Source organism: Chiloscyllium punctatum, chromosome 9 (assembly GCF_047496795.1).
Source record: "Chiloscyllium punctatum isolate Juve2018m chromosome 9, sChiPun1.3, whole genome shotgun sequence".
NCBI lineage: Eukaryota > Metazoa > Chordata > Chondrichthyes > Orectolobiformes > Hemiscylliidae > Chiloscyllium > Chiloscyllium punctatum.
The window spans coordinates 25,353,438-25,475,333 of NC_092747.1; the positions used below are offsets into that span (position 1 = coordinate 25,353,438).

The 121,896-nt window shown below is 40.8% G+C and overlaps 1 protein-coding gene across 2 annotated transcripts; it reads left to right on the forward strand.

Moving 5' to 3' along the window:
- Positions 1 to 47,583: 47,583 nt before the first annotated feature.
- On the forward strand, positions 47,584 to 121,601 carry rab6a (RAB6A, member RAS oncogene family). 2 transcript variants are annotated; one of them, XM_072577075.1, is made up of 8 exons: positions 47,584 to 47,944; positions 86,513 to 86,571; positions 88,904 to 88,957; positions 91,103 to 91,208; positions 100,996 to 101,107; positions 104,218 to 104,311; positions 118,157 to 118,223; positions 119,393 to 121,601. In XM_072577075.1, exons 1-8 carry the CDS (start codon positions 47,875 to 47,877, stop codon positions 119,455 to 119,457), a joined length of 627 nt encoding a protein of 208 aa, XP_072433176.1. In that variant the 5' UTR covers positions 47,584 to 47,874; the 3' UTR covers positions 119,458 to 121,601. The 2 variants fall into 2 exon arrangements, with proteins under 2 accessions (XP_072433176.1, XP_072433175.1); XM_072577074.1 differs by lacking the exon at positions 91,103 to 91,208 and adding an exon at positions 91,299 to 91,404 and having other exon boundaries at positions 47,585 to 47,944.
- The last annotated feature ends 295 nt before the right edge of the window (positions 121,602 to 121,896 follow it).

Genomic DNA, 121,896 nt, shown 5'->3' on the forward strand with positions numbered 1-121,896 from the left:
GAAGAGCTGCTGTTGAACTGCACTGTCCCCTTCATGTTACTGTGGAAGGATTCTATTATGCTCAGCAGTTTTGATGGATAGCCAATCTTCAGGAGAACCTTGAAAAGGCTGTTTCTGCTGACCAGGTCGAATGTCTTGGTGAGATTGATGAAAGCGAAATACAGGGGCATTTTCTGTTCTCTGCACTTCTCCTGCAGTTGATGAAGGGATAAGATTGTGTCTACTGTTGATCTTTTAGCTCGGAGGCCGCACTGTGACTCTGGATATATACGTTCTGCCAGTTTCTGCAGGCGAGTCAAGATGACCCGAGCAAAGGCTTTGCCGACAGTATTGAGGAGAGATGCCACTTTAGTTGTTGCACTCGCTTCCCTTGCCCTTGGTCTTGAAGATGGCAATGCTCTTGGCATCCCACATGGCCTGTGGTACAGCTCCTTCTTGCCAGCACTGGCAGAGGACTTCATCCAATGGGAGCAGGAAGCTGGTCTTGCAGCACTTGATCAGATCAGGAGGAATCCTGTCACTACCTGGGGCCTTACTTGAGGCCGGCCTGTCAATGGACTTGCTGAGTTCTTCTACTGACGGCTCTGCGTCTAGCTCGTCCATGGTCGGCAGGCACGTGATGGCATCAAGTGATGAAGCGAACACAGTATACTATATGGAGTGGAGATCAGAGAAGTGTTCAACCCACCTCTCCATCTGCTGGCCTTTGTCTGTGATTACTTCCCCAGTAGAGGATTTGAAGGGGGCTGTCTTGCTCTGAGCTGGTCCTAGTGCTTTCTTGATGCCATTGTACATTCCCCTAATGTTCCCCATTATAGCAGCCGTCTGAATTTCCTTGCTTAGCTATGTCCTGTAATCGGTAATGCAACGCCTGGCAGTCTGCTGAACTTTGTTCCTGGCAGCCCTAGAATCTGCAGGTTTCTCCAGCTAGCTGACCACTTGTATTCAGCTAGGGTGACATGCTTGGCTTCAATGACGGGGTCACCTCGGTTGCCTCAAATCAGTCGTGTGTCTTGCAGGTCTTCCTTCCAAAGATAGCCAGGGATGTGCAATATCCTGCAATGTTTCCCATTTCTCTGTGGTGGAGTCTATGTGTCATGAGGCACTGAGATTTCTCTTGAAAGCCCCTGAGAACTGTTGCACAAGGTCTAGCCGGGATATCTTGCTGACATTAATGCAAGGGTTCCCCTGTTGCTTAATGTGATGGAATCTCTTAGGTTGCAGCCTAATCTTGCAATACACTAAGGAGTGATCCGTGCCATAGTCTACACTGTAGTAACAGCATGCATGGAGAACGTATTTGATGGCGGTGCGCCTAACTAGGATCAGATCAAGTTGGTGCAAATGTTTTGAGCATGAGTGTCTCCAGGAAACCTTGTGCCGAGGCTTTGTCTGGAAGTAGGAGTTAGTGATGTACAAGTCATGGTAAGTGCACAGTTTGAGCAGTCGCTGTCCAGTCTCATTCATTTTGCCCACACCAAAATGCCCAAGGCAGGAGGGCCATGAGTCGTGGTCTGCACCCACTCTGGCGCTGAAGCTGCCCAGAAGAACAAGTTGATCCTTCCTAGGGATGCTGCTAATGAAGGGTGCAAGATTGTCATAAAACTCATCTTTTGTGTATGGCATGGAGGACACTGTCAGGGCATACATGCTGACAAAGGTGCCTGGCCCTGCGATGGTGTTGAGGCTAAGAGTCATCTTTGCTACCTTCCCCCACCCTCCTCTCTGACCTATCACCTCCATCCCCACCCCTATTAACCTATTGTATTCTATGCTACTTTCTCCTCACCCCCACCCTGCTCTCATTTATCTCTCCACCCTGCAGGCACTCTGCCTCTATTCCAGATGAAGGGCTTTTACCCGAAACTTCGATTTTCCTGCTCCTCGGATGCTGCCTGACCTGCTGTGCTTTTCCAGCACCACTCTAATCTAGACTCTGGTTTCCATCATCAGCAGTCATTGTTTTTACCCAGTCATTGCTGCCTGGTTCTACTTTGTTCATCAGGCTGTTCTTTACCACAAAGTCGACCCTGTGCTCTCTGTGCTCATTAGAGCCCTTCTGCAGCCAGTAAAACATGTATTCCTTCTCTTTCAGTGAGCCTGCCTGTGCCAGCCTTGTTTCCTGGAGAGTGGCTATGTCTACGTTGAGTCTCTTGAGCTCGTTATTTATGAAAGCTGATTTCCTAGAGTTACTGATGTCCTGGAGGTTTTCTGAGAGGCCGTTCATCATTGTCCAGACGTTCCAACTTCCCAGTTTTAGAGCTGGTCTCTTTTTTTGGTTTTCTTTTGTTGCTTGGTGCAGTGATTACAATCTTCTGTTTGGATAATTCCTAATCCCCATGCACACAATGAGGATAGCAGATGGTGGAGGGACAGCACCTTATTGGCTGGGGCCTGCCCAGCTTGAGGTGTGCGATAGCTGTCCAGTGGGATCTGAAAATCCCTCTCACTGTTGGGAGCAACCCCTGGCGTTGTACTCTATGCTAATCCAGCAATGACTTACAGCCGGTATCTGCTGCCTCCCCACCCCCTCCTGCCGTGTTGTGTCAACGCTGCGGGTGAACTGGAGTGTCCTCTCCAGGTGCAGTGGTGGTAGGATGCAAACCTAGGCAGTGTGGTACGGGGAACAAGCTTTTGCCCATGAAGCACGTCCCCCCTCTCCACGAGCCTGGCTAATCCAAAGGAACAGCAAAGCCATTACAGTTTGGTACCAGTGCGAGGTCTGGTTCCTGCCAGTACGAGGTTGTAGGTAATGACAACCTACCTTCAGGGACCCAGTTCCGGAGTTTTCCTCCAGGTTTACTCCTGAAGCCTGTCCCAGGTGTGGGTCTGACCCCCGCAAGGCAGCGGAGGTTTGAAACCTCTGCGAATTTTCCTTCCCCTTGCCAGGATGCAGACAGCCCAGGGTTTTGGGGGCGTGCGGTGGGTGGGGGAGGGTGGCGTTGGGAGGTCTCTCCTAACCTTCCTTATCGACACCTCTCCTAACCCTCCTGGTGACCAGGTGAGAGGAGGAGGTGGGCAGAGATTGAGTAGGTAAAAACAATGACTGCAGATGCTGGAAACCAGAGTCTTGATTAGAGTGGTGCTGAAAGAGCACAGCAGTTCAGGCAGCATCCAAGGAGCAGTGAGTTAGGAGAGATGTAGAGAAGGAGGGTTAGGAGAGATGTGGATACATGGAATATTACATGACAGCTAACTACAGATTGAGATTTAGATTGTGAAATGAGGGTCCCCTGCCATACAGAGTTTGTAGCTCTAGTTGAATAACATGGAGCTTAGATGACCAGTAGTTTCCTGTTAGCAGATTCTAATACTTTCTCTACATGTTCTAACTCACAAGTATGCATATATTGGGAGGCATTAATGTAGTGCTGGACTAGTAATCCTGAGATTAAATCCATCATCTGAGTAGATGACGGAATTTGAATTCAATAAAATCTGGAATGAAATGTCTCATGATATTGTCAGAGCGCATAGCCTTCGCAGTATCCAGTGCCCTCAGTCATTTCTTGATATCACGAGAAGTGAATTGAATTGGTTGAAGATTGGCATCTGTGATGCTGCAAGAGGCCAAGATACCAAACCATTGTGGCATTTCTGATGGAAGGTCAATGCATACACTTGAGTTTTGTCTTTTGCTCTGATGTGCTGGGCATCCTCATCAATTAGGATAAGGGTATTTGAGGAGCTGCCTCCTCCTCCTATATGCTTAATTGATCATCTTCATTCTTATCTGGATTAGCAGGACTGCAGAGTTTAGATCTGTTCTGTTGGTTGTGGAATCAATTAGCCCTCTCCATTGCATACCAAAACTATTATTGCCTGTTGTGAAAATAAAATCCATCTATGTGTATTAATTCCCTTTAGGGATGAATCTAGCCTACATGTGACTCTACGTCCACAGAATGCTGACTTTTAACCATCTTCTGAATTGACCTAACAAACCATTCATAGAGTCATAGAGCTGTACCATATGGAAACAGACCCTTTAGTCCAACTCATTCATGCTGAGCAGATATCCTAAATTAATCTATTCCCATTTGCCAGTATTTGGCCCATATCTCTCTAAACCCTTCCTGTTTGTATACCCATCCAGATGCCCTTTAAATGTTGTAATTGTTACAGTCTCCTTCACTGCCTCTGGCAGCTCATTCCATACAAACACCACTGTGTGTGTGAAAAGAAATGCTTCTTAGGTCCCTTTTAAATCTTTCCCCTCTCTCCTTAAACCTATGCCCTCTAGTTTTGGACTCTCCCACCCCTGGGAAAAGACCTTGGCTATTCACCCTATCCACGCCCCTCATGATTTTATAAACCTCTATAAGGTCACCCCTCAGCCTCCAGCACTCCAGGGAAATTAGCCCCAGTCTTTTAAGCATCTCCCTATAGTTCAAACCCTCCAACCCTGGCAACAACCTTTTCGAAATCTTTTCTGAACCCTTCTGAGTTTCACAACATTCTTCCTATAGCAGGGAGACCAGAGTTGCATGGTGTATTTCAATAGTGGCCTAACCAATGTCCTGTACAGCCACATTCCTATATTCAATGCACTGACCAATACAGGCGAGCATACCTACTGCCTTCTTCGCTGTCCTGTCTACCTTGGACTAACACTGTTGTAAAATACTGCTAAAAAGGCTCAAAAAATGATGACATAAGATGATGACCAGGCACTAACACTGGCATGGAAAAGACTATGGCAATCTCAGCTCTGTGAATCCTGTAAGATCCTCCTAACCAAATTGATTTCCTGTAGCCCTCAATCTCATGGCATCACATTAAACATGGGTGAGGATACTTCCTGTCAATTACATGCACACCATCCCCTCACTTCCCTGCCTCTCAACCCCTCACATTGAATATCACTTGGAGGACGCAATGAGGCAAGGGTGCAGAAATGTAATCTGGGTGGGCAAGTTCAATGTTCACCACCCAGAGTGGCTCGGCAGCACACTACTGACTGATTCCTGCACCACAATTGACTTTGAGTTCTAAAGGACATGGCTGCTAAAATGGGTCTGTGGCAGGTGGTGAGGGAAAACATACTGACCTTGTTCTCAACAATCTGCCTGCTACAGTTGCATCTGTCTATGACACTACTGGACTGTTAGGCACTCCTTGGAGAGTCAAAGTCCCATGATCACATTGAGAACATCCTCCATAGTGCTGTGTGCCACTATAACTGTGCTAAGCAAGGTAGACTTTGAACAAATCTACTAACTCCTTTCTAGGCACCTGTGAGGCACTTTGGCCATCAGCTGCAGCAAACAAATTCTGCAACCTCTCAGCTTGGCATTTTCTTCACTCTATCATTTCCATCAAGCCAGAGAATTAACTCTGATTCTGCTCGGAGCAGCACTTGGCATAGCTAAAAATGAGGTGACAACTTAATGAAGCTACATAACAGGTCTACTTACATGCCAAATAGCATTAGCACCAAATGACTGACAGAGTTGAGCAATTCCACAAGCAACAGATCAGATTTAAGCTCTCCAGTCCTGCTACATCCAGCTGTGAGTCACGGACAATTAACAAACTTACTGGAGGAGGATTTTCCATAAATATCCCAAACCTCAATGATGGGAGAGGTCAGCACAAAAGAGAAGGCTGACGCATTTTTAACAATTGTCAGCCAGAAGTACCAAGGGGATAATCCATTCCAGCCTCCTCCAGAGGTGCCCAGCATCCTAAATGCCAGACTTTAGCCAATTCAATTCACTTCACATGATGTTAAGAATCAGCTGGGTGACTGAATACTGCAAAGGCTATAAGCATCAAAAACATTCCAGCAACAGTTCTGAAGACTTGTCCTCTAGAACATGCCATATCCCTTACCAAGTTGTTCCAGTACAGCTGCAAAATGTGGAAAATTGCTTGGCTATGTCCTGTACACAAAATAGCAGGACAAGGTAAATGTAGGGGTATGGGTCTGGGTGGGTTGCTCTTCGGAGGGTCAGTGTGGACCTGTTGGACCGAAGGGCCTGCTTCCACACTGTAGGGAATCTAATCTAATCTAAAAATCTCACCCAGCCAATTACTGCCCCATCAGTTTACTCTTGATCATCAGTAAAGTGATGGATGGTGTAATCCAGTGCTATCAAGCAGCACTTGCTTAGCAATAACCTGCTCAGTGAAGCCCAGCTTGGGTTCTGCCAGTTCCTCTGACCTCTTTACAGCCTTGGTTCAAACATGGAAAAACGAGCTGAACTCCAGAGATGAGGTGAGAGTGATAGCCCTTGACATCAAGGCCACATTTGACAAACGACCATTGGCAAACTGGAATCAATGGTAATCATAGGGCAAGCTCTCCACTGGTTGGAATTATACCTAGCACAAAAATAGCTAGTTATGGTTATTGGAGCTCAGCCATCTCACTCCAGAACTTCTCGCAGGAGTTCCTCGAAGTGGTATCCTAGCCCCCATCATTTACAGCTGCTTCATCAATGATCTTCCCTTCATCATAAGGTCAGAAGAGGGGATTTTTGTGCAATTATCAGTAATGTTCAGCACTGCTTGCACTTCTCAGATTGCGAAAACAGTTGTGTCCAAACCTGCATGACCAGGACAATATCCAGTTCTAGGTTGATGTAGCAAGTAATATTTGTGACATACAAGTGATGTGATTTGATTTATTAAATCAATACAAGTGCCAGGCAATGAACATCTCCAATAAGAGAATCTAGCCATCATCCCTTGACATTCAATGGCATTACCATTGCTAAATCTCCCACTATTAATATCTTCGAGGTTACATTCATGGAAAACTGAACTGGACCATTCTGTATAAATAAAAGCAGGTCTGGGGAAGTAATCCTGCAGTGAGTAACTCACCTCCTGATATCCCAAAGCCTGTCTGGGATGCACAAGTAAGGATTGTGATGTAATAGTCCCTACTTGCCCAGATGGGTGCCCCTTCTATATAACACTCAAGATGTTTGACAACATCTAGGACAAAGACACCACATTCACAACACTCAGTAGCAGTACTCCAGGCCATCTACAGGGTACACTGCAGGAATTCACCAAAACTCCTTAGACAGCATCTTCCAAATTCTCATACACTACCATCTATAAGGATTAGGGCAGCAGATACAAAGGAACACCACCTCCAGGTTCCCCTCCAAACCACTCAACATCCTGCCATCTATATCACCACTCCTTCACTGTCGCTGGATGAAAATCCTAAAACTTCCTGCCTGACAGCATTGCAGTTTTATTTACACCAAAAGGACTGTGGTGGTTCAAGAAGACAGTTCACCACCACCCTGTCTCATGGGCAACTGGTGATTAGTCAAGGGTTACAAGGAAAGGATGGGAAAGTGGACATGAGAAATGTCAGACCAGCCATGATGCTATTGAATGGCAGATTAGGAGAGAGGGGTCAAATGGCCTACCCTTGTTCCTGTTTTTTATGGTGTTATGAACACTGCGGCAGTCTGAAACACCCATATCCAATGAATAAATACAATCTTTTGAAAAACATTTTTGTCTATACTTACAAAATGATTTCTGGGATTATAGTACTGCCTATGGGACTATCTTTCAAAGGTGAGGATGGAGGATCCAAGAATATAAATGCATGAGGCATACTGCAGGGTTAACAGAAAGGATGTATTAAGGAACAATAGAGAAGCTATTACAATGCTGGTGTACACTGTAGGGCAGCAAACACTGGTAAGGAGAAAATTACAGGTCAGTGAAAGAATCTTAGATTTGTAATAATAGAGTAACAACATTATCTTATCGTGGAAAATAACAATGTAATGGGTGGAGGAGTTGATTCGATTTGATTTATTTATTGTCAGGTGTATTTTGTTACAAAATACAGTGAAAAGTGTTGTGCAGTCTGTCTTAAAACACAGAAAAATAAACTAAAATATAGAATATAAAGGCAGAATGATTCAGAAAGAAAGGAAGTGTTCAACTTTACGGTTCTTGGGCCATAAGGCACGAGCTCCCTTTGCTGTTTCGCCGCCGCCGCTGGAGCGAACATCACCACTCTTCGGCGCTACCTTTGCCTCCAGCAGCACCCTCCCCACCGAGTCCTCAATGGTCCTCACCAATGAGTCGGCACTAGGACTGCTTGATTGATGCGGAAGCCGCCGGGAATCCAAACTTGCCTCCATCGCCACGAGTCCGCACTTGTGGGCCCACTCGAAATTGTGCTGGGCTCGCTTTCCACCACTATCATGCGATCTCTTGAACAAGAGGTAAGTAAATTTTAATGAAGGCAACAAAAAAACGAGAAAAGAGAGAAAAAGAAACAAAGTGAATGGAGCGGACGAGACCCAGTCTCAGAAGTGCTACTGAATGGCGACGTCACCTGAAAAAATTACGGTATATTTGGAGTTCCAGAAAAACATAACAAGAGAACTGTTTGTTATTCACTCGTTGGACGTGGGCATTACTGACTTGGCTAGCATCTATCGCCCATCCTTCATTGCCCTTGAGAAGGTGGTGGGGAGCTTCTGCAGTCCATGTGGTTTAGTTACACCCATAATGCTCCTAGTTCCAGGATCTTCACCCAATGGCAGTAAGAAAATGTGATATAGATCCAAGTCAGGATGGCATGTGATGGGTAGTGGGGTGCCTGTCATCTGTATTCTAACTCCCTTTGAGGGGAGGATCCTTGCCTTTAGTGAAAGAGGATACGTACCACTCAAGTGGTGATGCCAAAATTTCAATGTCCCAACAATCAAGTAAGCTCAGTGTCCATTGGTGTGTTGCTGTCCCATTACCCTCACTGTGAATGTCCACATTTCTATACCTATTTTGCAAAGCAACCCCCCTTGTGTTTCCTGCAGGCACCAGTAATATCTGTACAGTTTCGAGATTAGAGTGGTGCTGGAAAAGCATAGCAGTTCAGGCAGCATCCGAGGAGCAGGAAAATCGACGTTTCGGGCAAAAGCTCTTCATCAGGAAAATAATTTTTACTTAATATCTGTACAGTGTCTGCCCTGAAGAGAGTGGCCCCAAGACACCATATTCTCCTCAAATTTTGAGGAAGAAGTTGTCAAAGTAAGAGTTGGCATAGCTGCTTCCTGCACACTTCTCCAACTCTGATACTGAACCTTGGTGGGTACTTTATCGAGAGGTGGATTTGAGAGCACATTCTCATGAGCACATCACAGGCACATGTCAGCAGTTGATCCAGGGAGAAGCACCCTCATCACTCAGAGGAGTGCCAAAGACAGGCCAGGTACCTGCTCAGTCCTAAGCAAGGGTTTGGTTAAGAAAAAGAAGGAAGCATATGTCAGGTATAGACAGGATAGATCGAGTGAATCCTTAGAAGAGTATAAAGAAAGTAGGAGTATAAGAGGGAAATCAGTAGGGCAAAAAGGGGACTTGAGATAGCTTTGGCAAATAGAATTAAGGAGAATCCAAAGGGTTTTTACAAATATGTTAAGGACAAAGGGTAACTAGGGAGAGAAAAGGGCCCCTCAAAGATCAGCAAGACGGCCTTTGGGTGTGGAGCCACAGAAAATGGGGTAGAAACTAAATGAATACTGTGGAAAAGGATATGGAAGATATAGACTGTAGGGGAAACTTTTTCACGCAGAGGGTCGTATGTGTATGGAATGAGCTGCCAGAGGATGTAGTGGAGGCTGGTACAATTGCAACATTTAAGAGGCATTTGGATGGGTATATGAATAGGAAGGGTTTGGAGGGATATGGGCCGGGTGCTGGCAGGTGGGACTAGATTGGGTTAGGATATCTGGTCAGCATGGACGGGTTGGACCGAAGGGTCTGTTTCCATGCTGTACATCTCTATGACTCTAGGACTCTCTCACCATTCCTGGAGTTAACCCATCTATGTGACTGTATCTGAGACTTTCCCACCTTCCGATAAGAGCCATCCATCACTTACTGTTGCTGTTGCGAATTCCTCATCGCTTCTATCTGTCTGTCCAACCGATCCACTCGATCTGATAAGATTCGCATCCAACAGCGTTTACGGCAGATATAATCTGCAGTAACCCTTCAACTCTCTTTAAACTCCCACATCTGACAAGAAGTACATATCACTGCAAAGGACATTTTTGCTCCTTCATAATCTACAGACCCAGAAAATAACACTGTCTTATTCCTCTACAAACACTGCCCCAGGTTAAATTAAGAGCTATGGCTTATATTTTAAGTTTAATCAAGAGACTTAGCTCCAAAAACATATAATCAAGAAAGAATCCACTATACTCACTATTGCAGCCTTTCTCTTGGACAGACTTAAAACAACAATTAACTTATCTGATTCTGTGCTATGAACGTCACCCAACAGTTCCTCCAAGATTAGTTGTGAATTTCACTGTTTGTTAATTTTCCCAGATGCACTCCGATGTCCAGTGATACATAAATTCAAACAGCAAAGGCAGCAACTGTGCAGGTTCTCTCTCTCTCTCTCTCTCTCTCTCCTGCACTGTCCTCACCATGTGCTTCCTTTGTCTGCTCTTCTCCCTTTTAAACTGCTGCTGTTTTGACTTTTTAGAAAAGATCCATTTAATCAGATGGAATCAACATGATTTTATGAATGGGAAATAATATTTAACTCATCTATTAGAGTCCTTTGATGAAGTTATGTGCTGTGTATAAAGGAGAACCTGTGGATGTACTATAATTAGATCTCCAGATCTCTGTGGGCTCAGAGGTTAGCACTAATGCCTCAACGCCAGTGACCCAGGTTCGATTCCAGCCCCGGGTGACTGTCTGTATGGAGTTTGCACATTCTTCTCATGTCTCTGTGGGTTTTCTCTGGGTGCTCTGATTTCCTCCCACAGTCCAAAGGTGTGCAGGTGAGGTGAATTGGCCATGCAAAATTGCCCATACAAATTGCCCATAGTATTAGGTGTATTAGTCAGCGGTAAATACAGGGTAGGGGAATGGGTCTTGGTGGGTTACTCTTCGGAGGGTCGGTGTGGATTTGTTGGGGCAAAGGGCCTGTTTCCATACTGTAGGGAATCTAATCTAATCTCAGAAGTCATTTGATAAAGTATCCAATTAAAGGTTATTGTGGAAAATATAAGCTCATGGTTTTGGGAATAGCATATTGGCATGGACAGAAGATTGGTTGGCTAATGGGAAGGAGAGAATAGGCATAAATACATCTTTTTCCATTTGACAAGATGCCACAGGAAACAGGGCTGGGACCTCAACTGTTTACAATTTACACAAATTATTTGAATGATGAGATGGAAAATGTGGTTGCTAAATTTGATGAAGGGCTTTTGCCTGAAACGTCGATTTCGAAGCTACTTGGATGCTGCCTGAACTGCTGTGCTCTTCCAGCACCACTAATCTAGAATCTGGTTTCCAGCATCTGCAGTTATTGTTTTTAACAAATTTGCTGATCACACATGGCATGTGGGAAAGTTGTGAAGAGGGCCCAAGGCTACAGGGAAATAAACAGGTTAAGTCGGTTGGCAAATATGTGGCAAATGGATTATAATATGGAAAAAGTTGAAATTGTCCATACAAGCAGGAAGATTAATAAAAAAGTATGTTATATTATTTAAATGGTGAGACATTTCAGAGCTTTGAGATACAGATGAATCTGGCTGTCTTAATACATGAATTGTAAAGGTGTTGTGTGCAGGTGGCACAATTAATCTGGAAAGATAAGAATATGTCATTTATGTTGAGTGAGATTGAATATAAGAGTAGGAAAGTTACGTTGCAATTATACAGGTCAGACCACAACTAGAATATTGAAGACAATATTGGTCTCTGTAATGATTAGAACCAGGTGGATCTTGTTGATTATGTGATCCTTGATTGGGGTTGTTAACCTGGGCCAATCAGGAAGCCCTGGCTGGCCAATGTTCACAGGGGGTTGCAGTGGTCCACGGACTCCCTGCCCAACTGCTTGTTCTATGGTGCTGTGGAGTCTGTGGACCATGTATATTTGGGGTGTGGGCATCTGCACTCTGTTTTTGTTTTTCTTAAAGATCTTCTTTTATGTTTTTGGTTACACTGCAGCCCACACTCCTTATCTTTGAGTATCCGGTGCAGATGGGGGAGGTAAGGTCAGAGGACCTCCTCATGGGTTTGCTCCTGTGCCAGGTCAGGCCGGCCATAAACAGGTCCAGGCAGTGGGCCGTGGAGGGGGACGTTATGGCCGTTTGCCTATCTCTCTTCTGTGATTATGTCCAGGCCCGGGTGTCCCTGGAGAAGGACCACGTAGTGTCTACCAATACCCTCAAGATTTTCAGGGAGAGCTAGACACCGTGAGGTGTGGGGTGTTTTATTTCCTCCCTCCGGTTCTATTTTGATTTAATCCCTGCCCTCCCCTTCACCTTTTTTGATCATTCAGCATTGCCCTTTGATGAGAAGGGCACTGCTTGTCACTGGCTACTTTTTTTTCCTAGTGGTGGAATATGAATAAAGATTTCTGCACTTGTTTTTCTTCACTGTGTCCTACGCTTGCACACACACAACATGGGTGCTGGGAAAAATAAGCACTACTGCTGTTTGGCGGTAGTGTGGGGGTTTATAAAAGAAAACAATAGGGAATTTAAAATCTCAGTTCAGTTGACTGACTCCATGCTGGCTGACCACAGCCAGTGCACTGTGCACATGTAAATAAAAGGTGACTTTGTGACAGGATACTGATCTCTGTGTTTCAGTTATTTCAGCTTATCACATAATATATAATAGCTAGTTACATTACACCTGTGCTACACGCAAGTCCTTTGTAAGACTTTGGGCTATACTGAAGAGTTAGTACACATGACTGTGACTGAATCATTCTGGGACACAACTTAGAGAGACAAACACACTGAGTAGTTCCTCCCAGGATCATTTTAGCTTCTTCTTTATATCTTCATGGCTAGAGCTAACCTCATGTTGTCTGTTCAATCTTTTAGATACTGTTTTCTACAACATGTCCTACCATTCATCTTGCCAACATTGTAAGCCTTTTCTTTCAATTTGATACCATTCTTTATTTGAGCAGAGATTGTGCATGATTGAGAACCCTGTGGAAATAAAATAAATATAAATAGGGGATGTAGAATCTCTTTAGTTCTGGTGACTGACTGCAAGCTGGCTGGCTACAGCCAGTGTAAAGGATGTAAATAAAGGGTGACTTGGTGATGAGATACTGGCCTCTGTGCTGTTATTTCAGTCTCCTTCCTAAGTAAAGGATGCAAGTGAATTGACAGACGTTTAGCAAAAGTTTATTAGACTAATATCTGGAATGGCTAAATTGTCTTATGAGGAAAGGTTGGACAGAATAGGGTTCTACCTGCTGGAATTCAGAAGAGTAAGAAGTGATTTGAAACATGTCAGGTCCTGTGAGGACTTGGCATGGTAGACGTGGAGATGATGTTTCCTCTTATGGTAGAGTCTAGAAGTAGGTATGACTGTTTCAAAATAAGGTGTTGCCCATTTAAAACACATGAGACAAATTCTTTTCTAAGAGGGTCATGAATCTTTGAAAGTCTGTTCTTGAAAAGGCAGTGGAAGCAGAGTCTTTGAATATTGCTAAGGTAGGAGGCGATAGACTCCTAAGCCAGGGGAGAAAGGTTATTGGGATGGGTAAGAATGTGGATTTGAGGTTATGATCAGATTAGCTATGACTTTCTTAAATGACAAGGCAGGCCGAAGGGGCCAAATTGCCTAATCCTGCCCCTGACTTATATTTGTATATTAATGTGTTACATCGTCTTCGTTAAGAACAACAATAGAGGAAAAAGCATAGGATAAAAATAGATAAATAGGATGTACTAAAGAAATTGGCAGTGCTGAAAGTTAAAAGTCAAAACTCCGGATGGGATACATTTAAAAGATACGTTAAAAATAGATATTGGGCAGGTTCTGCCTATAAGCTTCTGGCCCACAATCATCTACCCCTCCTTTGATATGCCTAAGGGCTTATGGATTGCAAATGTTATACTCCTGCTCAAAAAAAGGGATAGAGATAAACTCAGCAATTACATGCCAGTCAGCCTAATGTCAATGGCAGAGAAACTTTTAGGGATATTAGTTCAAAACAAAATTCGCTATCATTGGAAAATATTAGCTAATAAATACATCACTGCAGATTTGTTGAAGGCAAATTGTGTTTCACTAACATGATTGACTTCTTTGAATAATGGACGAGAGTAATTTGGTTAATGTGTATATAAAACTGTACAAGGTGCTTGATGAAGCACTGCAGAGTACAGTTGTTAGCAAAATTTAAACCTTTGGGATAAAAGGGGCAGTGGTAGCATGGAAGCAAAATTTGTAATGCTAGGAAACTGGACATGCAAAGGATGGTTGTTTGAGACTAGAGGGAAGCTCTCAGTTGTGGTCCCCAGTGGTCAGTGTTGGGACTGTCACTCTTTTTTGATATACTGTACTAATAACCAGTACTTGGTTAAGAACTAAGCAGTGAAGATGATATGAAAATCATGTATAAACACAGTTGAGGTACTTAGGATTCAGAAGGACAAGCTGATTGGCGACATGAGCAAACATGGCAAATAAAATTTAACTGAAGATGTGTGAAGTGATTCACATTGGTTGGAAAAATGAGGAGAGACTGTGTCTGAAGTAAAAGGTTTAGCTTAAAAGAGGTTGTTTGAACAGAGACCTGAGGGTGTCACACACAGGTTTTTGCAGGTCACAGAACAAAGGCAAACAGGATTCTTAGCTTTACAAACAGAGACACAATACTATATTAAGGAAGTTATGCAAGATTGGTATCCCATCCACCATCTTCAACATTCATTCCCTTCACCACTGACGCAAAGTGGCGACAGTGTATTCTATCCATAAGATGCAATGTAGTAACTCATTAAGGCTCAAAAATTGGTAAACTGGTAATATAATAGACAGAGAAGAAGGCTATCAAAGATTACAGGAGGATCTTGATCAATTGGGCCAGTGAACTGAGGAATGGCAGATGGAGTTTAATTTGAGTAAATGTGAAGTATTGCCTTTTGGTAAAATTGGACTTACACAGTTAATGGTGGGGCCCTATGTCGTGTTGTCAAACAGAGACCGAGGAGTTCAGGTATATGGTTTGTTGAAAGTTGTGTCACAGGTAAGTAGGATGGTTAAGGTGTTCAGCACGCTTGTCTTCATTGCTCTGACCATTGAGGGTAGGAGTTGGACATCATGTTGAGGTTGTACAGGATGTTAGTGAGACCACTTTTGGAGTTCTATGTACAGTTCTAATTGCCCTGCAATGGGAAGGATATAATTAAATTTGAGAGGGTTCAGAAAAGATTTACCAAGATGTGCTGGAACTGGAGGGTTTGAGTTATAAAGAGAGACTGGTTAGGCTGGGATGTTTTTCACTGGAACATAGGAAGTTGAGGGGTGACCTTAGAGGTTGATAAAATTGTGAGAGCAGAGATAAGGTGAAAAGCAAAGATCTTTTCCCGAGAGTGGACGAGTTCAAAACTAGGGGGCATATGCTTAAGGTGAGAGGAGAAAGATTTAAAAGGGACCTATGAGGAAACTTCATTAGTAAATACTGATGCAAAATACTCGTTTAGTATCTGCCCCATCTCCTGCGGCTCCATACAAAGGCCGCCTTGCTGATCTTTGAGGGGCCCGATTCTCTCCCTAGTTACCCTTTTGACCTTAATGTATTTGTAAAAACCCTTTGAATTCTCCTTAACTCTATTTGCCTTTTTGCCCTTCTGATTTCTCTCTTAAGTATACTCCTACTTTCTTTATACTCTTCTAAGGATTCACTCGATCTATCCTGTCTATACCTGACATATGCTTTCTTCTTTTTCTTAACCAAATCCTCAATTTCCTTTGTCATCCAGAATTCCCTATACCTACCAGCCTTTCCTCACTCTGACAGGAATATACTTTCTCTGGACTCTTGTTATCTCATTTCTGAAGGCTTCCCATTTTCAGCCGTCTCTTTACCTGCGAATATCTGTCCCCAATCAGCTTTTGATAGTTCTTGCTTAATACCGTCAAAATTCGCCTTTCTCCAATTTAGAACTTCAACTTTTAGATCCGGTCTTTTTTTTCCATCACTATTTTAAAACTAACAATTATGGTCTCTGGCCCCAAAGTGCTCCCCCAGTGATACCTCAGTCACCTGCCCTGCCTTATTTCCCAAGAGTAGGTCAAGCTTTGCACCTTCTCTAGTAGGTGCCTCCACATACTGATTCAGAAAATTTTCTTGTGTGCTGGATGACTAGAAAAATTGAGGCTCTGGTCAAAAGAAATAAGGAGGCATATATTAGGTCGAGACAGGTGGAACTGAGTGAATTCTGAGAGGAGAATAAGGGCAATAGGATATATTTCAGACAAAAGTCAGCATGGCAAAAAGGGGACATGAAATAGCTTTGGCAAATAGGGTTAAGGGGAATCCAAAGATTCTGCAAATACATTAAGAGCAAAAGAGTAACTAGGGAGAGAACAGGGCCCTTTAAAGATCAATGAGGCTGTCTATATGTGAAACCACAGGAGACGGGGAGATACTAAATGCATCAGTGTCTGCTGTGAAGAAGGACATGGAAGCTGAAGAACTTGGAATAAATAGTGATGTCTTGAATAATATTCATATTACAGAAGAAGAGCTGCTGGAGATCTTAAAACCCATAAATGTAGATAAATCCCCAGGACCTTATCAGTGTATCCCAGAACTTTGTGGGAAGCTAGGGGAGAGTTTGCTGGGCCCCATGCTGAGATATTTGGATCATCACCAACTATTGATGAGGTGCCTGAAGACTGAAGGGTGGCTGATTTGGTGGCATTAATGTGGTCCCAAGAAAGGTGGTAAAGAGAAGTCAAAGAATTATAGACTGATAAGCCTGACATCAGTGGTGGGTAAGTGTTTGGAGGGATAGGATTTATATGCAATTGGAAAGGCAGGGACTGATTAGGGATAGTCAACATAACTCTGTGCATGGGAAATCAGGTCTCACTAACTTGATTGAGTTTTTTTGTAGACTTGATAAAAAAGATAGATAAAGACAGAGCAGTAGACATTGTTTATATGGAAAAATGTTCAACAAGGTTCCACATGGTAGATTGATTAGCAAGGTTAGAGCACATGGAATTCAGGGGGAGCTAATCAATTGGATACAAAATTGGCTTGATAGTACTAGACAGAGAGTGGTGGTAAAGGGTTGTTTTTGGAATGGAGGCCTGTGACTAACAGTGTGCTGCAAGTATTGGTGCTGGGTCCACTGCTTTTCATCATTTATATGAAGGATTTGGATGTGAATATAGGAAGTATGGTAAGTAAGTTTGCTGATGACACCAAAATAGGTGGTGTAGTGGACAGTGAAGTAGGTTATCTCAATGGGGCATTGATTAGATGGGCCAATGGACTGTGGAGTGACAATTGAAGTTTAATTCAGATAAATGTGAGGTGTTGCATTTTGATAAGGCAAACAAGGGCAGGACTTTTACAGTTAATGGTAGGGCCCTGAGAAGTGCAGGTACATAGGTACTTGAAAATTGAATCGCAGTAAACAGGGTGGTGAAGAAGGCTTTTAGAATGCTTGCCTTCATTGATCAATGCATTGAGTTGTGATGTCATGTACAGGACGTGGGTGAGGCCATGTTTTGGAATACTGCATTCAATTCTGGTCTCCCTGCTATAGGAAGGATTATTGTGAAACTTGAAAGGATTCAAAAATTAGTTACGAGGATGGTGCCAGGGTTGGAGGGTTTGAGCTATAGGAAGAGGCTGAATAGTCAGGGTTGTTTTCCCTGCAGTGTCAGAGGCTGAAGGGCGACTTTATCAAGGTTTATAAAATCGTAAGGAGCACGGATAGGGGAAATATCCATTTTCCAACAGTAGAGGAGTCAAAACGCGAGGATGTAGGTTTAAGGTGAGAGGGAAAGTTTTAAAAGGGACCTGAGGGGCAGCCTTTTCATGCAGAGGGTGGTGGAGTGTATGGAATGAGCTATCAGAAGAACTGGTGGAGGAGTTTAAAAGACATCTGGATGGTATATGAATAGGAAGAGTTTAGCGGTATATGGGCCATGAGTTGGCAAATGGGACAAGACAAATTTAGGATATCTGGTTGGCACTGAAGAGTTTGCACTGATCTGTTTCTGTGTTATATAACTCTAGGACTCTATGATTACATGGAAAATAATTTCAATTTTTTGATATTGGGCTCTGCGAGATGACGGGTGGTTGATACCGGACACAAATAGCAGAGTTTTGAATGAGTGGAATGTTTTGGAGATTAGAGGATCAGAGAGTGACAAGGAGAGCTTTGAAAGAGAACTCTGACGAAGCATCATTGACCTGAAATGCTAATTCTATTTTTGGCTCTGTAGATGCAGCCTGATCTGCCAAGTGTCTTCTGTTATTATTTCAAAATGCCAGTATGTGCAATATTTTTCTTGAATGTTTGAATACTTGAGTCTGTGGGGACAAAGACATGGATGGAGATTATAGCAGCAGAAGGGCTGAGGCTAAGCAGATTTTAAGGCGGTGGGAAAAAATATCTAAATATCGGACAGGGTATGGAGTAGTAAGATCAGCTGTTGGTTAAGTATGATGCTGAAGTGGCAAGCGATCTGTTACAGCCTGTGACAGTTTCTGAAAAGAGGGATAGAAGCAGTATAGGGGATAGAGTTTGTGGCAAGCATAACAAAAACAGTATCAATTTTCCTAATGCTTAACTGGAGGAATTATGGCATATCCAAAATTGCATGGTGTACATGCAAGCTGACATCATAAAGGCACTGGAGGGTTTCAGAGGTGCCGGGACAAGGGTAGAGTTGAGCTCCACATCTTTTGACAATATCACCAAATGGCAATACATGGGGAAGATTTTGGAACCGGGACTATATACTTGGCAGAACTCCAGTAACAACACAGGACTAATCACTACAGGAGATATTCTCATTCTGAATGGAGAGCCCACTGTCTTTTGATCTCAGTCTTTTGTCCCTGCTGACCTGGAAAGGTCTCAAATATTCTTTTCTTTGGAGATGATGATGATGAGTTTCATTGCCTATATTGAGAGAAGGCTCCAAATATGGAAAATAATTAATATTTTCAAGGATCTTGCTCTTGATCTTAATCAACAGTTTTTTTAAAAAAAGCAATTCATGGGATATAGGCTTGGCTGGCTGCACCAGCATTTTATGTTCATCTCTGAAAAAGATCTGCAGATGGGGTGACTGACTCTCAACAACCACAACCATCTTTCCTTGTGCCGAGTATGACCCGAGCAAGCAGAGACTCTTTTCCTCATAATACCCATCAACTCCAGTTTTGCTTGGGAACTTTCATGTCACAATTTGTCAAATGCTGCCTTGATTTCAGAGCAATCTCCATCATCTCATCTCACAGAACTTATGTCAGATAGCTTCCATGTTGTGGCTGCACTGGAACAATTTGGTTAGGGGCACTGGAGCAAAAGTCTTCAATACTGTTGATGAAATATTATCAGGACCAAAGCCTTTGCCGTATCCAGTGCCTTCAGCCATTCTGTGATACCATGTGGAGTGAATCAACTTGGTTGACGACTGCAGTCTGGAGGTTGGGCACCTCTGGAGGAAGGCAAAATAGATCATCCACTCAGCACTTCTGGCTGACAATGGATGTAAATGTTTCAGTCTCATTTTTTTACACTGAAGTGCTGTCCCCACTCCCCCCCCTTTCACCATTGTTGATGATGGGGATATGTGTGGAACCACCACCTTAATCCTATTAAGTTGTCTGTTATCATTCAAGACCAGACATGGCAGGATTGCATGCCTCAGATATGATCCATTGGTTATGGGATTGCATAGCTCTGTCTATTCCATGCAGCTTATGTTGTTTGGAGTGAATATAGTTGTGCATTGTCGCTCCACAAGGTGGATACCTCACTAGAATTCTTCTTGAACCAGGGTTGATCTCCTTGCTTGATGGTAATGGTGGAGTGGGGGATGTGCTGAGCCACGAGGTTACAGATTGTGGTTGAATCCAATTCTGCTGCTAAAGATGGTCCACAGCGTCTCAAGGATGCCCAGGCTTGAGTTGCTAAATCTGTTTGAAGTCTGTCCTATTTACCACAACGGTAGTAGCACATAACATGATATTGAATACTCTTAATGTGATGACAGAGCTTTATCTCCACAATTATTGTGTGGTGTTCACTCTGTTATGGACTAGGCCAGACCACTCAGAACATTCTTAAGCAGGCAGCCCAGACCATAACTTTGTAATTTCGTTTAGTAAGTGTACAGTGAAAATAACCCAGAGTGAGGTAGCTAGGTTGACTACCAGGTTTTAAAAGACAAAGATTCACAAGATTACACAATGTAAAAAAAGAACAGAATAACGAACCCCTACAGAACTCAATCTAACCAAACTAGACTTAATTATGCTGTTCTGAGTATACACAACAGTCCTAATAAGCAAAGCCCCTTAAAACACAGTTTAAAAATGGACAAGATGCTTATAGGTTGAAGTTAGCAGGGCAGAAAGAGAGAGACACAGTTTCCACACAGCTCACTGTTGAACTCCCAACTAGTTCTGGACTGGACTGAACTGAACTGCTCAGCTGGAGAGCTGACCACTCCCCTTTCATTATACAGGTCACTTCTAAAACATGACCACTGTGGTGAAGTCTCATCTGTTTACATATTAACAAAAAGGCCTCTCGATACCCTTTAATCTCTGTGCCAAACTAGTCTAATTGGAGCCTGGCCCATTTACGACCCCTCTGAAAAAAATCAAGGACACAGTATCCTTGAGAAAAGGAACAGCTTTTAGAAAAAAGGGATCAGCTTTGTGACAACTCCTACTGATGCCACTGTAGATAAATCTGCCTGAAGTAGATTGATGAGGATGACATCAGATATGTTTTTGCCTTGTCAATTCTTCACCACCAGACACAGACCCAATCTCGAAGCGATGTCCTCCAGACCTTGTCCATCTATATCAGAGGTGCTGCTGAGCTATGATAGAGGATATCAAGGTCCTCCATGCAGAGTACGTTCTCCATTCTTGCTGCTCTCTGTGCAGTGTCCAAATCATGTTCGTCACTCCACCTGATGAAGGAGCAGCACTCCAGAAGCTTGTGATTTCAAATAAACCTGTTGGACTATAACCTGTTGTTGTTTGACTTCTGACCTTATCCACCCCAGTCCAACACCAACACCTCCACTTCACAACATGGAGTAATGGGTAAACAGCTGAGAGGTGAAAATGCATTGTAATTAGCTGGAGGTTTCCTTATCTATGTTTGACCTGATCATGAAACATTTTGGGATCTATAGTCAATGTTGAGTATGCTAAGGACAACTACCTCCCCACTGTATTCTTGTAAGTCTGACTGGAAAGGAAGGTCATTTATTGTTGAAAATAGAGCTACTGCTCATATGTAGGTTAGTTCCAGCCTGGACAGACAATTCCACAGACTCATTCCTTTTTTTTAGTTTAATCAACCTGTTCAGGAATGTTCTTACACATCTCTGAAACAGGTGGGATTTGAATCCAGCCACCTGGCTCAAAGGCAGAGATGCTACCATTACCATAAGCCCCTCAGGATCTGCTTTTTTTATATACAGAAGTGTTATCTCACATAACTAAGCGACCCTCCCACCACCAAAATCACTTAGATTTTTCTTTAAAATACTATCCAGCACCAGTAAAAACACCAATATAGCAGTTCAATATTTACAAGCAAAGCCCATTTTGAGTATTGCGAACCAAAAAGGTGTGGAGATTGGGGGTATGGAGAGCGGAAGAGACTGGGTCTGCTTTAATTTTTTTTCTACCCCAAAGCGATATCACATGCAACTGTGTGAGCTTCCCACTCAGTTTAACTAGTATCCACCAGATGTAAAAACACAATGCAGCAAATTCAATATTTACACACAAAACCCAGTGGGTCTGCTTTATAATTTTAAAAAATGTAACCTATCTTTCTAATCAACCCATTTAGAATATTATTGCATACCTCTGGAGCAAGTAGGATTTAAACCTGGGTCAAACAGCTTAGAGATAGAGACACTACCACTCTGCCACAAGAAGACTCAGGTGATAAACTCCAGCTGGGAAGGCTATTACCTATGAGCAAGGAAACTCATACTCAACAAGTTCCATGAGCAGACTGATTAGTGATTCCCCATGGGCCTAGTTAGCATAATACTTTTGTGCCAAATCTGATGCTGGGTCTGTTTTTGCTGGTGAGACAGGTCATACCCAGGGATGGTGATGGTGTTGGTTGGGATATAGTCTGTAAGATATGACTTTGTGGGTATGAACTAAGTTTCCTAACTAGTTTGGGAGATGTTTGTCCCAGGTTTGGTATTAATAATTGCAGGTTTCTGGTGCAAAGGCCAATGTCAGGGTAGTCTGTTTGGTTTCATCTCTTTGAGACTTTTTAATGATTTCATTCAACTGAGTGACTTGCTATGCCATTCCAGAGGGCAGTTGAGAGCGAACGACTTTCCTGTGGGTCTGGCGTCACATGTAGGCCACATCCGATAAGGACAGCAAGTTTCTTTCTCCAAGGGACATTGGTTAACCAGAAGGATTTTTGGAACAATTGACAATGGTTTAATGGTCAGCACTTGACTTTTAATTTCAGATTTTTAAAATTTAACCTAAGGCTTATGAACAGCACTTTTGTCCTTGGCTTACTAGTTCAGTGACAATATTACTGCATCATTGCCTCCCTTACTTACACTATTTTACTGATCAGATATATTCCGTTCTATATTTCATAAAAAAACAATTTCACTCTTGTAAATGGATTTAGTGTACAATTGATATCAGTTAGGAAATCTTAGAACTAAATGAGTATTGACAGATGGCAGAGTGAGTGAAAAGGTTGAATCTTTTTTCATCAACATGACTTTGGAAAACTGCCTCTACTTTGCTTCCAGGGACCTGAGTCACCTGTTTTCAGCCTTTGTGTGCAGACTGCAAACCTGTGAACTTCTTGGTTCAGCCTTTGGACAAGGTTTGTTAGCCTACTGCAGTGTCAAACTTGGTCCCTCCCTGCCTTGTCAAGACAGTCTTCAGATCAACTTTACCACATTCCGGACCTCCGTTTCTTAAAACTAGCTCTCCCACTGATTTTGACAATGATGGTAAATGCAGAGGTGATATGGCACTAGTTAATAAAGCGTGTGTGTGTGTGTGTCACTAGTTAATAAAGTGTGTGTGTGTGTGTGTGTGTGTGTGTGTGGTAGAATCATAGAATCCTGAGTGTGGAAGGTGGTGATTCAGCCCATCAAGTCTGCACCAATGCTCCAAACAACATTCCACCCAGACCCACCCCGCTATCCTGTAAACCTGCATTCCTCCTGGCTATCCCACGTAGCCTGCACATTCCTGGACACAATGGCCAATCCACTTAACCTGCACATCTCTGAACTAATAGATTCCATGTAACCAAATTCCAAATAATGCAATAAAGTTTTTTTTAATAGTTCTGATTAAACAGCTGCATTAACATAGTAAAATCATCTTATGTTTTGCTAATCATTTCTTTTCCCATACTGATGTGCGGAGTTGAAAGTAACCCTCCTAAATTTAGCTAGTATTCAGCTGTCATTGGCCTCTAGACCCCTTTTACAGGAGCGCTCAGTTAAACATGAGTTGTTTTGTTCACAATGTAGTAATAAGGACTTTCTCTATAGTTACACTTACAAATTATGTTACAGAACACTAGATGAGGTAAATGGTATTGTGCTGTTTTGATCCGTCATGTGAAATTTAAAGATAAATTTAGGGTTTGGATTGGTACCTGGGAGCATGACGTTATTGCGATCACAGAGACTTGGTTGAAAAAAGGGCATGCTTGGCAACCAAATTTTCTAGGATATAGATGCTTCAGACAGAACAGCGAGGGAAGTAAAAGGAGGGAAGGAGTTTCGTTACTGGTCAGGGATAATATCACGGCTGTGCTAAAGGAGGACACTCTGGATGGCTTGAGCAGTGAGGCATTATGGGTAGAACTGAGAAATAAGAGGGGTGCAGTTGCATTGTTGGGGCTGTATTACAGGCTGCCCAACAGTGAGCATGAGTTGGAAGAACAAATAGGAAAACAGATTATGGAAAGATGTAGAGGCAACAGGGCGATGGTGATGGGAGATTTTAATTTTCCCAACATTGACTGGGATACACTTAGTGTCAGAGGTCTGGATGGGGCAGAATTTGTAAGGAGTGTCCAGGAACGTTTTCTAGAGCAGTATGTCAATAATCTAATGAGAAAAAGGGCCATTTTGGACCTGGTGTTGGGGCATGAGCAAGGCCAGGTGTTAGAAGTTGCAGTGGGGATTTCTTTGGGAATAGTGACCACAATTCTGTAAGTTTTAGAATACTCATAGACAAAGATGAGAGTGGTCCTGAGGGAAGAGTACTAAACTGGGCTAAGGCCAATTATATCTAAATTTGGCAGCAGCTGGGAAATGTGGATTGAGGGCAACTATTTGAAGGGAAGTCCACATTTGGTATGAGGGAGGCTTTCAAATACAGGTTGAAGGTAGTGCACGATAGGTATGTCCCTTTGAAAACAAGGGATAGGAAAGGCAAGATTCGTGAACTGTGGATGACAGAAGAAATCGTGCGGCTAGCCAAGAGAAAAAGGAAAGCGTAAATAAAGTCCAGACAGCTAAGAACAGAACAGGCCTTGGAGAAATATTGGGAGAATAGGATCAATCTTAAACGAGGAATCAAGTGGGTGAAAAGGGGTCATGAAATAACTTTAGCAAGTAGAATTAAGGAGAATCCCAAGGCCTTTTAGAATAATAGAGATGTACAGCATGGAAACAGTCCTTTCGGTCCAACCTGTCCATGCCAACCAAATATCCCAACCAAATCTAGTCCCACCTGCCAGCACCCAGTCCATATCCCTCCAAACCCTTCCTATTCATATACCCATCCAAATGCCTCTTAAATGTTGCAATTGTACCAGCCTCCACCACATCCTCTGGCAGCTCATTCCATACACGTACCACCCTCTGTGTGAAAAGGTTGCCCCTTAGGTCTCTTTTATATCTTTCCCCCCCTCACCCTAAACCTATGCCCTGTAGTTCTGAACACCCTGATCCCAGGGAAAAGACTTAGTCTATTTATCTTATCCATGCCCCTCATAATTCTGTAAAACTCTATAAGGTCACCCCTCAGCCTCTGACACTCCAGGGAAAGCAGCCCCAGCCTGTTTAGCCTCTCCATTTAGTTCAAATCCTCCAACCATGGCAACATCCTTGTAAATCGTTTCTGAACCCTTTCAAGTTTTACAACATCTTTCCGATAGGAAGGAGACCAGATTTGCAAACAATATTCCAACAGTAGCCTAACCAATGTCCTGTACAGCCACAACATGACCTCCCAATTCCTGTACTAAATACTCTGACTAATAAAGGGAAGCATACCAAACACCTTCTTCACTATCCTATCTACCTGCGACTCCACTTTGAAGGAGCTATGAACCTGCACTCCAAGGTCTCTTTGTTCAGCAACACTCCCTAGGACCTTACCATTAAGTGTATAAGTCCTGCTGAGATTTGTTTTCCCAAAATGCAGCACTCACACTTATCTGAATTAAACTCCATCTGCCACTTCTCAGCTCATTGGCCCATCTGGTCCAGATCCTGTTGTAATCTGAGGTAACCCTCTTCACTGTCCACTGCCCCTCCAATTTTGGTGTCATCTGCAAACTTACTATCTATACCTCTTATGCTCGCATCCAAATCATTTATGTAAATGACAAAAAGTAGAGGACCCAGCACCGATCTTTGTGGCACTCCACTGGTCACAGGCCTCCAGTCTGAAAAACTACCCTCCAACACCACCCTCTGTCTTCTACCTTTGAGCCAGTTCTGTATCCAAATGGCTAGTTCTCCCTGTATTCCATGAGATCTAACCTTGCTAATCAGTCTCCCATGGAGCACTTTGTCGAACGCCTTACTGAAGTCCATATCGATCACATCTACTGCTCTGCCCACATCAATCTTCTTTGTTACTTCTAGGGTAACTAGAGAAAGGATTGGTCCATTAAAGGATAAAGAAGGAAGGTTGTGTGCCAAACCTGAGAAAATGTGTGAGATTCTCAATGATCACTTTGCATCAGTGTTCACTGAGGAGAGGGACATGATGAATTTTGAAATTAGAGTTAGAAGTTTGTTTACTCTAGATCACGTTGACATAAGGAGGGAAGATGTATTGGGTAGGGTAAAAGATATTAAAGTGGACAAATCCCCAGGACCGGATGGGATCTATCCCAGGTTGCTGAGAGAGGTGAGAGAGGATTTAGCTGGGGCCCTGACATATCTTTGTTGCATCCTTAAACACAGGTGAAGTGCCGGAGGACTGGAGGGTACCTAATGTTTTCTCCATGTTCAAGAAGGGTAGTAGGGATATTCCAGGTAACTACAGACCAGTGAACCTGACATCAGTGGTGAGAAAGTTGCTGGAGAAGGTACTGAGGGATAGATTCTATTTATATTTGGAAGTGAATGAGCTTATCAGTGATAGGCAACATGGTTTTGTGGGCGGAGCGGGAGGTGGTGTGATTGTGCCTTACCAACTTAATAGAGTTCTTTGAGGAAATGACCAAGTTGATAGATGAAGGAAGGGCTGTAGATATCATACACATGGACTTCAGTAAGGTGTTTGATAAGGTTCCCCATGGTAAACTAATGGAGAAAGTGAAGTCACATGGTGTGCACGGTGTTCTAGCTAGGTGGATAAAGAACTGGTTGAGCAATAAGAGACAGAGAGTAGTAGTTGAAGTGAGTCTTGAAATGGAGAAAGGTGGTGTTTCCCAGGGATCAGTGATGGGGCCAGTGTTGTTTGTGATATATATAAATGATCTGGAAGAGGGCATTAGTGGTCTGATCAGTAAGTTTGCAGATGACACAAAGGTTGGTGGAGTAGCAGAAAACATAGGGGACTGTCAAAGAATACATGAGAAGATAGAGAGACTGGGGAGTTGGGTGGAGAAGTGGCAGATGGAGTTCAATCTGGGCAAATGTAAGGTGATGCATTTTGGAAGGTCTAATTCTAGAGCGAACTATACTGTAAACAGAAGAGCCTTGGGAAGTTGATGAGCAGAGAGACCTGACAGTTCAGGTCCATTGTACATTGAAGGTGGCTGCACAGGTGAAAAGAGTGGTCAATAAGGTATATGATATGCTTGCCTTCATCGGGTGGGGTATTGAGTATAAGATCTGGCAGGTCATATTAAAATTGTACAAAACTTTGGTTCAACTGCATTTAGAATACTGTGTACAGTTCTGGTTGTCACATTACCAAAGGGATATGGACGCTTTGGAGAGGGTGCAGAGAAGGTTTATGAGGATGTTGCCTGGGATGGGAGGTGTGAGCTATAAAGAGAGGTTGAGTAGGTTAGGACTGTTTTCATTAGGAAAAAAGGAGATTGAAGGGGACCTGATTGAGGTCTACAAAATCATGAATAGTATAGACAGGGTGGATAAGCTTTTTCCCAGGGTGAGAGATTCAGTAATGAGGGGTTACATGTTCAAGGTGAGAGGAGAAAAGTTTAAGGGGGATACACTTGGAAAGTTTACACTGAGGGTGATTGGTGCCTGGAACACGTTGCCAACAGAGGTAGTAGAGGCAGGCATGTTAAGATTCACTTAAGGTGCATCTGGACAGATGCATGAGTAGGTGGGGAGCAGAGGGATACAGATCCTTAGGAATTGGGCTATAGGTTTAGACAGTGCTTTGGATCGGCACAGGCTTGGAGGGCTGAAGGGCCTGTTCCTGGGCTATAAATTTTTTTTTGTTCGTTGTTCTTTGATAAAATTTGAAGTTGTAAAAACACTTCCTAACCTCGATATGCAAACCTTACATTTTTAATGTTAGCTTTTTTTATGGCATTTCGATAAAATATTCATAATGCATAGCATTGGGAACAATGTTTGCATTTATAGGATATGTTTGATATCGAAAAATGTCTTAGTACTTCACAGAAACATACAGAAATAAAGCAAAGAGATGATAACAAGGGTAATTAAAATATTGATCAAACTAATGAGATTCTGGGGCATGTTAAAGGAAGAAACTTCAACACATTACAGATTTACTCAAAACATGGTCAAAACAGAGATGAGGTGAGCATTACGAGGGTCAATGGAAATCAGGGGAAAGCTCTCCTCTATTTGGAGTTATATCAAGCACAAAGGAAACGGTTGCGGTTGTTGGAAATCGATCATCTCAGCTGTAGGATGTGGTGTGGTCTTGTTGAGCCAACTGGCCTGTTTCCATGCTGGAGAGATTCCATGAATTCTATGTTCAACAAAATTACCATCACTGAATTCCCTGCTATCCATTGTTTATCATTGGCCAGAAACTGAATGGGACGAGTCACATACTGTGGCTCCGAGAGCAGACCGGGCAGGGAAGTCTCCAGTAACTCACCTCCTCACTCTTGATGCCTGCCTACCTTATACAAGGTGAAAAAATGTGGCGCTGGAAAAGCACAGCAGATCAGGCAGCATCCGAGGAGTGTAAACCCTTCATTAGGAATATGGGTCAATCTCATCTCGGTCTTAGGCGCTTGCATCTTCAGCTGCTTCATCAATGACCTTGCCTCCATCATAATAGGGATGTTCACCATTTATGACTTGTCGGATACTGAAGGAGTCCATGTCCAAATACAGCAAAATCCTGACAAATTTCTGACTCAGACTGACAAGCGTCAAGTAACATTTGTGCCACACAAGTGTCAAGCAATAACTATTTCTAACTCAGGAGATTCTGACCAGCCCCCATGTTGGGTGGCATGTTAAGTCTGTGGTCAGCAATGCTGCCTTACAGCACCAGGGACTCAAGTTCAATTCCAGCCTTGCATGACTGTCTGTGTGGAGTTTGCGCATTCTTCCCGTGTCTGCGTGGGTTTCCTCTGGGTGCTCTGGTTTCCTCCCACAGTCTTAAGATGTGCAGGTTAGGTGGATTGGCCATGGGAAGTACAGGGTTTCAGGGATAGGTTGGGGGGGTGAGTCTGGTTGGGATGCTCTTCGGAGAGTCAGTGTAGACTTGTTGAGCCGAATGGCCTGTTTCCATGTTGGAGGATTCTGTGAATTCTATGTTAAACAAAATTACCAGGATTGAATTCCCTGTTAGGAGAAAGTGAGGATTGCAGATGCTGGAGTACCAGAGTTGAAAAATGTGGTGCTGGAAAAACACAGCAGGCCAGGCAGCATCCGAGGAGCAGGAGAATTGACGTTTCAGGCATAAGCCCTTCTTCAGGAATGAGGCCGGTGTGCCAAGCGGGCTGAGATAAAAGGTAGGCGGGAGGTAATTTGGGGGAGGGGTGCTGGGAATACGATAGGTGGAAGGAGGTGAGGGTGAGGGTGATAGGCCAGAGAACGGGGGGCGGGAGAGGTCGGGAAGAAGATTGCAGGTCAAGAGGGCGGTGCTGAATCCGAGGGTTGGGACTGAGATAAGGTGGGGGGGAGGGGAAATGAGGAAGCTGGAGAAATCGACATTCATCCCGTGTGGTTGGAGGGTTCCTAGGCGGAAGATGAGGCGCTCTTCCTCCAGGCATCGTGTGGCCAGGGTCTGGTGATGGAGGAGGCCAAGGACCTGCATGTCATTGGCGGAGTGGGAGGTGAAGCTACAGTGTTCAGCCATGGGGCAGTTGGGTTGGTTGGTCCGGGTGTCCCAGAGGTGTTCCCTGAAACATTCTACAAGTAGGCGGCCTGTCGCCCCAATGTAGAGGAGACCACATTGGGTGCAGCGGATACAGTAAATGATGTGTGTGGAGGTGCAGGTGAATTTGCGACGGATATGGAAGGATCTATTGAGGCCTTGGAGAGAGGTGAGGAGGGAGGTGTGGGCGCAAGTTTTGCATTTCTTGCGGTTGCAGGGGAAGGTGCCGGGAGTGGAGGTTTGGTTGGTGGGGGGGTGTGGACCTGACGAGAGATTCGCGGAGGGAGTGGTCTCTCCTGAATGCCGATAGGGGTGGAGAGGGAAATATATCCCTGGTGGTGGGGTCTGTCTGGAGGTGGCGGAAATGACGGAGGATGATACGATGTATCCAGAGGTTGGTGGGGTGGAAGATGAGGGGTTGTCCTGGTGGCAATTGGAGGGGTGGGGTTCAAGGGCGGAGGTGCGGGAAGTGGAGGAGATGCGGTGGAGAGCGTCATCAACCACGTCGGAGGGGAAATTGCAGTCTTTGAAGAAGGAGGCCATTTGAGTTGTTCGGTAGTGGAATTAGTCCTCCTGGGAGCAGATGCGGCGGAGACAGAGGAATTGGGAATATGGGATGGCGTTTTTACAGGGGGCAGGGTGGGAGCTACTTCGATTATACCTCATCCCATTCCTGAAAAAGGGCTTATGCCCGAAACGTCGATTCTCCTGCTCCTCGGATGCTGCCTGGCCTGCAGTGTTTTTCCAGCACCACATTTTTCAACTCTGAATTCCCTGTTACCCAATGTTTATAACTGGCCAGAAACTGAATGGGACGAGTCACATAAATACTGTGGCTCTGAGAGCAGGTCAGGGCCGAGGAAGCCTGCAATGAGTAACTCCTCACTCCTTGAAGCCTGCCCACCTTATACAAGGGACAAATCAGGATAGTCACGGATACAGAATTCTCCACTTGCCTGAAAGGATGCAGCTTGAACAAACTCAAGAAAGTCTATGCCATCCAGGACAAAGCACTACACATGGGTTACTCCACAACCACCACCTTCAAGAATCACTGGCACATAGTGGCAGCATTGTATACCATCTACAAAATGCAATGTTGTAGCTCACCACAGATCCTTTGACAGTATCATCCAAACCTGCAACCTCTGACACCATGAAGGTAAGGATAGCAGATATATGAGAGTACCACCACCTGCAATTCAGGTTGAAGTCACGTAACAGCCTGACTAGGAACCATATTGCTGTTCCTTCACCATTGCTGGATCAAAATCCTGGAACCCCCATTCGAAGAGCATTGTTGATATACATATGCTCCAACACTGCAGTGCTTCAAGCTCGCCACCACCATCTCCAGGGAATTAGGAATGGAAAATAAATGCTGGCCCAGAAAGCGCAGCCCATGTATTATGAGCAAACAAAAAAACCCCAAAGACGATGCTTGGCACGAGGAAACAACAATACAAATAAAAATTTAAGAACTGGGTCAATTTTTCTTTGAAGAACAGAAGTTATGTTGTGATACAATAGGTACTGTATTCGACATTAAACAATTCTATGAAAGAATGGTGAGGAGGAAATAGCTAATTTCCAGTAGAAGAGGGATCAAGAATGAGGCACAATTGTTACAACATTAAGTGATTTAGGAGATGGCAAAAGAAATGTTTTTCTGTAGAAATCTGAGTAGTCCATGTAGTCTCCTGGGCTGTGTTGGTGGGAAAGGAATTTTCCAGCACACGGTTTCTTCCCATATTGGCCCCAGGATCTTTCAGTTTTGTTCTGCCCTTCCCAAGAGATTAATGGTTGTGTATATGGAAGTGAGGGAAGAAATTTTTCGTCATGGTTATCCACACAAGTGTTTGACAGATTCAGTGAATTACCTGGTTTTTTTCTTGCCCACTTGTTGTTATGATTCACTTTCAGATTACATGTTTAATGCACGAACTATCAATATTCAATACTGGATTATTTCAGGGGAATAACATAAATATATTTGCAGAGAGGAGGGAACAGGATCAATAGATCCATTTTCATGTTGCAATTGCCATATATTTCCATATATATTGAAAAGGTAAATTTGATTGCATTACTTTATATTTCTGATTAAAAAATGTAACTTTTAAAATTCATTCATGGGATGACTGCATCACTGGATAGGCCAGCATTTATTGCCCGTTCCTAATTGCCCGCAGGGCAGTTAAGAGTCAACCAAATTGCTGTGGGTCCAGAGTCACATGTAGGCCACACCAGGTAAGGATGACAGCTTCCTTCCCTAAAGGACATCGGTGAACCAGATGCATTTTTCCTGATAATCAACAATGGATTTGTGGTCATCATTTGACTCTTAATTTGAGGTTTTTAATGAATTCAAGTTTCACCATCTCCAGTGGTAGGATTCAAACCCAGCTCCCTGGAACATTACGAGCGTCTTTGGATTAACAGTGATTGTGTCACTAGGCCATTCCCTCCCCTTCACATTATGAAATTATGAACAATAGGAAGCAAGGAATCAAAAGGCATATAGCTCTGTTCTCTGTTGTAAGACTATCAGTATAGTTCCCAGCCTGAAATTATACCCTTAAGCAGTGTATGACATTTTATTTAAGTTAATTTGTTGTCCATTTAAAATTTGTCAAGGATACCACTATCTTAAGCTCACGTTGCAACACTTTACGCAGAAATCTATCTGAAGTGTTTGAAAACTTTGAGCACCCATTGTCAGACCAGCAAGATATGTAAGGTAAAAACCTTATTCTAAATATTATTATTCTAAAGGATGTGTGGAAGCAGAGAGATCTTGGCGTATTTGTGCACAGGTCATTAAAGCTGGCAGGACAGGTACAGAGTGATGGTCATGAAGCATACAGTATTCTAGGATTCATTAATAAGGACTTGGAGAACAGGAGCAGAAAAATTATGCTGAATTTATATAAGACACTGGTTTGACCTCAACTGGAATATTGTGTGTGGTCCTCAGGGTCACTTTAGGAAGTATGCAAATGCATTAAAGTGCAGAAGAGGTGAATGAGAATGATTCCAATGCTGGGAAACTTCAGTTATGAGAACAGGTTGGAGAAAGTGAACCTATTTTCCATGAGGGGAGAAAGCAGAGGCAGAGATTTGAAAGGTCTGGATTGAATATATCAGAAAAAACTGTTCCTATTTGGAAAAGGATCGGGAACCAGATTACAGTTTTGAAGCATTTTGTAAAAGAAGTAAATACAGTGTGAGAATTTATTTTTTCACACATTCAGTGGTCTGGATCTGAAATACACTACCTGGAAGTGTGGTAAAGGCAGGTTCAATTGAGGCATTCAAGAGGATATGAGGTGATTACTTAAATAGAAACAATATTCAGAATTATGGGGAAAAGGCAAGGTTTGGGACTTTGTCAAAATGCTCAAACAGCCAGTGCAGACATGAAGGCCTGAATCATAACAGACCTTCTGCATCATAACAATTCTGTGTTTCTTTGAAAGATTGCACGAACTTTGAACTTTCTCAGGTTTCTATTTTCAGTAGGTAGTCTCTTAGATCATTCCTAATGATTAACGGCAATTTTTTTAAAAATGAAGAAGACCTATTGTCCAAGTTTGTTTGCTGGGCCTTTTCTTTGAAGATTATTATTGTGTTTGCTTGTTTCCAATACAATGGAGTCTGTTGTGTTTAGTTGCTGTGATCTTGGTAGTCACCAGCACAGTACTTTGATTTGAAACCCAAAATCAGGTACTTAGTAAAAGAATGAAGTTAAAGTTTCATTGTATCCTCACCCGTGTACAACATACTACAAATAACAATGTTAAAGATATTAAAAGTACAATGACACTTACCTATTCTCTAATTTCCTTCTGCACTAATTTGACTAACACTCCCAAAACTCAACTCAGACCCAACTAAAAATTATAACATGAAACACTTGGTTATAAGAATTGAGAATACTTGGTAAATTCAGAGCTCAGAACTTAGGAAACTGACAGTATGGTTACCAATTGTGAGCATTTAAAATTGGTGATTTTCAACAGGTCAGAATTCGAGAAGCACAGAGATTTCATTGGATTGCACAATCCAAGAAGATTAAAAAGGAAGGAAGTTAATTGTCAGTTTCAATCACTTTATGTCCTTGGGTTCTCCTTCTTTCTTTGACCCTCTAACAATTATAATACCAGAACAATATCTCCCCCACATTGGAAACATGTGTATGCATAGATATGTCACTTCTATTTCCCTTTTCTATTTACATTTCTTGACAGTTCCTGCCTTTTCTCAGATATTTGCCTCCCCTTTATCCAGACAGTTTTATCATCTATTTAACCTTACATTGCCATGATCTTTCTAGAATCATGCTTGTATGGTCCAAAGTTACAAGTTTTGCTCTATTTTTATTTAATTTGCATATTAATTTTGTTCTCAAATGAATTTTTTGTGGACATTGTCCCTCAATTTGTTTTAAGGTTTCCCTTGTTCCCTGGGCATTTGCTTATTTTGAAGTTGTATATCTGGGCAATGGTTTGTTATTTTGGTTTGTCCCAGATGTTGTCACATTTAATCATATTCTACTTGCATTTTCCAAGAGAGGCACTAATTCTATTCCCAGAATCTGGGTCACTTACCATTATCAAACTGAAATGTGAGTTGCCTCTCATGGCATGCCTGACATACTGGGTCAGAATGAAGCCATGCATTACATTTCCTATCTCACTTGGGTATTCTCAACATATATTAGCTGGTTCAAATTCCCTATTATCATGTTTTTTTTCATTTCCACATAGATTTCTCGTCTCTTCATAGAGTAGCCTATCCTTTTTTTTTCTTTTGACGTTGTATTCTATCAAATTCCCAGTTCTCCTTTCTCTCTATAAATTATGTATTTTGAGCCAGAGTAGTTTGTAGGATAGCATATTCTGTACCATTGTGTTTTCTTAATCTTCCCAGTGTCGCTAATAGAGTGGTCACTACTACTTCATCAACAACAATTTGAATTTTTATACCACCCAAATTATAGAAAAATGTCTGAATACACTTTGCAAATACAATGAAAAACATCTTTTGGTGCCTATCTATTTTTCTTGCATATTAGTTTTTAGTCATTTTTGTTCAATGGTGGCATCTTACCTGAGCATGAAAGTTGTTTTTTTAGCTGCTTTCAAGCACTGAAGGACATTAACTGGTACAATACTTTAGTACCGAGGGAATGCTGTGTTGCTATAATGCACTGTTTTTGAATGAGATTTTTATAATCCATTGAAGAGGGATCAGAAAAGGTTTATCAGGATCTTGTCAGGAATGGAGGGTTTGAGTTATGAAAATAGGTTGAATAGGCTGGGACTTTTTTCACTGGAGCATAGGAGGTTGGCGGGTGACCTTACAGAGGTTTATAAAACCATGAGGGGGATAGATAAGGTGAACGGCAAGGGTCTTTTCTCATGTTAGGAGTGTTCTACACTCTAGGAGGCATATTTTTTAAATGAGAGGACAAAGATTTAAAAAGGACATGAGGAGCAACTTTTTGCACAGAGTAGTTTGTGTGTGGAACAAACTACCAGGAAAGGTGATGGATGCACATACGGTTATAACATTTAAAAGACATTTGGATAAATACATGAATAGAAAAGGTTTGGAGAGATATGGGTCAAATGCAGCCAAGTGTGACTAGTTTATTTTGGGAATATGGTTGACATGGACACAAAACAGGGGTACAGTTCTAAAGGGGGTGCAGGAGCAGAGGGACTTGGGCATGTATGTGCACAGATCTCCTGGATTGTCTTTTCAGTGTGAAATCCACTTATGGTTGTAACGCATCTGAAAGGAATATGTCAGGAATTCTAGTAGCAATTCTGTCTTAAATTAGTTCTGGTTTTAAATCTCCAGTCTGAGAAAGTACAAAGGTCATTAATAAGGTTGTCCTTTGGAAGGTGTGATCTTCTATTAAATCTTGTTCTCTTCATCATATGATTAATGCTTAAAGTAATTGCCAAATTTCTTATAGTATTGTAAATGTATTTGTCTCTACTCGTATGTTATACCATTTAAAATCATGAATTATGATTTAGCGTACAGAATATAGAAATGTTTCTGATCTGGGCTTTCTCTATTGTTCTGAAGCAATTCTTAGTCTCAAATATTGTCTTTTTCACACATTCGGATTTAATTCCATGTCTGTAGTATTTGTGATCTTAAATTTATTTGGAGGATTAATAGTTTTCAGCATTGTCCTTGTATCAAACCACTATTATTCTCTTATTTAAATTATCTACTTGAAAGCTGTTACAGGATTTAATATTCTTTTATACATATAACAGATTTTGTGGACCAGTGTGTTAGATTACCACTTCAATGATAATAAATGCTGAGTTTCCTTCGGCAAACGTTTAAAATATTATAATTTCAAGAAAAGGGATAATAGAGATGACTTGTTAACAAAGCTTTTTCATGAAGATGTTTGTTGCTTTAATGTACTTTAATATGCATCATCTTATTTTCCTTCATAGAAATTTTGTTTAATTTCTGTGAATCAAAGTGGAAAAGTTTTGAAATGTTTCAGAATGGTTTTTGCATTCAACTATTTAACAAGTGTTAATGTTTTAAAGTGGTATCCATACAATATGTTGAAATTCTGTTTTTTTATTTCTCCCAGATAGGTGAAAGAATTGTAAATACGCATTGCATAATCAGATTTTGCCCTTTTTAATAATATAGATAATTCATATGCTTTCTGCTTCTTCTCTGTGAGATTTGAACTTGTTTAAACTCTTAAAAAATGCTGCCCTTTGTTGCATCTTTAAGACTACTTTCTGTTGCTGAACAAGATACTTTTCATTTCAAAATGTTGATTTTTACTAATAAAAGCAAAATATTGTGGAAACAATCACAAAAAATGTTGGAGAAACTCAGCAGGTCTGACAGCATCTGTGGAGAAAGAAACACAGTTAAAATTTCAGACTACAGTAAGACTCTTCTTCACTACTGAAAGGGCTGTGGAGTTTCTTTGAACTATACCACTGATTAAATAATTTCCTTAATGAGTAAGCTTTGTTGCAAAGATTTTTCCTGACAACATTAAACTATCATAATGATGCTCATTTACTATATACAGTGTTATAAAATTTCTTCAGATACTCACCCTAGAATTTTTTATTAAATTTAATAATTTTTACCTTCTAGGGGATTTAACTTACACAGTGTGTCTCATACAATGCCTCTTCTTCCTCAGGCAGCTCAGAAAATTTGGCATGTCCATAAGGACGCTCACCAACTTCCACAGATGCACAATTGAAACCATACTGTCCAAGTGCATTACGGCCTGGTACAGCAACTGCTCTGGCCAGTATCATAGGAAACCACAGAGGGTGGTGTGCACAGCCCAGGTCATCATGGGAGCCATCCTTCCATCCACGGATTCCATTTACATGGCTCGTTACCATGGAAACGCTGCCAATATCATCAAAGACTCTTCGCACCCCAGTAATGATCTCCTACAATCTCTTCTTGAATTTTTTGAGGACGTAACTCTGAAGATGGACGAGGGAGATCCAGTAGATGTAGTGTACCTGGACTTTCAGAAAGCTTTTAATAAAGTCCCACACAGGAGGTTCATGAGTAAAATTAGGGTGCATGGTATTGGAGGCAAAGTGCTAGATTGGATTGAAAATTGGTTGGCTGATAGGAAACAAAGGGTAGTGATAAACGGCTTCATTTTGGAATGGCAGGCAGTGACCAGTGGGGTACCGCAGGGATCCGTGCTGGGACCGCAGCTTTTTACAATATGTATTAATGATATAGAAGATGGTATCAGCAATAACATTAGCAAATTTGCTGATGATACAAAGCTGGGTAGCAGGGTGAAATGTGAGGAGGATGTTAGGAGATTATAGGGTGACCTGGACAAGTTAGGTGAGTGGGCAGATGCATGGCAGATGCAGTTTAATGTGGATAAATGTATGGTTATCCACTTTGGTGGCAAGAACAGAAAGGCAGATTACTAACTCAATGGAATCAATTTAGGTAAAGGGGCAGTACAAAGAGATCTGGGTGTTCTTGTACACCAGTCAATGAAGGCAAGCATGCAGGTACAACAGGTAGTGAAGAAGGCTAATAGCATGCTGGCCTTCATAACAAGAGGAATTGAGTATAGAAGCAAAGAGGTTCTTCTGCAGCTGTACAGGGCCCTGGTGAGACCACACCTGGAGTACTGTGTGCAGTTTTGGTCTCCAAATTTGAGGAAAGACATTCTGGCTATTGAGGGAGTGCAGTGTAGGTTCACGAGGTCAATTCCTGGAATGGTGGGATTACCTTACACTGAAAGACTGAAGTGACTGGGCTTGTATACCCTTGAGTTTAGAAGACTGAGAGGGGATCTGATTGAGACATATAAGATTATGAAAGGATTGGATACTCTGGAGGCAGGAAACATATTTCCGCTGATGGGTGAGTGCTGAACCAGAGGACACAGCTTAAAAATACGGGGTAGACCATTTAGGACAGAGATGAGGAGAAACTTCTTCACCCAGAGAGTGGTGGCTGTGTGGAATGCTCTGCCCCAGAGGGCAGTAGAGGCCCAGTCTCTGGATTCATTTAAGAAAGGGTTGGATAGAGCTCTCAAGGATAGTGGAATCAAGGGTTATGGAGATAAGGCTGGAAGAGGATACTTATTAGGAATGATCAGCCATGATCATATTGAATGGCGGTGCAGGCTAGAAGGGCTGAATGGCCTACTCCTGCACCTATTGTCTATTGTCTATTTTCTATTGTCTTCCATCAGTCAGAAGTTATAGAAATCTGAACATGTGCACCAGTAGGTTCAGAGACAACTTCTTCCCGGACATTATTAGACTATTGAATGGACTCTCTAGCCTCAACTAATGCTGATCTTGCTAACATTGATCTCTCTTGTACGTCCTGTGCAATATTACCTGAATGCCTCTGTGCAAATCTTTTGTTCTTTACAATCTTGCTTATTATGATCTGCCTGTATTGCTTGTAAACAAAGCTTCGGTATACATGGCAATAAATAAATCAAATCAAATATTCACTGCCTTAAACTATGTTTATCATTTAAAGCTTTACCCTTGTGGCTCTGGTGAGACTACATGGTGTTCACAATTTTATAAACTATTTCTAGCTGTTTTTGAACTTCTGTAGGCAACCTCTGTATTGTTATTGCTTCTGCCATCTTCTTTAACTGCTGGCTCACTGGCCCTTGGTGCTTTTTATTTAAAGATGCACTCTTCATTTTCTTACTGAATCTTTTCTTCTTCTTTCTTCTCCTTGGATGGTTGTGCCTTCTGCAGAGCTGAAGATTTGTTCACAAGTGCACCAATGCTTGCATCATATATGAGGCTCACCTCCTGCTAACATGGCAAGTTTTCAGTAGCCAGCTCTACTGGCATGGTGTCTATTGAGGATTTGTCTATCAGAATTATCTGGTTACTGCTGTCAGGGTTTGGGTGGCTGACAGTGAGTGAGGGAAGATGTTGCAGGCAACAATGAGAGTGGGAGAGTAGGAGGCTTGGTGGAAGGTTGGCACTGTAGCACAGGTAGAATGAGGGTGAAGTATCAGTGAGAAGATGGTGGTATTTATACTGGTGGGGCAAAGAAGAGTCATTGTCTTCTTATATTGATGTGTTCAAAATGGTTGACACTATACTGACCCAAATGATAACTTGGACCAGACTGACAATGTCCTGCTTGTCAACTACCCCATTCAGCAGGACCTGCCTGCAAAGAGAAGCACCATTTCCTATTGTCCTACATATCCAGGGCCAGTGTTAGTAACCGTGGAAGGCAGCTCCGACTGACAATATTTGTCTCTTGCAAAATGGGCTTTTAAAGATGGCACTGGCATCAGAGGTGCTGGTCAGTTCCAGTTCATCAGGTGATTGGCATGTTGTTCTGGGAATGGTGGGTGGTAAGGTAGGGCTTGAATTAGATGAGAGCTATGCCATAAAGATTGGTCTGTTAGTTAATAAGCTGAGTTTATTAAGATAAGTTGAGAGAAGTTGCTAAAATTCATGACAAAAAAAGCCTGCAAAAAACTCAAGGCAACGTGCACTTAGCCAAAAAAAGTAAGATTCAGCCGTATATGTAGTTTAGCTTTCGAATGAAAAGATTCATCAATTGTTTTTTTAAGTAAATAACCATGTGGTTAACACTTAATAGTCCCCTAGAATGGCTTAGAAAGCTAATAAGATCAAAGATTTAATAAATGACAGCCTTGCCAATAATGCCCACATCACATGCAAGAATTATTAAAAGTGTTATTGGTTTATTGTGGAAACAAAACATATTTGGCAAAGGTGTAAAGCTAATCATGACATGTTGTTATATGAGAGCTAAAGTATCTACCCATGTCAATACCCTAAAACACACACGTAACACATTCCCGTTCACACCAGGAAAAGGGAAATATAGATTTCTCTTAGAAGCGAATCATTTTGAAAAAAAATTTCAATTGTTCAATTATGGTTAATTCTTTAAGGCAAAGAGGATAGAATTTGAGATGCTCAGACAGCCATTGATCTCATGTTATGGCACAAAAACAGGAATATCGTTGAACTCATGTAGTTACCTCTGGAGATCTTTGAAGATGCAATTATTCAGGAAATTTCGATTAAAATCTTTCAGAGACTTCTAATGTGAGAGCAGCTGGACTAGTGCTCCAGGTATTACATGAGACACAAACACGGATTCTTTTTCAGAAGCAGTTAAAAATCACATAACACGAGGTTGTAGACAACGGGTTTATTTGGAAGCACTAGCCTTCTGCGTGTTGCTCTTTCTTCAGGTGGTTGTGAAGTAGGACCATAAGACAGAATTTATAGCAAAAGGTTACAGTGTCAAGCAAATAAAATGATATACTTAACAAATAAGGACTTAACAAAGTTTGTTAAATATACCATTTTACTTGCATGACACTGTAATCTTTTGCTATAAATTCTGTGTCTTATGGTCCGGCTTCACTATCACCTGATGAAGAAGCAGCGCTCTGAAAGCTAATGCTTTCAAATAAACCTGTTGGAATACAACCTGGTATTGTGTGATTTTTAACTTTGTCCACCCCAATCCAACATCGGCTTCTCCACATCATTTTCAGAAGCAGAGAGCGAAGCTGGGAAGCTCCCTTCCTTCAACACAACTACTCCACAATCTTCAAAGCCAAAGCTGCAATATGGCAGTCATAAACATTCAGTTTCTCTACAGTAAACATGTGACTGCCAAGAAATGCCTCATTAAAAAAAAGTCCAATGCCCTTGAATTGATCTCTTTGAAAATAGATAGGTATCTACAATTTTTCAAACACAAATTCTCAATTTTTAAGGTGAAAGAAGAGAGATTTGAAAAAGACATGGAGGGCAACTTTTTTTACACAGAGGAAGTGGTGGACATGGGTTTAATTACAATGTTTGAAATACATTTGGATAAATACACGAATAGGAAAGGTTTGGAGGGATATGGGCCAAATGCAGGCAGATAGGACTAGTTTAGTTTGGAATAATGTTCAGCATGGACTGGTTGGACCAAAGGGTCTGTTTCCATGCTGTATGACTCTATAACTATGAACTCTTCAAAACAATTTGTATCAGTCCAAGTTGCTGATACCAAAAGGAGTAGGATGCCCACATGATATCTTCAGCAGAACATGGTCTCAGTCTTGTTAAACAGAGTAGGTTCATTACGTCATTCTTAATAGCTAGTTGTATTATACCTGAGATACGAGAGTCTTTTGTAAAATCTCAGACTATACTTAAGAGTAACTATACATCATTGTTTGCTTGCAACTTAGAACACTCATTATTTAGCTCATCCCATCAACTGTCCTTTATATCCTGATGAATGGAGTTTATCTCAATGTCAATTAACCCTTTTGGGGTGGCCCATTTCTGTATCATCTGCACACTTTGAAATGGGAAACATTGCACCTTTTTTGTGTTGTGTGGATGTCTAGTTTAGATGCACTGATCCTCTAAGTTGATTTGTGTGGCTGTGCATGTGTAGCAACTTTCTTTTTATTCATTTGTGGGACTTGGGCATTACTGGCTGGGCCATCTTTATTTGCCCTGAGAAGGTGGTGGTGAGCTGCTTTCTTGAATCGCTGCAGTCCACTTACTGTGGGTGGACCCACAATGCCAAGAGGGAGGGAATTTCAGGATTTTGACCCAACAACTGTGAAGGAATGGCAGTATATTTCCAAGTCAGGATGGTTAGTGATTCGGAGGGGAACTTGCAGGTGGTGGTGTTCCCAAGTACCTGCTGCCCTTGTCCTTCTCGATAGAAGTGGTCGTGGGTTTAGAAGGTGCTGCTTAAGGATCTTTGGTGAATTTCCGTAGTGCATCTTGTAGATAGTGCAGACTGCTGCTACTGAGCGTCGGTGTTCGAGGGATTGAATGTTTGTAGATGTGGTGCCAATCACGCGGGTTGCTTCGACCTGGATGGTGTCAAGCTTTTTGAGTGTTGTTGGAACCGCACCCATCCAGGCAAGTGGAGAGTGTTCCATCACACTCCTGACTTGTGCTTTGTAGATGGTGATAGACTTTGTGGTGTCAGGAGATGAGTTACTTGCCGCAGTATCCTCGTCTCTGGTCTGCTCTTGTAGCCACTGTGTTTATGTGTTGAGTCCAGTTGGGTTTCTGGTCAGTGGTAACCCCAAGGATGTTGACAGTGGGGGATTCAGTGATGGTATTACCGTTGAATGTCAAGGAGCAGTGGTTAGAGTGTCTTTTATTGGTGACGGTCCTTGTCTGGCATTTGTGTGGCGCAAAGGTTACTTGCCATTTGTCGGCCCAAGCCTGGGTATTGTCATTGTCTTATTGCATTTGAGCACAGACTGCTTCAGTATCTGAGGAGTTGTGAATGGTGCTGAACACTATGCAATCATCGGTGAACATCCCCACTTCTGACCTTGTGACAGAGGGAATATCGTTGATGAAGCAGCTGAAGATTGTTGGACCTAGGACACTACCCGGAGGGACGTGCGCAGAGATGTCCCGGAGCCGAGATTACTGATCCTTCACAACCGCAACCATCTTCATTTGTGCCAGATATGACTCTAACCAGCACAGCATTTGCCCCCTAATACCCATTGATTCCAGTTTTGCCAGGGCTCCTTGGATGCAATACTTGGTCAAATGTGGCCTTGATGTCAAGGGCTATCACTCTCACCTCACCTCTGAAATTCAGCTCTTTTATCCATGTTTGAACCAAGGCTGTAAGGAGATCAGGAGCTGAGTGACTCTGGCAAAACCCAAACTTAGCGTCACTGAACAGATTGTTGTTGAGCAGGTGTTGCTTGATAGCACTGTTGATGACCCCTTCCATCACTTTACTGATGATGGAAAGTAGACTGATTGAGCAGTAATTGGCTGGATTGGATTTGTCTTGCTTTTTGTGTACAGGACATACCTGGGCAATTTTTCACATTGTCAGGTAGATGCCAGTGTTGTAACTGTACTGAAAGAGCCTGGTCAGGGGAGCTGCAAGTTCTGGAGCACACATCTTCAGTACTATTGCAAGAATGTTATCTGGGCCCATTGCCTTTGCAGTATTGAGTGCCTCCAGCCATTTTTTGATATCATGTGCAGTGAATCGAATTGGCTGGAGACTGGTATCTGTGATGCTGGGGACCACTAAAGGAGCCCAAAATGGATCATCCATTCAGCACTTCTGACTGGAGATTGTTCTGAATGCATCAGCTTTATCTTTTGTACTGATGTGTTGGGTTCCTCCATCTTTGAGGATGGGAATATTTCTGGAATTGCCTCCTCCAGTGAGTTGTTTATTTGTCCACCACCATTCACCACTGGATGTGGAAGGACTGCAGAGCTGAGATCTGATCCATTGGTTGTGGGATCGCTTAACTCTGTCTATCACTTGCTGTTTATGCCATTTGGCACGCAAGTAGTCCTGTTTGGTGGCTTCATCAGGTTGGCACCTCATTTTTAGGTATGCCTGATGCTGCTCCTGGCATGTTCTTCTGCACTCTCCATTGAATCAGGGTTGATCCCCTGGCTTGATGGTAATGGTTGAGCGGGGGATATGCCAGGCCATGAGGTTGCAGCTTGTGCTGGAATACAATTCTGCTGCTGTTGATGGCCCACTGCGCCTCATGGATTTCAAGTCTTGAGCTGCTAGATCAGTTTGAAGTCTGTCCCATTTAGCACAGTGGTAGTGCCATACAACATGATGGAGGTTGCTCCCAATGTGAAGGTGGGACTTCATCTCCACAAAGACAGTGTGGTTGTCATTTTTACCTATACTGTCATGGATAGATGCTTCTGCAGCTGGCAGATTAGTAAGGATGAGGTCAAGCATGTCTTTTCCTCTTGTTGATTCCATCACCACCTACCGTAGACTCAATCTATCAGTGAAATCCTTTAGGACCCAACCAGCCCAATCAGTAATGCTGCTGCTGAGGGACTCGTGGTGGTGGATATTGAAGTCCCCCACCCAGAGTACATTTTGTACCCTTGCCACCCTAAGTGCTTCCTCCAGGTGTTGTTCAACATGGAGAAGTACTGATTCATCAGCCGAAGGGGGACGGTACATGGTAACCAGTAAGAGGTTTCCTTGCCCATGATTAACCCGAAGCCATGAGACTTCATGGGGTCCGGAGTTGATGTCAACGATTCCCAGGGCAACTCCCTCCTGACTGTATACCACTGTGCTGCCAACTCTGATGGGTCTCTCCTGCTGGTGTGAGAGGAGCTATCCAGGGATAGTGATGGTGGTGTCTGGGGTGTTATCTGTAAGGTTGTATGTATTACTATGTTAGGCTGTTGCTTGACTAGTCTGTGAGACAGTTCTCCTAATTTCAGCACGAGCCCCCAGATGTTGGTAAGAAGGACTTTGCATGGCCGACAGGACTGTTTGTGTTTTTGCTGTTGTCTTTTCTGGTTCCAAGGTCAATGCCAGGTGATCTATGAGGTTTCATTTCTTTGTTGTGGCTTTCTAGCGATTGATATAACTGACTGCTTTGCTAGACTATTTCTGAGGGCTGTTGAGAGTCAGCCTCATTGCTGTGGCTGTGGAGTCACATGCAGGCCAGACCAGGTAAGGACAGCGGTTTCCTTCCCTAAAGGACATTAGTGAACCAGATGGGTTTTTCCAACAATTGACAATGGTTTCACGATCATCAGTCATAGAGTTATAGAGATGTACAGCACGGAAACAGACCCTTTGGTCCGATTTGTCCATACCGACCAGATATCCCAACCTTGTCTAGTCACATTTGCTAGCACTTGGCCTATATTCCTCCAAACTTATCCTATTCAGTTACCCATCCAGATGCCTTTTAAATGTTGCAATTGTACCAACCTCCACCACTTACTCTGGTAGCTCATTCCATATACGTACCACCCTCTGTGTGAAAAAGTTGCCCCTGAGGTCTCTTTTACATCTTTCCCCTCTCACTCGAAACCTATGCACTCTAGTTCTGGAGACTCCCCACATCCCAGGGGAAAGACTTTGTCTATTTATCCTATTCATGTCCGTCATGATTTTATAAACCTCTATAAGGTCACCCCTCAGCCTCCGACGCTGCAGGGAAAACAGCCCTAGCCTATTCAGCCTCTCCCTATAGCTCAAATCCTCCAACTCTGGCAACATCCTTGTAAATCTTTTCTGAACCCTTTCAAGTTTCACAACATCTTTCTGATAGGAACGAGACCAGATTTACATGCAATATTCCAACAGTGGCTCAACCAATGTCCTGTACAGCCACAACATGACTTCCCAACTCCTACATTCAATATTCTGACCAATAAAGGAAAGCATACCAAATGCCTTCTTTACTATCCTATCTACCTGCAATTCCACTTTCAAGGAGCTATGAACCTGCATTCCAAGGTCTCTTTGTTCAGCAACACTCCCTAGGACCTTACCATTAAGTATATAAGTCCTGCTAAGATTTGCTTTCCCAAAATGCAGCACCTCACATTTATCTAAATTAAACTCCCACCTGCCACTTCTCAGCCCATTGGCCCATCTGATCAACATCCTGTTGTAATCTAAGGTAACCCTCTTTGCTGTCCACTACACCCCAATTTTGGTGTCATCAGCAAACTTACTAACGATACCTCTGATGCTCACATCCAAATTATTTATATAAATGATGAAAAGTTGTGGACCCAGCACCGATAACCTTGCTAACCAGTCTGTGTGTTTTTTCCAATGCTGATAGAAAAATCTAAATTTACAATACCTACAGCCATTTATTTAAGGTATTTATGATTTCAAAAGGGATGGATAGATTAAAATAAATCATCCCTAGTAACTTTGACAAATTCCCTTCATACCTATAAAATATTACACCTCTTTAGACTATATATTATCCAGTACATCTTGAAAATTACTTGTGAAACATTGCTCACAGAACATTCTAGAATTCAGCTCTGGTATCTCCTAGAAATTGGCTATTTTGACATTTTCCATAATTATTCCATTAACTCTATCCTCTTCCATTCTTGAAGTTTCTGCTAGAGGAAGCAAGTCAACCAGCCCAGGATATCCAAGAGAAATAGAACAAGGGGGGTGCCTACATTTTGGTGTTTGTGTTTGCCTCAATTCAACAGCCAAAATACAGGCAGTTCCAGTACTATCACTGATTACTCAGTGATTATCCTTATTGTTGTTCATCCAGATCCCTCACATGGTCACTCAGAACTCAGGTATGTGTTAATGGATGTATCAGTGGTGATGTTAATCCAGTTTATTTGCACTTTCACTAGCAGCCCCACTTTTTCATCCCTTGAGGAGTTTAGGGCATGGAGAAATAGCCTTAAGAGCCAGACCAGTCAGGAGAGTTCAGAAACACTTTTACTGAATGGTAGAAGGATGGATCTCTCTCACACAAAACACTACATGCTCGTTCAATTAATAACTTTAAACCTGAAATGATTTTTTGCTAGCTGAAGCTATTACGAATAGTGAATAGAGTTAGGACATAAATCAGTCATGATCTCATTGAATGATAGAACACATTCAAGGAAAGGGATGAGTGGCTTAGTCCTCTGCCTATGTCAAAATCATAAGGAGTTGAGACAGATTCTCTCGAGAGTAGGTAATGTTCCCATGGAATGCATACAAGCCTAAACTTTGTTTCACTTTGCACAGGTCTTGCCAGACCTGAGCTTTTGTTTAAGATTTCCAGAATCTTCAGGTTTTTGTAAATGGAAGGATACTTTTCCCATTGGTGGATATATTCATAACCAGAGGGAAAACAATTTAATGTAATTGCAAAAGAAGCAATGGTAACATGAGGAAATGCTTTTTATGGGGCAAGTGGCAATGATCTGGAATTCAATGCCCGTGAGTATGGTGGAGGCAATTTTAATCATGGAGTTCAAAAGAGAACAGGATAATTATCTGAAGAGAAGCGAAATGCCACAATTTGGGGAAAAGACAGGAAAATAGGATTATGAAATTACTTTTGCAGAGTCAACATAGGCACAGTGGTCAATAGCTTCTCTCCATGCTACAACGATGCTGGGACCGTGACTGTGTCCTTCTTGATATAAAATGCATTATGTTAACTAAATCACAAATAGTTGATTCCCCACCCCTCGACTCTTAAGATTCATGGATTGTCCTTTTCTCGTTCCACGTTTCCATTTTGCTCAATCTGTTCTCCCTGAGACCAAAGATAATGTATCATTAATAGATTTAGAATTTGCTTTCTCTGGCCAACTTTGAAACAAAGGCATGGCAGAAGATGCGAGATAATGCAAAAGCTAAAAAAAAATAAAGCAATGAAGAAACAAAAAGAAATGTCGTATGAGATTGAATGCTGGAACACCCATCGCAAACCATCATTCCAAAGAACAAGGCAAGAGGATCCTTGAGTGACAGGCGACGTCATCCCGTGGGCGGGATGGTTACGTGGCGCTGCGCCTGTGCGCAGGACACTTGCCGATCAACCAAACCCCAGCGCCAGGGAGGGGGGCCGTCCCAATTCCTCACCGCTGATTGGACTGATTACATCACGACGCTTAGTTATCCGCATGTGGATTGGTCGTTCGGGCTGTCCATCAGGTCTCTCTCCGGGAACAGGAAAGTCTCTTCCGGCCATCAAGTGTAGGTTGTCGAGCAGCGGTTAGTATAGTAACCGTAGAGAGTCGACCTCAGTTTTTTTTCCCGTGAGTGTGTCTGTGGATCAGTGATTGACGGTGCCCGTTGGGATAATTAACCAACTATATATAGATAAATAGATAGAGCCGGTAGGATTGTTCAGCGTTAAACCTACCACCGTTAGATATCCTAAAACATTACATTCCGGCGGTGCTCGTAAAGGAGGAGCGAACAGACTTCTTTTTTATATATATTTTAACTTATTTCTCTTCCGCGCGATGACTTCGGGAGGCGATTTCGGGAATCCGCTGAGGAAATTCAAGCTGGTTTTCCTGGGCGAACAGAGCGGTGAGTGTCGCCGTCGAAAGGGGCTGCAGTCCCTCTCAGCATTCGGCTGGTAGATCGAAGGCTTGTTACCTCTGAGTGTCTCCCCTTCCCCCCACCGCACCGCCTCCTTTTCTTTCCTCCCCACCCCATGCCCTTCCCCAACGCCACCCCCCCCCCCCATTCCTCTCAACCCCTTCATCTCCTGTACCCTCGCTTTCTTCCCCCTCGTCTTCCCTCTTATCGCACCCCCCCCCCCCCCACCTTCCTTCACCTCTCTTTCCCCTTCATTTCCCCCCCCCCCCCGTGGACACACCTTCGACTTGAGGCCCTTGGGGGAAATAGGGCCGGAGAATCTCAGGGCAGAAAACAAAGCAAGAGCCCTTGTGTGTTTTTTTTTGTTATTCAATACGGCGTTAAAACCTCTTTTTCAAAACCAAAAATGTGTGATTGGGCATATTTTAAAACAAAATCACACCCGCATTTTTGATCGTCCTTTTACATGATGGCATTTTGACCTGCATAATTGTATTTATTTGATGCTTCGCCGTCAAATTCACTTTTTTTCTCTTGTTCATTAAGGACATCAATGTGGTGGCTGCTACGGAAATATTCAATCAACTTGTCTTGCTATAATATATAAATCCAGTCGGATTCATCCGCATTTTGCTGCTGTGTTGCTGTGCACCAACTCAGCTATTGACTAATTCTTGTTTACACAATAGGGGCGTTTTTTTAAAAAAAAGGCAAATTGGCTTGGTCATAATTGTCCAACAGCAGTGCATTGCTAAAGTCTTTGTGTAACTGATTCTGCCCTGGAGGGTTAAACATTGGAGATATTTAAATGTCTTCTAGAACTAAAATTGTACTGATGGTGCATTGAAATCTGGCCTACGTACTGGTGTAGGTTATTTTTGATATTCAAGCAACCGCACCTTATTTTTCTTTTGTCTAAACCTAAAGTGAGCGATCTCGTAATTTGCCTGTAAATTAAACTGGCAGATTTTTGTAAATATTGAATTATGTAATGATTTCATTGAAAATTGCTCCAGCCATTGCTGAATCGCATTTTATCAGCGCACGAAACGGGCAACGCTTTCATTGATGAAGGTATATATTTTATTGCGAAACAGGATTATGCAGCAATGTAACCCCATATTAAGTATGTAGATTAACTAGGAAGTAAATGTTGCATTTGATATGAAATCTCAATGTATAGGTTTCCGAAATACGATTTGCAGCTCGTAAAATGATTTGATTTCAATAAAGGTAATATGGAATGGAAATGGCTTATTGATTTGCTCGTAGACCTCACCACGGTTTAATTTTGATTAAACGACCTCCTAGATTTTGCAAACATATGTTGCTGTCAAACGAAGTTGAGTAAGAACAATTTTGTATATTTAAGCCATGGCCTTTTTGAATGAATCGCCCTTCCGATCGTTATTCTGCAGAATAATCGTCATGAATGTCTAGATATAAAATCGTTATATATCGTTCAGTTGTTTTAAATGAGGCTTTTATAGTCATAGTGTGTAGCAATCCTAAACCATTAATGTTTTGCACATTGTCCTTTACAGGAGCTTTTAATGCTTCTTTGATACAATACTGAAAGCCTAGAACGTTCACGGGTTACTTTGATTAAAAGAGCCCAGCTAACTGAAATCTGGGCGTGGTGAGCTGGTCTCCATCATTCATAGCACAGAATACACTAGCGCAGGTGGATATTTTATTGCTTTCAGAACTAAAACTAATATTGTACATTTAATGTGCCGTCGATTTTGTGTATTCTAGAAGAGGATGGAAGTATTTCATATTAGGAAAATTTTAAAGCAGTTGCCATTTTATTCGAAATAGGTAATTTTTGTGAAGATCAACACATCGCAATAATTATTCTATTTAATTGGAGGATTTCAGGAATAGCCATGTTTAATTACAGTAATTGATCCACTTTATTTACCTGTTGTACATTAAGAGATGCTTGGCATTCCAGGTACTTGGGTTAACCTGTTTTGGCTAAGTTGCATTTGAATAAAAAGCTTAAGTCTAATCTTTCTGAATTTTTACTTTTCACACAGATCACAAAATCATTTGTGAAGGCTAAAGGGGGGAAACACAAAGTAGTTGAGGTGTCTTTACCTCAACAATTTGTCATCATCTGGTGTGCTCATCTGATGGCAGCTTCACTTGATTTGTGTTGTTAAAACTACTTTTTTTGAAATCTCAAGCTGCTTTTCTGTGAATGCAGTTAGGTTGGCACACAACCCTTTGCCTGCAGTTGCAAACTGAAATACAGTACAGTTAGCCTGTATATGACCGAGCCAATTTTTAAAAAAATGAATCTTCAAGCTGAGTCCATTTTGTGCATGGTCAGTGCATTGTTGCTTTCTTCTGAGCCAATAACCAGCCACCTTTTTGTCCCATGTTTGGAATTAGGGAGCAAAATTGATGCCCCACACAAGTTCCATAAACATCCTGCTCTTATCTGTTGAGTGCATGATAAGTCAATTTAGGAAGGGCCCTGTGTAGTACCAAGCTTTTGTTCTAGCTGTGTGAAGGTACAATTCCCTAGCCTACTACAATGTTGACTGTTTCTATGGGCCATGTGTATGTACCTTGGAACCCCAAGAGATACATCTTAATTTAAAACTAATATTCATGTACCTCAGCCTATTGATTAGGGTTTATTTGTATCTTAAGTAACAGTGCTAAAAGCAGTCCTTAGAAATCTATGGCTACTAAGATTCAAACTGCATCAAGCAACCAATGAATTGAGTGACCTGGACTTGGTAGAACTTGGGAGTGTGGGTTGAATATTTCTGTGGGCATCTGAACAGCATACACAGTCAAGAACCTGTAGAACACATAATCCAAACAAATTGTTTGGGTTGCATCTAAACTTTCAAGAAAACTTGCAAGCCAGGTCTGCACAAACTCTTCCCTACAAGGAAAGCCACATCACAAGGAGACTGATCTCTCAGCAATTCCACTGAAACTCACTAGAAGTAGACAGGATTCCTTTGATCTTGATTTATGGATTTGAGAAAGCAATCTGTTTCTGCCCTTAAAGCATGTTAGTTTTTATTCGTCACAGCTATCGGGACTGTACTCTTCCTGCAAGGCTATATACTATAATTACAGCGGAGGCAAGGAGTGTTGTACTGGTTATATCTCTGGACTAGAAATAGAGAACCCAAGTCATGGTTCTGTATATGCGCTTGGAGGCATTGTTTCAAATCTCACCATGTACTATGAAATCAGTAAGAATCTGGAATTAATGGCTATCATGCAACCATGTTTTGTATTTGAATGACCACCTGACACACCACTGTCCTTTTAGGGAAGGAATTCTGTCTTCTGTGGCCCATGTGTGACTCCAGACTCTCAGCAATGCAGATGATTCTTAACTGCCCTCTGAAATGGCTGAGCAATCCATGCCTTGTCTGAGAGAGATACCAAATTAAAGGTTCTGACATGCTGGAAAAAAACCCTGCTCCAGACCATCAGAAACAAGCTCAATATTGTATTGGTCAGGACCTTGACAATGGTCATTTGACTAGGCAGTTAGTTTAACCATCAATAATCAGTTTCACAATGGCGTGACAATTCTGAAAGTCCTGTACCCAAAATGTGAACCTGCTTACCTACTTGCTGACCTATTTACACTATATCTCCAGTGTTTTCTATTTTTGTTTAGATTTTCACATTTACATTTTTTTGTTGGGTGATTTTTTTTTAAGCATATTTGCTTTTTTAGAATTAGTTTTGCAATGGGATAAATTTTTAAAAATATTTTACTTCAGCCTTCCTTGAGGCTTTTAATGTGTATAGTGCTTAGATTATTTTAATTTATTTTCATTACATTTCCTTTCTTTTATTTAATGCTGAGATGTATACATTTTATTTGATTGCTAAACAATGTTCAGATCACTTATTGACTTGGTTTCTACCTATATTGACAGTTTTATTTTGACAAATGCACAAAAAGTAATTTAAAATGCCAGTTTAATCAAATATTAATTTATATTTTAGTTGCACATTTAAGAATCAGGGAATACTAAACCTTTTGGTTCTACTGTCTTAATACTGTTAAGTCTAATTTAGGGATGGCTTGATGGTAAGTAATGTCACTGGATTAGTAACTCAACCCTGGGCAAATATTTTGGGGCAGTGTGTTCAAATTCACCTATGGCAGATAGTGATATTTCAATTCAACAAACATCTGAAATTAAAAGCTAGTCTAAGGGTGACAATGTAACCATCTGTTGGTCATTTAAAAACCTACCTGGTTTACTAATGTCCTTTTAGGGAAGAAATTTGCCATCTTTACCTGCAGTAGATTATAGTTGCTTGATAGCTACCGGGGAAATGCAAAGAAAAGAATCTACCCCATCCAAGGTTGTCTTTGACATTACAAAGGCCTTTGGCACTCAACCAGGAGGCATTATGAAGCACCTTCTGTACTTTGACTGCACCATGAAGTTTGTCACCATTCTTTGCCTGCTCCACGGTGACGTGAAAGTTGTGGTAAAGACAAATAGCTCCACCACCCCCCCCCCCCCCATTCCCTGCTTGGACCAGCGTCAAGCAAGGCTGCATCATCGTCCCAACACTATTCTTGATCTCCCTCACTGCAATGCTTCACCTTGTTGCTGACTAGCTTCTCACTGGGGTAGAGCTATCATATAGAACCAGTGGGAAATTGTTCAACCTCCCTGCCTTTTGAGCCAAAACCAAAGTTATCCCAAACAGTGTCATCGAGTTGCAGTACGTGGATGATGCCAGCATATGTGCAAATTCGGAGGATGAGCTCCAGCAATCACCACCTTTTGGAAGGTGCGTAAGAGCACGGGTCCCACCCTGACCATCCACAAGACGAAGGTCCTTCATCAAATGGTCCAGCATTATGGGGAGGCCTGGGAGGGTCCTGTTGGCCAAAGGAGTTGAAGAAATTCAGCTCCGCTTCCAGTGTGCAGCCTTTGGCCGTCTGAGGAAAAGGGTGTTCAAGGACAACAATATCAGATTTGACACCAAGCTTATGGTACGCAAAGCTGTTGTGGTTCATACCCTCCTGTAGGGCTCTGAGATGTGGATTGTCTACAGATGCTGGGAAGACAGACACCAACACTAGTGTCCTTGATCAGGCCAACATCTCCACCATCAAGGCACTGATCACCCTTGATTAGCTGCAATGGCTGGGCACATTGTCCACAAAACTGACATGAGACTCCCCAAGCAGGTGCTATACTCCCAGCTCTATCCTGCAGGGATACCCCCAAGACTTCACTGGCAAAGTACAGCATTCTCACCAACTCCTGGGAATCACTGGCCTAAGATCGTCCTCAGTGGAGGAGAGGAAAGAAAGCAGAAGCCAGGCAAAAATAGTGTAAGGGATGTGCTGCCGCACTAAGTGCCATCCACCCCTACCCATGATCACTTTCTACCCTAAGTGTAGCAGAGTCTGTGGAAGCTGCATTGGACTGTACAGCCTTCTGTGGACTCAATGTGAGAGTAGAAAAGTGTCTTCCTCATCTGTGAGGGACCGCCAATGACAATTTTTCATGTGACTCCAAATGTATATCAATATGGTTTATTCGTTAACTGACCTGAACCATAAGGCATTGCCAATAAATATTGTACCAGCCAGAGATCCCCACGTCCCATGAATAAAAAGTAAAACTTTGGAATTCTTGCAAAGGCTGGATGTGTGAATTTGATCTCATTGCTCAAAAACATGCTATATACTTTCCAGATAACGTAGTACCACCTTTAGTGCTGAGAAACTGTAAAACAATCAGTAATGAGCACTTGTGCTGCGATAATTAATTGTATGGACTTGTCTTTCTTGACTTATTTTACTTGAATTCTTCAAGTCAATAAGCAAAGGCATAGACACTGGGAATACTGTAGATGCAGTATACTTGGAACTAAAGTCTCTTCAGTGACATTGAAGATTAATGGCAGAGGTATTGAGAGCTTAAAAATGTGTTGCTGGAAAAGCACAGCAGGTCAGGCAGCATCAAAGAAACAGGAGAATTGACGTTTCGGGCATAAGCCCTTCTTCAGGAAACTGTATTGAGACACAGGTTAAAAGAATAGGAGTAAAGAATAGAAAGTTTATTGAATTGGTAGACTATTGTCGTCTTGCCCAATGGTCCAAAACGTGTCTGCCTTTTCAAAAATAGGAATATGCCAGAGATGAAGAATTCACAACATAGACTGCATGCATAGGTTCGGGAGTCATTTGTAGAGGAATGCAGAACAAAAGTGTACCCCAAATGGTAAAATTGTCAAAACAGTAGTGGAAGAGAGATTTTAGTAGATGAAAAATCCATATAGTGACCATTGATTTTAGGTATGATAATTGAATATCAGAGTAAAGGTCTAAGGAATAATATGCACAAAACATATTGGTTAGAACATAAAAACAGAATTTGGGAAAAACTCAGCAGGTCTGGCAGGATCTGTGGAGAGAAATCAGTTAACATTTTAGATGTAGTGGTCGTTCAGAACTGATTTCTGACTTCCAGCATCTGCAGGTGTGTTTTTTTTGTTTATTGATTAGAACAAGTTGAAGTACTTTGTATAATTTTGAGAACTCCATTAAAAAGGATATGGAGCTGTAGATAAGGTGCAGTTATATTTCACTAGGCCGATAGCTGTGGTGAGAATAGAGTTACAGTTTCAGCTTTGGGGAAAACCTGGATTGTACTTGTTCTGACAATGTTTGCAAGAGCCCAATTATGAAAGGACCTTTTGGACAATATTTCCTTAGACTCTGGTTTGCTGTTGAAGGTACCTGAGCATAAATTGGGTATGAGAAGCATGAGGGAAATCAGAACTGTTTTTATGTAAAAGCCTTTTAGACTGTGAGTATCATAAGTGGCTGGTGAAGCACAATTGATTTGTAATATGAGTGAACTAGCTAAATGCAAAGAGCCGTGGAATGCAATTAAATGTCTCCAGTGTAGAGATATCTGGAACTTATTTTTTACTTACGAGTTTTCATATAAATTTAATTATGTTAGGTTCTTTTACTCTTTTTGGTTCTTACACACTTCATGCTACTGCAACACACCAACGGATGGGTATATAAATAGGAAGGATTTGGAGGGATATGGGCTGGCTGGTGGGACTAGATCGGGTTGGGGTATCTGGTCAGCGTGGATGGGTTGGACCGAAGGGTCTGTTTCCATGCTGTACATCTCTATGACTCTGACTTCTGTGAACAAGCAACCAGATTTATTAAATGCAGTACAGTACAGGCTTTCTGGAAGAACTTTTAACACATCTCTCGCAGAGCTTATGGGGCCATGGCAAAATGCTCTCTCTCTAAACGAAGGAAATAGTTAAAGTTTATTGAAGCTTGTAAAAGCTAGGTATGTGAAGTCAGGTCAAAGTGAATCACTCAACAAAGAATGTACATCCCCTTTATTTAGGTCAGTTGGCCATGCTTACAGATGCTTTGGCCACTCCCCCACAGTCATACGCCACTCAAGACAACCTCTTGTTACTCAGTCACATGTTACCCAGGTACAAAGGCGGATGAGATCATCCTCTGAGATAATGCCCTAATTTTGGGGAATCGTTGTGCAGATGATTTCCTAACTCAGTGATTTCCCCAAGACATTGAAGGTGTGAGATACCTCTGGCCAGAAAGATAAATGTCCAGAGAGTCCCATTTAATCTTTCAATATTACAATTACAGTAATAATTTCTCCTTTTGATTCTAGAATGATTCTTCCTTGGGTCAGGTGTTTTCCCATGGGTCTTCATGTGAATAAACATATGTAACCCATAGGTCTTTGGGCACATGGGACAGGATATCCCATGAGGTAGGAGGGCCTGGAGTTCAGGATTTGCTTTCTTTCCTTCTCTGCTGTTCCTCTGTTATAAAGGTATTTGGATTTAACATGATACAGTTAGATGGACAAGTTGTCACTATTCTAAACGATCTCCACAAGCATTACTGTCGATACGACCGTGGCTCAAGAAGACTTTGTCTTTGTATAATTTTCTTCATCATTCTCTAGATTGTTGGTTGTTTTGAGTTGAGAAAACTATCTCGGGGAAATGCTTTTCACTCATCTGGACGTAGTGTCCAGATCACCGTAATTAGTTTTCCAGGAGTTTTGACTTGCTTCTTGTGGAGCTGACTTCACGTAAGACACTGGTTTGATATTCTCTGGATTCAATGGAAGGAGTGTGATTGGGGTGTTCCTGGTGGAATTTTTCCTGCACTTTTTTGTTGCTGATATACACTTCAGGTCTTACTGCAGTGTAAGATCTTAGTACAGCTACCACATATGCGAAGACCTTTTGTTGACTTGTAGCAGTCTCTTGCTAACTCAGCTTTCTACCAACTGCATCAGTAGGTGATAGCAGCTGATCTGGAGTTGGATCTTCATCAGTGGTGGCCTCTTGCTAGGTGGAAGTCCTAAGTGTGTTTTAGAATCTTTAATTGCTTGTATGAAATGGAATGTTTGACCCGCCAGGTCTGGAATAATGAGCTTTGTGCCAACTTTCAGTCTGTGAGTGTGTATATGAAGAGATTGTGTGACTTGCAGATCTCATGGAGAGTAGGCAACAACGCTGTAGTCAAAGAGGCAACTGAAGTGAATGATGCTGCCTGACCTGTGCTTTTCCAGCACCATTAATCTAGAAACAGACGCCAACTTGAAGACCCCTCCTCCTACCGTCCCCTCGACTATGACCCCATCACCAAACCGTCCTCTCCCAGACCATACAGGACCTCATCACCTCAGGAGATCCCCCACCCACAGCTTCCAACCTCGTAGTCCAGGAACTCCGCATTGCCCAATTCTACCTCCTTCCCAAGAACCACAAGCCTAACTGCCCTGGCTGATCCATTGTCTCAGCCTGCTCCTGCCCCATCGAACTCCTCTTCACCTACCTTGACACTGTCCTATTCCCCCCTAGTCCAGGAACTCCCCATATACGTTCGAGACACCACCCACGCCCTCCACCACCTCCAAGGCTTCTGTTTCTCTGGTCCCCAACGCCTCATCTTCACCATGGATATCCAATTCCTTTACACATCCGCCTGCAATGACCAGGGCCTCCAAGCCCTCCGTTTCTTCCTCTCCCGACGTCCCCAACAGTACCCTTCCACCGAAATACTCATTTGTTTGGCTGAACTTGTCCTCACCCTTAACAATTTTTTCTTCGAATCCTCTCACTTTCTCCAGACCAAAGGCGTAGCCATGGGCACCCATATGGGGCCCAGCTATGCCTGTCTGTTTGGATGTGTAGAACATCTTCCGTAGTTACACCGGCCCCACTCCCCACCTCTTCCTCTGCTACATTGATGATTGTATTGGCGCCACCTTGTGCTCCCGCGAGGAGGTTGAGCAATTCATCAACTTCTCCAACACATTCCACCCTGACCTTAAATTCACCTGGACCATCTCTGACATCTCCCTCCCCTTCCTGGACCTCTCCAGCTCCATTAATGACGACCGACTTGACACTGACATTTTTTTACAAACCCACCAACTTCCACAGCTACCTGGATTACACCTCTTCCCACCCTACCTCCTGCAAAAATACCATCCCGTATTCCCAATTCCTCCGCTGCATCAGCTCCCAGGAGGACCAGTTCCACCACAACACACCAGATGGCCTCCTCCTTTAGAGACCGCAGTTTCCCTTCCCACGTGATCAAAGATCCCTCCAATGCATCTCCTCCACATCCCGCCCCTCCGCCCTCAAACCCCACCCCTCCAACCATAACAAGGACAGAACCCTCCCGGTGCTCACCTTACACCCTACCAACCTTCACAAAAACCACATTATCTGACGACATTTCTGCCACCTCCAAATGGACCTGACCACCAGACATATATTTCCTTCCCCACCCATTTCCGCCTTCCAGCAAGACCACCTGCCTCCCTGCGTGACTACCTGGTCAAGTCCATGCCCCCCAACAACCCACCCTCCCATCCTGGCACCTTCCCCTGCCACCGCAGAAATTGCAAAACCTGCACCCACACCTCCCTCCCCTCCATCCAAGGCCCTAAAGGAGCCTTCCACATCCATCAAAGTTTCACCTGCACATCCACCAATATCATTTATTGTATCTGTTGCTCCCGATGCAGTCTCCTCTACACTGGGGAGACTGGACGCCTCCTAGCAGAGTGCTTTAGGGAACATTTCCAGGACACCTGCACCAATCAACCCCATCGCCCTGTGGCCCAAATTTCAACTCCCCCTGCCACTCTGCTGAGGACATGCAGGTCCTGGGCCGCCCCCACCACCGTTACTACCCCCACCACCACCACCACCACCACCACCTGACACCTGGAGGAAGAACGCCTCATCTTCCGTCTCTGAACACTTCAACCCCATGGCATCAATGTGGATTTCACCAGTTTCCTCATTTCCCCTTTTCCCCCATCTACCCCAGTTCTAGCCTTCCAGCTCAGCACCGCCCTCGTGATCTGTCCTACCTGCCTATCTTCCTTTCCACCTATCCACTCCACCCTCCTCTCTGACCTATCACCTTCATCCCCACCCCATTGACCCATTGTACTCTGCTACTTCTTCTCCCCTCCCCCCCACCACCCCTCATTTATCTCTCCACCTTACAGGCTCCCTGCCTGTATTCCTGATGAAGGGCTTTTGCCCGAAATGTTGATTTCCTGCTCCTCGAATGCTGCTTGACCTGCTGTGCCTTTCCAGCACCAGCCTAATCTAGAAAAAGGATTCTACCTAGTTAGTATTCTATACTCATCAGAGAGCAATTCATCTTTTAGGTGAATAATCACAATCAAGTAGATTATAAAGAATATATCTTAACAACTCTGTTTGACGTGTCTTGAGGGTGAATATTCAAATCTCCCACTTGACAATTCCAGTAATTCCACTATGAAAAAATTGCAAGATGGAGAGTAAGTTTCTTGGGCATCCAGATTTCTGACCAGCAATCTCACAGCCTTGTAATTTACTGAGTTGAATATTTTGGTCAGGTCAATGAATGAATTGAAGAGTTCCTGGTTCTTTGACTTTTTCTTGGTCTTTGTTGCCAGCAAATCCACGTCAAATGTTTCTCTGGATTGTCTAAAGCCACATGATCAAGACTTTCTTCTGCCACAGGAAGTAGACAATTTAGGAGAATATGACAGGATTTTCCCAAAATTATAACTCTTCCCATCTCCTAGTGCTTGAACATTTTAATACCTGTTTTTATTTTTGATTACAATTGTCAATAAAATGAAATTGCTGTGACTCACAGTGGACATTGAGTAAATTGGATAGTTGGAACAAGAAATAACATTAGACTTCCCAGAGTGAGGACCTGCTCTAGCAGAGTGAGCAAGGTTGTTAATACTAATCGGCTTTTTTTTTCTCCAGTGCATGGATGCCTTTTAATTTTATTTCTTAGGCTTATAATACATATTGCATGAGCCTCCCTATATATCAGTCTGAAAAACACTGAAGGAGTACAGTCAGGCATGTCATTCGATTGTGTCACTTCAGCTGTTATACCAGCCTAGTTACTTATGCTTACCTGGTATTTTGGTGACCAACATATTGTAGGTGAGACAAATTCTACATTAGCAGCAGTTATAAATTGAAAAATGATAACTTTACAAAGGAGTCCTATCTGTACAACCAGAGTTAAATGGCATGGATGCTGTCCTTATACACAAAATCAATATTTGAGCATCAAAACTAAATTTGGAAGTGGAAATATCTCTAGTGACTTGAGCCAAAAGAAAATGGTTGTTTGTTGGAGACCAATTATTTTGGTGCAGAGCATTGCTGCTTTAGTTCCTCAAGTTTCCAACCTCTGTCATCTTCATCTGCTTCGTCAGTGACCTTCCCTCCAATATAAGGAATAGCCCCTTCTGACAATGCAGTGATCACTAAGATTTTGACAGCAGTCAGGCATGTATTGAAAATGGCAGGTAGTTATTGTCTGGTTCATATACTCTCTTACAGTCATCTCCTTAAAACATTTTAACAGCATTCTCCTTACTGAATCCTGCCCCACACTATTGACATCTTGGGCCTTGTTGACCCACAACAGACCCTAATAGCACAAAGTTAAAAATCTCACAACATCAGGTTATAGTCCAACAGGTTTATTTGGAAGCACTAGCTTTTGGAGCGCTGCTTCTTCATCTGGTGGTTGTGGAGCAAGTGAGATACTGGGAAATCTGTGGCAAGTGATGCAACTCCTGAATTCCCCCAGAACCTGTCTGTTATTTACAAAGCATAAATTAGGAGCATGAGTAACTTGGATAGGTGCAACTCTTAAAAACACTTGTCATCCTTTCTACCAGCCTAAACTTTTAACTCCCTCAATTACTGATCATGTGCACCATTTGCAAGATGCACTGCTGCAACTTGAAAGCATCTTCTGCAATTTCAACTCCTAGCACCAGAGCGCAAGGGCAGTAGCTGTAAGCAATCATTGTTTGCAAATTTCCTTCCAAGTTAGTCTGCTTTCTGTCTTGGAGCTATATTGATTCTTCAGTGTCTCTTGGTCAAAATCATGGAACACTCCCTTCTGAACATTAATGAGAATATTTAAATCATATTGACCACAGTGGTTCAAGAAGGGATCTTGCCACCAATTCCAGTGGCAATTGGGGGTGGAAAAATAAATGATCTTGTCAGTAGTGCCCATGTCCCATAGAAAATAGTACAGGCCTTTGATGTGCCAACCTTTTTATTCTACTTGAAGATCAAACTATCTACACACCCTATATGTGCTTCTACAAGAGTTGGTTGATTATCCCTAATGTATCTGACTGTATTGCCGCTGCTGGCAGTGTATTCCACAATCCTCCACTCTGTGTAAAGAGCATACCTCTGACGTCTCTAAACCTTCCAATAATCACCACCTTAAAATTATGCCCCCTGTGATAGTCATTTCTCTCCTGGGGAAAATCTCTGACAATTCACTATATCTATGCCTCTCGTCATCTTGGGAACCTTTTATCAAGTAACCTCACATTCTTCTTTTCCTTCAGTGAGAACAGCCCTAGCCCTCAACCGTTCTTAAGACATGCCCTCCAGTCCAGGCAACATCCTGGTAAATCTCCTCTGTGCCCTCTCTAAAGCTTCCACATCCTTCCTATAATGAGGTGACCCGAACTGAACACTATATATTCCAAGTGTGGTGTAACCAGGGCTTTATAGAGTTGCAGCATAACCTTGGGGCTCTTAAACTCACTCCCCCCGTTAATGAAAGTCAACACATCATTCACCTTCTTAATAACCCTATCAACTTAGCTGGCAACTTTGAGGGATCTGTGGACATGGACCCAAGACCCCTCTGTTCCTCCACACTGCCAAGAATTCTGCCTTTAACCCTGTAATCTACATGCAAATTTGACCTTCCAAAATGAATTACTTCGCACATTCCAGGTTGAACTCCATCTGCCACTCAGCCCAGCACCGCATCCCCTGAGTGTCCCATGAATATATATTTTTTCAAAATATAGGAAATACCAGTATTTAATTTTAATAATTTAGAATTTGAGGTTGCATAATCCTGTAAATATCCAAAACTACTCTGGATTTATGGTCTGGTTTGGAGTCTGATCTAATCTCTGAGCACAAAGCTTGCCATTGCATACCTAGTATATAGTCTTGCTCAGCACTGAATTACTTATGAAGCCCAATCATTTAGGTAAGCAAATGAAGATATTTTTGGCAGTACTGATTGTAGGGTGAATGTCATTTCTGGTGTGTTTCTTTGTATAGTGATAGTTGTCTTGTTTACTCCCCTAATAATACAAATTGCTATTGATTTGATTAAATGTTCCAGTGATATTTTTTGACCAGAATCACTTCAAATGATTGTCTGAAAGAGAATTGGAATGTGAATTGGAATAGAAATATTTTGTTTGTATTCCTTGTCTTGCAACTATTTCTGAAGAACTGAGTTTATTTAAGATTAGGAATAATGCAGTTTAGCCCCTAGATCCCTGGAACTGTCACTTGTGATTTTGTGTTTTTTGTGATCGAGGAGAGCTTTAACATTTCTTACAAAGAATTTGAAATATCTTTGGTCTTTTCTATTTTAGGAGCTCTGGAGAGATTTGGGTATTTCTGTTTTCACAGCACAAAGCGTTTCTACCAAAAATTGCTTGTTCTGTAGAATCACCAAATCAATTTTAAAATTTATATAGAACTTAATATTATTTAAACTTTCTAGAATGTTGATCAGAATGCGGTCAAGCTTACTGACCTAAATATACTAATTTGAAATGTTGAATATTTGCAGTTGTACTTTAGCATTAACATTTTGAGATGGCCTAGTGCAAGAAGTTAGTTTGTGTCCTGAGGCTCCTATAAAATTACAGTATAATGGCTTAGGCTGCACAAGATAGTACAGTCCCATTGAACTCTGGTAATGTTTAGCTTACTTGATCATGTTTCATGCAGATGTAATGTGGTCCCACTACTCTTTGGGGCAAAAGGAGATGTCAGCTGAAACCATTTCCCGCAACATTAAGCAAATGCTTTTTTAAAAAAAGATTGTAAGAAGCAGCAAGTCTTAATACCTTTTCTCTGTCCTTCCCAGCCTTTAACGTAGAAGGAAATGTAACTCCCTGCTGTCTTTCAGACAAAGACTTTTGGAGTTTGGTGACTGCTGTGGAATGGCAGTTATTGCATGTCTTTGACATCCTTTAAAGCAGCAATGAATCTGCAGTTAATTAATATTTCATGGCGGAGGGAATAGAGTTCACCAGAGTATTGAGAGAGTGCCACAGTTTATTTTTCCTGAACAGTGTTGAAGAGCATTTTAATGTCCACTGGAGCAAGCAGGTGAGAATTTCATTTGATGTCATCTCAAAGGAGCTGCTTCTGGCATATAATTTCACTCTCTTGTTTTTGCAGGTTAAAAATTTTTAAAGTCAGACAATTTTATTTCCAACTTAGCTGGAATAATTGTGAATACAGACTGATAATTATCCTTGCACTTTTTGTGGTAGTTAAATATTAATATGCATACTTGAGTCCAAACGAGAAGGCCTAAATAGGTGTAAGGTGTGGATTAATTGCACAAACATGATTATTATTTGCATATAAATTGGCATTTTACATGGAACTGTTTAAGACTGCTTGGTGAGTTGACTGTAACAGTTCTTCAGTGGTTTGCTAACTTTTCATATTTGTAGTTCAGGCTGAGCTTCCCTTCTGAGCAACCACACTGAAAATAATACCAAATACCATTTTGGCAAAAATTAAATGTAAATTTAGTTTTGAGTACTTTAATTCCAGGAATAGTTCTGATGCTTCAATGACGTTGATAAACTATTTTGATTCTGTGGCATCATCTTAAAAGTTCAGTAGAGATTTATTTTGTAATTCATTCCTTTGCTGAGTACCCAACATCTGCAAGTGCTTTTACTGTCTCTCATTTCCCTCCAATCACACTGGGAGCCATGGCATATGAAGAGAGACTTAAGTTTGCTACTGGGAATTCATGAGGAATGACTTTCTAATTGTGCTTACATGGTAAAATTTTCAATGTGTTATAAGTAAGAGGCTGTGTAATGAAAGACCTGCATATATATTGTGCATTTCAGGACTTTTGGAAGCTCCCAAGTGCTTCATGATTAGTCAAGCACGCGGGAACCTCCACTATCTAGCATTCAATTATCTGAATATTGGATCATCCAGCAAGATCACCAAGGTCTTGATGCTTGGCTAAACTATGTTGTCCAGCATTCGATTATCTGGAATTCGATTAACCGAACAAAATAGTCCTTGCCTGTATCCTTCGGATAATCGAGGTTCCTTTGTATAATTCAAATCAACTCTGCAATCCAGCATGCTTTTTTTTTTGTTTCAATTTATGTGGGATTTTTTTTCAATGATTTGTTCCAAGTAAAGTTTGGAGCCTGGCATATTTTGTTTCAAGTCCATGCACAGTTTTTAAAGTAGAAGTTAACCTAAATATTAGTCTTGCAATATGGTCATGAACTATCTCATCTTGGTTAATGGTAGTGATGAAGTAGGCTTTTAATTGGGTGCAACTAATGTGCTTTTTATTGAAATATGGTGTCCTGATGCTGTTCTTAGCTCCTTCCCTCTTCTCCCCCCCCCCCCCCCCCCCCAGCTCTCTGTCTATAATGCCATGGAATGGAACTTGCATGCTTAAAGAAGCTTCACTTTTTATCAAGATTGCTTCACTGTTTAAATTTTCAAGTAGGTCTTTACACACATTTGTGTGCCTTCAGATAAGAAGGATAAAAAACTCAAAATGGTGCAGTCAGCATATTTTATTAATATTAAACATTACTTGTCTTGTAGCCTCTTGTGATATTTTATCATAGACCCCCATGCTCTTGCAGGTTATTTAAAGTATTGGAATGAGTGTGTGCTTAAGTGAAAAGTGAATTATTTAAGTTGTCACTTTGTCTTAAATCTCTTCTCAAATCCATTGGGTGTAGACTGAGCTAGAGATTGAGGCGCTTAGTAGTCTGTGCTTCCTAGAATGTTTCCCACTATGACCCTTTCCGTGCTTTGAAGGTTGTGACAATCCTTCATTGAGACCTGACAGATCAGGGCAGATATTGGGAAAACACCTGTGAAAATGGGTGGCTGTTGGAGCAGGAGCACAGTTTTGGTAACACACTCAAAGGTTCACAGTGGCCATTGGTGCCATGGACATCATTTGGGAAGCCCTGATCAAAATCAATCATCAAAGTCAGTCCTGATGAATGGTTCTGATGTGAAACATCAACTACCCTCCTCTGCTGCTTGACCTGCTAGGCGTTTTCCAGCTCCACTCTTTATCTATTCTGATCTCTAGCACCTGCAGTTCTTGCTATCTCCAAAATCATTCATTTACCAAATATGGCATGTACATTTCAGAATGAGATCTGTACATCTAACAAAACTGTTTATGTTTGTAAATAACCCTGGAGGGAATTGATAACTGCATGCTTTTTTTAATGCTCCCACCTATTATGAGGGGTAGGAAAGGAAGTTTGATAACATAAGTGCCTTGGAAAATTCTCAGTGTCCAAGATAGTTTTCATCATAGAATATTTAGCCTAGTTGGCAAGGAAAAGACAATACAGCAGTTGAACTAGTTGAAGAAACATTAAGTGCTGAAAATAGCCAATCTGGGTAGTTGTCTGTACTGACTGTTTCAGTATTGTCTCTAAATTTATGCTAATGGAGGTTTCTATGCATCAACTCGATTTACATTTTTCAATGCACAGTTAAATGTAGAGTTAAAAGATGCATTTATACAGCATCTTCTACAGCCCGGTATGCTTTGTATCCAATTAATCCTTTTTGAAATATATTTGTGGTTGCACGAAATGCCAATTTAACTCCAATGTGGTCGCAAACAAGAATGAAAAATGACCGGATCACTTTTATTTTGAATGAAATGTTAGGATACTGGAAAATCTTTCCTGTTTTTCAAAAAGCTTTTATGGGTGCTGTCATTAAGCCAATAATTGACTGAGGACTAAATTTAGATGACATCCCTGTTTCATAAATGGGGTTAAATGCTGTGTGCTGTTGGTCATTCAGTTGTCTTTCAAAGATAGTGTTGTTCTGGATTGTCAATTTATTTCTGTTTCAAGAATAATAAAGCTTTGTGTATGAGATGTGAAAGAACCTAATTTTACAATATCCTGCAAAGATTTTGTGTATGTGATATATCACCTTTTGTAAGATAATTCTGTGTATCTGGAGGGGGAGTCTTGTTGAGGATTGCTGTACCTATCACAGAGTCTAAGTTGTTGACACACTGGAAATTGTATGAAAAATTAATCTGAGCCACTAACATTCGTGCTGCCTGCCAAGACTGAACAGGTTATAAATATATTCCTTCCTAATCTGCATGCTGTTCCAATTTACAGTTAGCAAGTTATTTGACAGTTGCAAAACCTTTTATGTCTCCGCCTTATTTTGAAAGGAAGTGAATTGGAAATCCAGTGCACATTTGAAATATTTTTATGAAGGTGCTCAAACTTGCAGGTGTCTTAGTATGTGGTTCACCCAACAAAAGTGCTTATATTTTTAAAGAACTGGCAAGTCCTGACATTGTAAAATTTCTGACTTAAAAGCAATGAAATAATCTGGGTGTGTTGGAAAGATGAAGTAACTTACCATCAAATTTCCGATTTCTTTGGAAATATTAGATGAAATAGCAACTGTTGACTTTAATCAGATGACCTCCTGTGATATTCATTTTTACTTTGTTATGTGTACCAAATCAGTGTCCCCTTTTACTGTCACGAAACCTAGACAGCGTGCAGGAGCAGATGAAAAGGCTGAATAATTTTTCACTTCAGCTGTCTCAAATTTATTTTTGGCATTTCTTTGCAGGGTGAGGTCACCAACTGAGTTCCTAGAGCATGCTTCTGTCATGTACATTTGTTACAATTACACTTGTAATTTCCAGAAATTACAGAATTTTGCTTTTAAATAGATGTGGAGAGGATGCTTCCTCTTGTAGGAGAATTTGAAACTTGAAGTCATTATTCAAAAATAGCGAACCATCCATTTAAGACAGATGAGAAATTTTACCTTGTGGAGTATAGTATTTGGGACACATTTCCTGACAAGATGATGGAAGCAGAGTGCTTGAATTTTCTTCAGGTAATGGTAGATTCTTGTATTGTGAGGGAGTGAAATGTTATTGGGGTAGGTGGAAATATGGATCTTGGGTTGTATTCAGAGCAGCCGCGATCTCCTAGAATAGTGTAGCAGGCTCCAGGGGCTGAATGACCTTCTCCTGCCTCCTTTTTTCATATGTTCAGTTGAGGCTTTCAAAAGGGAGTTAGACTGTTATTGGAAAGATGACCTTTCAAGGTTATGGGGAGAAAATGGGAAAAGCGCAGATGAGTTGTTTATTTGATGAGCTTGTGCAGACATGATGGTTCAAATGACCTGTACCATATAAGTTCTGTAACTTTGTTACGTACCAAACTAGTGTCCTCTTCTATTGTCTTGAGGCCTGGACATGTGCAGGAGCAGGTGAAAGGCTTGAACAGTCCTTAACCTCAGAGGTCACATTATATTCTCTGCATCCCTTTGTAGGGCAAGGTCACCAAACCAGAGGCCCTCAAGAATGTTACAGCTATTGGCGTATGCTTATTACTAAACTAATGTCGCGTGTTTGGCTCAACTACAGTCATTGGATGGATGATGACCATATTGCCAAAGATCTCTTGCATGGTGAACTGGCCACTGGGTCATGCATTGCTGGATATCAATGCCTCTGCTACAAGAATAGACATAATCCCAGAATGTGGATGATATGGCTAAGCCAGCATTTCTTGACTATCTCTAATTGCCATTGAGAAAGTTCTGGTGAACTGTCATCTCCAATTGTTGAAATCCAAGTGCTGTAAAGGAGGGAGTTCCAAGGTTTTGACTTGGTGCTCGCCGTGGTGATGTAGTTCTGAGTCCAGGTGGTGTGTGACTTGTAGGGGAGGTTCCATGTAGTGTTTGCATGCACCTACTGCTCTTGTCTTTGGTAGAAGGGTTTGTAGACTTGGAAGGTGTTGTTAAAGGAGGTGTAAGCCTCAGTGCATCTTGTAGATGTTATATACAGCTACTGTGATGGCAATGGAGGGAAAGAATTCTTAAGGAGGTGGATGAATGTCAATCAAGTAGTAAAATAAAACAAAAGGCAGTAGATGTTGGAAATAAGAAAAATAGATTGCTAGAATAACTCAGCAGGTCTGGTAGCATCTGTGGCAAAAAAGTAGTATTCACATTTCAAGCCCAGAGGGGCCCCCCCTTCAGAACATATTTTGGATATGTTCTGAAGAAGGATCACTAGATTTGAAATGTTAAGTCGCTTTCTCTCCACAGGTGCTGCCAAACCTGAGTTTCTTCAGAAATTTCCATCAAGTGAGTGGGCTGCTTTATCTCTGATTATGTTGGAGCTACTATTGTCCAGTTAAATGGGGTGTCTTCATCACATCTCTGATATGTTCCTAGTAGGTGGCAGGATAGGCTTTGGGGAGTTGCAAGGTGATTTACTCATCAGTGTTCTGAGCTTCTGACTTGCATTTGCAGCCACAACCTTTTGTGTGCTGGTCTGAAGTAGTTTGGTCAATATTATAAGCCCCAGGAGGAGGACGGTGGCGAAATCCAGTGATGACAATACCACTGAATACCAAGTGTAAAATGTTACACTTTGGTGGCATGCATATTGTTAGAATCCTCATTGATTTATCATTATTTTTGTGCTTTTATCAATTTGGATTTGGAGCTGTGAACTGGGAATTGAGTTGAAGACATTTAGATTTTGTGAAACAGCTTGTGGTAAAAAGAAAATAGCAGACCAAACAAAGCTTTTGTTTTTGGGGGCAAGATTGGAGATTAATTTCAGGCTGATCCTTGATTACAAGGGTTCCTATAGATATTCCAATCCCAAGTATATCTATAGGAACAGTCAACTCCTGCTATCTGTCTGATGAGACTTTTATTTAGTCATAGAGATGTACAGTATGAAACAGACCCTTCGGTCCAACCCGTCCATGCCGACCAGATATCCCAACCCAATCTAGTCCCACCTGCCAGCACCCGGCTCATATCCCTCCAAACCCTTCCTATTCATATACCCATCCAAATGCCTCTTAAATGTTGCAATTGTACCAGTCTCCACCACATCCTCTGGCAGCTCATTCCATATACGTACCACGCTCTGCGTGAAAACGTTGCCCCTTGGGTCTCTTTTATATCTTCCCCTCTCACCCTAAACCTATGCTCTCTAGTTCTGGACTCCCTGACCCCAGGGAAAAGACTTTGTCTATTTATCCTATCCATGCCCCTCATAATTTTGTTAACCTCTAAAAGGTCACCCTTCAGCCTCTGACGCTCCAGGGAAAACAGCCTCTTCCTATAGCTCAAGTCCTCTAACCCTGGCAACATCCTTGTAAATCTTTTCTGAGCTCTTTCAAGTTTCGCAACATCTTTCCAATACGAAGGAGACCAGAATTGCACGCAATATTCCAATAATGGCCTAACCAATGTCCTGTATAGCTGCAACATGACCTCCCAACTCTTGTACTCAATACTCTGACCAATAAGGGATTCCTGAAGAAGGGCTTATGCCCAGAACGTCGATTCTCCTACTCCTTGGATGCTGCCTGACCTGCTGCACTTTTCCAGCAACATATTTTTCAGCTCTGATCTCCAGCATCTGCGGTCCTCACTTTCTTCCAATAAGGGAAAGCATACCAAATGCTGCCTTCGCTATCCTATCTCTACCTGTGACTCCACTTTCAAGAAGCTATGAACCTGCATTCCAAGGTCTCTCAGTTCAGCAACACTCCCGAGGACCTTACCATTAAGTGTATAAGTGAGATTTGGTTCCAGCAAGTCTGGAACATATTCAGACAGATGGCAGAAGTTCAGTGGTAATTGAGGCCTTGGGAAAAGACAGTCCATCAGGGCAGGAATAGAGTTGAAGATGATTTTGATCTGCTTCCTTAAGTAGTAGTGTTTGGCTGCTGATGACACAACATGAAGATTTGGCAATACCCCATCCAGTATCCCTCACCAGCTTTTGAAAGCCTAGAGTAGAAACCTGAGTTCTGAGTATTAGTACCTATTGTCATCCTGTTCCCGCCTCCGTCAAAGCAAAATGCTCAGGCAGTAGTTGTACCTCCATCATTATTCCAGGTCCTGGAGGGGGAGAGAACGATTGTCCATGTGCACAGAAACATGAGTTCTCGGTCTTTTCTGAAACGGCAGATTCTTAATGAATTATATAGTCATTTACAGGGAGGAGTCTCTAGATAAAGCAACATGCATATTGATTGGGTGACCATTGCAATCAGCAAGTGTCCAGAGCAAAGCTTAAGCCATCTGGTGTTATATAATGAATAAGTGGCTTCACATAATGAAGGCTTTTTACCTTGTTAACAGACTTTATACACTGCATCTTGTTAAGCGTTTTTACATAATGAATGCTTTTTCACCTTGTTAAACCACTACCCTTGCCTCCAGTACCGCATTGTTTACTGCAAGTTCTTATCTGATCTGTGTCATGCTTAGCGGAACCTCTGTTTCACAAAACTCAACTCTTTCCCTACCTGCTTGTACCTTATACACTTTCTCAATGTGAAATGAAAAGATGACCCTGATCTTCACTTCCAGAAAGGCAACCAAGGAATCTCCACTCTGCCTGTGAAATAACACATCATGAAAACCATTTAAGTAGTCTGGCCAGTTTTGTTTTCTTTTAGTTATTCTTTGGCTGTTTGTTTGCCTTGTGAGGATTGGGGCAAAAAACAAATGTTTCCAGTTTGAAGCATAGACATTAATAAAACTTTGTTTTATTCTCTGAAGATATTGTATATTTAATGAGTTAAGTATTTTGTTTAAGATGCAAAACTGATGTCTGGAATTAATTATCTGCAAAGTCTGGGATTGGTTATTTAGTCAGTTAAGAACCATTGGAGTAACTATTGAGGATCTTAAGAGGTTTAGTTTTGTGTTATGGATACAGAGGTAGGCTGAGGGAAGTATGCGTACCCTCACGAGCAACATTCCTTTTGGTGTGTCACAATGGGGGGATTCTGCAAGGTTCCCATGTGTATCTCCCATCTACACGGAAATAATTATTGAGTCAGTGGAAAATCTGGGCCAACCTTAATGTTTCAAGTATGATCTAACTCCACATTGTGTGCTTCCCAGTACAGATTTTGGCTGAAATGAATTTCTCCAGCAATTTGTTCTTTGCCTCAAACATTCGTCTGTGTAGAAGTAGACTCCATGACTTTGGGTCTGAAAAATTTGGTTTCAGTTTGACTTCTACCTGATTAGATGTGGTATTTGTGAGCCATTTGTAATTGGGAAGAAACAGTTTCTAACATTTTGAATGTGCTGTTGGTAGGTTACAAGTTATGCTTGCTATATATATAAATGTTGGAGAAAGTGAGGACTGCAGATACTGGAGATCAGAGTCGAGAATGTGGTGCTGGAAAAGCACAGCAGGTGACGTAGATCCGAGGAGTAGGAGAATCAACCTTTCGGGCACCCATTCTTGTTGAAGGGCTTATGCCCAAAACATCGATTCTCCTGCTCAGATGCTGCCTGACCTATAATTTTCCAGCACCACACACTCGACGTATATACATGGTGAACAATTTGCAGACTACATTTGAAATGCTTGTGCATTGTTCATAAAAGCCATTCAGAATTGCAGTTGCAGAATTGTTGCAATGCAGATGTAGGCTGTTGTGTAGGTGCGGGTGCTGCCCCTTTCAGAGAGCTAATCAGGTGATCCGGATGGGCAGAGTATGAGTCCAATCGAGAACTGGAAGTGGAGGCATGAGCTTTGTCAATTTTTTTTTATCTGGTATATAATTCCTGGTTCCAAAGGAAATATCAGCATAACTGGTGGCAGTGATAGGATCCAGTCCGTGAACTGCATGCAAACAGTTCTCTGGAGATGTTGCCTGGACTTCAGAAACCATGCAGGATTATGGAAATGTCAAGAAGTGGTTGCAAGGGGATTCCAGCCACAATCAACAGCAGGAAAGAAGGCACTCACCGGGGAGCGGCAGTCATGAGGGGACTCAAGCTGATGGCTGAAGAAGAATACGCATCTGGAAGCTACTGAAGTTGTTGCAAAGAATGGTCATGAGGGGGACTGTGGGTGCAGGGAGGAATGTTATGCTGGTGAGATTGTGGCTAATGCGTTCACCAGGCATCTTCTGTCTGCAAACGGTTACTAGACTCTAGTGGCACGGAGAGAATGGCAGAACGTTTGGGGTGGTGGGACTGTTTGAAGAGTCAGAAACTAAAGCTTTAATTTGTTGAAGGCAAACAAAATGGTTGAGGATATCATGGTACCTTTTTTTAAGGTAGTATTGGGAACAAGACCTTCAGGATTGTGATGAACATGTTCCTTTGACAAGGTTGGATTATTTTGGTTTTTTATCATTGGTTCTAAACTGCCCAAGGTTCCATAATGTCTGAAATTTGAATGGTTCATTGGACTCTTTTTTTTTTGTTTACCCCTAACAGAATGCCTCCTGCCTAAGCCTTTCATGTCTTAAAAATGTATAAACGAAGGGGAGTGGCCAGCTAGTTGTTTAGCTAGCCTTCATTTAGATTAGAGCTTTTGACTCCATTGCAGCAAGGGATGTGGGGAAAAGGCTGCTGAGCTCTCTTCTCTGACTTGAAACCTGTAAGCTTTTTTTGTGTAATTTTTTAATCTTTGTGTAAGGGGTCTGTTTATGGAGATTGTTGCAAGTATCTTTGGACGAGCATCATTAAGTTGAGATAAGTCTGTCAGGTTTGGATAGGATAAGTTATCCGGTACTCTATATTCTGTTCTTTGCATTTTACCCTGTGTAAATAAATTCTGTTTGTTTAAAACTTGGCAGTCGGACCAGCTGATTCACTCCTGGAATATCCACTATACACTTATCAAAAACAGATAACAAAGTTATGGTCTGGGCTTCCTGCTTAATGTTTTGAGTCGTCGGGCCTGGTCCATAACAGATGGAGGGGCTCATTGCGGGATTTAAACAGAGTGGTAAGTGTTAGTGTCTTTTATTTTGGGTGTTGATTTGGTTTGTTTAAACAGTGTTTGGATACAATGGCTCTTTCAGTCACCTAAGGAGGTTCTGGAGTTGGCAGAAGTGACCTTAGGGGTATTACAAAAGGCAGATAAAATCAAGCAGTGGAAATTAGTAGACAAGCTGGAGTTGAGGTTACCTCCTAACATGAAGAAAGAGAAAGATGATTGCAGCAGTAGTTCAGCATTTAAATTTGTTGGAAACGCGATCAGGATATGTAAACATGTCAAAAATTCAATTGCAAATGAGTTAGAGGTGAGAGATAAGGAAAGGGCAGCGGAAATGAAACAGTTTGAGTTAAGATTAAAATCAGAGGTGAAAGAAAGAATTAAGGGCTTTAGCAGAAAAACAAAGTTTTAACTTCAGAAAATTACACTTAGGAAAGTCTGTTTAAAAGGATGGAGATGAAGGCTAAACATAGGCTTGGTGAGGATGAGCAAGCCCCTGTTAGTCAAAAGCCTTGTAAGAAACTGTTTAAGTATGTTCAAATTTTGCCTAGATTTGATGAGAAGGATGTGGAAGCCTTTTTAATCTCATTTGAAAAAGTGCCTAGACAAATGCTGGGAATTTGTGTTGCAAACGTTTCGTCCCCTGTCTAGGTGACATCCTCAGTGCTTGGGAGCCTCCTGTGAAGCGCCTCTGTGATGTTTCCTCCGGCATTTATAGTGGTTTGAATCTGCCGCTTCCGGTTGTCAGTTCCAGCTGTCCGTTGCAGAAGTGCTTCACAGGAGGCTCCCAAGCACTGAGGATGTCACCTAGACAGGGGACGAAACGTTTGCAACACAAATTCCCAGCTCGGCGAATACAACCACAACAAGGAACCTTGGTGTTTTTTTTCTTGAGGTTCTAAACAAACCAAGAATCTAACCTTGTCAAAGGAACAGGTTTGTCACTGGATTTAAGAGAGGTTGGTGCAACCAGAGAAACCCATGTCGAAGACAATCCAAGAACTATACCAAGTGGTAGGAAATGATTTCATACCCAAGCTGCTGATAATGTAGAATGTTTCCATTTTTACAAATGGGTACAGCATGGTGAAGAGTCACCTGATTTGTGGCCATCTTCAAAGACGTCAGCAGAATGTTGTGAATTCAGAGGGTTCCTTCACACTACTTTGCAGAACCGTTTGTTTAGTGGCCTGCAACACACAGCCATCCAATGGAAGCTACTGATAAGGAGAGATGTGGATTTCAAGGCAGCTTTTGGAATTACTATCTCAATTGAATTGGCTACCAGTGAAGCAACCCAGTTGGCTGACGACGCCTAGGTGCAAAAATTAAGGAAACTTAGCAGAGTATGTAACCAACTGTAGAATGCCACTAATGTGATCAGAATGGTCTAAACGAGTCAACTTGTTGGACTCTAAGCCCAGCAGATGTACATGAGTGGGTCATATTGCTGGGTACAATCCAAACGAGAAGGGGAGTCCGAAGAAACAATCCTAAGAACAAGACATGAGGTAAATATCACCAATTAGAGGGTGGACAAGGAATCTGCAGGAGAAGCATAAGGTCCAATGTCAGCAGAGTTTCAGTTAAACTTGCTGTCAGTATGGTGTGAAACTGATTGGGAAGGATTCTTCCCAAAGTAGAGGAGACAACAGTAAAAATGGAAGTGGATATGACTACAGTGGTGCCCCAACTTCCTGAATTAGTCTATTGGGAGAAATTGAGGACACTACCATTGAAGCCTACCAAAATTACTCAAGGACCAGTATGTGGAATTGCCACTATATATATTTAAAAGGCAAATACCCTGCATTATGCTGATGTTTCTGATTACAAAAATTATGGTTGAATTGGGGTGTGGTTAATAGGTTTGCGAACATGAATATGCACTTGCAAGAGATCCTGGGCAAGTACAAAAATGTCTCCAAAGGAATCTTGTGGCAGACGAATGGTGTCAAAATTGAATTACAGTTGAAGCCAGAGGCTGGTCCTTGAATCTGAAGGTGCATCCACTGCATCATAGTGCTGTTCAGCCTAAAGTGGAAGCAGGACTGGAATGACTGGTGAACCTGGGAGTGTTGGGACCATTAGCCACCAGTGAATTGGCCACTCCCAGCGTTCCAGTCTTAAAAAGGTTAAAGCAGTGAGGATTTGTGATGACTTGAAGGTCACTCAACCCAGCCCTGAGTGTGAATCAATTACCCCTTCCACTCGTAGACCTATTTAGTGGACTGGTGGGGGAAAGAATTTTTCAAAAATGGATCTGTCGCAGGCTTACGTGCAGATGGGTGTCATGAAGCAATCTCAGCTGCCGCTGATGGTAGTGATAAGTGGGACTTTTCTGCTGCAAGCAGCTTCTTTTTGGCAACACGTCAGCGCTGCCTCTGTTCCAAAAGGCAATAGATCAAATATTAAGTGGGTTTGTCCATCCAGTGTTATCTGAACATTATTTTGATTTCTGGATCCTCCATAATGGAGCAGTTAAAAATTTAGAAGGAACCCAAAAACATTACAGGAGCACAGCCGACAAGTAAAAAGAATAAAATGTGAGTTTTTTTTAAAAGATTCCACTGAGTACTTGGGCCATATAATCAATGAGAAGGGTCTACACAAGGCACCGAAAAAGCCTGAGGCTATTTTTGAGTCTTGTAATTAACTGTGCCCAGACCAGACATGAACCTGCTAACCTTGCTAAAGCCCCTGCATTGGTTGCTGGCAAAATAGTACTGCACTGTCCTAATTAGTGTCACAAACAATTTGCTATGCAATCATGAATAAAATAGCAACTTATTGTCATCTGTAGTTTTACAGAAAAAATAGTGAAAAATTTTTATGTCACCTAAATTAATAAGTCTTTAAAATTTCTGAGGGGTGACCTTATAGAGGTTTACATGGATAGGATAAGTAGACAAAGTCTTTTCCCTGGGATTGGGGAGTCCAGAACTAGAGGGCATAGGTTTAGGGTGAGAGGGGAAAGATATAAAAGAGACCTAAGGGGCAACTTTTTCACACAGAGGGTAGTACGTATATGGAATGAGCTGCCAGAGGATGTGGTGGAGGCTGGTACAATTGCAACATTTTAAAAGGCATCTGGATGGGTATATGAATAGGAAGGGTTTGGAGGGATAGGGGCTGGGTGCTGGCAGGTGGGAATAGATTGGTTGGAATATCTGGTCAGCATGGACGAGTTGGACCGAAGGGTCTGTTTCCATCCTGTACATCTCTATGACTCTAAAAGTTCATCACAATTCAATTAAGTACTTCTGCATTTGGCGTACACTTGAAAACTCAGCTGCAACTGCCAGACATGGCTGAGTTGAGACTGCCCTGCCAAGCTGAGACCTCCATGCTGGTCTGTTGGAAGACTAAATGTGCCAACGATAAGACTGCCACACTAGGAGACCACCCCGCCAGGCACTAGGCCTAAAACTGCCATTCTGGGCCATTGGAAACCACCTGTTCCTTGTGCATGATGTGTGAGCTCAGGGAGACTTCCAGCATCCCCAGATGATTACACCTGCAGGAAGTGCACCCAGCTGCAGTTTCTGGGAAACAGTGTTGAGGGAGCTGGAGCTGGAGCACTCAGATGCTGAATGTTTCATTGAGGGTTTCAGTGAGGTTGCCACACCTATAGATACACATAGAGAGTAGCTGGGTAATCACCAGAAAAGGCAAAGGGAGTAGGCAGAGCATATCGGAAGAGGTAAAAACAATGACTGCAGATGCTGGAAACCAGATTCTGGATTAGTGGTGCTTGAAGAGCACAGCAGTTCAGGCAGCATCCAAGGAGCTTCGAAATCCTTGCTCCTTGGATTTTGAAGCTCCTTGGATGCTGCCTGAACTGCTGTGCTCTTCCAGCACCACTAATTCAGAGCATATCGGAATCCCCCTGTGGCCATTCTCCTCAAACAAGTATACAGTTTTGGATACTATTAGGAAGGGATGACCACTCGGGAAAGCAGCAGTAGCTAGGTCAATGGGGCTACGACTGGCTCTGGGGCACAGCGGGAAAGGGTAAAGTTAAACAGGATCTTTAGAGATTGGAATATCGATAGTTAGGGTCAGACAAGAGATTCTGGATGGGAATCCAGGATGGTGTGTTGCTGCCAGGATCCCAGGATATTTTCGGAGTGGTTGCAGAATGTTCTCAAGAGGGAGAGTGAGCAGCCAGATTTCATTGTGCACTTTTGGCACAAGTGACATAGGGACAAATAGGGCTGAGGTCCTGTGGAGTGATTTTAGAGAGCTAGGAAAATCGTTTATCACTGACAGGGTCCCTGTTTTAATCTCTGGATTACTTCCAGTGCCATGTGCTAGTGAGGGTAAGAACAGCAGGATATGACAAATTAATATGTGGTTGAAGAATTGGTGCAGTGGCCAGGGGTTCAGATTTTTAGATCATAGAGATCTTTTCTGGGGCAGAGGTGACCTGCCAAAAAGGAATGTTACATTTGTACTGGAAGGGGTCAATATCTTGGCCAGGTTTGCGAGTGCTACAAAGGAGGGTTTAAACTAGATTGGCAGGGTGCGGGATCCTCAACAGAGGGAGGCAAATGCAAGGCTGGAAGGAGATACGGTAATCTGAAATAGTAAAGTGAAGCGACCAGTCAGGCTGGGACATGACAGGGAGCAAGGACTGCCTGTTGGATTAAATTACATCTATTTCAATGCAAGAGAGCTGACTGGTAAGGCTGAAATCAGGGCATGGATAGGTACGTGGGACTCTGATATAATAGCCATTACAGAAACGTGGCTAAGAGAGGGATGGAACTGGCAACTTAATGTACAGGTGCTTTAGACAAGACAGGTGGTGGAAAGTAGGGAGCAGGGATGTTGCATCTTTGATTAAGGTGACTATCACAGCAGTAATCAGATGAAATAACTGAAGAGTGAGATTTTGTGGGTGGGGCTAAGAAATGAAGGGATGGTGACATTATTGAGGTTGTGCTATATGCCTTCAAATAATCAGCGGGGATTAGAGAAACAAATATGCAGGGAGATTGCTGAGACTTGCAGGAGCAATAGGGTTGTCATAGGCGATTTTAATTTTCCTTTCATTGACTGGAGCTAAAAGGGGTTTGCATTCATGGATGTTTGGTCGACATGGACCAGTTTGGGCCAAAGGGCCTATCTCTGTGCTGTAGGATTTAATGACTATGAGCCACCCCGTCACTGGGGCTGGGCTGGGAGACGACACCTTCCACCATAGTCATTAAAAGATGGTAAGATACCATAATAAATTGAAATCTTTAAAAAAGCATGGAGAAACAATGGGACTGATTAGACAAGCTGCTTCTCATCTGTGTGTTGTGCTGATACTCCACCATCATGCTCCACTGCCTTTCCTTGTTCCCTTTCACCCTCTAGTATTTCCCTTCCTTTGTTTCTCAGGGTGGGGTTTGCCACTTCCTGCACATTCGATGCTGTCAGAGACTGATTTTCCCTGTCAGTGAAAACACTCCTCCTCCTATCTGTACAATTAGAGTCCAAAGCCCTGCGCACGTCTTGCGATTTATTCCGTCTCCCTGCTGGGGCATTAACATTTGAGAGGTTAGGTGATTTTATATTTTGTGAGCCAAGTTGGTTTTCATGAGCCATTGTTCGAGATGACATTTAGAATTTACCTCTATGGAACATTTTTTACTCTTGCTTTTGACATCTCCATGCTTCATTCAGTGTCAATTATTGTCTGCTGTCCTCAACAACTTGAATTTGAAGAGCAATTTCCACTGAATTGTACTGACTGCAGTGGAAGTACAGAATTGGTGACATTGGAATGAAATAGAATCCTTTGCTTAAAAGTATACTGGGCATACCTCTTCTATATTTGACTAATTTTCCTTTCATTAATATAATTCAGTTGTTTAACACTTTGAAATTGTTGCCTCATCAGCTTGGAATGATTTGTAAGGAGGTATAAACTAAAACCACGCAGTTTTGAAATTGCTTATTGTTCTAAATGGTCACTGCCTACATATACGTTCATGTTCATGTTCATGTTCATGTTCATGTTCATGTTCGATCTGGAGGTTAGCAAGTGTCACCACTGCTATATATAAACTTGACGAACATCAAATTTTCCTGGGTGGAGTAAATGGGTAGAGCTGGTCAGAAACCTAAGGAAATGGATCTCTTTGCTAAAGAAATGTTGAAAATATGCTGGGAATGCCTATCTGTCTTGAAAGTAGTTTTCCTTTTAACATAAACAGTGTACTGTAATTTTATTGTATTTGTGATTTCTGCTGTATCTATCAAGAATTTGATATTTTGGAATCTATATTAGTAAATGGATTCTTGCATGGCACACCGTGATTAGAGTTGATTTTATATCGGAGTACTTTTTTGCCATTTTGTATCTTGAAGTATTTTTTCCCTCTCTTCCAAAGACTGCTTTCAATATATGTAATAAATATTTATGAGGTCTTCCTTTCAGCCTCCTGGCCTTTTATTTGCTTGGTTGATGTATGCAGCAGTCGTAACATAATACGTGAACAGCTTTTTCAACTCCTGATTTGTGAATTGAGTAGTGTTGAATAGGTATACATCTTTCCAATATTGCACTACTGAGTGCTTTCATAAAGTGTGAGTTACCATTCAACTGTTGTATTACATGTTTAGTTTGTGAACGGTAACTTCAAAAAGATTCTGTGCTGATAGATTAATGCCTGATCTTTGGAATGATGGGTAGGGTGTGGATAGGTGCAGTTGATAAAATAATAAGGTAGATCAACATTTGAAATTTGCAAAACCTTATGCTTGTAGATGTGATACACATGCATTTTAGATACTGTGGAATGGATGCAATTGGAAATGCCTGACTCAGGAAACAGGTGGGGGACTTGTAATTGAATTCCTCATCAAAGCTTATGTTTATTGTTTCTTTGTCCTTGTTCTTTCTTTCCAGTTCTCCTTTCCTCAAAGTTTTTAAATTTTTCAGCACATCAGACATTGATTCGCTATTAAATTTATCACTGGAATTGAATAAAAAATGCAGACTTTTCGAGAATATGAAACCGGAGGACTTGCAAGTAGGTTTTCCAGCTCTTCAAGTCTGCTCCATTGTTCAAAAATATAGTGGCTGATTTGGTTATTTTCCCTGTCTACTGCCCTTCCCATAGCCCTGGACTTCATTGTCAGAAATCTAAAACTGAATAAATTCAATTACCCAAACCCTTCTTTCTGCAGAAGTAACTTTACAAGCCAATGACTGAGAAAGAAATTCTCATTTCTGTCATAAATGGGAGACCCCTTGTTCTTAATATTTTTAAGTGGTTCTACTCTTCACACAAGAGAAATCATCCCCCTCGCAACCACCCTGTCAAGTCCCCTCAGGATATTGGGAGAAAGTGAGGAGTGCAAATCAGAGTTGAGAAGTGTGGTGCAGGAAAAGCACAGCAGGTCAGGCAACATCTGTGGAACAGGAGAATCAACATTTTGGGCATCAGCCCTTTAGGAATATGGGAAGGGGGATGGTGGGGGGCCAGGGGTGCTGAGACATAAATTGGAGGGGGGGTGGGGCTGGGAAGATGATTGGTTGGAGGAAAGGGGGTGGAGTGGATAGGTGGGAACGAAGATGGGCAGGGAGGACCGTTTGAGGTTGGTGCAGAGTTAGAGGGTTGGATGTGGAATGAAGTGGGGGAATGAGGAAACTGGTGAAATCTACGTTGGTGTGTGTGGTTGGAGAGTCCCAAGGTGTCAACTCGTGGAATGTTTCCGGCAACATCTCTGGGACACATGCACCAAACAATAGCCCTTTGGCTGACCACTTTAACCACACCCCCTCTTTTTCCCCCCCCCTCCCAAAACTTTGCCAAGATCATGCATGTCTTGGGCTGCCTCCACCTTCAAGTACAAGCCACCCGATGCCTGGAGGAAGAATGCCTCATTTTTGTCTTGGGACCCTCCAACCACATGGCATCAATGTCAATTTTGCCAGTTTCCTCCTCCCATCCCCACCCACCTCATCCAAGATCCAACCCTCCCAGTGGTAGAGCTGATCAGAAACAGAAGGGAATGTTGAAAATACAAAATGGCATCGCCCTCTTGAACTGTCCATTTTCCTTTCCACATATCTGCTTCAACCCCCCGCCATCACCCCACAACTCCATCTACCTATTGCCTTCCCACCTACCTTCACCCTCCTATTTATCTCTCAACCCTTCTCTTTTCACGCATTCTCTCACACTCCCTCCTTATCCACCCACCCACCTGATGAAGGACTTATGCGCAAAATGTCGAGTTTTCCCTGCTCCTCAGATGCTGTCTGACCTGCTGTGTTTTTCCAGTGTCACGTTTTTTTGACCCTGAGGGTATTGTTGTATTACTGTTGCTCTTCTAAACTCAGATGAGCATAAACCCAGTAATTTCCTTGTTGCGTTATCCTTTCTATACTAGAATTGAGTTGTGATCCTTTGATTTTTTTTTTAAAATGCAATTAATCTTCAGTCAAATAAGACCAAATTCTGTGCACTACTCCAGATGTCAGCACACCAATGACCTGTAGCAGTGCAGTAAAACATCCTTGCTTTTATATTCCTCTATATTTGCAATAAACACTAATATTCAATTTGCTTTTCCTAATCACTTATGCCTCATACCAACTTGCTGATTCATGAACCAGGACATCTCAGTGCCTTAGTACTGTACCACCAATTTCTGCACACTCTATTTAAATGGTCTGTTACTGTTTTATTGTCAAATTAGGTGATTTCACATTCCTCGTTACGTTGCAGCTACTGAACTTTTCACTCTCTCATGTAACTTATCATGTTCCTTTGCAGACTTTGTACCTCTTTGTGAAGTTTCCTATTTATTTTGATGGCATCAGCAAATTTGACAACCATATGTCCAGACCCTTCACCCATGGCATTGACATATTGTTAAGTGGTTGAGGCCCCAGCACTGATACCTGTAGCACTCTGCTAGCTACAGTTGGCCAGCTTGAAAAGGCCCATTTATTCCACCGCTTTGTTTCCTATTATCCAGCCAATCCTTAATCCATGTTAACATTTCTCCCCCTGCACCATGTATTCTTATCTTTTGTCATAACCTTTGCCTTACCTTTTATCACTTGTCTTTTGGAAATCCAAGTGCATCACATCTACAGGTTCCTCTTCATCCATCTATCTTCCTTCCTTCCTCAAAAACTTTAATTCGTCAAACAGTGGAGAGGAAATTGTATTTGACTTTCTGATCACTTTGATTTTCGAACTACACTAATGTTAATTCTAGTTTCTTGAACTTTCTCTATGACTAATGTTAGGCTAACCTGGCCAAAGAGATTAAAGGGTATGCAGCAAAAGCTGGAACAGGGTACTGAGCATGATTATATTGAATGGCACAGCAGGCCTGAGGGGCTGAATAACCTACATTTTATTTTCTATGTTTTTATTGTCTTATGCTTTCTGTCTGTCTCTTTTCTTGAATAGGGGTGTTATATTACGTTAATTGTAATTTGTTAATTTAGTATCTCAAAATGAAGTTTTTCATTTCTTGATTGTTATCTTCTGAGTTGTGAGGAGCTGATTGGGTTTTTATTTTAAAAATCGATTTCTGAATGGGCTATGTACCAAAATGCTATCCATAGAAGTTTCATCAAATATGATGAGGTATGATTCTGGGAACATAATGTTTAGCAAGTATTTTGTTGTACTGACTCACCAGGAAAACTATTAATATAGCCATGACACTGACTAGCACTTTAAAAGCATAATTAGAATTCTGGTAGAAGAGAAAACCTAGCTAATTTAGAAAGAATTATAGAGGCATTGAGATGTACAGCATGGAAACAGACCCTTCAGTCCAACTTGTCCATGCCAACCAGATATCCCAACCCAATCTAGTCCCATCTGCCAGCACCTGGCCCATATCCCTCCAAACCTTTCCTATTCATATACCCATCCAGATGCCTTTTAAATGTTGCAATTATTCCAGTCTCCTCCACTTCCTCTGGCAGCTCATTCCATACACGTACCACCCTCTGCGTGAAAAAGTTGCCGCTTAGGTCTCTTTTTTTTTTATATCTTCCCCTCTCACCCTAAACCTATGCCTTCTAGTTCTGGACTCCCCCACCCAAGGAAAAGACTTTGTCTATTTATCCTATCCATGCCCCTCATGATTTTATAAACCTCTGTAAGGTCACCCCTCAGCCTCTGATGCTCCAGGGAAAACAGCCCTAGCCTATTCAATCTCTCCCTATAGCTCAAATCCTCCAACCCTGGCAACATCCTTGTAAATCTTTTCTGAGCCCTTTCAAGTTTCACAATATCTTTCCAATAAGGAGGAGCCAGAATTGCAAGCAATATTCCAACAGTAGCCTAACCAATGTCCTGTACAGCGGAAACATAACCTCCCAACTCCTGTACTCCATACTCTGACCAATAAAGGAAAGCATACCAAACGCTGCCTTCACTATTCTATCTACCTGTGACTCAATTTTCAAGGAGCTATGAACCTGCACTCCAAGGTCTCTTTGTTCAGCAACACTCCCTAGGACCTTACCATTAAGTGTATAAGTCCTGCTAAGATTTGCTTTCCCAAAATGCAGCACCTCACATTTATCTGAATTAAATTCCATCTGCCACCTCTCGGCCCATTGGCCCATCTGATCAAGATCCTGTTGTAATCTGAGGTAACCTTTGCTGCCCACTACACCTCCAATTTTGGTGTCATCTCCACCCTCCTAACTAGACCTCTTATGCTCACATCCAAATCATTTATATAAATGATGAAAAGTAGTGGACCCAGCACTGATCCTTGTGGCACTCCACTGGTCACAGGGCTCCAGTCTGAAAAACTACCCTCCACCACCACCACCCTCTGTCTTCTACTTTTGAATCAGTTCTGTATCCAAGTGGCAAGTTCTCCCTGTATTCCATGAGATCTAACCTTGCTCAGCAGTCTCCCTTGGGGAACCTTGTCAAACGCCTTACTGAAGTCCATATAGATCATGTCCACTGCTCTGACCTCATCAATCCTCTTTGTTACTTCAAAAAGCTGTCAAGTTTGTGAGTCATGATTTCCCATGCACAAAGCCATGTTGACGATCCCTAATCAGTCCTTGCCCTTCCAAACACATGTACATCCTGTCCCTCAGGATTCCCTCCAACAACTTGTTAAACCATTATGGGTTACATGCATTTAGTCCTGATTCCTGACCTCTGTTCTCACTATAACATGATTACAGTGGAATATTGCTATACAAAATGACAAGAAATTGCTTTAGAGCGCAACATTTATTTAATGAATATTAGCTAACTTCCACAAATGCTAGTTTGAGACCTGTAGTATACTAATTATATTGTTAAATCTGTCTAATGATGTTCTGTTTTATTTCTGTTATTCTCATGTATTGAATACTGAGCATCACCACCACTCAGCACTTTTTAACAAGATCACAAGCAACTGCTTATTATCATGAAGTTTGGAAGTTGTCTTCCTTCCTGGTGACTTGGAAGATGAATTGGAGAGGTATAGGGATTTCCAGTTATTTAACTTGTGGTAAACAAATGACATTTTTAGTAGCGTAGAATCTTTAAATGTTCAGCTGTCTGCTGAGCTAACTATGAGCTGTGACATGGAGATTGAAATAGCAACCTTAACTGCATCTTTGGGTGTAAATACAAATTTGTGACTTTCTGGCACATGAAAAACATACTCATGTCAGGCAGTTGTGCAAACAAATTAACCACATGGTGTTAATTGTCACAAAAAGGACTTGTCAAGGTACCAGCCATGTCAACACTGGTCATTTGCAGTAATTTGGTCACATTACTATCTCAGGTTTGATTTGAGAAGTTAGTCCCTCTGTGGGCCTTCCTGACGTTCAAGGTTCTTTGGCCAAGTATACACTAATCATGTGTTGTTTGTTGGATCTGCTAGGCATGCTAAAATAACTGGGCGAGTATTCTATGTCTGTATCATAATGTCTAAATGAGTGAGTAGACTTTAAGTAGTTTGATTAGAAGTTTTATCTTTTCATCAAGTACAAGGTTATAATATAGATTTTAAAAAGCATGGTTCAAAGTTATTTTACTTTCATCTTTTAAATTGCCCTGCGTACAATTTAACACTTTGATATCTTAAAATGAAGGCCGTTTTTTCCTTAACCCTGCAACGCTAGCCCATACTGACTTCAATTGAATGTTTGTTTTTTTTTCAGTAGGCTTTCCTGTCTTGTTTTCAAATTTAAACTTGTTTAAGTGTAGCTATGTGTATTGTCGTACATGAAGTTCATCCTTTGTCCTGTCCAAGTCTGAATTGTGTTCAGAAGATCAACTTTTTTGACCATCCGATCTCTTTATTGCTTATCCCCACTCAACCTATATATGCTGCTTGCTTTCTGTCTCCATATCCAATCACTGCTTTGGTCTTTCAGGAATTCGGGAGTTTTGCCTGACAAGTTTATTAAAACTTTTTGAACTGGTAACCAGCCAGATTGAGAGAGGGGATGTAATGTGTTTGAATTTCCAGAAGATGTTTGAAAAGATTAGATTAGATTGCTTACAGTATGGAAAAAGGTCCTTCGGCCCAACAAGTCCACACGACCCGCCGAAGTGCAACCCACCCAGAGCCATTCCCCTACATTTACTCCTTCACCTGACACTACGGGCAATTTAGCATGGCCAATTCACCTAACCTGCTCATCTTTTGAACTGTGGGAGGAAACCGGAGCACCCGGAGGAAACCCACGCAGACACTGGGAGAACGTGCAAACTGCACATGGACTCTCTTTAAGGCAAGAGGCAGTGAAGTTGCGGCAGTATATTAGCTGTATTTGGTAGATTGAAAAAATTCTGTGGATAGCAATTTGTGACCCTGTATAAAACAATTGAAAAAGCTATAACACGATAAGATGTGGAAACAGAAATAGCCTATTCAGCCAGTTGAGTCTGCTGATGTCATTCAGTGAGATCATGGCTGCTCTGATAATCTTCAACTTCACTTTTGTGCCTTTCCCCTACAGCCATTGATTCCATTACTGTTTTAAAAATCTGTCTCTCAGCCTATAATGCACTTAATTACCCAACTGTGACAGTGAAGAAACCCACAGATGCACTACCCTCGAAGAAATTCCTCATCTATCTTAAATGGCCATGCTCAGTTGCAGTTGCAGTCACAATACTTGATGGTATTGGTGGCAAGGCCTTATTTTCTTCCCAGCTTTGTCTTGGGCAAAATTTACAACTAAACTCAAGTCATTCCAGATCACGCTTTTAAAACCAGCAAACAGATTTTAATCCTGGTGATCTGGATTGGATTTGTTTTCGGGTCCTCGCAGCAAAGATCATATTATACATTTGTTCTCCAGTAAGCTTGGTATCTTTAAAGAAAAACTGCAGTTGCTTTTAAAATTGTATTGTCACTGGGCAGCAACTAGTGTGCTCCCTTCATATGTACATATTTCTCATTAAGCATGTGTGAGGCTATACATTCAGGTGTTCCGAACAGATTCTTGGCTGCTATCTTGTCTGGTTGCCAGATGCTCTACTTACAAGTCCAGTCAACCGATGACTGGAAGAAATGGGGGAGATGCTTGATCTTTGATTGCTAAACCTTTAAACGCGATATAACGAGTCAATGTCAAAACTTTTGGGCAGGATTTAAAGTTTGAAACTGACTAGATAAAACAACTTGAAGCAATCCACTTTAACATTTGTATTAGTTCAATGTCTATAATTTATAAAGAATAAAAATATATTGTTTACATATTTCCGATTTAGGAATTAACACTCAGATGGGGCAGTCAGAAAAATGTTTTTTGGGTTTAAGTCGATGAACAGCAAATTAGCAATTTACTTTTAAGAGACAAATAAAAATGATATTTTTTCTGCAATTTAAATTGGGAGTTACTTGATTTTATCATGGTTATTGACTTCCTGTTTTGGGCTTCCAGTGCACTCCATGCAAGAGGACTCTATCTGACATTGCTTTCTAACTAATTTTGCTGCTGCATTGAACATTCAATTTGAAAGTCCATTGTGAAGAAAGACAAAACACATTTCTTTGACATTGGTCCTGAAAACAACAAGGATCCAATAACTCAAAAAAATTGAGCAGTTCTTATATTTTGTCCTTGTTTTGCTTTTCAGTGGGGAAGACTTCATTGATAACAAGGTTCATGTATGACAGCTTTGACAACACTTACCAGGTAAAGGCATTATTCTATCTGCTATAAAATTAGATTTGAACTTGTTGATGCTTGAGATACTTAATTTTATAATCATTTTTGTACCTTCAGGAAAAATTTATTTTTAAATTCATAATCTAACAGTAATTGACTGACAAAACTCAGGAGTAGACCTTCAAGCCTGCTCCACCATTCAATAGAATCATCCAGCTCAATACTCTGTTCTTGCTTTCTTCTCACTCTCTCTTAATCCTATGAACCCCAAGAACTATAGCTGTAATCTGTTTTTACTGTTTTTAAATGTCCTTCACTTTTTAATTAATGGGTCCTCTCCTACACCCTTTTTGGATCCCTTCCTAAATAACTTTGCATTTTTTTTCATATAAAAAGAGAGGAGCAGATGGTACTTTTGGGATTGTTGATAGTTGTCATTGTTTAAATTATTCTTGATATTTTTATTTGTTCATGTGATGTAGATGTGCAGGTGAGGCCCTCATTTGTTAACTATCAACAGGAGGACAATTGAGAATAAACCATATTGTTGTGGTTCTAGAGTTATGTGTCAGGCAGGCCAGATGTGGATAAACTAGAAAGGTTCTTATGACAATTGAAAATGATTTTAAATGATCACCAGCTTTTAATTCCATATTTCTTTTTATTGAATTCAGGCCTCAACATTTGGCATTATGAAATTCAAACCCATGTCCCCAGAATAAAAGTAGTGTGATTCAGGTTTTCTAATCCAGTGGTATTACTGTGACTGCACTGTTTGGGTTTTAATTCTGAATATGAAGTTTCAGCTATATGAAGAAGTTTGGTTATTCACTTTTTTTTAAAAAATGGTGTCGCCTGGATTACAATTTTTTTCCTTTGTCTCTCTTTCAACTTGACAAAATCAATATCCTTTCCAGGAGAGCTTGAACAGGCTAGACTTGTATATGTTGGAGTTTAGATGTATAAGAGGTAACTTCATCAAAATTCATCATTCTTTAAGGTCTTAATAGGGTAGGTGTGGAGAGGATGTTTCTAGAATTTTGGGAAAATCTAGAATTAGGCATCACTGTTGAAAAATTAAGGATTGCCCTTTTAAAACAGATGAGGCAAAATTTCAAGGGCCAGAGTCTTTGGAACATACTTCCTGAAAATGTGGTGTAAGCAAAGTCCTTGAAAATGTTTTAAACCAAATGTAGTTTGATTCTCAAGCAAGGAGTGAAAGGTTATCAGGAGTTGGCAAGAATGAGCATATGATCTTGTTGAATGGTAGAGCAGGCTTGAGTGTCTGATTAGCTCTTTGCTTCTCCTAACTTGCATGCTATTGTTAAACTGCAAATCATTAATAGATTCAGACCTTCTGTATGCAAGCCAGTGGAATATCTTGATTGCAGTATTTGACAAGTGGCAGTTGCATTATAAAACTGGTAGTTTAGACAACACATATTAATGCCTTGTCTAATCTAACGGATTTAGTAAGCTATTGGTTTGATTTAAGATTTGCGACTGTAACTATAACATGTGAAAATGTTATGATCCAGCTGATTGTGCAAATAGACAAGTGAATTCACATAAATGAGGCCTGACTCGATCAATCATATGTTTGTTTTCTTTGTTTAGTTACTTATTGTAGTTAATCACTGAGGAATTCACACAAATATGCAGACTTGTGTAATAAAGATCTGTTGTTTTTTTAAACAAGTAATCAACCCATCCCCCCCCCCCCCCCCCCCCCCAAAAAAAGAATATGTTCAGCACTTAAATGATCTCAAAACATAGCAAAACAAAGTTGCAACCCGCTTCTTGACACATTAACCAATAACTCAGTCTACAGAAGTTACATCCCTCACCTCGACTGTTTAGGGTTTTATTTAACTGATTCCTGACATATCTTGGCCTTCGGCTGTGAATGCAATTCAAATTAATCCATTCCAAATCTGTCAAAATGAACTTTTCCATAAATGTAAGAGCCTGAACTTCCTCAGTTATAATATTTTGCAGACTTCTAATCAAACTTTCTTGGTTTGGAAGTGTGTGGCTGGTTTGTGATGTAGAGTGATGCCAACCATGTGGGGTGAATTCCCACACTGGCTGAGATTACTGTCAAAGTCCCATCAATGACATGGCCTAGATCAGAAATAACTCAATGACGTACAGGAGCATTTGCTGATTACTTTATCCAATCAAGTTGGTTTGGAAAGGTCAAACAGATCAGAATCTTCGTATCGTATTGAGTATCTGAGTTTTACATTGTCAAAAGAAATTATTCATCTTCATGATTTTTTTGAAATTTGGTAGCTTGTGTATCTTGCTGGAACTAATCCTGTTTTATTCCTTCTCTGCCACCACCTCCACCCCGCAGGCAACCATTGGAATAGATTTTTTGTCAAAAACCATGTATTTGGAAGATCGAACAGTAAGTAATCTCAAAGTATTTCTTTTTCAAATTTAAAGGCCTTAATTTTGCAAATTTGATCAGTATTTTGAAAAGTGAATACACTGATCAACACTATTTAGAACTTCTGTCCAGATACTTAGTAAAAAGATATTGGGATAGCGTTGTGGTAAAATGAGCAAAGGCTATAAAAGCTGAAACTTTGTCTTGTCTGTTCTAATGTTGCACCAAGGTGGGCTCCTAATTTTTTTTCGCTCATCCTGTTTAATGGCTAACATTTAATTTCAGCTGTATTATTTTGGAATCCACTTTTTCTTTTTTGAGCAGCTCTTGCATGTGGAACCCTTTTTCTCACTGTGAAGAGTGCAGATATTAGCAACTGTTAAAAACTGCTGTTATTAGGATAAATGGGGAGAACTGGGAGTCTCTGTACAAAGCTTATCAATTGTTTCTAGTACTTGTGTGGGAATACTGTTAATTCCATATTGATTACTGCTGACTGTCAGACCGGTTTAGTGCATTGAATGAGTCTTGAGCCAGGAGTCCTGTCATCCAGGCCTTTTCAAGTGCTTGTTTTATGTTGTGATAAATGAGTGTGCCTGCTTTTATAAACTGTAAAATGTTTATAAGCTCTGTCAGAATGTTTCCACAAGAGAAAAGAGTATATATTTTTGCTTCTCTGCAATACCTTTAAATTTTTTTTTAGTTTTGTTATTATATGGGCAATGTATACAATGTATGGATAATGGATTCTAAACCCGGTGCCATCTTTTTGACGCTGTTATGTAACGCTGTTCCTATACCCAAAAATATCCATTTCGCAGGCTCCAACTGCTGCCTCTGTTCAAAGGGCATCCTTTTACATGTCCATTCCTCATCAGGATAGTCTCAGGACTGTCCACTTCCTCCTAGAAAGAAATGCTTAAATCATCCCCATCAGCTCCCCCTCTCCTCCTGACCTCGAATGTCCTCACTTTGAGCGGCTCTTTAATTCCTTTCATTTTCTTCAGGTCAAAGGTGTGGCCATGGGTACCTGCATGGCCACTAGTTATGTATGTCTCTTAATCAGGTACATGGAACATAATTTGTTTCAATCCTACTCTAGCCTCCACCCTCAATTCTTTCTCCAGTATGTGGCTGACGTGATTGGTGATCAGTTCTGAAAAAGGCCCACTTGATCCAAAACGTTAACTCTGCTTTCTCTCTACAGATGCTGCCAGACCTGTTTTCTGTTTCTGTTTCTGATTTCCAGCATTCGCAGTTCCTTGTTTTATTTTTGTTTTCCCTATACCCAAGCATTGTAGCAATTCAAGAAAGTTGGTCTTTATGATATCCTCCAGGACATTTGGCGATGGGCAATAAATGCTGACCCTATTCTCATGATGAAATAAACAAAAATGATCCTGATTTTGCATTAGTGAATGCATTTTTGTTCTTGTTGTCCATCTTGGATAATTTTGTTTAGTGATCTTGATCATTATCTTTGGCTCCAAGTTAGATCTGGGACCAGAAAACGCTATGATGTATTCTCTTTTTTTTTAAATCTGTCACTTGATGTACTAAATTCTTGAGTATCATAATTTTTGTTAGCAGAATAATTTTCAGCAATTCTCTCCCAAATGCAAAGTGAACTTGTTATTTTAAAAGTGAACTGCCATATCAGAAGAAGCATGGCGAGCAAGTTTCTATACAGTCTCCCATAACCTGTGAAAAGCTGTTGTGCTGCAGCTGCCAGTGGAGTGTTGATATTATTGGCTCCTAAAATGAGGATTTCTCACAGCTGGCAGCATTTCAAGTTCAACTTTTAGTTACACCAAGTTGCACTTAACCCATATTTCAGCACTCTGTGGTGTGTACAACACATTTCCACCAATATAAAAGCACAAACTCACGCAGGTTATATTATTGCAGATATCAAATCTATGGAATGGAAACGTTCTAAATTTTTCTGTTATTTCTTGAGATGTGACACCATGCCATTTTGCTACTTATGGGTTTAACACCAGTTTCGCTCTGGTTTTATACTTTGTGGCCATTGTGTTTTAGTCTCAGCATTTGCTCAAACACCTCCCTCCCTTCCCCCAGCCCCTCCAGTTTAATTTGCTTTGTCTGTTTTAGTGCTTGCCATTGGTTTTGTTCTCTTTGACTTTTTTTCCCATCCTACAGATACGGCTTCAGCTCTGGGATACTGCAGGCCAAGAGCGTTTCCGTAGCCTTATTCCCAGTTACATCCGTGATTCAGCCGCAGCTGTAGTAGTTTACGATATCACAAGTAGGTATATAAAGTTTTGATATTCAAAAGGGAACAGCCCTTGATGTTCTTATTCCTCCCTTTTCTTGCTGTTGTTTGCCTGATGACTAGGTGCGGTTGCAGTTATGGGACACAGCAGGTCAGGAGCGGTTCAGGAGCTTGATTCCTAGCTACATTCGTGACTCTACTGTTGCAGTTGTTGTCTATGATATTACAAGTGAGTGGGGCCTTTTGCTATTCTAACATTTGGCTTCTAATTGGAATGTGCATCCCCTGTTGTCACGTGCATTATAGCATAATTACCTCAATGCAGGCCTATGAAAAAAACCTGGTTGTGTTTCTGGTGACCATGGTAATTTGTTTTAACTTGGGTAAAATCAAAATGAGTTTAAATGTTTTGACATTTTCTTTAAACCTTTTTCTTAATAGATGGGTAGTAGCAACTTTTCCAACTGTATATATTGCTGTATATTTCTCTCAATTGCTTCAGTAAATCTTGCCAAATCTGTAAGCTGTGTCTGTATCTTGGAAGCGAACAGTTCTTTAGTCAGTCCTATCAAACTCTGGCTCGATATTCTTTGGATCGTGGTTGTTGCTAACGTGTTAGCGTTTATAGTTTTCATTTGAATTACTCAAGATACCATTTGGTATCAGGGAGGGAGGTCCAACTGTAAAGAAAGACTGAAAATCTGTGGTCAAGTTAGGATTGCATTCCCATGTTCCTATTTGTGATCTTGTAGTTCTGGGTTTGGAAAGTTCTTGTTTGCAAAGCTTTTGCTAAGTTCCTGCAGCACATCCTGTCAGCAGTACATGTAGTAGTCGTGATGCACTGGTGAAGGAGAGAATGAATATTTGAGGTAGTGAATGGCTACCAATCTCTTGGACTGCTACGTCCTCCATAATACCATGTGCTGCAGCTTTATCTCTCGGGGCAAATGTTCATTCACATTATTGACTTGTATGTATTAGAAAGTGGGGAGAATTCCAAGTCAGTGAGCCATTTTCTATAGAATACATAGCCTTAGAGCAGCTCTACTGACTGCAGCATTTACCTGGCTGATCCAATCAAGGTTCTTGTCAGTGGTAACCATTAGGAGTAGATGATGGTTGAATTGATGAAGATAGAATTGAATGCCAGGAATAAGTAGCATTAATATTACATATCAGCCAAGTTTGGATTATCCTGGTTTTCTTCATGTGTACGTGGACTGCTTCAACTGCTGAGGAATTTCAAATAGAACTTTATTATGCATCAAAATAATTATCCCATTTCTGTCCACCTAAAAGGTGGATACTGTTAAAAATAGTTCTGCCAAGGCTCTATCCTGAAAAATTCCTACAATAAAGTTCTGAGCCGAGATGATTGGCCTGCAACACCACAAACTTTGCTTTGGTAGTAATCTTGTGATCTCTATTGGCTTTGGCTTTGGGGTGTCTTGGTGCCACATTTTGTCAAATGTAGCCTTAATGTCAAGGGCGGTCACTTATCCCAGGAATTCTGCATGTTTGGACCATGAAGTGATTTGTTAATGTTATTTGGCTTTCCTTAGTTGAATGCTGACCACAAGATATCTATCTTATTCATGTTACTTCTCAACAGATGTAGTGGTGCCATAAGCTATGTGAGGCTAGGTAATTCATAGAACTGCCTATTGTTGCAACCACATGAACTCCCATGCAAATTCTCTCAATTTTCAATATAACCAGAGTCTCAAGATTAGTTAAACAGAAATGAAGCCTTACTCCACACTCAGTACAAACTTTGTTGATGTGTCCTTTATAAATTGAGAAGCCTGAGGAATGTGTAAAGTTCTTATGGTGCACACATCTTACTCATTATGTTAGCACAGATGTTAGCCTAAATGTAAAGCTAAACTGGTAGTACTATAAACAGATAAATGGGACTAAGCCATTGAACTAGAGTCTGTCTTACCCATCTGAGCTCTGATTTGTGTCCTAACATCTTTTACCTATCTATATCAGTATCTCTTAATGCCCTAGCCTTGTAAAAATCTATTGGTTTGTCTTAAATTTTAGCTGAGCCAGTATCTATAGCTTTTTGTGACAGTAGTTTGAGGTTTTCATATTTAGACATTGGCATTAGTTAGCCGATCTATATCATGTACTTTTGAAGAATTGCAGCACTTCTATATTTTATTCATTGGTGCCAACTTCTTTACATTGGCCTGCTAGTAAACTTTTTATAAAAATCTCAAGGTGCAGCATTTTTATGAAAGTACACAATTTCATTTTGTGTTTAATTATGATTTAAATTTTAGTCTCAAATAAGACCTTTCAAACCTATAGAAGTATTGAAATTTGTTTACATTGAAGGACAATTCAGTTGGGAGCTTTAAATCATTTATCCAGTGTAATGAGCTGAATGTAGCCCCTTGTTGCCAAATTTCCTCATACCTAATGATAAGATTATACGATATAACTTCAGAATTAGGCCATTCGGCTCATTGGTTTCTCAACCCCATTCTCCTGCCTTCTCCCCATATCTTTTGATCCCCTTTCTAATCAAGAACCTATCTATCTTTGTCTTAAAGACACTGTGACTTGGCCTCCACAGCCATCTGTGGCAATGAGTACCTTAAATCACCACCCCTGGCTAAAAAGGTTCGTCCTCTTCTCAGTTCTAAAGCATCCCTTCACTTGGAGGCCATTCCCTCAAGTCCTAGTGTCTCCAACTGAAATGTCTTCTGTGTCTACTCTGTCAGTTTTCTGTAAGTTTCAATGAGATCTCCCCTCATCCTTCCAAACTTCTTTTGAGTACAGACCCAGAATCCTCAACCGCTCCTCACATGACAAACAATGAGAACAAACTCATTGTTGACTGAAAAAAAAATCCAAATCTTTTTCTGTTACAAATATTGGATTTTTCATTATTTCAGACCATCAAGCTGGTTGGTTGCTTCATCCAGGTTTCACTTTGCTACTTAGTGCAGTGGGAATTTTTGTAGATATGATGAAAGATTTCTGAAAATCCATTAGATTCCTGACTTTAGGAAAAGCCATATAACCAATTCCATTTGACGATATTTGTAGGGCCTGGAACATCTGCCTGCTTTTAGCCTCACTGTATCTAATTGATATTGCAGATGCCAAGGAGGCATAAAAATGTAGGTGCTAAGTCCCATTTACTAACGTTTCTATTGTATTCATAGTATTTTAGTAGTCTAATAGGTTGAATGTGAAAGGTGGTCTCTGGCTTAAAGAATAAAATTTAAGGAATATATACAATTCAAAATGTTCCAGTTTGAACAGAATTATGATTTTTTTTTGTGTTACTCTCATTCTTGGTAGCGTAGAAATAATGAGGAAGTTCTTTGTTTCTGTCTAAACTAACCTTGTGACTCTGGTTATGTTGGAAATTGAGAGAATTGCATGGAAGTCAATGTCGTTGCAACAATAGGCAGTTCTATGAATTACCTAGCCTCAGCTTATGAAACCAGATGAAAATGCATATTTTAATGAGTTTAGCTTGCTTTGTCTATTATAAAGCAATGCCAAAATCAGTTTCAAGTGGTTTTCCCTAGAGCGTCGGAGGCTGAAGAGGTTTCTATAAACCTTATAGAGGTTTACAAAATTGAGGGGTATGGATAGGATAAATAGACAAAGTCTTTTCCCTAGGGTGGGGGAGTCCAGAACAAGAGGGCATAGGTTTAAGGTGAGGGGGGTAAGATATGAGACCTAAGGAGCAACTTTGTCATGCAGAGTGTGGTACATGTATGGAATGAGCTGTCAGAGGAAGTGGTGGAGGCTGGTACAATTGCAACATTTAATAGGCATTTGGGTATATGAATAGGAAGGGTTTGAAGAAATATGGGTCGGGTGCTGGCAGGTGGGACTAGATTGGGTTGGGATATCTGGTTGGCGTGGACAGGTTGGACCGAAGGGTCTGTTTCCGTGCTGTACATCTCGATGACTCTAAGTTGTTGCCCATTCCTATAAAGCCCTTTTGGGATGTTAGTCCTCAATATAAGTGGAAAAGCCTGATAGGAATGCAAACACACTGTCCCTTGGTGAGAAGAAAAAGTAAACCCTTTGACCATAAATTCAATGTTCGTTCTTTATTTGTATATGGAATTTGATCATGTGAAAGCTGCTTCACGACCTGCATTGTACTGTATTCCAGAAAGCCATTTTGAAGGATTCTGAAGCCCATCCTTATTCAGTCTTGTATTAATTTACAGTGAGATATTAAAGCATGGACCTGCTAAGGCCATGGTTTCAGTTGGTGTCTTTTTATATGTGCTCGAGCACCAGTTAATCCTATCCATATACATGTAGTTTAAAAGTTAATATTCACTTAACACACTTTCTTTATATTTATTCCCTGTTTACAGTGTTGACCTTTTATCAGCTTGCTGTCACATGGTCACCAGAATCCCTCCAGTACCATCTCAAAATGACAATTTTTCATGGCTTAGATGGTACAAAGCTCGCAGTCAGCATAAAAATGAGAGGGGGCATTAGAGCAGAGCTGGTTCCCCATCTCTAATATTCATTCACATGCACGTTCTTTCAGGATCGCAGCAAAAAAATTAAAAGCCCCTAATCACATGCATGATTCTGGGACTCCCAAGTTCCAACTGTTTAAAACATTTCCAGACCCCTCATGGCTCCTGCCACAATTAGTTGATGCATTTATAGCTAAAAAATGAAATTGTGATCCTAATTGTATGATATTTGAGCAGCCGATGCTAAGTTTTAAAAATGGATGCAGTATCCTCTGTTAACTTCCTGCAGGATTAAGTGTGCAGCCTCGCTTTGTATTTCCGTCTGGTATAGATTTGAGAGAGAAATGGTCACAGCTGCCTGCAGACGATTTGCAGATTTTATAGTCAAGAAGCAGCATGTCTTGGGAGAACTTCAAAAATTCTTGAAAATGTTACCAGTTATTCTCACCTCTGAAGCGTACCCAAACATGTCATCCAATTCCTTAAATTGAAACTTGCCTTAACACCAACCTCAGAGCACCCTTTTCAGCATTGAGAGTTTTTCATGGATGCTTATGCTACCAACTTTGTGCTGGACTTTAGTGAATTTCGTGTAGAAGTTTAGATTTTAGAAGTAGTGAAGCCAAATCAAGTGGTATCTTATGATCTCAGGACCAGAGTTGACTCACTCAGGCCTCTGTGTGAATGTGTGGGATTGAATTATTTACACTGTCAACACGAAACACAACCATTTTCATTTAAGGCCTAGAGCCATGGGAAATGTGAAATTTGCATGTTGCCTCATACATAGTTGTCACCATTGTACTACGCATGTGTGCATGTGAATGTTACTTTGAAAATTGATTAGAGTAAATGTATTGTACTAAATGCGGAGGAAAGTGGTCCTGTAGCATATTATGAATTCATTGGAACTATCGCGTTATTTTGAAGAAGCAATCCAGGTAAAGTTGAACAATGATGGTCCCTTTAACAAGAAAAATATGCATATTGACTTCCTCTGATTTTGAATCAAAACATTTTCCCTTATTAAATCTGGTGCTATGCACCATCTCTGCAAGGACTGAAATATCCTGGGATAACTCATTACTTCCTCGGTCATACCATTCAGAGCATTGCAGTTAAAATTAGGACCTCTCTGAAGGATTGCTTAATGTTTTATGAAGCAGTATACTGAGGTGATATCCTCAACTTCAGCTTGTAACGTTTTTGATTTAAGTTTGTGATTTGAAAAAAAAAGCATTCTTAAAACTACATATGAAAGGAAAGGTTTGCTCACTTAACTTCATCTCCCAATGTTCTTGCTTGATTTGAAGCCAAACCTAACCATAGGGCTGGAAATAGCTTAAAGGAATTTCTTGTTCCAATTTACAGGTTTAGTGTTATCATCGAATCATACAGTACAGAAGAGGCCCTTCAACCCATTGAGTCTATAATGTTGAAACTATGCTAAATCTACACTAGTCCCAATTTCTAGTACTAGGCTCAGGGTCTTTCATATTACATCACTCCAAGTGCTCATCTAAGTACTTTTTTTTAAAGGTTAAGGTTACCAGCCTCCATTACACTACCCAGGCAATGCGTTCCAGATTTCTGCCACTCCTAGGTGAAAATAATTTTCCTCAAATCCCCTCTAATTCTCTGGCCTTTCACCTTAAAAGTGCGCCCCTTTGTTATTTACCCTTCAACTCGAGGAAAGCAGCTGGTTTTTTATCCCTGTTCATGTTCCTCAAATCTTATGAACCACACTCGTTTTCCCCTCCCGCCCCAAACTTTCTCTGCTCCAAATAAACAACTCGAGCTTATCTCTCTTCATAGCTAAAATTCTACATTGCAGGCAGCATCCTCGTGAATCTTGTCTGCACCCCTTCCGGTGCACATGCTTGCAATGATGTAGTGCCTGGAACTAACTGCAAATCTCCAGCTGTGGCGTAACATAACCTCCTGGCTCTTATGAATGTCTTGACTAATAAAGGCAAGTGACTAAGTGCTATCTTAATTACCCTATTTACTTGCTTTGTCACCTTTTGGGATCAGTGGGCAAACACCCCAAGATTCCTCTGAGCTTCCCCTACTGTTCTTTCATTCATTGAGTACTCCTTTTTCTTATTTCTTCCGAAGTGCATCACCTCACACTTATTAGGGTTAAATTCCATCTGCTTATGTGACTGATCTGTTTGTCCTCTGTAGTGTCAAGCCACCTTCCTCACTGTCAACCATATACACAGACACGTGTGTTCTTATTGACCATAAACAATAAGGGACCCTGCACTGATCACTGGAATATGTCACTGGATGCCAACCTCCAGTCACAAAAAACTTTCGACCACCAACTTCTGTCTCCTGCCACTAAGTAAATTTTAGGTTCAACCTGCCAAGTTACCCTGGATCTTGTGTGCTTTTACCACCTTTTTATCAGTGTCCCTTGTGAGACCTTGTCAAAGACCTTGCTGAAATCCATAAGCTATGTAACTGCACTGTTCTCCTTTTATGCACTTGGTCACATCCTTGCAAAAATAGAACTAGATTTGTTAGGCATGACTTTCCTCTAACAAAATCATGCTCACTGTCTCTGATCAAACCTTGCCTATCTAAATGGAGGTAAATTTTCTTCTTCAGAATTTTATCCAGTAGTTCCCGTAGCATTGACATGAGACTCGGTGGTCTGCCCTTCCCGGTTTATCCTTCTTGAAAAATGAATTCAGGTTGCTGTGGGGAGACCAGTCATCCGGACCAAGGAATTTATGCACTTTTAAGCCCACCAACACCTCCAAATACCAGCTTGTTCCTTTTGTCAATCTGCTTGAGAACCCCACAGTCCTTTTTCCCCAAATTCAGTACCCTACATCCTCTTCCCACTTGAAGACCGATACGAAGCACTCATTTAACACTTTGCTCCAATGTCCCCTCCCCTGGCTCCACGCACAGATTTCCCCCTTTGGTCCCTAAACGGCATTATTGTTTCCTGGTTATTCTCTTCCCCCTTATATTTGTAGAATATCTTGGAATTCTTGCCTGCCAGTATATTTTTATGGCCCCTCATTGTTCTCCAAATTGCTTTTTTGAGTTTCCCCTGCACTTTCTCTTCTTTGGCCTCTATTGATTTTGCTCCCTTTCTATCTGTCCCTTCATCTTTCCCTTTTTGTCCAATCCTGAATATCTATAGATATCCAGGTATCTCTTGCTCCTAAATTTTACCCTAAAGGGAACATGCCGGGTTTATAGTCTTTCCCAGTATCTTTTTGAATGCCTTATCAGTCTTCTGTGGATTTGTCCTTAACAGCTGCAATTTTTAATTCACTTGTGGTATGTGGGTGTTGCTGGCTGTCAAGCATTTATTATGCATCCAAATTGCCCATGAGAAGGTGGTCGTGGCCTGGTTCCTTGAACTACTGTCATCCATGTGCACGAGAGAGAAAATTTCAGAATTTGGAGCAAGTGATAGTGCAGAAACGGCGGTTTATTTCCAAGTCAGGAGGGTGAATGGCTTGGTGTTGAACCTGCAGATGGTGGTGGTGTCCATGTATCTGCTGCCTTTGCCCTTCTAGATGGAAGTGGTCTGGAAGGTGCTGTCTGAAGATCTTGAGTGATTTCTGTCGTGTATCTTGTACTTGGTACACACTGCTGTTACTGAGCATCTGTGGTGGAGAGAATGATGCTTGTGGATGTATTGTCAGTTGAATGGGCTGCTTTATTCTGGATGGTGTCAAGCTGCTTGTGTGGTTGGAGCTGTATAATCCAGGCGAGTAGGGATATTCCATCATGCTCCTGGCTTATGCCTTGTAATGGTGGACAGGATGTGGGGAGTCAGGAGGTGAGTTACTCCCCATTTGAAACTGGAGCTGTATTTTTAAACTGGTAATTCTTACATTGTTTAGCTGATGCATGTATGCCTCCAAGCTGTAATATTGATTGAAGTTAAGGGTGCTCATTGATAAATAAAACTTTATATGACACCTTATGAGGCAAAGATGAGAAAATCTGACTCCTAAATTGGAAGTCCTAAATTATTAGAAATTTATAAATCTCACTGAAGCAATTTGGTTGGCTGCCTGTGCAAGTCAGTCATTTTCCATGCTTCATTTTATGTTTTATACTTTCAAATGTTTATTCGCCCCATTTAAAATTGAATGGACTATGCCCCTAGCATTGTCTCTCATACACTTTCAGCATATTAGAAGTCCTATTAAAGCATAGATTCCTTTTGTAACCTTCCCATTGTTATCTTAGTGTTTTTAAATTTATGCCCACTGAATAGCTGCTTCACTGGTTAGTCTCCATGGCTCTTAACACATCTTAGGATTTTTGAACATCTCTTACATCACCTCTTGATCTCCAAAGGAGCTACTTATTTGATAGTTCTGGAGAAGTTGCTTTTTAAAGGCATAATACTCCAGCTATTTTTCTTTAAAGTGTAACATGCAGCATCTTGTTTTGTATGTGGAACTTGACGTTAAATCAAAGGTAAAAGAAGTAAGATAGTGATACAATAATTCCTTAAGTTTTGGCCTTGTAGGTAAAGCGAATCTCAATCTCTAGTGTTGAAAAAAACGAGAAGCAGATTTCTAATTATTTACAATAAAATTCAAATAAGGCTGAAAGCAATCTAGGCATTTGTGAAGAGGGTTAAATTCTGTTCTGAGGGTATCAATTTAGTATAATTGTTTGAGAGGAATCACTTCCCCACTATATGATCTAAAATGGAGCTTTCTTTCACACGAATTGCATCCTGTGTCCAGCAAGCCAATTGCATAGTGATATTTCAGAAATATGCATAATTGAAAGTATCCACAATTCTGTTTAGTGCACAGGTTGGGGCTATTGATATTTTGTGCAAGGAAATATTTGTTTCATTCATTTGTGGTTTACTTTAAGTTAACTGTGCCTTTCAGAAGTGAAGCACTTAGTTAAAGCTGCTCATTTTTTGAAGAGGATGGGGCCTTACATTTTATGTTAATATTGAATTTTATGCACAATCTTCTTACCTGTGTTAGCAGCAGTTTATTGATGTAATGGTTTAGTATGAAGAGATTTCATGTAAGAATGTTCACTTAAATAAGTCCTCAATCACATTGCTTATTGGCATTTGGTGAGTTTTTTTCCCCCTGTGAAACATGCTGAGGGAAGTAGGTTGGATTTTCCCAAGTATCTTCCGTGATCATCTTGTAACTCATCATTGCGATGTAGAGAACAGGAGGAATTAATTATAATTATCTATTTTAATTTCTTTAAGTTTCTTGCTTTGTTGTCTATTTGTCACATGGGACACATTTTTAAAACACCGAACTTTGCTTGTATTGCTGGGTCAAATTTGCATCTAACACTCTTTCTTTTTAAAACAAAAGATGTAAACTCCTTCCAACAAACCACAAAATGGATCGATGATGTCCGAACAGAGAGAGGAAGTGATGTTATCATAATGTTAGTTGGGAATAAGACTGATCTTGCTGACAAAAGGTAAGTTTTTCTTGTGAAACCTCAACTGCAAGAAAGTAATGTTCTCTTTCACATATGATCCTCCACCTTCTGTCAAATTTCTGTACGGACTTGTATGAAGATGACTTGGAGAGTTACCATTGTGTTTAAACCCAGGTAGCCTTTGCCCACAACAAATAGAAACAAAGTGCTGGAGAAACACATCAGGTCTGGAGAGAGAAACTCAGTTCATGTTTTGACATAGTTAATTAGTTAACAAATTTAATTACTCGAAACATTAACTCCTCTTTCCATAGATGCTGCCAGACCTGTTGAGTTTCTCCAACACCTTTGTTTTTATTTAGGCCTGCAGCCAGTGCAACATTTTTGTTTTTATATTGGTTGTTTTCATCATCCTTGCCTGGTGACCTGTTGTCTGCATATAGAGTCATAGAGGTGTACAGCACAGAAACAGACCCTTCGGTCCAACTCATCCATGCTGACCAGATATCCCGACCCAGTCTTGTCCCACCTGCCAGTACCTGGCCGATATCCCTCCAAACCCTTCCTATTCATGTACCCATCCAGATGCCTTTTAAATGTTGCAATTCTACTAGCCTCCAACACTTTCTCTGGCAGCTCATTCCATACACTTATCACCCTCTGACTGGAAAAAGTTACTGCCTAGGTCTCTTTTTATATCTTTCCCCTCTCACCCTAGACATATGCCCTCTAGCTCTGGACTCCCTCCACCCCAGGGAAAAGACTTTGTCTATTTATCCTATCCATGCCCTTCATGATTTTACAAACCTCTAAGGTCACCCCTCAGCTTCCGCACTCCAGGGAAAACAGCCCCAGCCTATTCAACCTCTCCCTGTAGCTCAAATCCTCAACCCTGGCAACATCCTTGTAAATCTTTTCTGAACCCTTTCAAGTTTCACAACATCTTTCCGATAGGAAGGAAATCAGAATTGCACGCAATCTTCCAACAGTGGCCTAATCAACGTCCTGTACAGCCGCAACATGACCTCCCAACTCCTGTACTCAATACTCTGACCAATAAAGGAAACCATACCAAATGCCACTTTCACTATCCTATCTACCTGCGACTCCACTTTCAAGGAGCTATGGACCTGCACTCCCAGGTCTCTTTGTTCAGTAACACCCCCTAGGACCTTACCATTAAGTGTAGAAGTCCTGCTAAGATTTGCTTTCCCAAAATGCAGCACCTCGCATTTATCTGAATTAAACTCCATCTGCCACTCCTCAGCTCATTGGCCCATCTGATCAAGATCCCATTGTAATCTGTGGTAACCTTCTTCACTGTCCACTACACCTCCAATTTTGGTGTCATCTGCAAGCTTACTAACTATACCTCTTATGCTCACATCCAAATCTTTTGTAAGTGGTTGATGTCCCTAATTTGTTTACAGACCAAAGGTAGTGAATTCAATTTGTTCCTTTGCAAATGATATTAACATGACAGAACAGTCAGTTTGCCAATTAGTTTCTGCATCATGTTTCCAGATCGCTTTCACTCCATTTCTTTCACCTTTTCTGATCTAATGTTGAATATTGTTTATTAGCCGAGGACTTCCTCTCAGTCATTTCTTCATATGTTCCAGAGGTATATGGGAGTATACATGCAAATTCAGTTGTTGTCTATCTTTCCCATCAAAGCACCTGTGACATGAAGCAGCTCTTGGAAACCTCCCCGCTGCAGTTTTAACTGTAGGCAATAAACCAGAAAGTGTTTCCGCAGCTCTTTGTGACAAGAGAAGTCTCTCCTACACAGTTGGTGTAAAGTGCCTGTCAACTACTTAAAACTGTTTGTTTGTACCTGATTGTGCTGTCCTTTCGTAATTTTAAATACTTCAGTTATATTTCTCTATGGTCTGCATTTTGCAAACGATTGTCTTTCTCAAACAGTGCAACTTCCTATTGAATACATTTTTACTCTGTCTAAAGTCTCTCATAGGATATTCCAGTGCTTCATGCAGAATCATTATCTTGTATAGGATCATTGCCTCTATATACAAAATACACAGCATTCCAGATACTTGAACACTGGAATTTTTTAAAGCATATTTGGATTGTGAACATTATTTATTCATGCAATCAATGAAGAGAAATTTTGTACTGGCTGGTCGGTTCATAACAAAACCAAGTCTTTTTTTTGTCCTTGAAAATATTGACTTTGCGATAGGGATGAGTACCAAATCGTATTCCCTAACTCTAATGAGGAATGGAATTCTGAGAATGATGTATTTAACCTGGTGAGCATTCAATCCACAAAGCTTTCTGATTACTTTTGACTCATTGGAGAAAATCAGTAGCATTCAGTACAGGAAGGGTACATGAATAGATTCATAGATGTTTGACTTACCTGTAAAATTTTATAACAATGTTGCTTTTTATAGTTATTCTATAAAGTATTTGTTTTTGGAATGTAGCAGTTAAGTCTCTAGGGCAGCATTTATTGCCTATCCTTAATTGCTGTTGAGAACATAGTAGTGAACCTGTCTGGAACTGCTGCAGACCTTATGAGCATTTGCAATGTCATTAGGCAAGGAATTCCAGGACTTTGACTTGGAAGAGAGTTCTGTTCATTACTAGGTTGGACACTAAAATATACAAAGGCTGTATTTTTTTTAACCTTGTATGAAAATAACTTTGCAGAATGACCTATTTATCCTTTTGTCCAATAGCACCAGAATAAAAGCATCAAGGTTTAAATCTGAGAACATAACTCTTTGAACATCTGTCACCTATATTTGGGCAATTTTAGAAATTTTAGACTTGCCCTTTGGTTCCTTTATTGTGTTTTTGAACAAATCACTTTGTGGGGATTTCTTGTTTTGACCAGAAACTTGCTATTCTACTCTGTACTGGGAGCAGTAATACATTCTATAGAATCTGTGATTTCAGATTTTTCGTGCAGCTTTCTATGTGCTTGTCCATTTAATTTGAAGCTACTATATGAAGCTAGAATGGCCTATAATCAGAAAATATTAGCCTTTAGTTTGGGATTATCACTTGACCATTGACTTTACATAATCTGTTCTCTAAAGTTTGCCTACAATATATGATTCATCTTTCCAACTCACATTTACATTTGGAAAATTTATTGTAAGTTCTTTCATCTGTTGCAGGCAAGTTGCAATCGAGGAAGGAGAAAGAAAAGCCAAAGAACTGAATGTAATGTTTATTGAAACTAGCGCTAAAGCTGGCTACAATGTAAAACAGGTAAGTGAGCAATAAGAATACACTGCTGGCAGTGGTTAGCACTGCTGCCTCACCGTGTCAGAGACCCAGGTTCAATTCCTGCCTCAGGCCACTGTGGAATTTGCACATTGGCCCCGTTTCTGCGTGGGTTTCTTCCGGGTGCTCCGGTTTCCTCCCACAGTCCAAAAATGTGCAGGTCAGGTGAATTGACCATGCTAAATTACCCATAGTGTCAGGTGAAGGGGTAAACGTAGGGGAATGGGTCTGGGTGGATTGTGCTTTGGCGGGTTGGTGCGGACCTGTTGGGCCGAAGGGCCTGTTTTCACACTAATCTTAAAATAAAACTCTGTCTGACAGCACCTGTGGGAAGAAAGCTCTTACGAAATGTTATTGGACACACAAAATTGCTTTCTTTCCACAGAGACAGCAGAGTCAGAGTTAATATTTTGAGTCTAGTGACATTTCGTCAGAGCTTTCTTCTCTCAAGTGCTGCCAGATTTGTTGAGTTTTGTCCACTGTTCCTGTTTTTGTTTTTAAGATCCAGTATACATAGTTCTTTTTGTAATAACAGTACATTTCAGGACATATTTGCCCCACTTCCCCTCCAAAAAAAAAAAGTTGTGAACCTCTGCAACTTTCTTAATAGCAGCAGGAACATGGATTTTTTTTATTATTCACCTCTTCTGAATCTGAAGTACAGCTGACAATTGGACATTTTTTCCTGTCTGCAAAATATTGCACCTTAGGTCCAAAGGTGAAAAACACCTTTTTACCTCTAATATCAAATGAGATGAAGACTAGCCTTCTGTTGAATCATTTGGTCATACTACTTATTTTTAAGATCCCCGCCCACTTCTCTACAACAAGCTAGAACAGGTACAGTACTGTTTGCTTTGTCCATCAGCAATGCCTTTAAATACTATCTCCTAACGAATATTTTGTGCACAAGCAACAATGAATTTCCAAGTGGAATTTTTCCTTTTGCTGCACTATAGATTTTTAAAATTTTATCTTGTATAATGTATCCTGCTACCCAGACAAAGCCTACAGTGTTGAACTGTTGATATGCTTTGTTTTACAATTTGTTTTTTTGTCTTGCCTTTTGTCAAGCAAATAATAAAGGTGAACAGACAGCTAAAAACTTGAATACTTTATTTATTGGAAGCAGTGTAACGATAGGTTATAATGTCTATCAGTTCATGATGTTTTGTCATCCTGTCTTCTACCAATTGATTGCAGGGATCCAATGTGAAGAAATAAAAGCCTTGTGCCGGCTTAATTAGAATTTAAATCCAAAATTAGTAATCCAGCTAATCCGATAGATATCTAGTTACTACTTGGAAATGTGCTGGAATACCAGGAACCCACACTTACTAAGATTGCTGTTTAGTCAATTTGTATGAAACTCAAATTATCCTGAAGCATTTTGGCTCCAAACAAAGCTGGAGTGCTTTAGATTGGCTGGCTGTTTCTGTAATATTCAGAATTTCACTTCTGGATATTTGATTAAATGTTTGTCTGGTTCATTTTGCAACTTTTCCAATAATTAACTTTCTTTGCTTTTAATACATTGGGATGGGTGGGGGGGACTGCTAATTTCAGGACTTGTGCTTCTAATGTATTGCATATGATGCCTGCTGTCTTTTAAGGTGCTGGATTAAATAAACAAGTATGCAATTGATGGAAATTCTGCTTTTTAATCCTGTCTTGCTTTATGAAACCTTCCCTATATTTTAATTTGTGCTGTTGTTTGCATAATACTGTATATGTAGTTCCATTTAATTTTATCAGTTTATTGCTCGTCAGGGAAACTATTCCTACTTTAGAATTTTTGAAACACTATTCTCGTGCACTATAACTTGCTCTCTCTTTACCTGTGTGCTACTAAATCAAGTGAAAGCTACTAATTCTCTGGATTGCAAAATATTTTTAGCAAATTGAGATCATACAATGCGATAGTCTTGCTTTGAATTTGTTGAAAGGTAATATGGTGTTCTCAATTTCTGTTGTGTATTGGGGTTTTGGATTTAGAAAGTCAGCTAAATTAGGATTGGTTTGATTACTACTGTAGGTTAAATGGGAGGAATATTTTCAGAGTTTGATCACTCTTGCTTCCATTTCACAACTAAAGAGGATCCTTCAGAGTGAGTTACTGTAAGCAGTGCAAGAGAGTACCTGGCTGGTTACACCATAAGACATAGCAGAAATTAGGCTATTCAGCCAACGAGTCTGTTCCGCCATTCAATCGTGGCTGATCAGTTTCTCAGTCCGGTTCTCCCGCTTTCTCCTTGTGCTGCTTGAACCTATCTATCCCAGTCTTAAATATACTCAATGACCTGGCCTCCCCAGCCTTCTGTAGCAATGAATTCCATAGATTTACCACTCTCTGGCTGAAGAAGTCTCTCCTTAACTCTGTTCTAAAAGGTCTTCCCTTTACTCTAAAGGCTGTGCCCTCCGTTCCTAGACTCTCCTACCAATGGAAACATCTTCCCAACATCTTTTCTGTCCAAGCCATTCAGAATTCTGTATGTTTCAATTAGACACCCCCCTTCCCCCATCCTTTTAAACTCAATTGAGTATAAACCCAGGGTCCTCAATGTTCCTCGTATGTTAAGCTTTTTATTCCCGGGACCATTCTTGTGAACCTCCTCTGGACCAGTACATCCATCCTGAGATATGGAGCCCAAAATGGCACACACTACTCCAGATGTGGACTAACCAGAGCCTTTTAGAGCTTCAGAAGTACATCCCTGCTTTAGTCCTCTCAAAATAAATGCCATCATTGCATTTGCTTTCCCAACTACTGACTCAACCTGCAAGTTTACCTTGAGAGAAACCTGGACTAGAGCTTCCAAGTCTCTCTGCACTTTAGACTTCTGAATTTAGAAAATATGCCTCTGTACTTCCTATCAAAGCTTGACCTCCTGCTTTGCCACATTATACTCCATCTGCCATTTCTTTGCCCACTCTCCTAACCTGTCCAAAGCTTTCTGCAGCTTCCCTGCCGTCTTAATGCTACTTGTCCCTCGATCTATCTTTTGTATCATCTGCTAGCTTAACTAGAATGCCCTCAATCCTTCATCTGGATCATTAATGTATTAGTGAAAAGTTGTGGTCCCAACACTGAGCCTTTTGGAACACCACTTGTCACCAGCTGTCATCCTGAGAAGGACCCTTTTATCCCCACTCTCTGCTTTCTGCCTGACAGCTAAGTCTCTATCTATGCTAGCTCCTTGCCTCTAACTCCATGGGCCCTTATCTTACTCAGTCTCCTCCTGTGCAACATCTTGTCAAAGGCCTTCTTGAAGTCCAGGTAGATAACATCCATTGGCTGTCCTTGGTCTAACAACCTCGTTTATTGAGAGGCATGGAGTTCAACAGCATGGAGGTAGGCCCTTTAGCCCAAGCTGGTCCAAATTAACCCAATTTCCCTGCATTTGGCCTATTTCCTTCTAAACCTTTCCTATACTTTTGAGATGTTGTTGATGTACCCACCTTAACTATTTCTGCTGGCAGCTCATTCCATATGTATGTCACCCTCTGTAAAATAATTGCCCCTCAGGTTCCCTTTTATTCTTTCCCCCTACCTTTTAAACTGATGCGCTCTAGTCCTCGATTCCCCAACCCTGGGTAAATAGTGAGTGCGTTTACCCTATCCATACATCTCATGATCTTATACACTTCTATAAGATTCTCCCCTCAGTCTCCTATGCTCTAGCTTGTCCAACCTCTCCCTATAATTCAGACCCTTGAGTCCTGGCAGTGTTCTTGTAAATTTTTTCTGCACTCTTTCTAGTTTGATAACATTCTTGCTTAAGCAAGTTGACCAAAACTGAACACAATACTTCCAAGTGTGGCCTCACCAACGTTCTGTACAATTGCAACATAACTTCCCAACTTCTCTACATAATGCCCAGACTGATGAAGGCCAGTATGCCAAAAGCCTCCTTCACTGCCCTGTTTACTTACAACTCCACTTTCAGAGAACCGTACACCTGGACTCCAAGGTCCACTGCACTCAAGACCCTATTACTCACCGTTCACTTCCTCCAAGAATTCTAGCAGATTTGTCAGGCATGACCTTCCCTTGAAGATTAGAGTGGTGCTGGAGGCGCTCAGCAGGTCAGACAGCATCTGAGGAGCAGGAAAATCAACGTTTCTGGCAAAAGCCATTCTTCATCTTTCCTCTGATGAGAGTTTTGCCTGAAATGTCAATTTTCCTTCTCCTTGGATGCTGCCTGACCTGCTTTGCTTTTCAAGCACTACTCTAATCTCCTCCAGTATCTGAGGTATCCACTTCTCCCCTTGATGAAATCAGGCTGACTTTGCCCAATTTTACGATACACTTCCAAGTATTCAGAAATCTTATTCTTCACAATGGATTCCAGGATGTCATCCACGACTGAGGTTAGGCTAATCGATCTGTAATATTCCATCTTTTGCCTTACTCCCTTTTTAAACAGGGGTGTCAGTTAGTGATTTTCAGCCCCCGGGACCCTTTCTGATTGTAGTAATTCCTGAAAGATCACCAATAATGCCTCCACTGTCTCTTAAGCTATCTCACTTAGAACTCTGGGGTGTAGTCCATCTGGTCCAGGTGATTTATTCATGTTCAGGCCATTCAGTTATTCTAGCACCTTCTCCTTTGTGATGGCCACCATACTCTGGTCTGCCCCCTCACTCTTTTGAATTTTTGGGATATTACTTGTGTCTTCTGTGAAGTGTGATGCAAAGTAATTTAGTTTCTCAGTCACTTCCTTATTCCCCACTACCTTCGCCTTTGTGTCATTTTCCAGCGGTGTAATGTCTACTTTTGCCTCTTTTTTTGCCATTTATATATCTAAAGAAATTGTTATAGTCTTTGATATTACTGGCTAGCTTACCCTCGTATTTAATCTTCTCCATCCTTTTTCTTTTGCCTTCTGTTGGTCTTTGTAACGTTCCCAATCCTCCTGATTTCCTACATCATAAACTTTCCCTTTTGCTCTTATGCTCTTCATGTCTTCGCTAGTCAGCCATGGTTGCCTCATCTTCACTGTAACATGCTGCCTTTTCCTCTGGATGAATTTCTGTCTCTCTTGAATTACTCCCAGAATCTCCTGCTGTTGCTGTTCCACTGTCTTTCCTGCTAGGCTCCTCTCCCAGTCAATTCTACCCAGCTCCTCCCTCATGCCTCACCTTTATTCAGCTGTAACACCATTTACCTCTGCTGTCTTCTCCCTCTTAAATTGCAGAGTAAATTCGATCATGTCATGATCACTGCCTAAGGGTTCCTTCACCTTTAGCTCCCTTATTAAGTCTGCCTTATTGCACAACACTAAATCCAATATTGCCTGTTCCCTTGTGGGCTCCTCCATTAACTGCTCCAAAAAGCTCCATAGACATTCCACAAATTTCTTTCCTTGTAATCCACTACCAACCTGATTTTCCCAGTCCACCTGCATATTGAAATCCACCACGATCATTGTAACTTTGCCTTTCCTACACATCTTTTCTATCTCCCGGTGTATCTTGCTTCCCAGCTCCTGAATACTGGTTGGAGGCCTGTACGTCATTTTTTTTATCCTTTTGCAGTTCCTCAATTCTACTCCCACGGATTCTACACCATCTGACCATACTTCCATTTCTTTCTTTTGATTTAGTTTCATCTTTAATAATAAGGCAACCTTCCCCCTGCACCCCCCCCCCCCCCCCTTGAATGTATATCCTTGAATGTTTAACTCATAATCCTGATCCCCTTGCAACCATGTCTGTGATGTCCACCACATTATAGCCTCCAATTTCAATCTGCGCTACAAGCTTATTTACCTTGTACTGCATGCAAGTCTTTGAAGATCATGGCCCAGATTTAATGATCCTAGTAGTGGTAAATGCTAAGAATGTTCACAATACAAATTTTGAGGTGCCTACTTGTGCTTGAATCCAGAAATTGTGGTTTGACTGTATGGGCTTTGGGTGCAGCACGTACTGAGTTCTGCTAAGACCTGAAAAATGTGTTGCTGGAAAAGTGCAGCAGGTCAGGCAGCATCCAAGGAGCAGGAGTATTGACGTTTTGGGCATAAGCCCTCCTTTTATTGCCCATACTTTTATTTAAGGCAGTACCTAGCAGATATAGAGCCTGTTAAGTGCAGACTTTTAAAGCAGTAAAATTGTGAAAACACTCTGGATCTCAAGGAATGCTACCACCACACCAAACTCTGATGCAGCCCTGGCTTGTCTTCACTTGGCTCCTTTGGGGTGTAGCTGCAAAGGAAATAAACTTTTTTTGTAATGAAGCTGAAGGCACAAACTTCAAAGGGTCATGGGGCATGATACCAGGATTGAGAGATAGGGAAGGGGTGGTGAAGTTTTGTTTGTAATCATAACAAAGATTTGTTGATTTAGTGAGAAGGAATGAAAATTTAAATGCACAAATGTATATTTTGTGGATCAATCAGCAGTTGTACTTAAGAGGAATGTCTGAGAACATTGAATTTGTCAAAAGATAGAAACAATGACTTATTTGGTTGTCACAGAATTGATTCCTCTGTGTGCTTTTCATTCCCTTAGGACAATCTGCCTGAGAATGTAGTCACATCATGTGAGGAACTGTAGATGTTTACCTCTTCCTGTTGTGTAAAATTTGATTGCATCAATTTGTTTCTTGTATATTTCCTTAAGTAACCCATGCTGGCAGCTCTCATGTTTTCATAATTTTTTTTTCCCCCCCCAAGACCCTAAATTGAATACACTTAAATTGATTAATATAACCATATTATATATAAAGTACAAACTGCTTTTAAAAAAGGAATCTTCAAATTAATTTTAAGAAGTTGGACGCCTCAGTTGGAATAGTGTTGGAAATGAAGCCCTGCTATTGCTGGAGTAGTTATCTTTTTTTAAAGAAGCAAACTAATTGATTTTCGGACCCAGGTTGATAGAAAACATGAAATCAGATTTCCATACTTAAAGATCATTAATTATTGCATGTAATTAGTTTCTAGTTATAAACAATTAAGCTAAATTAAGTAAACTCTACAATTGTTTTTAATTCACTCATGTAACATACACTTATTGTCCATCCCTAATTGCTCTAGAGAAGGTGGTGGTGAGTTTCTACCTTAACTGCTGCAAGCCCTGAGCTGTAGGTAGACCCTCAATGCTGTTGGGAGGATGTTGCAGAATTTTCAACCAGCAGCAATGAAAATTAAAGCAAAATCTTGTATAAACTCCCTTTTTAGACAAATGAGTATAAACAGTGGTGGAAAGGAAACCCATCCCCACAAATGTTTGGAGGGAAAACTGGAAGAACCGTTTTGAATTCTTTGCTCACAAGATCTATTGGGTTGATTCTTGCTGCTCTGAAAGTTTCTTCAGTCTTTTTCCGAATGCTTCCACTGGTTTGCAAGAAGCACAAGATGCCTGATTCACTTACATGATCTATCCTTTTGGAAATCGCAACTTGCGCCATCTGCTAAAGGACTGGTGGACTGGTTTTCCTCAGGTTTAAAGTGGCTTACTGAAGAAAAGTGAGGTTTTGGCTACTGCTGACTGATTTATCTTTTAGTCTGACAGCTTTTCTATCTCTTTTTTCACTGTCTAAGCTGTTCAGCTACTTGACAACCAATCTCTGTTTTTGGATGAGCTGGGGACTTTTGTCATTGATAAATCGTCCTTGGTTCACAAATCAGTCAGCTTCAAACGTAAGCAACTCCTCAGCTTCCGGTTTGTCTGCACATTGCTGAAACCCACAGCTACACAGAGATGACAGTGTGTATCAAATTATTTGCTTTCAAAAGATGCAGCCACCCTTGTAGATCCCTTTTTTTAAAAAATACAGCTGTTTCTCACTTCACTCCAGGTTTACAAAGCTCAAATATGAAAGACAAGATTGAAAGCAAAAGTATGAAAGTGAATAATTAGTGTAGCTCTATTTTCATTGTTCTGAATTATAATGCTGTACTGTGAAAAGTCAACCTAACATATCCAGGCAGTTGGAATAAATGTAAAACTTAAGTGCTGATTCTTGAAGTAGAAAGACAGGGCTAGGTAAATTTGACAGTATTTAAACTTGGTATCATTATCAATTACATTTCCACTGTGGCACATTGCATTTGTTCTGAGCAATGGCAAGGTCCAACCATAAAACTAGCATTTCAGCAAAAAGTACATTTGAATCCTCTTCAAGTAGACAAATCCAGAAGTAAATCAACCTTTCAAAAGTGCAGGTTACTGAACCAGGTCAATTGGTGTGTAGTTTCAGCAATTGTTGATCTGGAATGGGAAGCCTTTTTGCAACTTCCATCAGGTTCTTGCTCTCAGGTCAAAGATTTTGTAGGAAATTTGGTGATTTATTATTAATAAACATCCATCTATAGTTTCCAAGAATGCAAGTATGAAAGCAATAGACTGTTACTGCAGATCATTTGGCAGTAAGATTCAAGCTAATAAGTAGTCTTGCTATAGAGTGCCAGCTGTTTGTGTGGTTAGCCAGAAATTGATTGAAGCTTTGCAATGTATTTACTCAAGCACCAAAGCACAGGCATTTAGAGGGCTTAATTTTATGTGGTGTGCTTCAGTGCCTTCAATTTATAGCCTGTCTCTTAAATGCATCGTATGCTTGAACACAATTCTGTTGTGTGTGCCTATGGCAAATTTAGTTCAGTCCAATGGTGTCTACCTTTTAGGAAGTGTGTTGGGTTTGAGGCTATTTAACAGTGACATCAGATTTAATATCAAATTGAAATCTTGTGAAGCTTATTGGATTTTCAATTAATAAGAAAAGAATCATGCATGCTCTACCATTCAATAGGGTCCTGGTTGTTCTAGCCAGAAGTGGGTACTGCAGATGCTGGAGGTCAGTCAAGATTAGAGTGGTGCTGGAGAAGCACAGCAGTTCAGGCAGCGTTTGAGGAGCAGGAGAATGGACGTTTTGGGCAAATGCCCTTCATCAGGAATGATCATCCTGATGAAGGGCTTTTGCCCATAACGTTGATTTTCTTGCTGCTCAGATGCTGCCTGGCATGCTGTGCTTCTCCAGCACCACTCTAATCTTGACTCATGGTTGTTCTGACATTTCTTGCAACCACAATCCTCCCCTTTCTCCATAACCTTTGATTTCCCCCTACAGATCAAGAATCTGTGTACGTCTAGCCTTAAATATACACAAGGATTCTGTCCCCACAACTCTCTGCAACAAGGAACTCCAAATACATGCAACCTTTTGAGAGATGAAATGTCTCCTCATCTGAGTCTTCAATTAGTGTTCTTTTATTCTGAGACTATGCCCTCTGGTCCTAGACTCTCCCATGGGGAGGACCATCCTGTCAGCATTTACTCTATCAATCCCCTTAAGAATCCTGTATGTTTCAATGAGATCAGCTCTCATTCTTCTAAACTCTAGTGAGTAGAGTCTCAACCCATTTAGCCTTTGCACATAGGTTTTTCCTTCCATATTGGAGATCATCCTAGCGCACCTTCTTTGAACTGTCTCCAATGAAATAATATCTTTCAGGGGACAAAAATCAACACTCAGGTGCAGTAAGACTTTCCTACTCTTATACTCCAGCCTCACTGAAATAAGGGCCAACATTCCATTTGTCTTTTTGCTTTCTATGTGCTAGCTTTGTCTTTCATGCACAAGTACTCCCCAAGTACCTTTTTTGTGTTGCAGCATTTTGCAGTTTTTTTCCCCATTTAAAGAATATTCTGTTCTTTTTGTTGTCCCTTCCAAAATGAACAACTTTGCATTTTCCCACATTATACATATTGTCAACGTTTTGCCCATTTACTAACTCATTAATGTCTTTCTGTAAGCTGTTTGTATCCCCCTTATAATCTGCCATTCCACCTATTTTGGTGTTATCTGAAAATTTGGCTACAGTGTATTTACTTCCTTCCTCTAAGTCATTTAATACATAATGTAACCCATTGAGTTCCCACTACTGATTCCTGTGGAACCCGACTGGTCACCAACCTCCAAGAACTCCTTCGCCCCACTCTCTCCTTTCTGCCCATGAGCCAATTCTCTATTCATGTGAAATTATAAATCTCTGCAACATGGGTTCTTATTTTATGGTTTAACATACTGTGAATTACCTTTACTAACACCTTCTGAAAGTTCAAAAGCAACAATCAAAGGTTATGGTTCTCCTCCATGCATGTGGTTGTCACTTTCTGGAGAAGCTCAGACACTTTTTTTTTTCCTCCCCTTTTTTACGAAGCAATGCTGAATCCACTTGATTAGATTATCATTTTCCAATTTACTTAATTGATTTCAATGCACTCCCAAAAAAAGGATGTTCAGCTCTTTGGCCTGTAGTTACCCAATTTTTGTGTCTCCCTTTTTGATTTGGTCACATTAGCAGTTTTCAAATCATATGACACTTCTCCAAAATACCATGATTTATGGAAAATTATGACCAATGCATCTACCAGCTCTGTAACTACCTCTTAGGATCCCAGGATACAAGCCATCAGGGCTAGGGGACTTGTCTGCCTTTAGACACATTAGTTTGTCTAATACTACTTTGGTACTTAATTCTTCCTCCATATTCTTTAGGTTCGTCAGCCATATAGACTGCAAAATATCTGTTTTAACTCCTCTGCCATTTCCTTGTTCTCTGAAATTGTCACCTCATTAATTTTCTACGTTCCCTCCCTTTTTCCTTTGAGTTTGTGAGCTAAACTGTTTGTATTTGCAAATGTGCTTGATCTTATTTGAACCATTATTAAGTCAGTAATCTGTATTTGACACTTGGTCAGAGCTCAGAAACCATATTTCAATGTTGACGTGATACACGTACTTTTACCTAAATGCTGTACTTTCATGTACCTTTTTTATGTATGCAGTGTTGGTGTCCTACATGGAAATGCACCATATTCATCATTGCATTTAATTAGTTTTAATGCAACTTATGCTGTCATTAGTCAAAAGCCAGCAGAGGACAAAAATTTTATTTTACCATGAGTATGAAGATGTTTGACTTCCATGAAAAGCTGCGTGGAGTAACCATAGTTTTATTAAAAGTTTCACGTGTGTATGGGCCGATACTTCAGTGATACGATCACATTATAATCAACATTGAGCCGATTAGAGTTGCAACGTTCAGTTTTGCATGTATGTGTGCTAAATGCTAAAATCCATTGATGGTGAAACATTTAGTTTTGAGGATCTTTCAGGTTGAGTTCAATATTTGTGTCAAATGCATTATAAAGTAGTCTGCTAAAATGTGTAGATGTTTTATTTAACTTGAATTTTTCCATAATTTGCAGTTAGAGTATTTCTGTATAAAGTTGTTTGAAGTTGACAAGTCTGAACAGTAGTTTTTTTCTTTAAAGCTTATATTGTGTTTTAAAATTTGTTTTTCCTTGATCAGGAACACTTGTTGTTTCTTATTCTGATATTTCTTTTTCAAAGTTAAATTTGACTGTTTATAATCTCATAGGACTGGGGAGTTAAAGGGTCAACTTTTGAGTACTGAATAAGCGTTGACTTTTCAGTTGTTTCTCAAAGCCTGAAATTGTTAATATTCAGATGTTGTGTTCAACTTCTGGAGGAAATGATTATTAGGGTCCTGTCACTTCCAGTCTCTCATCTTTTGAAGTAATATAATTATAGAATATTCCTTGGAACTGAACATTTGTAACTAGGGAAGATTTCAAATTTGCAATCAGATCAAGTTAAGATATGAATGGTCAGGTGGTTTTACAAATACTTTACAAAACTGGACAAATAATGCTGTTCTGTCAAATTAAATGAATTACATGGATCAGGCTCATCAAATCAGGTGCTGTGCTTGCCTCAGTGACCTTATGAAGTGTACATTTCAGATTCCTCAACCAATCCTTCCCAATTCACCACTGAAAGTAATTGTCTATGTGGTAATCCCTTTTTCTTTTGGCTTTCTATATTTTGGTGTCATACTGTTGCTGTGATTTTATGTTTTAAAAATGGGCAAATTGTTTCACTCCTGTAACACCATGCTTTTACATACTTAAATATGTCAATGATTCCTCGTAGCATATCAGAAGAACCTTTTAGACCTACTGTTATCTGTGTTGCTGTGTAAGGGCAACTTATCTAGTCCCATTCCCCCACTTTTGCATGCGGTCTTGTGTATTTTCTCTTTAGTTGCTGATCCAATTCCCTCATGAAAGTTGCTCAATTCACCTTATAGAGCTTTCATGCCTTCACGTTACCTTTTATTTAGATTTAAAATACTTTAAACAACTAGTCATTTACTCAAACTTCTCCCTTTCAAACAGAATCTGAAATTCTATTCTAACATCACTAGAGGCTTCTTTATGATGAGGATTAATTAATTCCATTTCATTGTACGTTACCAGGTCTACGATAGCCTGCTCCCTGGTTGACTCTTGAATGTACTGATATACAAAATTGTCCTGGAAAAAAAACTCACTTTCTAGTTTGTCATTCTGCATTTGGATGAACATCATCATTAGTTCAGTACATTTCTTACGTGCTCCATTTGTACATTTCTGTATACTCTATCCTACAGTGTAACTGTGGTGAAATGTTTTATGTTCTATGGCTACATAAAGCACAGAATCCCATGTATCCTTTTAGTTATTGTTTCAACCTGCAGTACCAAATTCAACAAGTTGAGCATGCAGAATTTCTGGTCCCTCTGCTCCTTTACACCCTCTGACATGCCCTTTAAAATTGTATCTCTTATGTTGTCTCCTACTGAAATTTATCACTTCATACTTGCCTGCGTCTAATTCCATCTGACATTCTGCCAGTCTCTGTCCCCTTGAAGTTTATCACTCTTCTACTTATGGTTCTCAATTTTCAACATTTTTTGCCATTTGCAAATTTTAAAGTTGTGCCTTGGGCAATACAAGTCTAGGTCAAAAATCTAGATCGAGAAAAGCAAAAAGTGGTCCAAATATTGATTTCTGGGGAATCCAGCTTGCAAACGTTGCTCCAATCCCAAAGTATGCATTTACTATGCATATTTTCTTTATGTTAATATATATGTCAATATGTCAGTAATTACCTGTAGCAATTTTAGTGCACAAGGAACTTTACTTCATATGAAATATTTTTTAGTTTTACAATGAAACTTGGTTTTCACAGACTGTCCAGCTGGAGAATTTTCCTGATTAGTTTTGCTCAAATATTGGAATACTTTGTAATTGGGGAGTTGATTTTAAGTTAGTGTGGAAGTTGTCTGGACTACAATTTTTTGATGCAAAGCTTTTGAGTATAAATGCCTTTTGAACAGTTGACAAAAGGTAAGATTTATTAATAAAACGTGTAACTTTGTCTTTTTTTTAATGATGCTTAAAGCAGCTCTTAGGAAAGTTAAAACAAACAGAGAATGCTGGAAAAAACTCAACAGGTCTGGCAGCATCTGTGGAGAGCGAAACAGCGTTAACGTTTTGAGTCCGGTAGGACTCTTCTTCAGAACTGAAGAAGCAACGTTAACTCTGTTTCTCTTTCCACAGACTCTGCTAGACCTGAGTTTCCACAGAATTTTCTGTTTGTTTCAGATTTACAGCATCTACAATATTTTTGCCTGAAAGGTATACTGTATTTGGTCTATTAATTTATTTCTGCAATTTATTTTTGTATAGCATTTGATGATATGGGAATTTGCAGGAATTTATCCTTGCTGAGTTGATCTTTTGTGGCTAGATGATCAGGTTTTGGTTGGGACTCTTCAAATTTGCTTAAAGATGCAGTACAATTTCAAGGTCCTGAATCACCCTATTTCTGTTCTTGCATTCTTATTCCTAATTATATCCAAGCTTCCCCTTCTATTTTTTTAATTTTAAATTTTCTAATTTTATCACCTTTTCTACAGTTTTCTATAAATTATGAATAAAATCAAAAGTCAAGTTTTATATATATCTCCCCAGCTTTTCCGGCGTGTAGCTGCTGCCTTGCCTGGAATGGAAAGCACACAGGATAAGAGCAGAGAAGACAGTATCCTTTTCTTGGCTTGTATTAAATTTTCTTGCATTTTTAAAAAAATATATCTGTTCAATACAGCAAAATTATACTAACTTGTTCAACTTGGATTAAAATTAAGCAATTTTAGCAGAACATTTGACCTTATTTGTTTTTCATGTTTGAATTGATTTTACGTTCTGCATATAATGCTGGTGTTTCCGTGCAAGCAGATGGGATTTCTTTGCTGTTGGAGTCATACCTGGAATAAAAGAGGATTGTTGGAGGTCAATCATCTCAGCCCCAACTCATCACTGCAGGAATTCCTCAGGGTATTGTTCTAGGCCCAACTACTTGGCTGAATGAGTGCAACTCCAACAATGCTTGAAAATGTAATAGCTGCCATAAGGCATCCAGTCCATTATCTCCATCATTCTCTGCCTTCACTAATGCACATTGGCAATGGTATGTACCATCTACAATAATTCATGAGGTTCATTTGACAATACATTCCCAGTCCAAGACCCCTACAAACAAGGATTACAAGGGATCCAAATGAATGGGAACAGCACCATCTGCAACTTCCCCTCCAACCTGCACAATGCTGTCTTGGAATTATCTTATTCATTCATGGTTGCTGGTCAATTTCCTGGAGTTCTGTTCCTAACACTGGTTATACCGTCATAGTGGGGCTGCAGGGTACAAGTGGTCGGCTCGCCACCAGCTTCTCCCAGATAATTCGAGATGGGCTGTCAATGGTGGCCTAGCCAACAATACTCAGATCCCATGGACAACGATTATTTAGGTAAACGCAAGGGAATAGTCAGTCTTCAACGATTGCTTGGAAGTGTCAGAAAACTAGAAAAGGAAGACTAGTTGAGTGAAGAGAAAGCAGAACGAAATTGAATGAAGTGGATGTTCATCAGGCTTGTGTCAAATGTGCTACTTGTTCATTTCTTAAATTGCTTTTAGCACTAATGGAGGAGTTTAGTTCTGAGATTTGAATTGCTTTCATTTGGTACCATGTACTTAATTTGTTCTTTTAAAGTTGACACATTTTGCAATTATGTTTTGGGGGAGTGTTCAAACCGGATTTAATTTGAGGTTTCTTGTGTTATAATTGCTAGTTTGAAAGATTTTGTTAATTTTTTAAACTTAGAAATAGGCAGTGCATAGTAAGTTTCCTTAACACAGTTCAATTTCAGTGATCGATATAAAACTGGAAAAGACTCAAGAGCAACCAGTCAGTGAGGGCGGGTGCTCTTGCTAATATCGGCTCTATAAGCCACTGCTTATTTGTCATTACCATCCACCACAGTGTGAATATTGGCTAGTAATCTTACCCTGTTGGTAAAGTATTGCAATTCATCATTGCTGGCTGTCTTGTAATTGATCTATTAGCTTCACTAGCACAAACGTGGAGAAAATGTCAGTGTCTTCATTGGAAATAAATACAAAAATATGTAATTGCCAAAACTCAACTTGCATCAGTTTACTTTTAATCAGAAGACACATTTTGTTCTTTGCGTTGTATAATATTGCACTTTTAATGATGGAATTCTGTAACTGTTTAGTGTAAAGGACAGTTTATGCAGATAACATCTGAATGCTAAGTGGCTTTATGACAGTGACTACATTATCTGAACAATGAGACACCAGTGAATTAGACCTTTTTAATTGTTTTAAATAGGTTTCTCATTGTGATCTGTTGACAAAACTAAATTTCTCAAGGGTGCAAAGAGAACTAAAAAAACTTAATTTACACCAAACATCTCTTAAACTTTACAAAAATCTGTTAGTTTTAACAGTTCCATTTTGTGATATAACACCCAAATCATTGTGTGCATGATTCATCTATAATGCAATGTTGAGTTCCTTTTTTAGCACGTTGTGAGTCCAGCATCTTTTATAAAATTCTGTCACATTGTTTGGTTGTGTACACTAACATGGTGATGGCCACTCAGATGTGCGTTTTCAAATAATTATGCACTGTTTCCAGCTAAATGAATTTGCATTGAATGGGCAGAAAAAGATCAAAATCAACCCTTTGTGTTGTGGACGGTGGAAAGTTCTCTTTGCTCACTTGCGCACACGTAAAATTAAAATGTCATCTAGCATACAGAGATCACTTCAATTGTGCATTTGAAGGAAGGAAAACTTTCACATGCAAGACTTGTAAAATTATGCATCGTTTATGCCTTTTTTGTTCTAGGGCTTCCATATTGGTTAGAAGTTTGTAATTCTGTGTGGTTTGACTAACACACCCAGAATATAATTTAGCATTTTTATTTAACTTGGATTATCTCCCCACTTTAATTTATTCTGTACTCCAGTTTTTAAATCTTTTAGAATTGTGTGACCAATTTTTTTTTTGTCATGTTAGGTTTTACTTCATGAACACACTAGCTTTATTTTACATGTAACATTCTTTCTGATCTAAGTATCTGAAGTATGTTTAGACTAACTGGTTGTGGGGTGGAGAAACTGTTTCCAGTTAATGCTGTACACCACTTATTCCTATTGGAGAAAGTATAAACAAATGGAACTGTCATGCCCTTCAGTTGGGATTTTTGCATCCTTTAAGTGCCTACACCCATACGTTGTTAAAGTAGGGCTGCAGGTATGGTTGGTCTCATTGTTGCTAAGAATCATAATTCTGCCTTACTTTTGGTGTGGCATTCATGGGCATAGTGATGTCCTAGTTTTCATGAGACATCTATCAAAGTTTGGGATTTTGCCTGGAAATGGCTGCTTCCCAGCCTTGCATGCCAGAGCTGTAATGATTTGCTTATCCATTGTTAGGTTACTAATTTTTTCATAATTTTGCTACTGAAAATACTGTAAGATGGTGTGGCTTGGGTTATTTTTTCTATGTTTTTGCCATTTGTATTTTTTATGTAAAAACATTTTTCTTGGGAGTACAAGAAAATAACACTAAAATGAATTCCTTTTTCACCAAAATATCTAAATAGCTAAATAAATAATTATTATTCAAGCTCAACTGAGGAAGTTCTTTGACCAAACAAGAGCATGCTGATTTTTATTAGAACTTCTTTATACACTGACAAAACTAACAAGCTTGTGAACACTGTTTCGAGAGCAGCATTTTTCTCAAGTATGATTTGAAAATTCTTTCACAAATTGAGCTATCAAAGCTTCTGTGGTGCAGTAGTGTGCAGTTTCAGTAGTACGGTTTTTGAACAGAATATGGCTTATTTGGCTTGACTGTTGTACCCATGCAACTGTATATTCATTACTACTTTTGCGTATGTATTGTTACTATGATAACCCTTGAAGTTACGGAAAAAGTGGAAAAATTTTTGTCCAAAATATCACTAGTACCTCAGCTCTGTTTGATAATGTAAAATAAAAACCCAAAGCCTGAACAAAATAAACACCTGCCTATTCAAAGTATTTTAACTGCTGGTTCTTTATTTGTTTTATATTTCTTATGGTCTAAACTGAGAATTCTGGATGTAAAATTGAGGGGAAGATGATGAGTGATGAGAAATGACCATATAATTTAAGTTCATTGAAAACATTATGGTCTGTTCAGTGTGCTAGTCAGACCATTGCATGTCCATGAAGCACTTTTTTTTCCATCTTTGACACAAGTGAGAGCCAGGATGAATTGTCTAATATTAGAACAAGCTTTTAGCATCAGACCATAGTGCAGATTGTTTTACTAATTTTTTTTGCAAGTAGTTAA

Bases quoted from the DNA above. Each gene is read 5' to 3' on its own strand.
- rab6a (XM_072577075.1), top strand. From the start codon at position 47,875: ATGACTTCGGGAGGCGATTTCGGGAATCCGCTGAGGAAATTCAAGCTG. The intron at 47,945-86,512 runs GTGAGTGTCGCC...TTTGCTTTTCAG, and splicing joins TTTCCTGGGCGAACAGAGCG to TGGGGAAGACTTCATTGATA. The intron at 86,572-88,903 runs GTAAAGGCATTA...TCCACCCCGCAG, and splicing joins GCTTTGACAACACTTACCAG to GCAACCATTGGAATAGATTT.